Source organism: Tachyglossus aculeatus, chromosome 1, assembly GCF_015852505.1.
Source record: "Tachyglossus aculeatus isolate mTacAcu1 chromosome 1, mTacAcu1.pri, whole genome shotgun sequence".
In the NCBI taxonomy this organism is placed as follows: Eukaryota; Metazoa; Chordata; class Mammalia; order Monotremata; family Tachyglossidae; genus Tachyglossus; species Tachyglossus aculeatus.
This window is the reverse complement of record NC_052066.1, coordinates 3,584,195-3,728,373: the sequence shown is the minus strand read 5'-3', so window position 1 is coordinate 3,728,373 and position 144,179 is coordinate 3,584,195. Positions and strand designations below refer to the sequence as shown.

At 47.7% G+C, this 144,179-nt stretch overlaps 1 protein-coding gene across 1 annotated transcript; it reads left to right on the top strand.

Annotated features, from left to right (window-relative positions):
- The first annotated feature begins 49,710 nt into the window (after positions 1–49,710).
- On the top strand, positions 49,711–130,204 carry MARCO (macrophage receptor with collagenous structure). Its single transcript, XM_038746065.1, has 12 exons — positions 49,711–49,876; positions 60,044–60,145; positions 60,587–60,868; positions 65,515–65,550; positions 69,528–69,572; positions 72,039–72,146; positions 87,217–87,306; positions 110,690–110,734; positions 111,379–111,486; positions 116,475–116,519; positions 118,359–118,532; positions 130,074–130,204. The coding sequence occupies exons 1-12, from the start codon at positions 49,711–49,713 to the stop codon at positions 130,202–130,204; spliced, it is 1,332 nt and encodes a 443-aa protein (XP_038601993.1).
- The last annotated feature ends 13,975 nt before the right edge of the window (positions 130,205–144,179 follow it).

Genomic DNA, 144,179 nt, shown 5'->3' with positions numbered 1-144,179 from the left:
ATATATGGACATATTTGTTGCCAACTTGTACTTCCCAAGCGCTTAGTACAGTGCTCTGCACACAGTAAGTGCTCAATAAATACGATTGATTGATTGATTGAATATTTATAATTATAATATCATTATAATCCTATTTATTTTTATTAATGATGTGTATATATCTCCTCCTTCCCATCTCCCCCACCCTACCTCCTTCCCCTCCCCACAGCACCTGTGTATATGTTTGTATGATTTATTACTCTATTTATTTTACTTGTACATATTCACTATTTATTTTGTTAATGATGTGCATTTAGCTTTCATTCTATTTGTTCTGACGACTTGACACCTGTCCACATGTTTTGTTTTGTTGTCTGCCTTCCCCCTTCGAGACTGTGAGCCCGTTGTTGGATAGGGACCGTCTCTATCTGTTGCCGACTTGTACTTCCCAAGGGCTTAGCACAGTGCTCTGCACACAGTAAGCACTCAATAAATGCGATTGAATGAATGAATGAATCTATAATTCCATTTATTTATAATGATGCTACTGATGTCTGTTTGGGTAGGGATTGTCAGCGTGGCTCAGTGGAAAGAGCACGGGCTTGAGAGCCAGAGGTCATGGGTTCTAATGTTACTCTGCCACTTGTCAGCTGTGTGACTTTGGGAAAGTCACTTAACTTCTCTGTGCCTCAGTTACCTCATCTGTGAAACGGGGATTAAGACTGTGAACCCCACGTGGGACAACCTGATCACCTTGTATTCCCCCCCCAGGGCTTAGAACAGTGCTTTGCACATAGTAAATGCTTAACAAATGCCATTATAATAATAATTATTATTTGTTGCCAAATTGTAGGTGATCAGGTTGTCCCACGGGGGTCTCACAGTCTTAATCCCCATTTTCCAGATGAGGTAACTGAGGCCCAGAGAAGTTAAGTGACTTGCCCCAAGTCACACAGCTGACAATTGGCGGAGCTGGGATTTGAACCCATGACCTCTGACTCCAAAGCCCATGCTCTCTCCACCAAGCCACGCTGCTTCTCTGAGCCATGCTGCTTCTATGTGCTGGGGGGGATACAAGGTGATCAGGTTGTCCCACGTGGGGCTCACAGTCTTAATCCCCATTTTAAAGATGAGGTAACTGAGGCACAGAGAAGTTAAGTGACTTGCCCAAAGTCACATGACACCCCCCTCCTCAAAAATCTCCAGTGGTTGCCTGTCAACCTACGCATCAGGCAAAAACTCCTCACTCTGGGCTTCAAGGCTGTCCATCCCCTCGCCCCCTCCTACCTCACCTCCCTTCTGTCCTTCTCCCTCCTAGCCTGCACACTTCCTCCCTTCAATAATAATAATAATAATGGCATTTGTTAAGCGCTTACTATGTGCAAAGCACTGTTCTAAGCGCTGGGGGGGATACAATGTGATCAAGTTGTCCCACGTGGGGCTCACAGTCTTAATCCCCATTTTTACAGATGAGGGAACTGAGGCTCAGAGAAGTTAAGTGACTTGCCCAAGGTCGTACACCAGCCTTGTGGTGGAGCCAGGATTCGAACCCACGACCTCTGACTCCAAAGCCCGTTCTCTTTCCACTGAGCCACGCTGCTTCAAGGTCCTACTGAGAGCTCACCTCCTCCAGGAGGCCTTCCCACAACCGAGCCCCCTCCTTAACAAACGCCATTATAATGGCATTATAATTATGGCATTTGTTAATATAATTATTGGCATTTATTAAGCCCCCTCCTTCCTCTCCCCCTCCTCTCCCTCTCCATCCCCCCACCGTACCTCCTTCCTTTCCCCACAGCACCTGCATATATGTATATATGTTTGTACAGATTTATTACTCTATTTATGTATTTTTTTTACTTACACATATTTATTCTATTTATTTTATTTTGTTAATATGTCTTGCTTTGTTCTCTGTCTCCCTCTTCTAGACCGTGAGCCCACTGTTGGGTAGGGACCGTCTCTATATGTTGCCAACTTGGACTTCCCAAGGGCTTAGTACAGTGTTCTGCACACAGTAAGCGCTCAGTAAATATGATTGGATGGATGAATGGATGAATGAATTCACACTCCGCTCCTCTGCCACCGCTCACCTTCTCCCTGGGCCTCGTTCTCACCTGTCCCGCCACCGACCCCCGGCCCACGTCCTCCCTCTGGCCCGGAATGCCCTCCCTCCCCCCATCCGCCAAGCTAGCTCTCTTCCTCCCTTCAAAGTTTATTGAAGGCCCATCTCCTCCAAGAGGCCTTCCCAGATTAAGCCCCCCTTTCCTCTTCTGCATCACCCTGGCACTTGGATTTGCTCCCTTTATTCCCCCCTCCTTCAGCCCCACAGTACTTCTGTCCATTCCTCTTATTTATTTGTTTATATAAAGTGTGTCTCCCTCTCTACATTGTAAGTCCATTGCGGGCAGGGAAAGCGTCTACCAACTCTATTATACTGGACTTTCCTGAGTGCTTATTCATTCATTCATTCATTCAATCGTATTTATTGAGCGCTTACTGTGTGCAGAGCACTGGACTAAGTGCTTGGGAAGTACAAGTTAGCTTAGTACAATGCTTTGCACACAATAAACAATAAATAGCATTGCCTGATTGGTTGACAAGGATAAGACCCGTCCCAAAGACAGAGATCCAAAACCATGGACTCCCCTTCGCCTAATGCTAATTCTGTTGTAATAATAATAATAATAATGGTATTTGTTAAGCACTTACTATGTGCAAAGCACTGTTCTAAGCTCGGGGGAGGTTACAAGGTGATCAGGTTGTCCCACGGGGGGCTCCCAGTTTTAATCCCCATTTTCCAGATGAGGTCACTGAGGCACAGAGAAGTGTAGTGACTTGCCCAAAATCACACAGCTGACAAGTGGTGGAGTTGGGAGTTGTACACTCCCCCAGAGCTTAGTACGGTGCCTGGCACATAGTAGGCTCTCAATAAACACCATTGATGGATTATAGAGAGGCAGCATGGCTTAGTGGAAAGAGCCCGGGCTTGGGAGTCAGAGGTCGTGGGTTCTAATCCCACTTGTCCTCTGTGTGACTTTGGGCAAGTCACTTCATTTCTCTGTGCCTTAGTGACCTCATCTGGAAAATTGGGATAAAGAGCGAAAGCCCCATGTAGGAGAACCTGCTCACTTTGTATCTCCCCCAGTGCTAAGAACAGTGCTTAGCACATAGTAAGCGCTTAACAAGTGCTATTCTTCTTCTTTTTCTTCTTCTTCTTCTTCTTCTTCTTCTTATTATTATTATTATTAGTACTAGCAGTGTGAATCAGTGGAAAGAGCCCGGGCTTTGGAGTCAGAGGTCATAGGTTCGAATCCGGACTCCTCCAACTGTCAGCTGTGTGGCTTTGGGCAAGTCACTTAACTTCTCTGGGCCTCAGTTACCTTATCTGTAAAATGGGGATTAAGACTGTGAGCCCCCCGTGGGACACCCTGATTACCTTGTAACCTCCCCAGTGCTTAGAACAGTACTTTGCACAGAGTAAGCACTTAACAAATACCATTATTATTGCGTGGCTCAGTGGAAAGAGTCCGGGCTTTGGAGTCAGAGGTCATGGGTTCAAATCCCGGTTCCACCACTTGTCAGCTGTGTGACTTGGGGCAAGTCACTTCACTTCTCCGGGCCTCAGTTCCCTCATCTGTAAAATGGGAATGAAGCCTCTGAGCCCCCCGTGGGGCAACCTGATTACCTTGTATCCCCCCAGAGCTTAGAACAGTGCTTTGCACATAGTAAGCGCTTAATAAATGCTATTATTATTATTATCATTATTATTATTATTATTACTATTATTACTATTATCGTCCTGGAAACTGGAGCTGGGATCTGGCGCCACCGTGTGGCTATTCCTCGCTATTGCACGTTTTCTCTCCTGCGGAGCCGGCGGTTGAGAGGAAACTAACAACAACAATAATAATAATAATAATAATAATAATAATAATAATACCATTTATTAAGCGCTTACTATGTGCAAAGCACTGTTCTAAGCACTGGGGAGGATACAAGGTGATCAGGTTGTCCCATGCGGGGCTCACAATCTTAATCCCCATTTTCCAGATGAGGTAACTGAGGCCCAGAGAAGTTAAGTGACTTGCCCAAAGTCACACAGCTTGACACGCGGTGGAGCCGGGATTTGAACTCAGTAATGATAATAGGTATTTCATGCACGCATTCAGTCATTCAATCGTATTCATTGAGCTCTTACTGTGTGCAGAGCACTGTATTGGGAGCTTGGGATAGGACAATACAGCAACAAATAGTGACAATCCGTGCCCACAATGGGATCACGGTCTAGAGCTGGGGAGACAGACATCAATAAAAATAAATAAAATTACAGATATGGACATAAGTGCTTCGGGGCTAGGAGAGGGAAAGAACAAAGAGATAAATAAAATAAAAGAGATGGACATAAGTACTTTTTTGCCAACTTGTACTTCCCAAGCGCTTAGCACAGTGCTCTGCACACAGTAAGCGCTCAATAAATACGATCGACTGATTGATTGATTTGAGCCTGGAGGGGTTGGGGGGAGTAAAGGGGAGAAAAAGGGAGCAGGTAAGCAGTGTGGCTCAATGGATAGAGCATGGGCTTGGGAGTAGCAGATCATGGGTTCAAATCCCGACTCCGGCAATTGTCAGCTCTGTGACTTTGGGCAAGTCACTTAACTTCTCTGTGCTTCAGTTACCTCATCTGTAAAATAGGGATGAAGACTGTGAGCCCCATGTGGGACAACCTGATCACCTTGTAATAATAATAATAATGATGATGATGGTATTTGTTAAGCGCTTACTATGTGCAAAGCACTGTTCTAAGCGCTGGGGGGGATACAAGGTGATCAAGTTGTATCCTCCTCAGCGCTTAGAACAGTGCTTTGCACATAGTAATTGCTTAACAAATGCCATCATCATCATTCCTTCCTCTCCCCCTCGTCCCCTTCTCCATCCCCCCATCTTACCTCCTTCCCTTTCCCACAGCACCTGTATATATGTATATATGTTTGTACTTATTTATTTATTTATTTATTTATTTTACCTGTACATATCTATTCTATTTATTTTATTTTGTTAGTATGTTTGGTTTTGTTCTGTCTCCCCCTTTTAGACTGTGAGCCCACTGTTGGGTAGGGACTGTCTCTATATGTTGCCAACTTGTACTTCCCAAGCGCTTAGTACAGTGCTCTGCATACAGTAAGCGCTCAATAAATATGATTGATTGATTGATTGAGGTAGGAGGGGACAAGCTGATGGACGGCTTTAAATCCATTGGAGTGGAGTTTTTGTTTTCTTAATAATAATAATAATAATGATAGCATTTATTAAGCGCTTACTATGTGCAAAGAACTGTTCTAAGTGCTGGGGGGGTTACAAGGTGATCAGGTTGTCCCACGGGGGACTCACAGTCAATCCCCATTTTACAGATGAGGGAACTGAGGCCCAGAGAAGTTAAGTGACTTGCCCAAAGTCACGCAGCTGACAGTTGGCGGACCTGGGATATGAACCCATGACCTCTGACTCCAAAGCCCGGGCTCTTTCCAGTGAGCCACGCTGCTTCTTAAGCACTTACTATGTAAGGCTCAGTGGAAAGAGCCCGGGCTTTGGAGTCAGAGGTCATGGGTTCAAATCCCAGCTCCGCCAGTTGTCAGCTGTGTGACTTTGGGCAAGTCACTTAACTTCTCTGTGCCTCCGCTACCTCATCTGTAAAATGGGGATTAAGACTGTGAGCCCCCCCGTGGGACAACCTGATCACCTTGTAACCTCTGCAGTGTTTAGAACAGTGCTCTGCACACAGTAAAAACTGAAGAAATGCCATTATTCATTCATTCATTCATTCACTCATTCAATCGTATTTATTGAGCGCTTACTGTGTGCAGAGCACTGTATTAAGCGCTTGGGAAGTACAGGTTGGCAACATATAGAGATGGTCCCTACCCAACAGTGGGCTCACAGTCTAGAAGGGGGAGACAGAGAACAAAACAAACAATATTAACAAAATAAAATAAATATTATTATTATTATTATTATTATTATTATTATTATTATTATTATTATTATCAGGCACTGTACTAAGCCCTGGGGGGAATACAAGCAAATCGAGCTGGATACAGTCCCTGTTCCGCATAGGGCTCACAATCTTAATCTCCATTTTACAGGTGCAGTAATTGAGGCACAGAGAAGTGAAGTGACTTGCCCAAGGCCACACGGCAGACACGTGGTGGAGCCAGGATTAGAACCCATGACCTTCTGACTCCCACGTCCGTGCTCTATGACAAATAATCACTGTGTTATTTATTAAGTACTTTTTTATGGTATTTGTGAAGCGCTTAATATGTGCCCGGCACTTAATGGTATTTGTGAAGCGCTTATTATGTGCCAGGCACTGTACTAGAGAAGGAGTGTGGCTCAGTGGAAAAAGCTCGGGCTTTGGAGTCAGAGGTCATGGGTTCAAATCCTGGCTCCGCCAACTGTCAGCTGTGTGACATTGGGAAAGTCACTTCACTTCTCCGGGCCTCAGTGACCTCATCTGTAAAATGGGGATTAAGACTGTGAGCCCCCCGTGGAACAGCCTCATCACCTTGTAACCTCCCCAGTGCTTAGAACAGTGCTTTGCACATAGTAAGCGCTTAATAAATGCCATCATTATTATTATTATCATTATTATTACTAAGCGTTGAGGTGGATACAAGCAAATCGGGTTGGACACAGTCCCTGACCCACATGGGGTTCACAGTCTTAATCCCCATTTTATAGATGAGATGACTGAGGCACAGAGAAGCAGCATGGCCTAGTAGATAGAGCATGGACCTGCTGGTCAGAAGGTCATGTGTTCTAATCCCACTCTGCCACTTGTCTGCTGCGTGACCTTGGGGAAGTCACTTTGCTTCTCTGGGCCTCAGTCCCCTCATCTGGAAAATGGGAATTATGACTGTGAGCCCTACTTGCGACAACCTGATTACCTTGATTACCTGATTATCTGACTAGGGAAGCAGTGTGGCTCAGTGGGAAAAGCCTGGGCTTTGGAGTCAGAGGTCATGGGTTCAAATCCCAGCTCCGCCAACTGTCAGCTGTGTGACTTTGGGCAAGTCACTTCACTTCTCTGGGCCTCAGCTACCTCATCTGTAAAATGGGGATTAAGACTGTGAGCCCCCCATGGGACAACCTGATCACCTTGTTACCTCCCCAGAGCTTAGAACAGTGCTTTGCACATAGTAAGCACTTAATAAATGCCATCATATTATTATTATTATTGTATCCCCCCCAGCGCTTAGAACAGTGCCTGGCACATAATAAGTGCTTAACAAATACCACCATCATCACTATTATTAGAGAAGCAGCGTGGCTCAGTGGAAAGATCCCGGGCTTTGGAGTCAGAGGTCATGGGTTTGAATCCCGGATCTGCCACATGTCTGCTGTGTGACCTTGGGCAAGTCACTTAACTTCTCTGAGCCTCGGTTATCTCATCTGTAAAATGGGGATTAAGACTGTGAGCCCCACATGGGACAACTTGATCACCTTGTATACCCCCCCGCGCTTAGAACAGTGCTCTGCACATAGTAAGCACTTAACAAATGCCATTATTATTATTATTATTATTATTATTATTATTATTATTATTATTGGGATGGTGTCCAACTCAATTAGCTTGTATCTACCCCAAAGCCTAGTACAGTGCCTGGCACATAGTAAGCACTTACCAAATACCATGAGAAAATGAATCTGTGGTATTTATTGAGCACTTACTGTTTGCAGAGCTCTGGACTGAGCAGTTGAGTGAGTACAGCAGTGGTGTGGCCTAGGGAAAAGAGTTAGGGCCTGGGAGTAGGGGGCCTGGGTTCTGTGAGCCTGTTGTTGGGTAGGGACCGTCTCTATATGTTGCCAACTTGTACTTCCCAAGCGCTTAGTACAGTGCTCTGCACACAGTAAGCGCTCAATAAATACAATTGAATGAATGAATGAATGAATTCCCAGCTCTACCACTTTTCTTTTTTTAATTGATATGTGTTAAGTGCTTACTGAGTGCTAGGCACTGTACTAAGCACCGGAATAGAAACAAGACAGCCAGGTTGGACACAGTCCACGTCCCATGTGGGGCTCACCGTCTTATTCCCCATTTTACAGATGAGGTCACTGAGGCTCAGAGAAGTGAAGTGACTTGCCCAAGGCCACACAGCAGACAAGTGGCAGAGCAGGGATAATAAAAATAATAATAATAATAATGGCATTTACTAAGCGCTTACTATGTGCAAAGCACTGTTCTAAGCACTGGGGAGGTTACAAAGTGATCAGGTTGTCCCATGGGGGGCTCACAGTCTTCATCCCCATTTGACTGATAAGGGAACTGAGGCACAGAGAAGTTAAGTGACTTGCCCAAAGTCAAAATGGTGGAGCCAGGATTTGAACCCAGGACCTCTAACTCCAAAGCCCGGGCTCTTCAATCAATCGTATTTATCAATCAATCGTATTTATTGAGCACTTACTGTGTGCAGAGCACTGTACTAAGCGCTTGGGAAGTACAAGTTGTCAACAGTGGCTCTTTCCACTGAGCCACCACTGAATTTAGGTACTTTCATTCATTCATTCATTCAATCGTATTTATTGAGCGCTTACTGTGTGCAGAGCACTGTACTAAGCGCTTGGGAACTACAAGATGGCAACATATAGAGACGGTCCCTACCCACCAATGGGCTCACAGCCTAGAAGGGGGAGACAGAGAACAAAACAAAACATATGGACAGGTGTAAAGCCATCAGAATAAACAGAAGTAAAGTTAGATGCACATCATTAACAAAATAAATAGAATAGTAAATATGTCCAAGTAAAATAAATAGAGTAATAAATCTGTACAAACATATATACAGGTGCTGTGGGGAGGGGAAGGGGGTAGGGTGGGGGGGATAGGGAGGAGGAGAGGCTCTAGCCACAAGGCCACACTGCTTCCCATTTCCCCTATCTGCATTTATTTCTTTGTCTGTCTCCCCTTCTAGACCGTAAACTCCTTGTGGGCAGGGAATGTGTCTACCGACTCTGTTATTCTCTTTATTCCCAAGCAATCAAAACAGTGCTCTGCACACAGTAAGCACTCAATAAATACAATTGATTGATTGGATCTTGTCTACCAATTCCATTGTTTTACACTGTTGCTTAGGTTGTAAGCTCATTGAGGGCAGGGAATGTGTCTGTTTGTTATGCTGTATTCTCCCATGCACTTAGTAATAATAATAATGATGGCATTTATTAAGCGCTTGCTATGTGCAAAGCACTATTCCAAGCACTGCAGAGGTTACAAAGTGATCTGGTTGTCTCACCGGGGGGCTCACAGTCTTCATGCCCATTTTACAGATGAGGTGACTGAGGCCCAGAGAAGTGAAGTGACTTGCCCAAAGTCACACAGCTGACAGTTGGCGGAGTCGGGATTTGAACCCATGACCTCTGACTCCAAAGCCCTGGGCTCTTTCCACTGAGCCCCTCTGCTTCTCCTCAGTACAGTGCTCTGCATACAGTAAGCGCTCAATAAATACCACTGATTGATTGACTGATGTGCTGAACGCTATCTTAAGGACAAGGGTACATACAAGATAATCAATCTTTTTTTGGGGCTCAGTCCCTCAGTTTTTTTTCATAGGTCCCTTCTCTTCTTCCCTCCCCCTAACTGTGGGGGTCCCTCAAGGTTCAGTTCTGGATCCCCTTCTAGTCTCCATCTACACCCACTCCCTCCAAGAACTCATTTATTCATTCATTCATTCATTCAATTGTATTTAATAATAATAATAATGGCATTTGTTAAGCGCTTACTATGTGCAAAGCACTGTTCTAAGCGCTGGGGGGATACAAGTTGATCAGGTTGTCCCACGTGGGGCTCACAGTCTTAATCGTTCAAATCCTGGCTCCGCCACTTGTCAGCTGTGTGACCTTGGGCAGGTCACTTAACTTCTCTGTGCCTCAGTTCCCTCATCTGTAAAATGAGGATGAAGACTGCGAGCCCCCCGTGGGACAACCTGATCACCTTGTAACCTCCCCAGCACTTAGAACAGTGCTTTGCACATAGTAAGCGCTTAATAAATGCCATTATTATTATTATTATTATTATTATTATCAATCCTCATTTTACAGATGAGGGAACTGAGGCCCAGAGAAGTGAAGTGACTTGCCCAAAGTCACACAGCTGACAATTGGCGGAGCCTGGATTTGAACCCATGACCTCTGACTCCCAAGCCCGGGCTCTTTCCACTGAGCTGTGAGCGCTTACTGTGTGCAGAGCACTGTACTAGAGAAGCAGCGTGGTTCAGTGGGAAAGAGCCCGGGCTTTGGAGTCAGAGGTCATGGGTTCAAATCCCGACTCCACCAATTAGCTGTGTGACTTTGGGCAAGTCACTTAACTTCTCTGGGCCTCAGTTCCCTCATCTGTAAAATGGGGATGAAGACTGTGAGCTCCCCCCCCCCCCCCCAACGCCCCCAGTGGGACAACCTGATCATCTTGTAACCTCTCCAGCGCTTAGAACAGTGCTTTGCACATAGTAAGCGCTTAATAAATGCCATTCTTATTATTACTAAGTGCTTGGGAAGTACAATTCAGCAACAAAGAGAGACAGTCCCTGTCCACAAGTCCCTGTCTAGAAGGGAGAAGACAGACATCAAAACAAGGAAACAGGCATCAGTAGCATCATAATAAGTAGAATTATAGATATATACACATTTTTAATAAAAATAAATAGAATTATAATTATAAATATGTACATAGGTACACAAGTACTGTGGAATGGGGGGGACTGAGTTGGCTTCAACTTCCACCTCTATGAGGATGACGCCCAAATCTCCCTCTTCAATCCTGATCTCTCTCCTTCCCTGCAATCTCACATTTCCTCCTGCCTTGAAGACATCTCTACTTGGATGTCCCGCCTTCATCAAGTGAAATGACTGGCCCAAGGTCACACAGCTGAAAAGTGGCAGAGCCGGGATTAGAACCCATGACCTCTGACTCCCAAACCTGGGCTCTTTCCATTGACCCACACTGCTTCTCTGATGGTATTTGGTATTTGTTAACGGCTTACTTTGATGAGAAGCAGCATGGCTCAGTGGAAAGAGCCTGGGCTTTGGAGTCAGACGGCGTGGGTTCAAATCCCAGCTCCGCCAACTGTCAGCTGTGTGACTTTGGGCAAGTCACTTCACTTCTCTGGGCCTCAGTTACCTCATCTGTAAAATGGGGATTAAGACTGTGAGCCCCAAGTGGGACAACCTGATCACCTTGTAACCTCCCCAGCGCTTAGAACAGTGCTTTGCACATAGTAAGCACTTAATAAATGCCATCATTATTATTATTATTGTTATTAGAGGGGAAGACAGACATGAATATAAACAAATAAACGACAGATATGGACATAAGTGCAGTGAGGCTGGGATGGCAGGGATGAATGAGAGATTCAAATTCGTGGAGTTAAAGTGGAGAAACTTCTTCCAATAATATTGGCTGACTTCCAAATAGCTCCAGAGTAGCTTGAGATGGGGTAAGCATGATTCCGGCCTCTGGGAATTCTGGGTGTAGATGGGATAGAAACATCCCCAACCACAGGGAATCCTGGGTGTAGACAGGGTAGACATGACCTCCCGGCCTCAGGGAATCCCCAGTGTAGACAGAGTAGATGTGGCCCCGGCCTCAGGGAATTCCCAGTGTAAACAGGGCAGACATGACCTTAGCCCCAGGGAACCCCAGATGTAGACGGGATGGACGCTACTCCGGCCTCAGGGAACCCTGAGTGTAGACAGGGTAGACACGACCCTGGCCTCAGGAAACCTGGATGTTGACAGGATAGACATGACCCCGGTCTCAGGGAACCCTGGGTGTAAGATGGGAGACAAACAATCCCAACCACAGGGAACCCTGGGTAAAGACAGGGTAGACATGACCCCAGCCTCAGGGAATCCCCAGTGTAGACAGGGTAGACATGATAATAATAATGATGATGGCATTTATTAAGTGCTTACTATGTGCAAAGCACTGTTCTAAGAGCTGGGGAGGTTACAAGCTGATCAGGTTGTCCCACGGGGGGCTCACAATCTTTATCCCCATTTCACAGATGAGGTAACTGAGGCACAGAGAAGTGAAGGGACTTGCCCAAAGTCACACAGCTGACAATTGGTGGAGCTAGGATTTGAACCCCTGATCTCTGACTCCAAAGCCAGGGCTCTTTCCACTGAGCCACGCTGCTTCTTTTATAATAATAATAATAATAATAATAATAATAATAATAATAATAATAATAATGGCATTTGTCAAGTGCTTACTATGTGCCAAGCACTGTTCTAAGCACGGGGGGATACAAGGTTATCAGGTTGTCCCACATGGGGCTCACAGTCTTAATCCCCATTTTACAGATCAATCAATGAATCAATCATATTTATTGAGCGCTTACTGTGTGCAGAGCACTGTACTAAGTGCTTGGGAAGTACAAGTTGGCAACATATAGAGACAGTCCCTACCCAACAGTGGGCTCACAGTCTAGGAAGGGGAGACAGAGAACAAAACCAAACATACTAACAAAATAAAATAAATAGAATAGATATGTACAAGTAAAATAAATAAATAGAGTAATAAATATGTACAAACATATGTACATATATACAAGTGCTGTGGGGAAGGGAAGGAGGTAAGACGGGGGGATGGAGAGGGGGATGATGGGGAGAGGAAGGAGGGGGCTCAGTCTGGGAAGGCCTCCTGGAGGAGGTGAGCTCTCAGCAGGGCCTTCAAGGGAGGAAGAGAGCTAGCTTGGCGGATGGGCAGAGGGAGGCCATTCCAGGCCCGGGGGAGGACGTGTGCCGGGGGTTGATGGTGGGACAGGCGAGAACGAGGTCCGGTGAGGAGATTAGCGGTGGCAGAGGAGCGGAGGGTGCGGGCTGGGCTGGAGAAGGAGAGAAGGGAGGTGAGGTAGGAGGGGGCGAGGGGATGGACAGCCTTGAAGCCCAGGGTGAGGAGTTTCTGCCTGATGCGCAGATTGATTGGTAGCCACTGGAGATTTTTGAGGAGGGGAGTAACATGCCCAGAGTGTTTCTGGACAGAGACAATCCGGGCAGCGGCATGAAGTATGGATTGAAGTGGGGAGAGACACGAGGATGGGAGATCAGAGAGAAAGCTGATGCAGTAGTCCAGATGGGATAGGATGAGAGCTTGAATGAGCAGTGTAGCGGTTTGGATGGAGAGGAAAGGGCGGATCTTGGCGATGTTGCGGAGCTGAGACCGGCAGGTTTTGGTGATGGCTTGGATGTGAGGGGTGAAGGAGAGAGCGGAGTCGAGGATGACACCAAGTTTGCGGGCCTGTGAGAGGGGAAGGATGGTAGTGCCATCAATAGTGATGGGAAAGTCAGGGAGAGGGCAGGGCTTGGGAGGGAAGACAAGGAGTTCAGTCTTGGACATGTTGAGTTTTAGGTGGCGGGCAGACATCCAGATGGAGATGTCCTGAAGACAGGAGGAGATGTGAGCCTGGAGGGAGGGGGAGAGAGCAGGGGCAGAGATGGAGATCTGGGTGTCATCAGCGTAGAGATGATAGTTGAAGCCGTGGGAGCGAATGGGGTCACCAAGGGAGAGAGTGTAGATTGAGAACAGAAGGGGACCAAGAACTGAACCTTGGAGAACCCCCACAGTAAGGGGATGGGAGGGGGAGGAGGAGCCTGCAAAAGAGACTGAGAAAGAACGACCGGAGAGATAAGAGGAGAACCAGGAGAGGACGGAGTCTGTGAAGCCAATGCCGGGTAGCGTGTTGAGGAGAAGTGGGTGGTCCACAGTGTCGAAGGCAGCTGAGAGGTCGAGGAGGATTAGGATAGAGTATGAGCCGTTGGATTTTGCAAACAGGAGGTCATTCATTGGTGACCTTTGAGAGGGCAGTTTCCGTGGAATGTAGGGGACGGAAGCCAGACAGGAGGGGGTCGAGGAGAGAGTTGGTTTTGAAGAATTCGAGGCAGCGCGTGTAGATGACTCGTTCAAGGAGTTTGGAGAGGAATGGTAGGAGGGAGATGGGGCGATAACTAGAAGATGAGGTGGGGTCAAGAGAGGGTTTTTTTAGGATGGGAGAGACATGGGCATGTTTGAAGGCAGAGGGGAAGGAACCAGTGGAGAGTGAGCGGTTGAAGATGGAAGTTAAGGAGGGGAGAAGGGATGGAGCGAGGGATTTCATGAGATGAGAGGGAATGGGGTCAGAAGCACAGGTGGCCAGAGTAGCACTTGAGAGGAGGGAGAAGAGCTCCTCTGAGGGTACTGCTGGGAAGGAGGGGAGAGTAGCAGAGAGTGTTGAGAGCCGGGGGGTTGGAGAAGGGGGGGGGAGTGGCTTTGGGGAGGTTGGACCTGATGGATTTAATTTTGTTAAGTAGGAGGCCAGATCGTTGGGGATTAGGGAAGGAGGAGGGGGAGGAACTGGGGGCCTGAGAAGGGAGTTGAATGTACGGAAGAGCTGACGGGGATGATGGGCATGGGTGTCAATAAGGGAGGAGAAATAATTTTGTCTGGCAGAGGAGAGGGCTGAGTTAAGGCAGGAAAGGAGGTGGGTAACCGAGGAACAGAGAAGTTAAGTGATTTGTCCAAAGTCACACAGCTGACAAGTGGCAGAGCCGGGATTAGAACCCATGACTTCTGACTCCCAAGGCCTAGACATGAGTCTGGCCTCAGGAAACCCTGGGTTTAGATAGGATAGAAATGACCCCGGCCTCAGGGAACCCCCAGTGTAGACAAGATTGACATGATCCCAGCCTCAGGGAACCCTGGGAGTAGACGGGATGGAAACAACTCCAGCTTCAGGGAACCTTGGGTCTGGTTGGGAGAGACATGACCCCTTCCTCAGGAAACCCTGGTGTCGATGGGGGACGCAAGGCCCTGGCCTCCAGAAAACCTGGGTCCAGACAGAATATTCATTCACTCATTCATTCATTCAACCATATTAATTAAGCGCTTATTGTGTGCAGAGCACTGTACTGAGCGCTTGGGAAGTACAATTCAGCAACAAAGAGAGACAATCCCTGCCCACAATGGGCTCACAGCCTAGAAAGGGGAGACAGACATCGAAACAAATAAGCAGGCATCAGTAGCATCATTATAAATAAATGGAATTGAAGATATATACACATCATTAATAAAAATAAATTGGATTATAATTATACATATGTACATATATGCACAAGTGCAGGGCGGGGAGTGGGGTAGAGTACAGGGAGTGAGTCGGGTGATGGGGAGGGGAAGGGGAGCAGAGGAATGGGGGGCTTAGTCTGGGAAGGCCTCCTGGAGAAGGTGAGCTTTCAGTAGGGAAAGCTTTCAGTAGCTTTCACAACACTGTACTAAGCGCTTGGGAAAGGACAATAGAACAATATGACAGACACATTCCCCTCCCACAGTGAGCTGACAGTCTAGAGGGGGAGACAGACATGAATAGAAATGAATAAATGAGGGCGTGGACATAAGTGGTGTGGGGCTGGGAGGGGGGATGAGAAAAGGGAACAAAGTCGGGGCGAAGCAGAAGGGAGTCGGAGAAGAGGAAAGGAGGGCGCAATCAGGGAAGGCCTCTTGGAGGAGATGGGCCTTCAGAAAGGCTATGAAGAGGGATAGAGACACAAACCCAGCCTCAAGGAAACCGCAGTACAGACAGGATAGACAAGGCTCTCCATCGCAGTGGGAAGGAAGCAGTGTGGCTCAGTGGAAAGAGCCCGGGCTTTGGAGTCAGAGGTCATGGGTTCAAATCCTAGACTGTGACCGCACTGTTGGGTAGGGACTGTCTCTATATGTTGCCCACTTGTACTTCCCAAGCGCTTGGTACAGTGCTCTGCACACAATAAGCGCTCAATAAATATGAATGAATGAATGACTCCACCAACTGTCAGCTGTGTGACTGGGCAAGTCACTTAATAATAATAATAATAATGTTGGCATTTGTTAAGCGCTTACTATGTGCAAAGCACTGTTCTAAGCGCTGGGGGGGGGTACAAAGTGATCAGGTTGTCCCATGTGGGGTTCACAGTCTTAATACCCATTTTACAAAAGAGATAACTGAGGCTCAGAGAAGTTAAGTGACTTGCCCAAGGTCACACAGCAGACATGTGGCGGAGTTGGTATTCGAACCCATGACCTCTGACTCCAAAGCCCGTGCTCTTTCCATTGAGACACGCTACTTAACTTCCCTGTGCCTCAGTTCCCTCATCCGTAAAATGGGGATGAAGACTGTGAGCCCCCCGTGGGACAACCTGATCACCTTGTAACCTCCCCAGTGTTTAGAACAGTGCTTTGCACATAGGAAGTGCTTAATACATTCCATCAAAAAATAGACAAAAGATGTTTATTTATAATAACACTACTGATGCCACAGTATAGACAGGATAGACAAAACCCCAACCTCAAGGAACCCTGGGAGTAAGCGGGTCAGGAATGACTCTGGCTCCAGGGAACACTGGGACGTAGAAGGGTAGACATGACCCTGGCCAGAATAATAATAACGACAATAATAATGATAATAATAATAATAATAATAATAATTGTACTTCCCAAGCGCTTAGTACAGTGCTCTGCACACAGTAAGTGCTCAATAAATATGATTGATTGATTGATTAAGTGCTTACTGTGTGTGAAGCACTGTTCTAAGCGCTGGGGGTGGGGGTATACAAGGTTATCAGCTTGTCCCACGTGGGGCTCACAGTCTTAATCCCCATTTTACAGATGAGGTAACTGAGGCTCAGAGAAGTAAAGTGACTTGCCCAAGGTCACGTAGCAGACATGTGGTGGAGCCGGGATTAGAACCCACGACTTCTGAATCCCAAGCCCGGGCTCCTTCCACTGAGCCATGCTGCGGAAGGAAACCCTAGTGTAACAATAATAATCGTAATAATAATTGCAGTAGTTGTTAAGCGCTTACTGTGTGCCAAGCACTGTACTAAGCACCGGGGTGGATACAAGCAAATCGGGGTGGACACAGTCCCGGTCCTATGTGGAGCTCACAGTCTCGATCCCCATTTTACAGATGAGGTAACTGAGGCCCAGAGAAGTGAAGTGATTTGCCCAAGGTCACACAGCAGACAAGTGGGGGAGCCGGGATTAGAACCCATGACCTTCCTACTTCCAGGCCCCTGCTCTAACCACTAAGCCAGCCTGCTTCTCTTTTGTATTTTTCAATCAATCAATCAATCAATCAATCAATCAATCAATCAATCAATCGTATTTATTGAGCGCTTACTGTGTGCAGAGCACTGTACTAAGTGCTTGGGAAGTACAAGTTGGCAATATATAGAGACAGTCCCTACCCAACAGTGGACTCACAGTCTAAAAGGATTTAGAACAGCGCTCTGTACATAGTAAGTGCTTAATAAATGCCATTATTATTATTATTATTATTATTATTATTATTATTATTATTATTATTATTATTATTATTATTATTCTCAACCCCAGCCTCAGGGAACCCCCAGAGTAGATAGGATAGCCATGAAGCTGTGTGGCATAATGGACAGAGCACCAGCCTGGGAGCCATAAAGTCATGGGTTCTAATCCTGGCTCTGCCACTTCATTCATTCATTCTTTCATTCACTAATTAAGCGCTTACTGTGTGCAGAGCACTGTACTAAGTGCTTAGGAAAGGACAATACAGCAGTAGAGACAATCCCTGCCCACAACAAACTCACAGTCTAAAGGGCTGCCCGCTGTGTCTTGTCTGCTGTGTGGCCTTGGGCAAATCCCTTCACTTCTCTGTGCCTCAGTGACTTCATCATCATCATCAATCGTATTTATTGAGCGCTTACTATGTGCAGAGCACTGTACTAAGCGCTTGGGAAGTACAAATTGGCAACATATAGAGACAGTCCCTACCCAACAGTGGGCTCACAGTCTAAAAGACTTCATCTATCAAAGGGGGATGGAGATTGTAAACCCCACGTAGGACAGGGACTGTATCTGACCCGATTTGCTTGTATCCACCCTGGAGCTTAGTACAGTGCCTGGCACATAGTAAGAGCTTAACAAATAGCATTATTATTATTCTTATTATTATCATTATGACCCTGTGAGCCCATTGTTGGGTAGGGATTGTCTCTATCTGTTGCCGGGTTGTACTTAGCCCAGTGCTCTGCACACAGTAAGCGCTCAATAAATATGGTTGAATGAATGAATGAATTATGTTGCCAACTTGTACTTCCCAAGCGCTTAGTACAGTGCTCTGCACACGGTAAGCACTCAATAAATACGATGAATGAATGAATGACCCTGTAGACCGGATGGGAAACAGTTTCTCCCTTGGGGAGTCCTTGGTTACATAGCTCAGGCATGAACCCAGTGTTACAGAACCCCTGGTATAGACAGAAATGACACAATCCTGGCCTCAGGAAACCCCCGGTGTGGACAGGATAGACCCGACCCTGGCCTCAGGGAATCCCCAGTGTAGACGGAAGATAAGAATATCGGTGTATATCTGTAATGTATTTATTCATTTCTGTTAATGTCAATTTCCCCCTCTGGTCTGTGAGCTCATTGTGGGCCGGGAATGCTTAGTACAGTGCTTTGCATACAGTAAGTGCTCAATAAAGCCCGTTGTTGGGTAGGGACTGTCTCTATATGTTGCCAGCTTGTACTTCCCAAGCGCTTAGTACAGTGCTCTGCACTCAATAAATACGATTGAATGAATGAATGAATGAAGAAGGACACACAGGCAGTTCTTCCCTCAAGGGGAACTCCTAGTTCATTCAGTCGCATTTATCTAGTTTATCGAGCGCTGACTGTGTGCAAAGCGCTGTACTAAGCGTTTGGGAGAGGACAGTTCAACAGAGAAGCAGCGTGGCTTAGTAAGAAGCAGAGTGGCTTTGTGGAAAGAGCCCAGGCTTGGGAGTCAGAGATCGTGGGTTCGAATCCCGACACTGCCACTTGCCCGCTGTGTGACTTTGGACAAGTCACTTAACTTCTCTGTGCCTCAGTGACCTCATCTGTAAAATGGGGACTACGACTAAGACTGTGAGCCCCACGTGGGATAAGCTGGTAACCTTGTATCTACCCCAGAGCTTAGAATAGTGCATGGCACATAGTAAGTGCTTAATAAATACCATCACAAAAAAAAAAAACCCAGCAAACGGGCACATTCCCTGCCCACAGTGAGCTCAAGATCTAGAAAATGAGCTCCTAGTCTAGGTGAAGACCAAATCCACATGGCTTCACCTCCGGGAGTAATAATAAAAATAATAATAATAATAATAATGGCATTTGTTAAGTGCTTACTATGTGCAAAGCACTGTTCTAAGCTCTGGGGAGGATACAAGGTGATCAGGTTGTCCCACGTGGGGCTCACCTGTATATATGTATATATGTTTGTACATATTTATTACTCTATTTATTTATTTTACTTGTACATATCTATTCTATTTATTTTATTTTGTTAATATGTTTGGTTTTCTTCTCTGTCTCCCCCTTCTAGACTGTGAGCCCGTTGTTGGGTAGGGACTGTCTGTATATGTTGCCAACTTGTACTTCCCAAGCGCTTAGTACAGTGCACACAGTAAGCGCTCAATAAATACGATTGATTGATTGATTGATTCATCCCCATTTTACAGACAAGGCAACGGAGGCACAGAGAAGTTAAATGACTTGCCCAAAGTCACAAAGCTGACAAGTGGAGGAGGCAGGATTTGAACCCATGTCCTCTGACTCCCAAGCCCGTGCTCTTTCCATTGAGCCACGCTGCTTCTCTAATCTTCACAGACTGTCCCCTAGAATGTAAGCTCGTTAATAATGATAAATAACTGTTTTATTTGTTAAGCCCTCACTATGTGTCAGGCACCGTACTAAGCACTGGGTGCATACAAGCAAATCGGGTTGGACACAGTCCCCGTCCCACGTGGGGCTCACAGTTTCCATCCCCATTTTACAGATGAGGAAACTGAGACCCAGAGAAGTGAAGCCCCTTCCTTCCTCTCCCCCTCGTCCCCCTCTCCATCCCCCCATCTTACCTCCTTCCCTTCCCCACAGCACCTGCATATATGTATATATGCTTGTACATATTTATTACTCTATTTATTTATTTATTTTACTTGTACATATCTATTCTATTTATTTTATTTTGTTAGTATGTTTGGTTTTGTTCTCTGTCTCCCCCTTTTAGACTGTGAGCCCACTGTTGGGTAGGGACTGTTTCTATATGTTGCCAACTTGGACTTCCCAAGCGCTTAGTACAGAGCTCTGCACACAGTAAGCGCTCAATAAATATGATTGATTATGATGATGATGATGATGATGATGATGATGATGAAGCGACTTGCCCAAAGTCACACAGCAGACAAGTGGTGGAGCCGGGATTAGAACTCATGACCTTCTAACTCCCAGGCCTGGCCTCTATCCACTATGCTGTGCTACTTCTCGTGTGGGTAGGGATCGAATCTACCAACTCAGTTGTATTGTACTCTCCCAAGCGCTTAGTACAGTGCTGTGCACACTGTTCATTCATTCATTCATTCACTTGTATTTATTAAGCGCTTACTGTGTGCAGAGCACTGTACTAAGTGTTTGGGAAACTACAATACAACAACAAACAGTGAAATTTTCTACCCACAGTGAGCTCACAGGCTAGAGGGGGAGAGACTGACATCAATACAAATAAATAAAATCACAGATCAATACCATTGATCAGCTTGTACCAACTTGTACTTCCCAAGCGCTTAGTCCAGTGCTCTGCATGCAGTAAGCGCTCAATAAATACGATTGAATGAATTGATTGGCAGCTGCATGGCCTAGTGACGAGAGCCTGGGCTTGGGAGTCAGAGGTCGTGGGTTCTAATCACGGGTCGGCCACTTGTCTGCTGTGTGACCTTGGACAAGTCATTTAACTTCTCTGTGCCTCAGTTACCTCATCTGGAAAATGGGGATTGAGACTGTGAGCCCCACGTGGGACAATCTGATTACCTTGTGTTTAACCCAATGCATAGTGCAGTGCTTGGCACATAGTAAGAGCTTAACAAATACCACAATTATCCAGTGCTTAGTAGAGTAACTGGCACATAATAAATGCTTAATAAACACAACAATAATAATAATTATTATAATTACTTAGTATTAGTATTAGTATTACAACAATAATAATAATTATTATAATTACTTAGTATTATTATTACTTAGTAAACTGGCACATAATAAATGCTTAATAAACACAACAATAATAATAATTATTATAATTACATTATTATTATAATAATTATAATGGTGTTTATTAAGCATTTATTATGTGCCAGTTACTCTACTACTACTAATAATATATGTATAATAATAATAATAATAATAATAATAATCTCTATGTCTGTCTCTCCCTCTAGATTGTAAGCCCATTGTAGGTACAGGTAGGGTCTATCAACTCTGTTGCATTGTACTCTCCCAAGCGCTCAATAAATAGCATTGACTGATTGAATGACAGAGTCCATGCCGGGCTATGCCCTCTCCACTCTTTGCCCTTTCCCAGGAAGTCTTTGAAATCCCAAGGTTTTCTCCAGGGCTGAATCCCAGCCACTTCAGTTCTCCAGTCTGTAAGCTCACTGTAGTCAGGGAATGTGTCCGCAGACCTCTTCCAAATGCTTAGTACAGTGCTTTGCACACGGTAAGTGGTCAATAAATATGATTGACTCAGGGATAATGGTAATAATAATAATAATAATAGTACCTATTAAGCGCTTACTATGTGCCGAGAGCTGTTCTAAGCGCCGGGGTGGATACAAAGTGTGGCTCAGTGGAAAGAGCATGGACTTTGGAGTCAGAGGTCAGGGGTTCAAATCCCAGCTCTGCCAATTATCAGCTGTGTGACTCTGGGCAAATCACTTAACTTCTCTGTGCCTCAGTTACCTCATCTGTAAAATGGGGATTAAGACTGTGCGCCCCCCGTGGGACGACATGATCACCTTGTAACCTCCCCAGCGCTTAGAACAGTGCTTTGCACATAGTAAGTGCTTAATAAATGCCATTATTATTATTATTATTACAAGTCTTACGTTGGGTTCACAGTCTCAATCCTCATTTTGCAGATTTGATAACTGAAGTCCGGAGAAGTGAAGTGACTTGCCCAAAGTCACACAGCAGACAAGTGACAGAACCAGGATTAGAACCCGTGACCTGCTAACTCCGAGGCCTGGGCTCTATCCACTATGGCATGCTGCTGAGAGGCAGTGAGTTTAACCAAGGGTCCTGGTTATGTACCTCTGGGGAGAGGAGGGGAAGGGAACAGTCAGTCAGTCAATCATATTTATTAAGCGCTTACTGTGTGCAGAGCACTGTACTAAGCGCTTGGGAAGTACAAGTTGGCAACATATAGAGACGGTCCCTACCCAAAAGCGGGCTCACAGTCTAGAAGGGGGAAGCGCTCAATAAATACGATTGAATGACTGAATGAACCTTCACAATATCACTAAAATCCACCCTTTCCTCTCCACCCAAGCTGCTCCCATGTTGTTAATAATAATAATGTTGGTGTTTGGTAAGCGCTTACTATGTGCCAAGCATTGTTCTAAGCTCTAGGGTAGATATAAGGTGATCAGGTTGCCCCACGTGGGGTTCACATTCTTAATCCCCATTTTACAGATGAGGTAACTGAGACCCAGAGAAGTTAAGTGACTTGCCCAAGGTCACACAGCTGACAAGTGGCAGAGCCAGGATTAGAACCCACGACCTCTGACTCCCAAGCCCGGGCTCTTTCCACTAAGCCAGGCTGCTTCTCTGTTCAAGCACTTATCCTACTCTGCCTTCATGAAAGAGCACAGCCTTTGGAGTCAGAGGTCATGGGTTCAAATCCCGGCTCCACCAATTAGCTGTGTGACTTTGGGCAAGTCACTTCACTTCTCTGGGCCTCAGTTACCTCATCTGTAAAATAGGGATGAAGACTGTGAGCCCCTCGTGGGACAACCTAATCACCTTGTAACCTCCCCAGCACTTAGAACAGTGCTTTGCACATAATAAGCGCTTAATAAATGCCATCATTATTATTGTTGACTGTATCAGCCTCCTGGCTGACCTCCCTGCCTCCTGTCTCTGCCCACTCTGGTCCAGACTTCACTCTGCTGTTCGGATCATTTTTCTACAAAAATGTTCAGTCCACGTCTCCCAACTCCTCAAGCCCCTCTCATTCATTCATTCATTCATTCAATCATATTTATTGAGCGCTTACTGTGTGCAGAGCACTGTACTAAGCACTTGGGAAGTACAAGTTGGCATTCATTCATTCATTCAATCATATTTACTGAGCGCCTACTGCATGCAGATCACTGGAATAAGTACTTGGGAAGTACAAGTTGGCAACATCTAGAGACAGTCCCTACCCAACAGAGGGCTCACAGTCTAGAAGGGGGAGACAGACAAAACAAAATATATTAATAAAATAAATAGAATAAATATGTACAAATAAAATAAATAGAGTAATAAATCCGTACAAACATATATACATATATACAGGTGCTGTGGGGAGGGGAAGGAGGCAAGTTAGGGGGATGGGGAGGGGGAGTAGGGGGAGAGGAAGGAGGGAGTGTCCCCCTCCACATCAGACAGAAACCCGTCACCATCGGCTTAAAAGCCGTCCATCAGCTTGCCCCCCTCCTACCTCACCTCACTGATTTCCTAGCCTAGCCCAAACATTTTCATTCATTCATTCGTATTTATTGAGCACTTCCTATGTGCGGAGCACTGTAATAAGTGCTTGGGAGAGTAAAGGGGAAGCAGCATGGCTCAGTGGAAAAAGCCCGAGCTTGGGAGTCAGAGGTCATGGGTTCTAATCCTGTTCCACCACTTGTCAGCTGTGTGACTTTGGGCAAGTCACTTAACTTCTCTGTGCCTCAGTTACCTCATCTGTAAAATGGGTATTAAGATTGTGAGCCCCATGTGGGACAAACTGATCATCTTGTATCCTCCCCAGTGCTTAGAACAGTGCTTTGCACATGGTAAGCACTTAACAAATGCCATTATTATTATTATTATTATTATTATTATCATTATTATTATTATTGTCAGCTGTGTGACTTTGGGCAAGTCACTTAACTTCTCTGTGCCTCAGTTACCTCATCTGTAAAATGGGTATTAATAATAATAATAATGGCATTTATTAAGTGCTTACTATGTGCACAGCACTGTTCTAAGCGCTGGGAGGGATACAAGGTAATCAGGTTGTCCCACACGGGGCTCACAGTCTTAATCCCCATTTTACAGATGAGGTAAATGAGGCACAGAGAATTTAAGTGACTTGCCCAAAGTCACACAGCTGACAAGTGGTGGTGCCAGGATTTGAACCCATGGCCTCTGACTCCAAAGCCCGGGCTCTTTCCACTGAGCCACACTGCTGCTCTATTAGGACTGTGAGCCCCACGTGGGGCAAACTGATCACCTTGTATCCTTCCCAGCACTTAGAACAGTGCTTGGCACATAGTAAGCGCTTAACAAATGCCATTATTATTATTATTATTATTATTATTACAATACAACAATATAACAGACGCATTCCCTGCCCACAATGAGCTTACAGTCTAGAGGGGGAGACAGACATGAATATAAATAAATAAATGACAGATATGGACATAAGTGTCGGGCTGGGAGAGGGATGGAATAAAGGGAGCAAGATTTCATCTAATTAATGTTTCATAAATAAAAATGTGCCAACCTGCTGTGGAACCGTTTATTTTAACATCTGTCTCCCCTTCTAGACTGTAAGCTCACTGTGGGCAGGGAACGTGTCTTCCAACTCTGTTGTATTGTACTCTCCCAAGCGCTCAGTAATAATAATAATAATGGTGATGGCATTTATTGAGCACTTACTATGTGCAAAGCACTGTTCTAAGCGCTGGGGAGGTTACAAGGTGATCAGGTTGTCCCACAGGGTGGCTCATAGTCTTAATCTCCATTTTACAGATGAGGCCACTGAAGCCCAGAGAAGTGAAGTGACTTGCCCAAAGTCACACAGCTGACAAGTGGCGGAGGCGGAATTAGAACCCGCGACCTCTGACTCCCAAGCCCGGGCTCTTTCCACTAAGCCACGCTGCTTCTCTGTGTAGTACAGTGCTCTGCGCACGATAAGTGAGTAGTGTGGCCTAGTGGCTACAGCCCCAGCCTGGGAGTTGGAAGGATCTGGGTTCTAATCCTAGCTCCACCGCCCATCTGCTGTGTGACCTCGGGCAACCCACTTCACTTCTCTGGGCCTCAGTTCCCTCATCTGTAAAACAGAGATTAAGAGTGTGAGCCCCACGTGGGACAGGGACTGTGTCCAACCTGATGACCTTGTATTTACCCCGGCTCGGAAACCAGTGCCTGGCGCATAGTAAACGCTTAACAGTCACCACAAGAAAAATAAATAAAATAAATTTAATACAGTGCTCTGCACACAGTAAGTACTCAATAAATTTCTAGACTGTGAGCCCGCTGTTGGGTAGGGACCGTCTCTGTAGGATCATCATCATCATCATCAATCGTATTTATTGAGCACTTACTGTGTGCAGAGCACTGTACTAAGCGCTTGGGAAGTACAAGTTGGCAACATATAGAGAAAGTCCCTACCCAACAGTGGGCTCACAGTCTAAAAGTATGATACCAACTTGTACTTCCCAAGCGCTTAATACAGTGCTCTGCACACAGTAAGTGCTCAATAAATGCAATTGAATGAATGAATGAATAAATAAATACAATTGAATGAATGAATGAAATAAATAAGCACCATTGATGGATAGACTGATTTTTTTTTCTACGAAAACCTTTGGAACCAATTCCCTACTCCTCAAGAAACTCCAGTGGCTGCCCATTCATCTCTGTATCAAACAGAAACCCTTCACCGTTGGCTTCAAAGCCGTCCATCAGGTTGCCCCCTCCTACCTCACCTGTCTGCTCTCCTCCTCCAACCCAGCCCGCACACTCCGCTCCTCTAATTCATTCATTCATTCAATCGTATTTATTGAGCGCTTACTGTGTGCAGAGCACTGTACTAAGCGCTTGGGAAGTACAAGTTGGAAACATATAGTACAGTGCTCTGCACATAGTAAGTGCTCAATAAATACAATTGATGATGATATAGAGGCGGTCCCTACCCAAAAGCGGGCTCACAGTCTAGAAATGCCAAGCTTCTTCCTGCACCACAATCTCCTCTACCTCGCCGCCAACCCCTCGCCCATATCCTGCCTTTGGCCTGGAATACCCTCCCTCCTCAAATCTGAGACTGTGAGCCCAGTTGGGTAGGGACCGTCTCTATATATTGCCAAATTGTACTTCCCAAGGGCTTAGTACAGTGTTCTGCACACAGTAAGCGCTCAATAAATGCGATTGAATGAATGAATGACCCTCCCCCCATTCAAAGCCTTATTGAAGGGCCACCTACTCCATGAGGTCTTCCCTGACTGTGCCCTCCTTTCCACTTCTCCCACTCCCTTCTGCGTCACCCTCACTCCCTTTATTCATCCCCCCTCCCAGCCCCACACCACTTATATCCATATCTGTGAGCCCACTGTTGGGTAGGGACCGTCTCTATATGCTGCCAACTTGTACTTCCCAAGCATTTAGTACAGTGCTCTGCACACAGTAAGCACTCAATAAATACGATTGATTGATTGATTGATCGATTGATCTGTCATTTATTTATATCAATATCCATCACTCCCTCTAGACTGTAAGCTTGTTGCGGGTAGGAAATGTATCTGTTTATTGTTGTAGCCTACTTAGTGCTTAGAACAGTGCCCTGCACACAGTGAGCACTCAATAAATACAATTGAGTGAATGAATGGATGGATGGATGGATCCATCCCCTTACTGTAGGGGTTCCTAAAGGGTCAGTTCTTGGTCCCCTTCTGTTCTCTATCTACACTCACTCCCTCGGTGACCTCATTTGCTCCCATGGCTTCAACTATCATCTCTACGCTGATGACACCCAAATCTACATCTCTGCCCCTGCTCGCTCTCCCTCCCTTCAGGCTCATGTCTCTTCCTGCCTTCAAGACATCTACATCCGGATGTCTGCCCGCCATCTAAAACTCAATATGTCCAAGACTGAACTCCTTATCTTCCCTCCCAAACCCTGCCCTCTCCCTGACTTTCCCATCACTGTTGACAGCACTACCATCCTTCCCGTCTCACAGGCCCGCAAACTTGGTGTCATCCTCGACTCTGCTCTCTCGTTCACCCCTCACATCTGATCCGTCACCAAAATCTGCCGGTCTCACCTCCGCAACATCGCCAAGATCCGCCCTTTCCTCTCCATCCAAACTGCTACCCTGCTGGTTCAAACTCTCATCCTATCCCTACTGGATTACTGCATCAGCCTCCTCTCTGATCTTCCATCCTCCTGTCTCTCCCCACTTCAATCTATGCTTCATGCTGCTGCCTGGATTATCTTTGTGCAGAAACACTCTGGCCATGTTACTCCCTTACTCAAAAATCTCCAGTAGCTACCAATCAACCTACGCATCAGGCAAAAACTCCTCACTCTTGGCTTCAAGGCTGTCCATCACCTCGCCCCCTCCTACCTCACCTCTCTTCTTTCCTTCTACAGCCCATCCTGCACCCTCCACTCCTCTGCCGCCGCTCACCTCCTCACTGGGCCTTGTTCTCACCCGTCCTGCCGTTGACCCCCGGCCCGCGTCCTCCCCCTGGCCCGGAATGCCCTCCCTCCACACATCTGCCAAGCTAGTTCTCTTCCTCCCTTCAAAGCCCTACTGAGTGCTCACCTCCTCCAGGAGGCCTTCCTAGACTGAGCCCCCTCCTTCCTCTCCCCCTACTCCCCCTCCCCATCCCCACTGCCTTACCTTCTTCCCCTCCCCACAGCACCTGTATATATGTATATATGTTTGTACATATTTATTAGTCTATTTATTTATTTATTTTACTTGTACACATTTATTCTATTTATTTTATTTTGTTAATATGTTTTGTTTTGTTCTCTGTCTCCCCCTTTTAGACGTGAACCCGCTGGTTTGGTAGGGACTGTCTCTATATGTTGCCAATTTGTGCTTCCCAAGAGCTTAGTACGGTGCTCTGCGCACAGTAAGTGCTCAATAAATACAAATGAATGAATGGATGGATGGATGGATGGATGGATGGATGGAAGGATGGATGAATGAATGAAGTTTGCCTGTGACCAGATTTCAGGACTCCAGTGTTCCCCCATGATATTAGAACCGGGCAAATGGTTATCTTGTCCTTGGGCTGTATTTTGGGTTTTTTTTAAATGGCATTTATTAAGTACTTATGTGTCAAACACTGTTCTAAGCACTGGAGTAAAGTGAATTAGACACAGTTCCTGTTCAGCATGGGGTTCACAGTCTAAGTAGGAGGGAGAACAGAAGACCTTGAGCAAGTCACGCCACTTCTCTGTGCTTCAGTTTCCTCTTCTGGAAAATGGGGATCAAGATTGTGAGCCCAATGTGGGACAGGGATTATGTCCAACCCAATTTGCTTGTTTGCTTGTCTTTCCCACTTCCCCTTGAACTTAGTATAGAGCCTGGCACGTAGTAAGCACTTAACAAATACCATCACATCACATCACATTATGCACCTATCTGTAATTTATTTATGCATATTGTTGCCTTTTTCTCCCCCTCTAGACTATAAACTCGTTGTGGGCAGGGAATGTGTCTGTTTATTGTTGTATTGTCCTCTCCTAAACGCTCAGTACAGTCCTCTAGACTGTGAGCCCGTTGTTGGGTAGGGACCATCTCTATATGTTGCCAACTTGTACTTCCCAAGCGCTTAGTACAGTGCTCCGCTAATTGTCAGCTGTGTGACTTTGGGCAAGTCACTTAACTTCTCTGTGCCTCAGTTACCTCATCTGTAAAATGGGGATTGACTGTGAGCCCCCCGTGGGACAACCTGATCACCTTGTATCCTCCCCAGTGCTTAGAACAGTGCTTTGTACATAGTAAGCACTTAATAAAATGCCATTATATATATAAATATAATAAATACGATTGAATGAATGAATTAATGAATACATTTTGTACAGATTTATTACTCTATTTTACTTGTACATATTTACTATTCTATTTATTTTGTTAATGATTTGCATCTAGCTTTACTTCTATTTATTCTGATGACTTGACACCTGTCCGCATGTTTTGTTTTGTTGTCCGTCTCCCCCCTCTAGACTGTGAGCCCGTTGTTGGGTAGGGACCGTCTCTATATGTTGCCAACTTGTACTTCCCAAGCGCTTAGTCCAGTGCTCTGCACACAGTAAGTGCTCAATAAATATGATTGAATGAATGAATGAATGAATGAATGAACATCGTAGGAGAACTAAGTCATGGAGAAGTGAAGTGACTTTGCCAAGATCACACAGCAGAGAGGTAGCAGCACTGGTTTTAGAACCCAGGTCCTCTGAGTCTCAGACTTCTCCCTAGGGGAGGGGGTAGGGGATATGTCTGTTATTTTGTGTTCTTTTTGGGCATGGGAGGACCTGCATTTTTTTTTATAATGGCATTTATTAAGCGCTTACTATGTGCAAAACACTGTTCTAAGAGCTGGTGAGGTTACAAGGTGATCATGTTGTCCCACGGGGGGCTCACAGTCTTAATTCCCATTTTACAGATGAGATAACTGAGGCACAGAGAAGTTAAGAGACTTGCCCAAAGTCACACAGCTGACAAGTCCTGAGTCTGCCATGTGTCTTTTAGACTGTGAGCCCGCTATTGGGTAGGGACTGTCTCTATATGTTGCCAACTTGTACTTCCCGAGCGCTTAGTACAGTGCTCTGCACACAGTAAGCACTCAATAAATGCGATTGATGATTCTGTGTCTGTTATGTGGCCTTGGGCAAGTAACTGTACTTCTCTGTGCCTCAGTTACCTCATCTATAAAATGGGGATTGAGCCTGGGAGCCCCACATGGGACAGGGACTGTGTCCAACCTGATAGAGCATGGGCTTGGGAGTCAGAAGGTCATGGGTTCTAATCCCCGCTCTGCCACTTGTCTGCCGTGTGACCTTGAGTAAGTCACTTCACTTCTCTGGGCCTCAGTTACCTCATCTGGAAAATGGGGATGGAGACTGTGTGCTCCTCATGGGACTGGGACAGTGTCCAATCTGATTTGCTTGTATCCACCCCAGTGCTTATTACAGTGCCTGGCATATAGTAAGCACTTAACAAATACAAAAATTATTATTATTATCTTGTATCTGCCTTAGTATTTAGTACAGTGCCTACATATAGTAAGTGCTTAATAAATACCATAATTATTATTATTATTATCTTGTATCTGCCTTAGTACTTAGTACAGTGCCTGCATATAGTAAGTGCTTAACAAATACATAATTATTATGATTATTATATTGTATCTGCCTTAGTACTTAGTACAATGCCTACATATAGTAAGCGCATAACAAATACCATAATTGTTATTATTATTACCTTGTATCTGCCTTAGTACTTAGTACAGTGCCTGCATATAGTAAGCGCTTAACAAATACCATAATTGTTATTATTGTTACCTTTTATCTGCCTTAGTACTTAGTACAGTGCCTGCATATAGTAAGCGCTTAACAAACACCATAATTATTATTATTACCTTGTATCTGCCTTAGTACTTAGTACAGAACCTGCATATAGTAAGCGTTTAACAAATACCATAATTATTATTATTACCTTGTATCTGCCTTAGTACTTAGTACAGTGTCTGCATATAGTAAGCGCTTAACAAATACCGTAATTATTATCTTGCATCTGCCTTAGTAGTTAGTAAAGTGCCTGCATATAGTAAGCGCTTAACAAATACCATAATTATTATCTTGCATCTGCCTTCGTACTTAGTACAGTGCCTGCATATAGTACACGCTTAACAAATACCATAATTATTATTATTATTACCTTGTATCTGCCTTAGTACTTAGTACAGTTTCTGCATATAGTACGCACTTAACAAATACCATAATTATTGTTATTATTATCTTGTATCTGCCTTAGTACTTAGTACCTGCATATAATAAGCACTTAACAAATACCATAATTATTATTATTACCTTGTATCTGCCTTAGTACTTAGTACAGTGTCTGCATATAGTAAGCGCTTAACAAATACCATAATTATTATTATTACCTTGTATCTGCCTTAGTACTTAGTACAGTGCCTGCATTTGTAAGCGCTTAACAAATACCATAATTATTATCTTGTATCTGCCTTCGTACTTAGTAGAGTGTCTGCATATAGTAAGCCCTTAACAAATACCATAATTATTATTATTACCTTGTATCTGCCTTAGTACTTAGTACAGTGTCTGCATACAGTAAGTGCTTAACAAATACCACAATTATTATTATCTTGTATCCGCCTTAGTACTTAGTACAATGCCTGCATATAGTACGCGCTTAACACATACCATAATTATTATTATTACCTTGTATCTGCCTTAGTACTTAGTACAGTGCCTGCATATAGTAAGCGTTTAACAAATACTATAATTATTATCATCTTGTATCTGCCTTCGTACTTAGTACAGTGCCTGCATATAGTACGTGCTTAACAAATACCATTATTATTATTATTATTACAGTTCTTTGCACATAGTAAGTGATCAATACATATCATTGATGGATTGATTGATTGAGGGGGTGAGTGGGCCCACCATGAAGCGGAGAACTGAGCGGTGGGCTTAGTGGGCCCCCTCCTCCACTCCCTCGGCCCCCAGCCCCACCCCTCAACCCCAGCAGGCCCAAGCGGACATCCACTTTCCTGCTTTGGCCCTGGAAACCCCCTGGATCCTGCCCCAGGATCTCACCTCCTGGATTCTCGGTGGGATGAGGGGGAAGGGATGATGAGCTTTATGCCCAGCGTGGCTCAGTGGAAAAAGCCCGGGCTTTGGAGTCAGAGGTCATGGGTTCAAATCCCGTCTCCGCCGTTTGTCAGCTGTGTGACTGACAAGTCATCTTCTAGACTGTGAGCCCACTGTTGGGTAGGGACTGTCTCTATATGTTGCCAATTTGTACTTCCCAAGCGCTTAGTCCAGTGCTCTGCACATAGTAAGTGCTCAATAAATACGATTGATGATGATGATGATGTTGGGTAGGGACCGTCTCTATGTGTTGCCAACTTGAACTTCCCAAGCGCTTAGTCCAGTGCTCTGCACACAGTAAGCGCTCAATAAATACGATTGATTGATTGATTATTGGGGATTAAGACTGTGAGCCCCACATGGGACAACCTCATCTCCTTGTGTTCCCCCCAGCGCTTAGAACAGTGCTTTGCACATAGTAAGCGCTTAACAAATACCAACATTATTATTATGATGGGGAAGGATGGGGGGAGGGCCCCCAACCCCAGCCCTGCCTGCCCCCAACCCTCCAGCTCCCAGACACAGGTTCAGCCCCCCACCAGCCCCCAGTCCAAGCCACTCCATCCCAAACTCCCAGTCTTCATCCCCCTCCCTTCCCAACCACAGCCCCTTCCTCCAGCCCCAGCCCCCCATTTTCAGCCCCTAACCCAGCCCCAACTCCTCCAGAGACGAAAGCCCCCACCCAGGGCACTTCTCTCTTTCTCTTCTCCTTTTTGAGAGGAAGCCTGACTGGAAAACCTCCAGGAAAGCAAGACTGAATGGGCCATGAGTGGGGGGGACATTGTAACATGGGGATCCTCCCCTCCCACCCCAGTCCCAGTCCGTAGTGGCCAACACCCTCCTCCCCGCCCGGCGCCGAAGCCGGGCCTGGGAACCTCCAGACAGTTGTAGTGGTCAGAGCCTTGAAGCAGGGCAGTTGTCGGTCAATCAGTCAATCAGTCGTATTGATTGTTGTATGTTGTTGTATGTTGCCAACTTGTACTTCCCAAGCGCTCAGTACAGTGCTCTGCACACAGTAAGCGCTCAATAAATCATCATCATCATCATCAATCGTATTTATTGAGCGCTTACTATGTGCAGAGCACTGTACTAAGCGCTTGGGAAGTACAAATTGGCAACATATAGAGACAGTCCCTACCCAACAGTGGGCTCACGGTCTAAAAGGGGGAGACAGAGAACAAAACCAAACATACTAACAAAATAAAATAAATAGGATAGATGTGTACAAGCAAAATAAATAAATAAATAAATAGAGTAATAAATATGTACAACCATATATACATCTATACAGGTGCTGTGGGGAAGGGAAGGAGGTAAGATGGGGGGGATGGAGAGGGGGATGAGGGGGAGAGGAAGGAAGGAAGGCGCTCAGTCTGGGAAGGCCTCCTGGAGAAGGTGAGCTCTCAGCAGGGCCTTGAGGGGAGGAAGAGAGCTAGCTTAATATGATTGATTGATTGATTGATTGATTTACTGAGTGCTTCCTGTTTGCAGAGCACTGTAGTGAGCCCACTGTTGGGTAGGGACTGTCTCTATATGTTGCCAACTTGTACTTCCCAAGCGCTTAGTCCAGTGCTCTGCACACAGTAAGTGCTCAATAAATGCGATTGATGATAATGATGATGTAGAGAAGCATTCATTCATTCATTCAATCATATTTATTGAGCGCTTACTGTGTGCAGAGCACCGGACTCAGCGCTTGGGAAGTACAAATCGGCTACATATAGAGACGGTCCCTACCCAACAGCGGGCTCACAGTCTAGAAGCTCACAGTCTAGAAGTCTATTATTGTTGACGGTACCATTATTATCATTATTATTATGTACTGATGCTATAAATGGTCATGGTTTCGAATCCCGGCTCCCGCATGGTCTAGTGTCAAGACCACGGGCTTGCGAGTCAGAGGTCATAGGTTCTAAGTCACTTCATTTCTCTGGGCCTCAGTTACCTCATCTGTAAAATGGGGATGAAGACTGTGAGCCCCCCATGGGACAACCTGATCACCTTATAACCTCCCCAGTGCTTAGAACGCTGCTTTGCACTTAGTAAGTGCTTAATAAATGCCATTATCATTATTATTATAATATTATTATTCTAATCCTGGCTCTGCCACTTGTCTGCTGTGTGACCTTGGGCAAATCACTTCACTTCTCTGTGCCTCAGTTACCTCATATGCGAAATGGGGATTGAGACTGTGAGCCCCATGTGGGACAGGGACTGTGTCCAACCTGATTACCTTGTATCTACCTCAGCGCTTAATATAGTGCCTGGAACATAGTAAGTGCTTAACAAATGCCATTTTTATTATTATTATTATTATTATGCACCTGGAAGAGTACAATACAACAATAAACATCATCACCATAATAATCAGCATGGCTCAGTGGAAAGAGCCCGGGCTTTGGTGTCAGATTTCATGGGTTCATATCCTGGCTCTGCCATAGTCAGCATTGTGACTTTGGGCAAGTCACTTCACTTTCCAGTCCTCAGTTCCTTCATCTGTAAAATGGGGATTCATTCATTCATTCATTCAATCGTATTTATTGAGCGCTTACACTGTGCAGAGCACTGTACTAAGCGCCTGGGAAGTACAAGTTGGTGACATAATTAAAACTGTGAGCCCCCCCGTGGGACAACCTGATCACCTTTTTGGGAGGAAGCCTGCGTTGTAATCTCCCCAGTGCTTAGAACAGTGCTTTGCACATAGTAAGCACTTAATAAATGCCATTATTATTAATAATAATAATTACTATTATTATTATTATTAAGTAGGAGAGTAGTGAGGTAAGTTAGGAGGGGGTGAGCTGATTGACTGCTTTGAAGCCAATGATAAGGGGTTTCTGTTTGATGCAGAGGTGGATGGGATACCACTGGAGGTTCTTGAGGATTGGGGAAACATGGCCAGAATCTTTTTGTAGCAAAATGATCCGGGCAGCAGAGTGAAATATAGACTGGAGTGGGGAGAGACAGAAGGCTGGGAGTTCAGCCAGGAGGCTGATAAAGTAATCAAGCCGGGATAGGGTAAGTGCTTGGATTAAGGTGGTAGCAGTTTGGATGGAGAGGAAAGGGCGGATTTTAGTGATGTTGTGAGCATCAAACCAATGGGATTTAGTGATGGATGGAATATGTGGGTTGAATGAGAGAGAAGAGTCACGGATAATGCCAAAGTTATGGGCTTGTGAGACAGTGGTGCTGTCTACAGTCATGGGAAAGTCAGAGGGAGGACAGGGTTTGGGTGGGAATCAATCAATCAGTCAATCAATCGTATTTATTAAGAGCTTACTGTGTGCAGAGCACTGTACTAAGCGCTTGGAAAGTACAAGTTGGCAACAGTGGGCTCACAGTCTAGAAGGGGGGAAGATTGGGAGTTCTGTCTGGGACTTGTTAAGATTGAGGTGACAGCAGGAAATTAAAATACAGATGTCCTGAAGGCAGGAGGAAGTACAAGACTGCAGAAAGGGAGAGAGATGTGTGGTCAGATGTATGGTCAGAGGGAGAATAATAATAATAATAATAATGACATTTATAAGTGCTTACTATGTGCAAAGCACTGTTCTAAGTGCTGGGGAGGTTACAAGGTGATCAGGTTGTCCCACGTGGGGCTCACACTCTTAATCCCCATTTTATAAATGAGGGAACTGGGGCTCAGAGAAGTGAACTGACTTTTCATTCATTCATTCAATTGTATTTATTGAGCGCTTACTGTGTGCAGAGCACTGGACTAAGCGCTTGGGAAGTACAAGTTGGCAACATATAGAGACGGTCTCTACCCAATAACGGGCTCATAGTCTAGAAGGAGGGGACAGACAACAAAACAAAACATGTGGATAGGTGTCAAGTCATCAGAATAAATAGAAATAAAGCTGGATGCACATCATTAACAAAATAAATAGAATAGTAAATATGTACAAGTAAAATAGAGTGATAAATCTATACAAACATATATACAGGTGCTGTGGGGAGGGGAAGGTGGTAGGGTGGGGGGGGATGGGGAGGAGGAGAGGAAAAAGGGGGCTCAGTCTGGGAAGGCCTCCTGGAGGAGGTGAGCTCTCAGTAATAAAAATAATAATAATGATGGTATTTGTTAAGCACTTACTATGTGCAAAGCACTGTTCTAAGCGCTGGGGAGGATACAAGGTGATCAGATTGTCAATCAATCAATCAATCGTATTTTTTGAGTGCTTACTGTGTGCAGAGCACTGTACTAAGCACTTGGGAAGTACAAGTTGGCAACATATGGGGCTCACATGTGTGGGGCTCACAGTCTTAATCCCCATTTTACAGATGAGGTCACTGAGGCACTGAGAAGCTAAGTGACTTGCCCAAGGTCACACAGCTGACAATTGGCATTAGGGCTTTGAAGGGAGGAAGAGAGCTAGCTTGGCAGGTGTGCAGAGGGAGGGCATTTTGGGCCAGGGCGAGGACGTGGGCCGGGGGTCTTGCCCAAAATCCCACAGCTGACAAGTGGCACAGCCGGGATTTGAACCCATGACTTCTGACTCCAAAGCCCGGGCTCTTTCCACTGAGCCACGCTGCTTCTCTAGCAGCGTAAAAGTTGTGGTCGTCAGAGCCCCAGGACAGGAAATTGCGGCAGACCGAGTCCTGGGGCCGGGCAGTTGTGGTTGTCAGAGTCCTGGGGCTGGGAAGTTGTGGTGGTCAGAGTATTCACATCACTAAAATTTGTCTTTTCCTCTCCATCCAAACTGCTACCATGCTAATAATAATGATGACAGTTATTAGGTGCTTACCATGTGCAAAGCACTGTTCTAAGCACTGGGGAGGTTACAAGGTGATCAGGTTGTCCCACGGGGGGCTCACAGTCTTCATCCCCATTTTCCAGAGGAGGTAACTGAGGCCCAGAGAAGTGAAGTGACTTGCCCAAAGTCACACAGCTGACAAGTGGTGGAGCCGGGATTTGAATAATAATAATAATGATGGCATTTATTAAGTGCTTACTATGTGCAAAGCTGGGGAGGTTACAAGGTGATCAGGTTGCCCCATGTAAGGCTCACAGTCTTAATCCTCATTTTACAGATGAGGGAACTGAGGCATGGAGAAGTTAAGTAACTTGCCCAAAGTCACACAGCTGACAAGTGGTGGAGCTGGTATTTTAATAATAATAATAATAATAATAATAATAATAATGACATTTATTAAGCACTTACTATGTGCAAAGCACTGTTCTAAGCGCTGGGGAGGTTACAAGGTGATCAGGTTGTCCCACGTGGGGCTCACAATCTTAATCCCCACTTTACAGATGAGGGAACTGAGGCATAGAGAAGTTAAGCAACTTGCCCAAAGTCACACAGCTGACAAGTGGTGGAGCTGGGATTTGAATAATAATAATAATAATAATGATGGCATTTATTAAGCACTCATTATGTGCAAAGCACTGTTCTAAGTGCTGGGGATGTTACAAGGTGATCAGGTTGTCCCACGTGGGGCTCACAGTCTTAATCCCCACTTTACAGATGAGGGAACTGAGGCATAGAGAAGTTAAGCAACTTGCCCAAAGTCACACAGCTGGCAAGTGGTGGAGCCGGGATTTGAACCCATGACTTCCGTCTCCAAAGCCCGGGCTCTTTCCACTGAGCCACGCTGCTTATCCAAGCTCCTATCTTATCCCACCTTGATGACTGTGTCAGCCTCCTCCCTGACCTTCCCAGCCTCCTGTCTCTCCCCACTTCAGTCCACACTTCGCTCTGCTGCCCAGATGGTTTTTTCTACAAAAACTTTCAAAGCACAGTTCCCCACTCCTCAAGAAAGTCTGGTGGTTGCCCATGCATCTCCACATCCAACAAAAATTCCTCACCAGGGCTTTGCATATAGTAAGTGCTTAACAAATGCCATTATTATTATTATTATTATAGTAAGCGCTTAACTGATTCTAGTATCTATAATGTATTCACTTAACTTCTCTGGTCCTCAGTTACCTCATCTGGAAAATGGGGATTAAGACTGTGAGTCCCCCGTGGGACAACCTGATCATCTTGTAAACTCTCCAGCGCTTAGAACAGTGATTTGCACATAGTAAGTGCTTAATAAATGCTATTATTATTATTATTATTATTATTATTATTATTTAAAACAGTCCCCTTGCCCCGTCCTACCTCACCCGGCTACTCTCCTATTACAACCCAGCCTGCATATTTCGCTCCTGTAATGCCAACTTTCTCAATGTGCCTCGATTTCCTCTATGTCACTGCTGACCCCTCACCCATGTCCTGCCCCTGGCATGGAATGCCCTCCCTCCTCAAATCCGACAGACAATGACTCTCCCCACCTTCAAAGCCTTATTGAAGGCCCACCTCCTCCAAGAGGCCTTCCCAGACTAAACCCCAGTTTTCTTCATCTCCCATTCCCTTCTGCGCCGCCCTGACTCACTTCCTTTATTCATCCCCCGTCCCAGCCCCACACCGCTTATGTCCACATCTGTCATTTATTTATTTCTATTAATGTCTGTCTTCCCCTCTCTAAGCTGTGAGTTTGGATGGGCAATGTCTGTTTATTGTTATATTGTACTCCCCAAAGCGCTTAGTACTGTACTCTGCACACAATAAACGCTCAATAAATATGATCGAATGAAACAGAAGAATGAAAGATTGAATGCAGAGAAGCAGCGTGGCTTAGTGGAAAGAGCACGGGCTTTGGAGTCAGAGGTCATGGGTTCAAATCCCAGCTCCGCCAATTGTCAGCTGTGTGACTTTGGGCAAGTCACTTCACTTCTCTGTGCCTCAGTTACCTCACCTGTAAAATGGGGATTAAGACTGTGAGCCCCCCGTGGGACAACCTGATCACCTTGTAGCCTCCCCAGCATTTAGAACAGTGCTTTGCACATAGTAAGCGCTTAATATATGCCATCATCATCATCATCATCATCACTTAGAACAGTGCTTTGCACATAGTAAGCGCTTAATAAATGCCATCATCATCACTTAGAACAGTGCTTTGCACATAGTAAGTGCTTAGTAAATGCCATTATTACTATTATTATTATTATTGAAGTGACTTGCCTAAGATCATTTATTTATTTATTGTTGTAGAATGCCCTCCCTCTGCCCATCCGAGAAGCTAGCTCTCTTCCTCCCTTCAAGGCCCTACTGAGAGCTCCCCTCCTCCAGGAGGCCTTCCCAGACTGAGCCCCTTCCTTCCTCTCCCCCTCGTCCCCCTCTCCATCCCCCCGTCTTACCTCCTTCCCTTCCCCACAGCACCTGTATATATGTATATATGGTTGTACATATTTATTACTCTATTTATTTATTTATTTATTTATTTTGCTTGTACAGTTCTATCCTATTTATTTTATTTTGTTGGTATGTTTGGTTCTGTTCTCTGTCTCCCCCTTTTAGACTGTGAGCCCACTGTTGGGTGGGGACTGTCTCTATGTGATGCCAATTTGTACTTCCCAAGCGTTTAGTACAGTGCTCTGCACATAGTAAGCGCTCAATAAATACGATTGATTGATTGATTGATTGAAGTGACTTGCCTAAGATCACACAGCAGACAAGTGACGAAGTCAGGATTAGAACCCAGTTCCTTCCGACTCTCAGGCCTGTACTCTATCCACTAAGCTGCGCTGCCTTGGCACCAATCCTTTCAAATTTGTCGGACTTCGCACCGGGCTACACAGTGAGAAAAGCTGTCCTAGGGTTCAAGGGCAGTGTTGCGGAGGGTGAGATTACATCCGCCCACCTTGGTGTTGCTGAGAGAGAATCTCTGGCCTATGGCACCCATGCCACCCGGCCCCTTGCAGTGGCCAAGTGGCATTGCTGTGCCACCCACAGAAAGAGGTCAGTTTAAGACCACGCATAAGGGGGAATATTGTCCCAGTGTGTGTCTTAGCCATTGTGTTCTTGTAACTAGACTGTGAGCCCGTTGTTGGGTAGGGGCCGTCTCTATTTGTTGCCGACTTGTACTTCCCAAGCGCTTAGTATCAATCAATCAATCAATCAATCAATCGTATTTATTGAGCGCTTACTATGTGCAGAGCACTGTACTAAGTGCTTGGGAAGTGCTTTGCACACAGTACAGTGCTTAGTACAGTGCTTTGCACACAGTAAGCGCTCACCACCTCCAGGAGGCCTTCCCAGACTGAGCCCCCTCCTTCCTCTCCCCCTCCTTCCCCTTCCCCCCGGCCTTACCTCCTTCCCTCCCCACAGCACCTGTATATATGTAGATATTTATTTATTTATTTGATTTGTCCATATTTATTCTATTTATTTTATTTTGTTAATATGTTTTGTTTTGTTCTCTGTCTCCCCCTTCTAGACTCTGAGCCCACTGTTGGGTAGGGACCGTCTCTATATGTTGCCAACTTGTACTTCCCAAGCGCTTAGTACAGTGCTCTGCACACAGTAAGCGCTCAATAAATACGATTGAATGAATGAATGAATAAAGAAACCTGGGGCTGGGCTGTTGTGGTGGTCAGAGCCCTGGGGCCAGGAAATTGTGGTGGTCAGAGCCCTGGGACCACTAAATTGTGGTGGTCAGAGCCCTGGGGCCAGGAAGTTGTAGTGGTCAGAGGGCTGGGGCAGGGAAATTGTGGTGGTCAGAGCCTTGTGACCACAAAGTTGTGGTGGTCAAAGTCCCGGAAACGGGTCATTGTGGTGGTCGGAGTCCTGGACTCGGGCAGTTGTGATGGTCAGAGCTCTGGGGCCAGAAAGTTCTGGTGGTCACAATCCTGAAGCAGAGCAGTTGTGAAGCCCCAGGAAGCAGTCTGGCTTAGTGGCTAGAGCCCGGGCCCGGGAGTCAGAAGGTCATGAGTTCTAATCACTGCTCCTCCACTTGCCTGCTGTGTGACCTTGGGCAAGTCACTTCACTTCTCTGTGCCTCAGTTACCTCATCTGGAAAATGGGGGTGAAGACCGTGAGCCCCACGTGGAACAGGGACTGTATCCAATGCAATTTGCTTGTATTCACCTCAGTGCTTACTATAGTGTGTGGCACATAGTATGCACTTACAAAATACTACAACTATTATTATTATTATTTTTGGAGCTGGGAAATTTTGGTGGTCAGAGCCCTGGAGCTGTGTAGTTATGGTGGGGCATTTGTGTATGTGTGTATATGTGTGTGTGTGTGTGTGTGTGTGTGTGTGTGTGTGTGTTTCTGTCTTGTCCTTGAATAATAATAATGACGGCATTTATTAAGCACTTACTATGTGCAAAGCACTGTTCTAAGCTCTGGGGAGTATACAAGGTGATCAGGTTGACCCACAGGGGCTCACAGTCTTAATCCCCATTTTACAGATGAGGTGGCTGAGGCACAGAGAAGTTAAGTGACTAAAGAAGCCAGCACTAATCATCATCAATCGTATTTATTGAGCGCTTACTGTGTGCAGAGCACTGTACTAAGCGCTTGGGAAGTCCAAGTTGGCAACATATACAGTCCCTACCCACCAGTGGGCTCACAGTCTAAAAGGGGGAGATGGAGAACAAAACCAAACATACTAACAAAATAAAATAAAATAAATAGAATAGATATGTACAAGTAAAATAAATAGAGCAATAAATATGTACAAACATATATACATATGCACACTTCACTTCTCTGTGCCTCAGTTACCTCATCTGTAAAATGGGGATGAAGACCGTGAGCCCCATGTGGAACAGGGACTGTATCCAATGCAATTTGCTTGTTATTATCATCATCAATCTTGTTATTATTATCATATTATTATTATTGCTTGTTATTATTATTTTTGGATCTGGGAAATTTTGGTGGTCAGAGCCCTGGAGCTGTGTAGTTATGGCGGGGCGTGTGTGTGTGTGTGTGTGTGTGTGTGTGTGTGTGTGTGCGCGCGCGTGTGTGTGTGTTTCTGTCTTGTCCTTGAATAATAATAATAATGACGGCATTTATTAAGCGCTTACTATGTGCAAAGCACTGTTCTAAGCTCTGGGGAGGATACAAGGTGATCAGGTTGACCCACAGGGGCTCACAGTCTTAATCTCCGTTTTACAGATGAGGTGACTGAAGCACAGAGAAGTTAAGTGACTAAAGAAGCCAGCACTAATCATCATCAATCGTATTTAATGAGCGCTTACTGTGTGCAAAGCACTGTACTAAGCGCTTGGGAAGTCCAAGTTGGCAACATATAGAGACAGTCCCTACCCAACAGTGGGTTCACAGTCTATAAGGGGGAGACAGAGAACAAAACCAAACATACTAACAAAATAAAATAAATAGAATAGATATGTACAAGTAAAATAAATAAATAAATAAATAGCACTAATGGTGACAGTCCTCTATAATAATAATGATGATGGCATTTATTAAGGACTTACTATGTGCAAAGCACTGTTCTAAGCATTGGGGAGGTTATAAGGAGATCAGGTTGGGAAGCAGTATGGCTCAGTGGAAAGAGCACGGGCTTTGGAGTCAGAGGTCGTGGGTTCAAATCCCAGCTCCACCACTTGTCAGTTGTGTGACTTTGGGCAAGTCACTTTACTTCTCTGGACCTCAGTTTCCTCATCTGTAAAATGGGGATGAAGACTGTGAGCCCCTTGTGGGACAACCTGATTACCTTGTATCTACCCCAGCACTTAGAACAGTGCTTTGCACATAGTAAGCGCTTAGCAAATACCAGCATTGTTATTATTATCAGGTTGTCCCATGGGGGGCTCACAGTCTTAATCCCCATTTTACAGATGAGGGAACTGAGGCTTAGAGAAGTTAAGTGACTTGCCCAAAGTCACACAGCTGACAATTGGCAGAACTGGGATTCGAACCCATGACCCCTGACTCCAAAGCCTGGGCTCTTTCCACTGAGTACGCTGCTTCTCTAGGAGCACTTACGTGGCTGAGAAGGCCCATGTGGCACCCACAGTCACACTGGACACACAGAAAGTCCATCTCTCATTGTGTAGGTGTGTATACTTAGAACAGTGTTCTGCACATAGTAAGCGCTTAACAAATCATCATCATCATCAATCGTATTTATTGAGTGCTTACTATGTGCAGAGCACTGTACTCAGCGCTTGGGAAGTACAAATTGGCAACATATAGAGACAGTCCCTACCCAACAGTGGGCTCACAGTCTAAAAGGGGGAGACCGAGAACAAAACCAAACATACTAACAAAATAAAGTAAATAGAATAGATATGTACAAGTAAAATAAATAAATAAATAAATAGAGTAATAAATATGTACAAACATATATCCATATATACAGGTGCTGTGGGGAAGGGAAGGAGGTAAGATGGGGGGGATGGAGAGGGGGACGAGGGGGAGAGGAAGGAAGGGGCTCAGTCTGGGAAGGCCTCCTGGAGGAGGTGAGCTCTCAGCAAGGCCTTCATTAATGCAATCATTAGTATTATTATTATTATGCTACAACTAATAATAATGATGCTGATATTTGTTAAGCACTTACTATGTGCCACGAACTGTTCTAAGCGCTGGGGTAGATAGAAGGTAATCAGGTTGTCCCACGTGGGGCTCACAGTCTTCATCCGCATTTTACAAATGAGGGAACTGAGGCCCAGAGAAGTGAAATGACTTGCCCAAAGTCACACAGCTGATAAGTGGCAGAGCTGGGATTAGAACCCACGTCCTCTGACTCCCAAGCCCGGGCTCTTTCCACTGAGCCACGCTGCTTCCACACTGTGTGATGTGGGCAGCACCCGGCGCCCGGCGTGGTTTTTTCTGTGGCCTCCTTGTCTGCCTAGGTGTGCATAGGTTTTGGAGGCAGAGAGCGGCTCTCCGGTTGGCAGCAGCGGTCCAGTACGCTCCATCCTTGGAGCTCGCCTGCCCCGTGTCCCGAGAAAACTCCCTCCGTCCTCCCATCTCCCGATCCAGTCTCTCATCATCATCATCAATCGTATTTATTGAGCGCTTACTGTGTGCAGAGCACCGTACTAAGCGCTTGGGAAGTACAAGTTGGCAACACATAGAGACAGTCCCTACCTAACAGTGGGCTCACAGTCTAAAAGGGGGAGACAGAGAACAAAACCAAACATACTAACAAAATAAAATAAATAGAATGGATTTGTACAAGTTAAATAAATAAATAGAGTAATAAATATGTACAAACATACATACATATATACAGGTGGTGTGGGGAAGGGAGCAGCTTCTGGGCATCTCCCCCGGGCCTGGAATGCCCCCAATCCCTCTGCCCATCCGCCAAGCTAGCTCTCTTCCTCCCTTCAAGGCCCTGCTGAGAGCTCACCTCCTCCAGGAGGCCTTCCCAGACTGAGCCCCTTCATTCCTCTCCCCCTCGTCCCCCTCTCCGTCCCCCCCCATCTTACCTCCTTCCCTTCCCCACAGCACCTGTATATATGTATATATGGTTGTGCATATTTTTTACTCTATTTATTTATTTATTTATTTTATTTGTACATATCTATTCTATTTTATTTTGTTAGTATGTTTGGTTTTGTCCTCTGTCTCCCCCTTTTAGACTGTGAGCCCACTGTCGGGTAGGGACTGTCTCTATTTGTTACCAATTTGTACTTCCCAAGCTCATAGTACAGTGCTCTGCACATAGTAAGCGCTCAATAAATACGATTGATGATGATGATGATGATGATCTCTGGCCGGGGCTCGTTCCCCTCCTGGGTCCTGCCCAGCTTGGCCGCCTGAAAGCGAGTGGATTTTTGACGCTCCGAGACTGACCACATTCCGACACTTTACCCTCCGTGATCCGGTCTGTGATATTGAGAAGCAGCGTGGCTCAGTGGAAAGAGCCCAGACTTGGGAATCAGAGCTCGTGGGTTCTAACCCCGGCTCTGCCACGTGCCAGCTGTGTGACTTTGGGCAAGTCACTTCACTTCTCTGGGCCTCAGTTACCTCATTTGGAAAATGGAGATTAAAACTGTGAGCCCCATGTGGGACAACCGGATTGCCTTGTACCTACTTTTAGACTGTGAGTCCACTGTTGGGTAGGGACTGTCTCTATATGTTGCCAACTTGTACTTCCCAAGTGCTTAGTACAGTGCTCTGCACACAGTAAGCGCTCAATAAGTATGATTGATTGATTACTCCAGCACTTAGAACAGTGCTTGGCACATAGTAAGCTCTTAACAAATACCATCATCATTATTATTTTTTTTAATTATCATTATTATATTGAATTTGGCCTTAAGCGGTGCCGATGGGACCCATAGACCCAGCAGGCCAAGACAAGAGCAGGGAATCATTCATTCATTCATTCATTCATTCATTCAATCGTATTTATTGAGCGCTTACTGTGTGCAGAGCACTGTACTAAGCGCTTGGGAAGTACAAGTTGGCAGCATATAGAGACGGTCCCTACCCAACAGTGGGCTCACAGTCTAGAAGGGGGAGACAGACAACAAAACAAAACATATTAATAAAGTAAAATAAATAGAATAAATATGTACAAATAAAATAAATAAATAGAGTAATAAATACGTAGAAACATATATACATATATACAGGTGCTGTGGGAAGGGGAAGGAGGTAAGGCGGGGGGGATGGGGAGTGGGAGGAGGGGGAGAGGAAGGAGGGGGCTCAGTCTGGGGAGGCCTCCTGGAGGGGGAGTAAGGACTCAAATCTGGGTCTCCCCACACTTGAGCTCTTCCCACTAGACCGCAGTGACTATTAGTAGTAATAATAATAATTTTGGTATTTGTTAAGCACTTAATATGTGCCAGGCACTGTACTAAGCACTGGGGTGGATACAAGCAAATCGGGTAGGTCATGGTCTCTGTCTCACATGGGATTTACAGTCTTAGTAGAAGGGATAACATGCATTGAATCTTCATTTTTCACAGATGAGGAAACTGAGGCTCAGAGAAGTGAAGTGACTTGCCCAAGGTCACACAGCAGATAAGTGGCGGATCTGAGATTCGAACCCATGACCTTCTGATTCCCAGGCCTGCTCTATTCACTACACCACACTGCTTCCATTCCCTCTCTTTCACAGATGAGATTCATTCATTCATTCAATTGTATTTATTGAGCGCTTACTGTGTGCAGAGCACTGTACTCAGCACTTGGGAAGTACAATTTGGCATCATATAGAGATGGTCCCTACCCAACAGTGGGCTCACAGTCTAGAAGGGGGAGACAGAGAACAAAACAAAACATATTAACAGAATAAAACAAATAGAATAAATACGTACAAGTAAAATAAATAAATAGAGTAATAAATACATACAAACATATATACATATAAACAGGTGCTGTGGGGAAGGGAAGGAGGTAAGGCAGGGGGATGCAGAGGGGGAGTAGGGGGAGAGGAAGGAGGGGGCTCAGTGTGGGAAGGCCTCCTGGAGGAAGTGAGCTCTCAGTAGGGCTTTGAAGGGAGGAAGAGAGCGAGCTTGGCGGAGGGGCAGAGGGATTGGGGGCATTCCAGGCCCGGGGGAGGACGTGGGCCGGGGGTCGACGTCGGGACAGGCGAGAACGAGGCCTAACGGTGAGGAGATTAGAGGCAGAGGAGCTGAGGGTATGGGCTGGGCTGGAGAAGGAGAGGAGGGAGGTGAGGTAGGAGGGGGTGAGGTGATGGACAGCCTTGAAGCCCAGGGTGAGGAGTTTCTGCCTGATGCACAGGTTGATTGGTAGCCACTGGAGATTTTTGAGGAGGGGAGTAACATGCCCAGAGCGTTTCTGAACAAAGACAATCCGGGCTGTGGGATGGGAAACAACATGACCTAGTAGAGGTCCGGGGAGTTAGAGGACCTGGATTCTAATTCCAGCTCTGCCACTTGCTTGCTCTGTGACCTTGGGCAAGTCACTTCATTTCTCTGGGCCTCAGTTTTCTCGTGCAACAGGGACCGTTTCTTTCCTTCCTTCCTTCATTCATTCATTCAATCATATTTATTGAGCGCTTATTGTGTGCAGAGCACTGTACTAAGCGCTTGGGAAGTACAAGTTGGCAACATATAGAGACGGTCCCTACCCAACAGTGGGCAATCATATTTATTGAGTGCTTAGGATGTACAGAGCACTGTACTAAGCACTTGGAAAGTACAATTTGGCAACAGAGATAATCCTTACTCAACAATGGGCTCACAGTCTAGAAGGGGGAGACAGACAACAAAACAAAACAAGTAGACAGGCATCAGTAGTGGCAAAATAGAAAAATAAAATTCTAGATTTAAATACATAATTAATGAAATAAATAGAATAATAGATATGTACAAATATACACAAGTGCTGTTGGGTGGGAAAGGGGTAGAGCAAAGAGAGGGAGTCGGGGCGATGGGGAGGGGAGGAGGAGCAGAGGAAAGGGGGGCTCAGTGTGGGAAGGCCTCCTGGAGGAGGTGAGCTCTCAGTAGGGCCTTGAAGGGGGGAAGAGAGCTAGTTTGGCCGATGTGTGGAGGGAAGGCATTCCGGGACGGGGGAGGACGTGGGCCGGGGGTCGATGGCGGGACGGGCGAGAATGAGGCCCAGGGAGGAGGTGAGCCACAGCAGAGGAGCGGAGGGTGCGAGCTGGGAAGGAGAAGGAGAGAAGGAAGGTGAGGTAGGAGGGAGCGAGGGGATGGACAGTTTTGAAGCCGATAGGAGTTTTTGCTTGGAGGTTGATAGGCAACCATTGGAGATTTTTGAGGAGGGGTGTGACATGCCCGGTGTGTTTCTGTAGAAAGATAATCCGGGCAGCAGAATGAAGTATAGAGCTGATTAGCTTGTATCTACTCCTGCACTTAAAACAATGCTTGGAACATAGTAAGCCCTTAACAAATAATAATAATATTATTATATCATTCCTTCCTCCTTCCTCTCCCCCTCCTCCCCCTCCCCATCCCCCCAGCCTTATCTCCTTCCCCTCCCCACAGCACCTGTAGATATGTATATATGTTTGTACATATTTATTACTCTATTTCATTTGTACATATTTATTCTATTTATTTTATTTTGTTAATATGTTTTGTTTTGTTTTTTTCTCTGTCTCCCCCTTCTAGACTGTGAGTCCCCTGTTGGGTAGGGACCGTCTCTATATGTTGCCAACTTGTACTTCCCAAGTGCTTAGTACAGTGCTCTGTACATAGTAAGTGCTCAATAAATGTGATTGAATGAATGAATGAATAATAATAAAAATGGGAAGCAGCAGCTAGTGGAAAAAAGCACAGACCTGGAAGTAAGATGACGTGGGTTCTAATCCTGATGCTTCCCCATGTCTGCTGCGTGACCTAAGGCAAGTCACTTTACTTCTCTCTGCCTTAGTTCCCTCATCTGTAAAATCGGGATTAAGGCTGTGAGCTCCGTGGGAGATAGGGACTTTGTCCATCCTGATTACCACATATCTACCCCAGTACTTCCCTTCTCAGGATGGCACCTGGAGAGTTTCCAGTCCTCTACCAGTCACGATTACAGGGGGAAGAGTCAGGCAGAGGCCTGTCCATTCTAGTCCTAGCTTGGGCAGTGGCTAGCGAGGGGCAGGCCGTCTTCTACAAGTCAAAACTTCCCCGTGCTGGGCAGCAGCTACATGGGAGAGAATTGAGGGTAGAGACTCCCTGACTGCACAGAAGGAGGTAATAGTAAACCACGTCTGGATTTTTCCCAAGAAAACTGTATGGCTCCACTACCAGAACAATTGCAGATGGAAGTGCGGCGTTCCGGAAGAGATGCGTCTATGGCATCGCTGTGGTTCAGACCCAACTCGACATCTTAAGGCAACAACAACCCTAGTACTTAGAGCAGTGCTTGGGAAATAATAATAATAATAACTATGGTATTTGTTAAGCACTTACTATGTGGCAAGCACTGTTCTAAGCTCTGGGATAGATATAAGGTAATCAGGTTGTCCCACCTGGGGCTCCCAGTCTTCCTTCCCATTTTACAGATGAGGTAACTGAGGCCCGGAGAAGTTAAGTGGCTTGCCCAAGGTCACGCAGCAGATAAGTGGCAGAGCCAGGATTAGAACCCACATCCTCGGACTCCCAAGCCCGGGCTCTTTCCACTGATCCATTCATTCAGTCGTATTTATTGAGCGCTTACTGTGTGCAGAGCATTATACTAAATGCTTGGGAAGTACAAGCTGGCAACATATAGAGACGGTCCCTACCCAACAGCGGGCTCACAGTCTAGAAGGGGGAGACAGACAACAAAACAAAACATATTAACAAAATAAAATAAATAGAATAAATATGTACAAATAAAATAAATAAATAAATAAATAAATAAATAGAGTAATAAATACGTACAAACATATATACAGGTGCTGTGGGGAGGGGAAGGAGGTAAGGCAGGGGGATGGGGAGGGGGAGGAGCTAGCCAGCATTTAGCAAATACCACAATTATAATCACTGTTATATTGTCCTCTCCCACGCGCTTAGTTCAGTGCTCTGAACCCAGTAAGCGCTCAATAAATATGACTAAATGAATGAATAATAACAATAATAAGGGGGAAACTGTGGTCCAGAGAGGTTGAGTGACTTGCCCGAGGTCACAGAGCAGGACAGGGGTGGTGCTGGGTTTTTAATCCAGATATGGTTGTACATATTTATTACTCTATTTATTTATTTATTTTATTTGTACATATCTATTCTATTTATTTTATTTTGTTAGTATGTTTGGTTTTGTTCTCTGTCTCCCCCTTTTAGACTGTGAGCCCACTGTTGGGTAGGGACTGTCTCTATATGTTGCCAATTTGTACTTCCCAAGCGCTTAGTACAGTGCTCTGCACATAGTAAGCGCTCAATAAATACGATTGATTGTTTGATTGATTGATTGATTCAGGCTCCCCACCCTCTCTCCCCTCCAGGCCACACTGGCTTCCCTCCCCCTAGGCCGGGCCAGGGGCCAGGTGAATTTCGGTCCGCGACACCGGGAAAATCAGGTCTGACTCGGGCAACTCTCTGGGTCAAGGTGCCAAGCTCTGCTTCTGGTTCTGTTCCGGCCCTCCTCTCCCCCACACCAGGGGCGGGGGGTCGGATAGTTTCGAGAAGTGGCTGAACTCTGACCTCGGCGGGAAGTCACGGGCGAGGTCCTGACGTCCAAGCTGGGGAGGGCGCGGTGGTCTGGCACCAGTACAAATACTGGACGGTCACGGGACGGGGGAGTAGCCACCCCCGGGCTACTCGCCTGCCGCCATGGACACGCAAGGGATACTGAAGGAAGAGGTCACGGGTGACCCAGAGAACCTCCCTGGGGCAGCACGGACCACCACCTTCACTGGGTCAGTCCAGACCACGGCCTTCCGTGAGCCAGAACGAGCCACCACCATTCTTTCGGGCATGGCTCCGCTCCAAATGTACGGTAAGTTCTTTTTCTTCTTTTTAAGGTATTTGTTCAACGCCTACTATGGGCCAGGCACTGAACCAAGAGCTGGGGGAGACACAAGCTAGACTGTGAGCTCGCTGTGGGCAGGGAATGTGTCCGTTTGTTGTCGGAGCGTCCTCTCCCAAGAGCTTCGTACAGTGCTTTGAATGCAGTAAGTGCCCAGTAAATCATCATCATCATCAATCGTATTTATTGAGCGCTTACTATGTGCAGAGCACTGTACTAAGCGCTTGGGAAGTACAAATTGGCAACATATAGAGACAGTCCCTACCCAACAGTGGGCTCACAGTCTAAAAGGGGAAGACAGAGAACAAAACCAAACATACTATATGATTGAATGAATGAAGGAAGCCAATCAGGTTGGACACAGTCTCTGACCTACAAGTCACTTAACTTCTCTGGGCCTCAGTTCCCTTACCTATAAAATGGGGATTGAGACTGTGAGCCCCATGTGGGACAGGGACTGTGTCCAACCTGATTTACTTGTATCCACCCCAGCGCTTAAGTACAGTGCCTGACACACAGTAAGAACTTAACAAATACCACAATTATTATTATTATTAGTTGACGCTCAATGGGTACCACTGATTGATTTTTTGATCCATTACTGAACACCTACGGTGCGCAGAGCCCTGAACTCAGACCTGGAGAGACTGAAAGAGAAGTCAAATTCTCCCCATCCAAAGTGTAAGCATGCTGTGGGCAAGGAATGTGTTTATTGTTCTACTGTACTCTCCCAAGCGCCTAGTACTGTGCTTTGTATGCAGTAAGTGCTCAATAAATACGATTGAATGAATGAATATATCAGGTCTCGCCTTGCTCTCAAAGGGCTTTCACTCTAAAGGGGTGGACAGTCTGACAGACAGAAAGACAGGGATCATTTACAGACCGGAAAAGCAGGCGGTAGTTTGAAAAGCCAGCAGACAGCAGGTTGAAATCACTGGATAAATAATAAAATAACTCTACTTGGGAAAATATTTTGCAATGGTAAGTAATGATAATGGGATTTGTGACGTGCATCTTCTGTGCAAAGCACTGTGCTAGGCGAGGAGTTTGGAGGTGGAGTTTGGCGAAGGCGAAGATCATTCATTCATTCATTCAATCGTATTTATTGAGCGCTTACTGTGTGCAGAGCACTGTACTAAGCGCTTGAGAAGTACAAGTTGGCAACATACAGAGACGGTTCCTACCCAACAGAAGATCGAAGCAGCGTGGAGCAGTGTGGCTTAGTGGAAAGAGCCTGGGCTTGGGAGTCAGAGGATGTGACTCCTCACCTCCTCCAGGAGGCTTTCCCAGACTGAGGCCCCTTTTTCCTCTCCTCCTCCCCATCGCCCCGCCCTACCTCCTTCCCCTCCCCACAGCACCTGTATATATGTTTGTACAGATTTATTATTCTATTTGTTTTACTTGTACATATTTACTATTCTATTTATTTTGTCAATGATATGCATCTAGCTTTATTTCTATTTATTCTGATGACTCGACACCTGTCCACATGCTTTGTTTTATTGTCTGTCTCCCCCTTCTAGACTGTGAGCCCATTGTTGGGTTGGGATTGTCTCCATATGTTGCCAATTTGGACTTCCCAAGTGCTTAGTCCAGTGCTCTGCACACAGTAAGCGCTCATTAAATACCATTGAACGAATGAATTAATGTGGGTTCCAAATCCAGCTCTGCCACTTATAATAATAATAATAGTGGCATTTATTAAGCACTTACTATGTGCAAAACACTGTTCTAAGCGCTGGGGAGGTGATTAGATTGTCCCACGGGGGCTCATAGTCAATCCCCATTTTACAGATGAGGTAACTGAGGCACAGAGAAGTTAAGTGACTTGCCCAAAGTCACACAGCTTGACAATTGGCAGAGCCGAGATTTGAACCCATAACCACTGACTCCAAAGCCCGGACTCTTTCCACTGATCCACGCTGTGTGACCCTGGACAAGTCACTTCACTTCTCTGGGACTCAGTTCCCTTACCTGTAAAATGGGGATTAAAACCGTGAGGCCCACGTGGCTCGCAAATACCATGATAATGATCAATAATAATAATAGAAAGGGTCACAGATATGTCTGACCACTGTCTCTGGGTGCTTCCCAGCCTCTGAGGTCTCTGCTCTCCCCAGCCTGCTTTCTCCCCTCTCCCCCACCCACTGTCTCTGCTCTTCCCAGCCCTTCTGTCTCTGCTTTCCTCAGGCCTATGTCTCTGCTTTTCCCAGCCCACTATCTCCACTCTCCCCCACCCACTGTCTCCCCCTCCCCAGCCTGCTGTCTCTGGTCTTCCTAGTCTACTGTCTCCACCCTCTCCCGCTCACTGTCTCTCCTCCTCCCCAGCCCTCTGTCTCCACTCTCCCCAGTCTTCTGTCTCTGCTCTCCCCCACCCACTCTCCCCACCCTGCTGACTCTGGTCTTCTCAGACCGCTGTCTCCACTCTCCCCTGCTCACTGTCTCTCCTCCTCCCCAGCCCACTGTCTCCAAGCTACCCAGCCCAATGACTCTGGTCTTCTCAGCCCACTGTCTCCACTCTCCCTAGCCCTCTGTCTCTGCTCTCCCCACCCTGCTGACTCCCCTCTCCCCCACCCACTGTCTCCACCCTCCCCAGCTCTCCCCACCCTGCTGTCTCCCCTCTCCCCCACCCACTGTCTCCACCCTCCCCACCCTGCTGACTCTGGTCTTTCCATCCCACTATCTCCACTCTCCCCTGCTCACTGTCTCTCCTCCACCCACTGTCTCTACTCTCCCTAGCCTGCTGTCTCTGGTCTTCTCCCCCTTCTAGACTGTGAGTCCACTGTTGGGTAGGGACCATCTCTATATGTTGCCAACCTGTACTTCCCAAGCGCTTAGTACAGTGCTCTGCACACAGTAAGTGCTCAATAAATACGATTGAATGAATAAATGAATGATCTCCCCAGCCTGCTGACTCCACTCTCCCCCAGCTCTCTGTCTCTGCCTTTCCCAGCCCACTGTCTCCACTCTCCCTGGACTGCTGTCTCTCCTCCTCCCCTTCCCTCTGTCTCTGCTCAGTGCTTGGCAAATAATAAGTGCTTAAAAATACCATCTTTTCTTCCTCCTCCCCAGCCCTGTCTTTCCTCCTCCCAAACCCACTGTCTCCACTCTCTCCATCCAACATTCCAGTTGCCCCGGCTCTCTTGTGAATTCATGGAGGGCTCCAAAGCTGATGGTGAGGAGTTTCTGTTTGATGCAGACAGACAACCACTGGAGGTCTTAAGGAGTGGTGAAACAGAGAAGCAGCATGGCTCAATGGAAAGAGCACAGGCTGTGGAGTCAGAGGTCATGGGTTCAAAACCCAGCTCTGCCAATTGTCAGCTGTGTGACCTTGGGCAAGTCACTTCACTTCTCTGCACCTCAGTTACCTCATCTGTAAAATGGGGATGAAGACTGTGAGCCCCCCGGGGGACAAGCTGATCACCTTGTAACCTCCCCAGTGCTCAGAACAGTGCTTTGCACATAATAAGTGCTTAATAAATGCCATTATTATTATTATTATGGACTGAATGGTTTTTTTTAGAAAAGTGACCTGGACAGCAGAGTGAAGTATTTAATAATAACAATGATGATGATGGTATTTGTTAAGCACTTACTACGTGCCAAGCACTGTTCTAAGCACTGGAGCAGATACAAGGTCATCAGGTTGTCCCACATGGGGCTCACAGTCTTCATCCCCATTTTACAGATGAGGGAACTGAGGCACAGAGAAATGAAGTGGCTTGCCCAAAGTCACACAGCTGACAAGTGGCGGAGCCGGGATTGAAACCCGTGACCTTCTGACTCCCAAGCCCGGGCTCTTTCCTCTAAGTCATGCTGCTTCTCACTTAGACTGTGAACCCCCTGTGGGACAGGGACTGTGTTCAAACTAACTTGTATCTACCCTGGCGCTCAGTATGCAGTGCTTGACACAGTGAAAGTGCTTAACAAATACCATCATCATCATCTTCATTATCATCATCAAGTAGGCATTTCAGCAGGGAGAGGCAGGAAGCAGAGAGGTCAGCGGGGAGACTGAGGCAAGAGTCAAGGCAGGATAGGATAAGGGCTTAGATGAAGATGGTAGCCATTTAGATGGAGAGGAAAAGACAGATTTTAGCCATGTTGTGATGATTGAACTAAAAGGATTTGGAGATGGATCGAATATGGGAGTTGAATGAGAGAGAGGAGTCAAGGATAAGGCTGAGTTTACGGGCTTGTGAGACAGGAAGGATGGTGGCGACTATTTTCCTTGCCTCCCCATCGCCCCAACCCTACCTCCTTCCCCTTCCCACAACGCTTGTATATTAGTTTGTACAGATTTATTAATCTATTTATTTTACTTGTACATATTTACTATTCTATATATTTTGTTAATGACGTGCATTTAGCTTTAATTCTATTTGTTCTGACGTCTTGACACCTGTCCCCTTGTTTTGTTTTGTTGTCTGTCTCCCCCTTCTAGACTGTGAGCCCATTGTTGGGTAGGGACTGTCTCTATAGGTTGCCAACTTGTACTTCCGAAGTGCTTAGTACAGTGTTCTGAACACAGTAAGCGCTCAATAAATACGATTGAATGAATGAATGAATGAATGAATGGTGCTGTCTACAGGGATGGAAAAGTCAAGGCGGGGACAGGGTTTGGGTGGGAAGATAAGGAGCTCTGTTTTAGACATGTTAAGTTTGAAGTGTCAACAGGACATCCGAGTAGAGATGCCTGAAGATAGGAGGAAATGAGAGACCTCAGAGAAGGAGAGAGATCAGAGCTGGTGATTTAGCTTTTTTCGACGGTATTTGTTAAGCACTTACTAGGTGCCAGGCACTGTTTTAAGTGCTGGGGTTGATACTGGTTGGACACAGTCCATGTCCCATATGGGGCTCACAGTCTTCAGCCCCATTTTGCAGATGAGGTAACTGAGGCGCAGAAAAGTTTAAGTGACTTGCCCAAGCTCATGGCAGACAAGTGGCGGAGTCAGATCCTTCTGACACTAAGTGCTCAGTACCATGCTCTGCACACAGTTAGCGCTCAATAAATATGATTGAATGAATAAATGACACTAAATTCTACATTCCCAAAAGTAGATTTGGGAATCATCCACAGAGAAGTGGCAATCGACGCCATAAGAGCAAATTCATTCATTCAATCGTATTTATTGAGCGCTTACTGTGTGCAGAGCACAAGACTAAGCACTTGGGAAGTACAAGTCGGCAGCATATAGAGACGGTCCCCACCCAACAACGGGTTCACAGTCTAGAAGGGGGAGACACAACAAAACAAAACAAGGAGAAAGGTGTCAATACCATCAGAATAAATAGAATTATAGCTATATACACATCATTAACAAAATAAATAGAGTAGTAAATATGTACAAAAGAGTTCTGAGAGCAAATGAGTTCTCCAAGGGAGTGGGTGTAGATGGAGAACAGAAGGGGACCCAGAACTGACCCTTGAGGGACCCCACAGTTAGGGGGTGAGGGACAGAGGAGGAGCCCACCAAAGAGATGAAGAATGAGCAGCCAGAGAGCTAGGAGGAGAACCAGGAGAGGACAGTGTCTGCCAAGCCGAGGTTGGATAACATTTCCAGGAGAAGGGGATGGCCCACAGTGTCAAAGAAAGCTGAGAGGCTGAGTAGAATTAGGATGAAAAGGAGGCCATTGGATTTGATGAGAAAGAGATCTTTGACAGGGCAGAGTTTCTGTGGAATGAAGGGGACAGAAGCCAGAGTGGAGGGGGTCAAGGAGAGAATTGGAGGAGAGGAAATCTCAGTCTCTTTTGCGGGCTCCTCCTCCCCCTCCCATCCCCTTACTATAGGGGTTCCTCAAGGGTCAGTTCTTGGTCCCCTTCTGTTCTCTATCTACACTCATTCCCTTGGTGAGCTCATTCACTCCCACGGCTTCAACTGTCATCTCTACGCTGATGACACCCAAATCTCCATCTCTGCCCCTGCTCTCTCTCCCTCCCTTCAGGCTCGTGTCTCCTCCTGCCTTCAAGACATCTCCATCTGGATGTCTGCCCGCCATCTAAAACTCAGTATGTCCAAGACTGAACTCCTTATCTTCCCTCCCAAACCCTGCCCTCTCCCTGACTTTCCCATCACTGTTGACAGCACTACCATCCTTCCCGTCTCACAGGCCCGCAAACTTGGTGTCATCCTCGACTCCGCTCTCTCGTTCACCCCTCACATCTGATCCGTCACCAAAATCTGCCGGTCTCACCTCCGCAACATCGCCAAGATCCGCCCTTTCCTCTCCATCCAAACTGCTACCCTGCTGGTTCAAACTCTCATCCTATCCCTACTGGATTACTGCATCAGCCTCCTCTCTGATCTTCCATCCTCCTGTCTCTCCCCACTTCAATCTATATTTCATGCAACTGTCCAGATCATCTCTGTGCAGAAACGGTCTGGGCATGTTACTCCTCTCCTCAAAAATCTCCAGTGGCTACCAATCAACCTACACATCAGGCAAAAACTCCTCACCCTCGGCTTCAAGGCTGTGCATCCCCTTGTCCCCTCATACCTCACCTCCCTTCTTTCCTTCTCCAGCCCAGCCCGCACCCTCCGCTCCTCTGCCACTAACCTCCTCACTGTGCCTCGTTCTCGCCTGACCCACCATCGACCCCCGGCCCACGTCCTCCCCCTGTCCTGGAATGCCCCCAATCCCTCCGCACATCCGCCAAACTAGCTCTCTTCCTCCCTTCAAAGCCCTACTGAGAGCTCACCTCCTCCAGGAGGCCTTCCCACACTGAGCCCTCTTCTTCCTCTCCCCCTCCCCATCCCCCCGCCCTACCTCCTTCCCCTCCCCACAGCACCTGTATATATGTTTGTACAGATTTATTACTCTATTTATTTTACTTGTAGATATTTACTATTCTATTTATTTTATTTTGTTAACATATTGTGTTTTGTTGTCTGTCTCCCCCTTCTAGACTGTGAGCCCGTTGTTGGGTAAGGGCCGTCTCTATAAGTTACCAACTTGTACTTCCCAAGCACTTAGTACAGTGCTCTGCACACAGTAAGTGCTCAATAAATACAATTGAATGAATGAATGAATTGAATGGCTAAAGACAATTGAATGAATGAACAAATGAATGAGGAAATGGAACCAGTGGGGGTAGACGACTCGCTCAAGACTTTGGAGAGGAATGGTAGGAGGGAGATGGGGCGATAACTGGAGAGGGCCTTGGGGTCAAGCAATGGGGGTTTTTTTAGGACAAAGGAGACATGGGTATGTTTGACATGGGGAAGAAGCCACTGGAGAGTGAACAGTTGAAGATGGCAGTTGGGGAGGGAAGAAGTGAGGGGGCAAGCGTTTTGACAAGGTGTGAAGGGATTTTGAAAGGAGGAGGAAGATCTCCTGTTGAGATAGTACTGGGAAAGATGGGAGAGACAAAGAAGGGGCAGGATGAGGGAAAGACCAGAGAGAAGGAGGGGAATTTCGTTGGCAGCCTCGCAGTCTATGGGACAGGGAGAACAGGTACTTAATCCTGATTTTCCGGATGAGGAAACTGAGGCTTAGAGAAGTGAAGTGACTTTTCCAAGCTCACATCAGGCAGGTGGTGGAGCCAATCTAGCAGTCAATCAGTGGTATTTACTGAACACTTACGGTGCTCAGTAACACCTGTGTATATGTATATACGTTTGTAAGTATTTATTACCCTATTTATTTATTTATTTATTTTATTTGTACATATTTATTCTACTCATTTTATTTTGTTAATATGTTTTGTTTTGTTCTCTGTCTCCCCCTTCTAGACTGTGAGCCCACTGTTGGGTAGGGACCGTCTCTATGTGTTGCCAACTTGTACTTCCCAAGCGCTTTAGTACAGTGCTCTGCACACAGTAAGTGCTCAATAAATACGATTGAATGAATGAATGAATGAATGAATGAATGAGTGTGCAAATCCTTGGTCTGAGTGTTTGGGAGAGGACATTAGAACAGAGTTGGTAAACATGTTCGCTTCCCACAAGGAGCTTACTTTCTAGAGGAGGAGGCAAATGAAGAAATAAATTGTGGATAAGAGCACAAGTGCTTTGGGGCTGGGAGTGGGTAAAAATAAATAAATACTAGGGGATATTTATTTATAAGAAATTCAAGAGATGATTGATTGGTCCATAAAATTTAGGCTAGGTGGTGAAGGTTTAGAGAAGCAGTGTGGCCTAGTGGAAATCAATCAGAGGTATTTATTGAGTACTTATTATGTGCAGAACACTATACTAAGTGCTTGGGAGAGTCCAGTATAACAGACTTGGTAGAAATGTTTCCTGCCCACAAGGAGCTTTCAGTCTAGGGGGGGAGACAGACATTGATATTTATTTATATCAATGCCTGCTTACTTGTTTTGATGTCTGTCTCCCCCCCGTCTAGACTTTAAGCCCGGTATGGGCAGGGCTTGTCTCTATTGCTGAATTCTACTTTCCAAATGCTTAGTACAGTGCTCTGCACAAAGTAGGTGCTCAATAAATATGATTGAATGAATGAATCGATATAAATAAATAAATTTGTGATATGGACGTAAGTGCTGTGGGGCTGAAGGAGGGGTAAATAAAGGGGGAAAATTTAAGTGTAAGGGTGACTCAGAAGGGAGAGGGGAAAAAAGGAAGGAGGGCTTGGTCAGGGAAGGCCTCTTGGGAGCCAGGATTAGAACCCAAAATTCTCCTGACTCAGACTCAATACCTTTCCTCTTAGGCCTCATTTATGAACTTATTTTCACCCCCTCAATACTAACAGGTTAATAAATAATGAGCAGTTTATGTATTTATTGATTGTGATCATTTCATATTGATTGTGATTATTGATTGTATACATCTGTATATCTGTCTCCCCCTTCTAGACTGTAAGCCGGGTGTGGGCAGGGATTGTCTCCCTTCATTGCTGAAATCTTCCTTCCAAGCGCTTAGTGCAGTGCTCTGCACACAGTAATCACTCAATAAATATGATCAAATGAATGAATTGAATGAATAAAGGTCCTATAAGGGTTTAATAAATACTACTGATTGACCCCCTCCTTCCTCTCCCCCATTCCCCCCCCATCCCCCTGCCTTACCTCCTTCCCTTCCCCACAGCACCTGTATATATCTATAGATGTTTGTACATATTTATTACTCTATTTATTTTACTTGTACAGATCTGTTCTATTTATTTTATTTTGTTAATATGTTTTGTTTTGTTCTGTCTCCCCCTTCTAGACTGTGAGCCCACTGTTGGGTAGGGACCGCCTCTATATGTTGCCAACTTGTACTTCCCAAGCGCTTAGTACAGTGCTCTGCACACAGTAAGAACTCAATAAATATGATTGATTGATTGATTGATTGATTGATTGATTCAGTGGCTCCTTCCCCACTGCTTTCAACCTGCCCATTTATCTCATGTCCCAGAGGAAATGCCAGGGTTGTGGGCTGGAGAGATGGGGAAGATGGTAGTGTTGCCTACAGTGATGGGAAATTCCGGGGGCGGAAAGGGTTTGGGTGGAAAGATGAGGAGCTCTGATTTAGACATGTTAAGTCTAAACAGTAAAGATGTGACGAAGGCAGGAGGAAATAAGAGAGGGAAGAGGAAAGAGGGTGGGGCTGGAATGGGAGATTTGGGAAACATCTGCATAGAGATGAAGCAGTGGGAGCGAATGAGTTCTCCAAGGGAGGGGGTGTAGGTGAAGAATAGAGGGGAACCCAGAGCCTTAAGGGAGCCCCACAGTTGGGGGTGGGAGGTGGAGGAGGAGGAGTCCATGAAGGAGACTGAGAATGAGTGGCCAGAGAGATAGGAAGAGAAACAAGAGAAGACGGAGTCAGTGAAGCCGAGGTCGGATAAGGAGAAGGGAGTGGTCCACTGTGTCGAAGGCAGCTGAGAGGTCGAGAAGGATCAGGATGGAGTAGAGGCCATCGAAATTGGCCTGAAGGAGGTCACTGATAACTTTGGAGAGGGTGGTTTCCTTGGAGTGAAGAAGATGGAAGCCAGGTTTGAGGGGACTGAGAGGAAGTGGAGGCAGGAGGTGTAGACAACTCACTCGAGCAGTTTATTTTTGGGGAAAGGGATTATTCCATTCTCAGCCCACACCGATGTCCCAGGCATTCACACGGTGCAGGATGCTATGCTAGGCCTCTGTTCTCTCACTGTGCCACATGTTGTGCTACACTTCTGTGACCACTTGTTCCATTTCAGAGCCAAACCCAAAGCAATCCCGAGGAAGGAACCACTGCTTGGCAGTTGTCGCTCTCTACCTCGTCCTGCTGACGGCATGCCTGGGATTCCTGCTGGCAAGAGGTAGGTCTTCCTCTTCATCTCGGTCGGAGACCCAAAGTGGGAGTCGGGGGAAGCAGGATCCTCCCCTCTGCCAATGTCTTTGGACTCGAGTGGGGTGGATGGGTGAGTGGGTGGGTGGACGGATGGGTGGATGGATGGATGGATGGTTGGTCGATGGATGGATAGATGAATGGATTGGTGGGTGGGTGAGTGGATGGATGGGTGGATGATAGGTGAATGGATGGAAGGGTGGACAGGTGGACTGGTGGACGGATTGATGGGTGGTTGGTTGGGTGGATGGTTGCTGGGAGGATGGACAGACGGTTGGGTGGATGGATAGAAGGATGGGTAGATGGATGGATACCTTCATTTCCAAGACCTAAGGGAACTTCCCGAGGGCCGGGGTTCACCCGGGAGGAGGGGCGGTCCCTCCATCTAACACCCTCCCTGCCTCCGTTCCAGTTTTATACTTGCAGGAGAAAATGACAGTCCAGCAAGAGTGGTCTAGGGCCGTGGAAGAGTCCCTGTTCCCCAATGCTTCCCGCCTCTCCGGGCAGAACCTCGGGCCTGTCCCCACGGGCGGGAGTCCCTCCTTCTCCTACTTGCTTTCCCACTACAACCCCGCGTCTCCCACCTCTGCGGAAGAGAAGAAGAGGCTCCAGGCCCTGGAGAAGGAAGTCCGAGACATCTGGACCACCCACACAGACCTGCAGCAGGCCTTGGGCAATCTCACCCGGGTCCCAGGTACAATCTCGGTGTCAAGCAAAAACTCCTCACTCCCAGCTTCAAGGCTGTCCATCCATCCCCTCGCCCCCTCCTCCCTCCCCTCCCTTCTGTCCTTCTCCAGCCCAGCCCACACCCTCCGCTCCTCTGTCACTAACCTCCTCATTGTACCTCATTCTCACCTGTCCCGCCGTCGACCCCCGACCCACATTCATTCAATCGCATTTATAGAGCGCTTACTGTGTGCAGAGTACTTTACTACGCGCTTGGGAAGTACAAGTTGGCAACATATAGAGACGGTCCCTACCCAACAACGGGCTCACAGTCTAGAAGGGGGACTCACAGTCTAGTTCGCCAAGCTAGCTCTCTTCCTCCCTTCAAAGCCCTACTGAGAGCTCACCTCCTCCAGGAGGCCTTCCCAGACTGAGCCCCCTTTTTCATCTCCTTGTCAATAAATCAATCAATCAATCGTATTTATTGAGCGCTTACTATGTGCAGAGCACTGTACTAAGCACTTGGGAAGTACAAATTGGCATCACATAGAGACAGTCCCTGCCCAACAGTGGGCTCACAGTCTAAAAGGGGGAGACAGAGAACAGAACCAAACATACCAACAAAATAAAATAAGTAGGATAGAAATGTACAAGTAAAATAAATAAATAAATAAATAAATAAATAAATAGAGTAATAAATATGTACAACCATATATACATATATACAGGTGCTGTGGGGAAGGGAAGGAGGTAAGACGGGGGGATGGAGAGGGGGACGAGGGGGAGAGGAAGGAAGGGGCTCAGTCTGGGAAGGCCTCCTGGAGGAGGTGAGCTCTCAGCAGGGCCTTGAAGAGAGGAAGAGAGCTAGCTTGGCGGATGGGCAGAGGGAGGGCATTCCAGGCCCGGGGGATGACGTGGGCCGGGGGTCGATGGCGGGACAGGCGAGAGCGAGGTACAGTGAGGAGATTAGTGGTGGAGGAGCGGAGGGTGCCGGCTGGTCAGTAGAAGGAGAGAAGGGAGGTGAGGTAGGAGGGGGCGAGGTGATGGAGGTGATTGTCCTCATCCCCCCCGCCCTACCTCCTTCCCCTCCCCACAACAGATGTGTATATATGTATATACGAACGGATTTATTACTCTACTTTACTTGTACATATTTACTATTCTATTTATTTTGTTAATGATGTGCATAGAGCTTTAATTCTATTTGTGCTGACGATTTTGACACTTGTCTTCATGTTTTGTTTTGTTGTCTGTCTCCCCCTTCTAGACTTTGAGCCCGTTATTGGGTAGGGACCGTCTCTATATGTTGCCAACTTGTACTTCCCAAGCACTTAGTACAGTGCTCTGCACACAGTAAGCGCTCAATAAATACGATTGAATTGAATAATAGAGGGGGAGACAGACATGAATAAAAATCAATAAATGATGGTTATGGACATAAGAAGCTGCGTGGCTCAGTGGAAAGAGCACAGGCTTGGGAGTCAGAGGTCATGGGTTCAAATCCCACTCCACTAGTTGTCAGCTGTGTGACTTTGGGCAAGTCACTTAATTTCTCTGTGCCTCAGTTACCTCATTTGTAAAATGGGGATTAACAATAATAATGATGGTATTTGTTAAGCGCTTACTATGTGCAAAGCACTGTTCTAAGCGGTGGGGGGATACAAGGTGATCAGGTTGTCCCATGTGGGGCTCACAGTCTTAATCCCCATTTTACAGATGAGGGAACTGAAGCACAGAGAAGTTAAGTGATTTGCCCAAAGTCGCACATCTGACAATTGGCAGAGCTGGGGATTTGAACCCCTGACCTCGACTCCAAAGCCTGTGCTCTTTCCACTGAGCCATGCTGCTTCTCTTAGACTGTGAGCCCCACGTGGGACAACCTGATCACTGTACTTCCCCAGTGCTTAGAACAGTGCTTTGCATATAGTAAGCGCTTAATAAATGCCATTATTATTATTATTATCATCACCTGTAAAATGGGGATTAAGACTGTGAGCCCCCCGTGGGACAACCTGATCACCTTGTATCCCCCCAGTGCTTAGAACAGTGCTTTGCATATAGTAAGCACTTAATAAATGCCATTATTATTATTATTATCATCATCATCTGTAAAACGGGGATTAAGACTGTGAGCCCCCCGTGGGACAACCTGATCACCTTGTTTTCCCCACAGCGCTTTGCACATAGTTAAGTGCTTAACAAATCCATCATTATTATAAGTATCCTCTCAAGGTCACACCTGGAGAGCTTCCAGTACTCTACCGGTCTCGACTACAGGAGGGAGAGTCAAGCAGAGGCCTACCCATTCCCATCCTGGCTTGGGCAGTGGCTAGTAAGTGGCAGGTAATCTGCTACAAGTCAACACTCCCCTGTGCTGGGCAGCAGTGGTGTGAGAGAAAGAGAGAGAGGAAGGTGGAGACTCAGGTTTACTGCGCAGAAGGAGGCAATCGTAAACCACTTCTGGATTTTTAGCAAGAAAACTCAATGGGTACATTACCAGACGATTGCAGATTGATGTGGGGTGTTCTCAGAGAGATGTGTCCATGGTGTCGCTCTGGGTCGGAGATGACTTGACGGCATAAGACAAGTGAAGATGGACATAAGTGGTGTGGGGCTGGGAGGGGGGATCAATCAATCAATCAATTGTATTTATTGAGCGCTTACTATGTGCAGAGCACTGTACTAAGCGCTTGGGAAGTACAAATTGGCAACATATAGAGACAGTCCCTACCCAACAGTGGGCTCACAGTCTAAAAGATGAATGAAGGGAGCAAGTCAGGGAGACACAGAAGGGAGTGGGAGAAGAGGAAAGGAGGGCTTAGTCTGGGCTTAGTCTGGGAAGGCCTCTTGGAGGAGGTAGGCCTTCAATAAGGCCTTGAAGTGGGGGAGAGTCATTGTCCGTCAGACTATCCAACCTTGAGAAGCAGCGTGGCTCAGTAGAAAGAGCACAGGCTTGGGAGTCAGAGGTCATGGGTTCAAATCCAGGTCTGCCACCTGTCAGCTGTGTGACTTCGGGCAAGTCACTTAACTCCTCTGTGCCTCAGTTACCTCATCTGTAAAATGGGGATGAAGACTGTGAGCCCCCGGGTGGGACAGCCTGATCACCTTGTAACCTCTCCAGCACTTAGAACAGTGCTTTGAACATAGTAAGCGCTTAATAAATGTCATTTTTTGAAGTTAAGTGACTTGCCCAAAGTCACACAGCTGACAATTGGCAGAGTCAGGATTTGAACCCATGACCTCTGACTCCAAAGCCCGGGCTCTTTCCACTGAGACGCGGTTAAATGAGGGAGAGGAGTCAAGGATAACGTCCAGGTTAGTCTTGTGAGGCAAGAAGGACAGTGGTGCCATTTACAGTAGTGGGAAAGTCGGGGGAGGACAGGGTTGATAAGGATGGGAAGATAAGGAATTATATTTTGGATGTGTGAGGCTTGAGGTGACAGGAGGACATCCAAGTAGAGATGTCTTGAAGGCAGGAGGAAATACGAGACCAGAGAGAGGGAGAGAGATCAGGGCTGAAAAGGGAGATTTATGTATCATCCGCATAGAGAAGCAGCATGGCTCATTGGAAAGAGCATGGCCTTGGGAGTCAGAGGTCATGGGTTCAAACCCTGGCTCCACCAATTCATTCATTCAATCATATTCATTGAGCGCTTACCGTGTGCAGAGCAATTGTCAGCTGTGTGACTTTGGGCAAGTTACTTAACTTCTCTGTGCCTCAGTTACCTAATCTGTAAAATGGGGATTAAGATTGTGAAACCCACGTGGGAGAACCTGATCACTTTATATCCTGCCCAGGGCTTAGTACAGTGCTTCGCACATAGTAAGTGCTTAACAAATGCCATTATTATTATTATTATTATTATTATTATTATTATTGTTATTATTATTATTATTATTATTATTATTATTATTATTATTATTATTATAGAGGTGGCAGTTGAAGCCATGGGAGTGAATGAGTTCTCCAAGGGAGTGGGAGTAGCCCCTTCCTTCCTCTCTCCCTCGTCCCCCATTCCATCCTCCCATCTTACCTCCTTCCCTTCCCCACAGCACCTGTATATATGTATATATGTTTGTACATATTTACCACTCTGTTTATTTATTTATTTATTTTACTTGTACATATCTATTCTATTTATTTTATTTTGTTAGTATGTTTGGTTTTGTTCTCTGTCTCCCCCTTTTAGACTGTGAGCCCACTGTTGGGTAGGGACTGTCTCTATATGTTGCCAATCTGTACTTCCCAAGCGCTTAGTACAGTGCTCTGCACACAGTAAGCGCTCAATAAATACGATTGATGGTGATGATGATGAGTAGAGGGAGACCCAGGGCAGAGCCAGCCATTGGAATTTCAGGCCCAGGGGTCTTGCAGTGACCATTCTTCTGGGATTATCTCCCTGCTCCCTTCAGTCCACCCTTCCTCAGCTTCACTTTCAGAAGGGCAGGAATGCTCTAGGAGAAGCAGAAGCATTCCAGGAGGGGCAGAATCCCTCCAGGAGGGACAGGGATATTCTAGGAGGGACAGAGGGCCCAGAGCATGGGGGTGGGAGGGGGGCGGAGCACTCTAGAAGGGGCAGGAACACTTTAAGGATGGGAGTGAGGGGAGCATTACCTCCCTGAGGGATGGGTGAAGGCCTCCCAGCTGCTAATAAACTGTACCTTGTGTTTCAGGTCCTCAGGGGCCCCGGGGAACACCAGGCCCAGCTGGTAAGTGCTTCCCTGGCTCGGCCTCAGATGGGACACTTTTTCCCCACTCCACCCCAGGCCCTACCCCAACCCTGGTTTAGGGACAGTCCTTGAGGGGCTCTGGGCCTCCTTCTCCTTATCCTCCTCTCCCTCCTCCTCATCTCCTCCTCATCATCCTCTTCTTCTTCCTTCTCCTCCTCCTTCTCTTCCTCCTCCTCCTCTTCCTCTTCTTTCTCCTCCTTTTCCTCCTCCTCTTCTTCCTCCTTCTCCTCCTCTTCCTCCTCCTTTTCTTCCTCTTCATCCTCTTCCTCCTCCTCTTCTTCCTCCTTCTCCCCCTCTTCTTCCTCCTTCTCTTTTTCTTCCTCCACTTCTGTTTCCTTCTCTTCTTCCTCCTCCTCCTTCTTTCTCCCTCCTCACCTGCCTTCTCCTCCTCTCCTCCTCCTCTTCCTTTCCCTCCTCCTCCTCATCCTCCTTTTCCTCCTCTTCTTTTTCTTCCTTCTCCTCCTCTTCCTTCTCTTTCCCCTCCTTTCTCCTCCTTTTCCTCCTCTTCTTCTTCCTCCTTCTCCTCCTTTTCTTCCTCTTCATCCTCTTCCTCCTCCTCCTTTTCCTCTTCTTCTGCCTTCTTCTCCTCCTTCTCCTCCTCTTCTTCCTCCTTCTACTCTTTTTCTTCCTCCTCCTACTTTTCCTCCTCTTCTTCACCCTTCTCCTCCTCTTCTTACTCTTCATCCTTCTCTCTCCCCCCTCAACCACTTCTCCTCCTCTCCTCTTCCTTCTTCTCTCCCTCTTCATCCTCCTCCTCTTCTTCCCTCTTCTCATCCTCTTCTTCCTCTTCATCTTTCTCTCTCCCCCCTCATCCACCTTCTCCTCCTCTCCTCCTCCTCTCCCTCCTCATCCTCCTCCTCTTCTTCGCCCTCCTCATCCTCCTCTTCTTCTTCACCCTCCTCCTCCTCCTCCTCCTCTTCCTTTCCCTCCTCCTCCTCCTCCTCCTCCTCCTCCTCCACCCCCATTCAGGGGCATGGCTGTATAGCCTCAGTTTACCATGGCAGGCAGAGCTGAGGGTCACAGGGTCTGAAGACGTGGCCCCGGGCTCTGACCTGGGTCTGGGGTCAGACAGCTTGGTATAGTGAGCCCAGAGTGTGGGGGGGAGAGAACCCCTCAGGAGGGTACATCCAAACCCCACCTCCCAATCCCTCCATACACCGGTCCCTTCCCACAAGGACCTGCCCAAGACCTTATTGCTCCAAACTCCACAATACCCTTGTGAACCCCCTCACGACCTTGCTGCCTTATTTCTCCAATCCTCACCATCCCCTTACCACCCCGCTGCCTTATTTCTCCAATCCCCACAATCTCTCCCATCCCGTTGCCTTATTTCTCCAATCCCCAAAATTGTTCTGCCACCCAGCTGCCCCATTTCTCTAATCCCCATAATCCCCTCACCATCCCACTGCCTCATTTCTACAATGACACACTGACTCCCTCTCCATCAGAAGATCACTTTTGGATCTTCGGCCCTCCCACCTGCCCATCCCGACCCTACCCAATTAGCGTGGCTCAGTGGAAAGAGCCCGGGCTTGGGGGTCAGAGGTCATGGGTTTGAATCCCGGCTCTGCTACATGTCTGCTGTGTGACCTTGGGCAAGTCATTTAACTTCTCTGAGCCTCAGTTACCTCATCTGTAAAATGGGGATCAAGATTGTGAGCCCCACGTGGGACAACCTGATCACCTTGTATCTTCCCCATGCTTAGAACAGTGCTTTGCGCATAGTAAGCACTTAACAAATGCCATCATTATTATTACCCACTTATTCATTCAATTGCATGAATGAGGAAGGAGGCCTTCCCAGATTGAGCCCCCTCCTTCCTCTCCCCCTCCTCCCACTCCCCATCCCCCTACCTTACCTCCTTCCCCTCCCCACAGCACCTATCTATATATATATATATGTATATATATGCATATATGTATATATGTTTGTACATATTTATTACTCTATTTTATTTGTACATATTTATTCTATTTATTTTATTTTGTTAATATGTCTTGTTTTGTTGTCTGTCTCCCCCTTCTAGACTGTGAGCCCGCTGTTGGGTAGGGACCATCTCTATATGTTGCCAACTTGTACTTCCCAAGCGCTTAGTCCAGTGCTCTGCACACAGTAAGCGCTCAATAAATATGATTGAATGAATGAATGAATGAGTGCTTACTGTGTGCAGAGCACAGTACAAAGCGCTTGGAAAGCACAATTTGGAAACAGATAGAGACAATCCCTACCCACAACGGGCTCATAGTCTAGGAGGGGGAGACAGACAACAAAAGAAAACAAGTAGACAGGCGTCAATACCCCTACCCTGTTCAGACCACCAGAAACATGCTAGTTTCTCACTAATAGTAATAATTTAATAAAGAATGATAATGATAGTATTTGTTAGATGCTTATTATGTGCCAAGCACTGTTCTAAGCACTGGGGCTTGTTAATCAGGTTGAACACAGTCCCTGTCCCACATGGGGCTCAGTATTATTCCAGCGTGGCTTAGTGGAAAGAGCCCAGGCTTGGAAGTCAGAGGTCATGGGTTCTAATCCAGACTCTGCCACTTGTCAGCTGTGTGACTTTGGGCAAGTCACTTCACTTCTCTGGGCCTCAGTTATCTCATCTGTAAAATGAGGATTAGGACTGTGAGCCCCAATTGGGACAACCTGATAATCTTGTATCTACCCCAGCGCTTAGAACAGTGCTTGGCACATAGTAAGCGCTTAACAAATACCATCATTATCCAGTACTTAGAACAGTGCTTTACACATAGTGAGCGCTTAACAAATGCCATCATTATTATTATTGTTCCCTATTTTACAGATAAGGGAACTGAGGCACAGAGAAGTGAAGCAATTTACCCAAATTCACCCAGCAGACAAGGGGCAGATCCGGGATTAGAATCTGGGTCCTTCTGACCCCCAGACTATCCATTAGGCTGTGAAACAGACACATATAAAGATAGGTCACAGGCAGTGCACAAAGACAGGGGATACTACCAGGGCAGTTTTAATGGGTTAATTCAAGCCAAACTTGGTCAAGTCCCCTCCCCACCCAACTCTGGGGCCACTGAACCAAGCTGATTGACTCCTGACCCAGGCCAGAGCCGCAGGCCACATCTCCAGGCCCCGTGCCGTGGTAAACTGAGGCCATACAGCCAGGCTCCTCCCAGGGGTGTGGGAGTGGGGGAGCAGAAGGGAGATGAGGAGGGAGATGAGGAGGAGAAGGAAGAGGAGGAGGAGGAGGAAGAGGAGGAGGAGGAGGAAGAGGAGGAGGAGGGAGAGGAGGAGAAGGAGGAAGAGATGGAAGAGGAGGAGGAGGGAGAAGAGGAGAAGGAGGAGGATGAGGAGAAGGAGGAGAAGGAGGAGGAGGAGGAGAAGAAGGAGGAGGAAAGAAGGAGAAAGGAAAGGAGGACAGAGAGGAGAAGGAGGGAGAGGAAGGAGAAGAGGAGGAAGAGGAGTGAGAAGAGAAGGAGGAGGAGGAAGAGGAGGAGGGAGAAGAAGGAGAGGAGGAGGTGGAGAAGGGGCAATAGGAGGGAGAGAAGGAGGGAGAAGTGGAGGAGAAGAAGGAGGAGGGAGGAGGGAGAGGAGGAGGGAGAGGAAAGAGAGGAGGAGGTGGAGAAGGGGGAAGAGGAGGGAGAGAAGGAGGGAGAAGAGGAGGAGAAGAAGGAGGAGGAGGAAGAAAAGGAGGAGGAGGAGAAAGAGGAGGAGGGAGAGGAAGGAGAGGAGGAGGTGGAGAAGGGGGAGGAGGAGGGAGAGAAGGAGGGAGAAGAGGAGGAGAAGAAGGAGGAGGAGGGAGAAGAGGAGGAGGAGGAAGAGGAGGAGGGAGAAGAGAAGGAGGAGGAGGAGGGAGAGGAAGGAGGAGCAGGAGGTTGCTTTGTCTCCTTTAAGCTCTGCTCATCCCTAAGGAGTCTCTACAGTTCTCACTCTCTCTCTCTCTCTTGCCCAACCTTCCCCGCCCCCTGTCCAGGTCCTCGAGGAGATAACGGAGCCCCAGGAAAGGATGGAATTCCAGGTATGTCCTTGTGCATCTAGCTTTAATTCTAATTGTTCTGACGATTTTGACACCTGTCTACATGTTTTGTTTTGTTGTCTGTCTCCCCCTTCGAGACTGTGAGCCCGTTGTTGGGTAGGGCCCATCTCTATATGTTGCCGACTTGGACTTCCCAAGCGCTTAGTACAGTGCTCTGCACACAGTAAGCGCTCAGTAAATACGATTGAATGAATGAATGAATGGATAATACCAAGGATGAGTGTGTGCTGCTTATATCCTCCCAAAATGCTTTCAGATCACTTAGACTGGAAGCTCCTTGAGGACCAGGATCGTGTCTACTAACTATTGTGCTGCCCCAAGCCGAGTAGCTAGAGCCCGGGCCTGGGCGTCAGGAGGTCATGGGTTCTAATTCCTGCTCCACCACTTGTCTGCTGTGTGGCCTTGGACAAGTCACTTCACTTCTCTGGGCCTCAGTTCCCTCATCTGGAAAATGGGGATGGAGACTGTGAGCCCCACATAGGACAGGGACTGATGTCCAACCTGATTTGCTTGCATCCACCCCAGCGCTTAGTACAGTGCCTGGCACCTAGTAAGCACTTAATTACCAGAATTATTATTACTCTGCCCACAGTAGACTGTCGGATTGTTGTGAGCAGAGATCATATCTACTAACCCTATCGCACTCTCCCAAGTGCTAAGTACAGTGTTCTGCACACAGTAAGCGCTCAATAAATACGATTGAATGAATGAATGAATGAATGGACATGATAGACACTCAGTAAATGCTAATGTTTGTTAGGCTGACGAGTCCAGTGGTAGGCTGTCCCACTACATGAGTGTGTATTTGTGCACATGTGACCTCTGCATGTAGGTGTCCTGCATGTACACAGACAGTCAGTTTTGTTCTGGTTTTTTTGGGGGGGGGCGGGGGGAGCGCCGATATTCATTCATTCATTCATTCATTCAATCGTATTTATTGAGCACTTAGTGTATGCAGAGCACTCCTGTTTTAAGAGCAGCCCCTTCCCTGGTGTTGCCCACCTCCCCTCGGTCAAGTCCCCCTTCCTCCCCCCCCAGCGATTTCTTCCAAAGGTCTGAAGCTGATCCTGGAAAGCCAGGGTGATCCTCTCCATTCTACAGATGAGGAAACTGAGGCCCAGAGAGGCTAGGTGATGTGCCACGGTCACACAGCAGGCCAGGGGCACCGCTGGGATCAGAACCCGGCTCTCCTGAGTCCTAGACCCGAGCTCTTTCCATGATGTCACACTAATACACTACTACTACTACTACTACTACTACTACTACTACTAATAATAATAATAATAAAGATGGTATTTGTTAAGTGCTTACTATGTGTCAAGCACTGTTCTAAACGCTGAGGTAGATACAAGCTCAACAAGTTGGACATGGTCCCTGTCCCACATGGGGCTCACAGTCTTCATCCCCATTTTACAGATGAGGGAACTGAGGCCCAGAGAAGTGAAGTGTCTTGCCCAAAGTCACACAGCTGACAATTGGCAGGCCCGGGATTTGAACCTAGGACCTCTGACTCCCAAGCCGGGGCTCTTTCCACTGAGCCATGCTGCTTCTCCCAAGCGCTTGTACTTCCCAAGTGTTTAGTCCAGTGCTCTGCACAAAGTAAGTGCTCAATAAATATGACTGAATGAATGGTCCAGCCTAGCCCAGCTCTGGCCCAGCCTCAGTCTGGCCCCAATAATAATAATAATAATAATAATGGCATTTATTAAGCGCTTACTATGTGCAGAGCACTGTTCTAAGCGCTGGGGAATTTACAAGGTGATCAGGTTGTCCCACGTGGGGCTCACAGTCTTCATCCCCATTTTACAGATGAAGGAACTGTGGCCCAGAGAAGTTAAGTGACTTGCCCAAAGTCACACAGCTGACAAGTGGTGGAGCCAGAATTTGAACCCATGACCGCTGACTCCAAAGCCCGGGCTTTTTGCACTGAGCCACGCTGCTTCTCTAGTAATAACAATAATAATGATGGCATTTATTAAGCACTTACTATGTGCTTGGCACTGTTCTAAGCGCTGGGGAGGTTACAAGGTGATCAGGTTGTCCCACGTGGGGCTCACAGTCATCATCATCATCTATCGTATTTATTGAGCGCTTGCTGTGTGCAGAGCACTGTACTAAGCGCTTGGGAAGTACAAGTTGGCAACATCTAGAGACAGTCCCTACCCAACAGTGGGCTCACAGTCTAAAAGGGGGAGACAGAGAACAAAACCAAACATACTAACAAAATAAAATAGATAGAATAGATATGTACGGTCTTAATCCCCATTTTACAGATGAGGTAACTGAGGCTCAGGGAAGTGAAGTGTCTTGCCCAAAGTCACCCAGCTGACAAGTGGTGGAGGCAGGATTTGAACCCATGACCTCTGACTCCAAAGCCTGGGCTCTTTCCACTGAGCCACGCTGCTTCTCTAACCCCTGGACTCACACCCCCCACCTCTCTCTCCACAGGACGGCCAGGACAACCCGGACAGACGGGGCCTCCGGGGACCCAGGGCCCAGCCGGCCTCAAAGGGGACCCAGGAGTCCAAGGCCTCAGAGGAGCCACAGGAGCCCCGGGTGAGCCCCTTCTCCACCCAAACCCCACTTGTCTCCTCTCACAGAACTGTGCTGTTTGTTAAGCACTTACTATGTACAAGCTAGCCCCCATCCGCCAAGCTCGCTCTCTTCCTCCCTTCAAGGCCCTACTGAGAGCTCACCTCCTCCAGGAGGCCTTCCCAGACTGAGCCCCTTCCTTCCTCTCCCCCTCGTCCCCCTCTCCATCCCCCCCCATCTTACCTCCTTCCCTTCCCCACAGCACCTGTATATATGTTTGTACCTATTTATTACTCTATTTATTTATTTATTTTACTTATACATATCTATTCTATTTATTTTATTTTGTTAGTATGTTTGGTTTTGTTCTCTGTCTCCCCCTTCTAGACTGTGAGCCCACTGTTGGGTAGGGACTGTCTCTAGATGTTGCCAACTTGGACTTCCCAAGCGCTTAGTACAGTGCTTTGCACACAGTAAGCGCTCAATAAATACGATTGATGATGATGATGTGCCAAGCGCTGGAATGGATACAAGATCATCACATCGGACACGGTCCCTGTCCCCCATGGGGCTCACTTCCCCCTCCTCCAGGAGGCCTTCCCAGACTGAGCCCTCTTTTTCCTCTCCTCCTCCCCACCCCCCCACCCTACCTCCTTCCCCTCCCCACAGCACTTGTATATATATTTGTACAGATTTATCACTCTATGTATTTTACTTCTACATATCTACTATTCTATTTATTTTGTTAATGATGTGCCCATAGCTTTAATTCTATTTGGTCTGACGATTTTGACACACGTCTACATGTCCTGTTTTGTTGTCTGTCTCCCCCTTCTAGACTGTGAGCCCATTGTTGGGTAGGGACCATCTCTATATGTTGCCGAATGAATGTTGGATGAATGAATAAGGAAAACAGGGATTGAATCCCCATTTTACAGGCAAGGGAAGTGAGGCCCAGGGACTTGTCCCCAGACTGAGCCCCCTCCTTCCTCTCCTCCTCCTCCCCCTCCCCATCCCCCTGCCTTACCTCCTTCCCCTCCCCACAGCACCTATATATATGTATATATGTTTGTACGTATTTATTACTCTATTTATTTATGTATTTTATTTGTACATAATAGTAATAATAATAATGATGGTACTTGTTAAGCGCTTACTATGTGCAAAGCACTGTTCTAAGCACTGAGGGGATACAAGGTTATCAGGTTGTCCCATGGGGGGCTCACAGTCTTCATGCCCATTTTACAGATGAGGGAACTGAGGCACAGAGAAGTGAAGTGACTTGCCCAAAGTCACACAGCTGACAATTGGAGGATATTTATTCTATTTATTTTATTTTGTTAATATGTTTTGTTTTGTCGTCTTTCTCCCCCTTCTAGACTGTGAGCCCGCTGTTGGGTAGGGACCGTCTCTATATGTTGCCAACTTGTACTTCCCAAGCGGCTTAGTCCAGTGCTCTGCACACAGTAAGCCCTCAATAAATACGATTGAATGAATGAATATGATGCCAAGTTGTACTTCCCAAGCGCTTAGTCCAGTGCTCTGCACACAGTAAGCGCTCAATAAATACGATTGATTGATTGATTGATTGAATGAATGAAAAAATCACACAGCAGATATGTGACAGAGCTGGGATTAGAACCCAGGTCCTCTGACTCCACTTAGTATGGTGCTGTGCACACAGTAGGCGATCAATAAATACCACTGATTGATTGATTGATTGATTGATTGAGTCCCAGGCCTGAGCACTATCCATTAGGCCACACCACTTCTGCTGCTTCCCTTGGACTGGAAAAACCTGCCGTGGGGTTTGGGGTGGGGGGGTCTTCCTCCTGAAGTTCCCTCCCAAGTGCTTAGCACAGCACTCCACACCCAGTAGGAGCTCAATAAATACCAGGTGCTGAATAACTGGTAGGATTGGAGAGAATAATAATAATAGTTGTTAAGTGCTTACTATGTGCCAAGCACTGTTCTAAGCACTGGGGTAGATACAAGGTAATCAGGTGCCACATGGGGCTCACAATCTTAGTCCCCCATTTTACAGATGAAGTAACTGAAGCCTAGAGAAGTGAAATGACTTGTCCAAGGTCACAAAGCAGACACGTGGCAGAGCCGGGATTAGAACCCATGGCCTCTGAGAGTCCCAGATCCGTCCTCTTCCCACTAGGCCCCACTACTTCCCAGACTTCTGGGCTGGGGTCACTCCTTGGGCCCATCCCCAGACTGCAGGTACTCAATAAATACCGCTAATTAATCCATCAATCCATCAACAGTATTTGTTGGCTGCTTCTGTGGGCAGAGCACTGTACTGAGCACTTGGGAGAGGACCAAAGAGTTAGTAGACGTGATCCCTGCCCTCAAGGAGCAAACAGTCTACTGTGTGCAGAGTGCTGTGCTGAGCGTTTGAAAGCGCCCCATAGAGTTAGTTCATTCATTCATTCAATCGTATTTATTGAGCGCTTACTGTGTGCAGAGCCCTGGACTAAGCGCTTGGGAAGTACAAGTCGGCAACCTAGAGAGACAGTCCCTACCCAACAATGGGCTCACAGTCTAGAAGGGGGAGACAGACAACAAAACAAAACAAGTAGACAGGTGACAAGACACCATCCTTGCCTTCAGGGAGGTAACAGCACACTATAATAATAATAGCATTTATTAAGCGCTTACTATGTTCAAAGCACTGTTCTAAGTGCTGGGGAGGTTACAAGGTGATCAGGTTGTCCCATGTGGGGCTCACAGTCTTAATCCCCATTTTACAGATGAGGGAACTGAAGCCCAGGGAAGCGACTTGCCCAAACTCACATGGCTGAAAATTGGCAGAGCCAGGATTTGAACCCACAACCACTGACTCCAAAGCCCGTGCTCTTTCCACTGAGCCACGCTGCTTCTCTGAGTGGAGCACTGTACTGACTGCTTGGGAGAGCAAAGCAGAGTCAGTAGACACGATCCCCACCCTCAGTTAACTTCCAGTCTATTTATGCAGGGCACTGTACTGGGTGTTTGGGGGAGGACAAAACAGTAGAACAGGTACACAAGATCCCCTCCCTCAAAAAGATGTAATGTAGCAAAGAAGAGAGATATTACAATAAATGACAGGCAGAAGGGGAGACAGGCCCTACTATAAATGTCAGATGCGGGGAGAGCAACCCTGCAATATATAATAATAAAATAATAATAATGGCATTTGTTAAGCGCTTACTATGTGCAAAGCACTGTTCTAAGCGCTGGGGGGATACAAGGTGATCAGGTTGTCCCACATAGGGCTCACAGTCTTAATTCCCATTTTACAGATGAGGTAACTGAGGCTCAGGGAAGTTAAGTGACTTGCCCAAGGTCACACAGCAGGCATGTGGCAGAGCCGGGATTTGAACCCATGACCTCTGACCCCAAAGCCCGTGCTTTTTCCGCTGAGCCACGCTGCTTCTCTCAATATATGACAGTCAGGGGGAGACAGAACCTACTCTATATGACAGAAAGAAGACCCTACTTTAAATGTCAGACAGGGTGAGATAGACCCATTTCTAGACTGTGAGCCCATTTTTGGGAAGGGATTATCTCTTTCTGTTGCCAACTTGTACTTTCCAATAATGACAATAATAATGACATTTGTTAAGCCTTACGATGTGCAAAACACTGTTCTAAGCAATGGGGAGGATACAAGGTGATCAGATTGTCCCACGTGGGGCTCACAGTCTTCATCCCCATTTTACAGATGAGGTAACTGAGGCACAGAGAAGTGAAGTGACTTGCCCAAAGTCCCACAGCTGACAACTGGCAGAGGCGGGATTTGATCCCATGACCTCTGACTCCCAAGTCTGGGCTCTTTCCATTGAGCCACGCTGCTTCTCATAAGTGCAAGCACTTAGTACAGTGCTCTGCATACAGAAAGCATTCAATAAATATGAATGAATGAATGAATACTCTAAATGTTGGATGGGGGAAACAAACCCTACTATAAATGTCTGAGGGGGGAGACAGACCCTACTATATGTGACAGACAGAAGACTCTACTCTAAATGTCAGACAGGGTGAGATAGACCCATTTCTAGACTGTGAGCCCGTTGTTGGGTAGGAATTGTCTCTATTTGTTGCCGAATGGTACTTTCCAAGTGCTTAGTACAGTGCTCTGCACACAGAAAGCGTTCAACAAATGCGATTGAATGAATGAATGAGTACTATAAATGTCAGATGGGGGAGACAGACCTTACTGTAAATGTCTGAGCGGGGAGACAGGCCCTACTATATGTGACAGACAGAAGACCCTACTCTAAATGTCAGACAGGGTGAGAGAGATCCACTTCTAGACTGTGAGCCCGTTGTTGGGTAGGAATTGTCTCTGTTGCCGAATGGTACTTTCCAAGTTCTTAGTACAGTGCTCTGCACACAGAAAGCGTTCAACAAATACGATTGAATTAATGAATGAGTACTATAAATGTCAGATTGGGGAGACAGACCTTACTCTAAATGTCTGAGTGGGGAGACAAGCCCTAATATGTGAGACAAGCAGAAGACCCTGCTCTAAATGTCAAACAAAGTGAGATAGACCCATTTCTAGGCTGTGAGCCCGTTTTTGGGTAGGAATTGTCTCTAACTGTTGCCAAATGGTACTTTCCAAGCGCTTAGTACAGTGCTCTGCACACAGAAAGCGTTCAACAAATACGATTGAATGAATGAATGAGTACTATAAATGTCAGATGGGGGAGACAGACCTTACTGTAAATGTCTGAGGGGGGAGACAGGCCCTACTATATGTGACAGACAGAAGACATTACTCTAAATGTCAGACAGGGTGAGATAGACCCATTTTTAGACTGTGAGCCCGTTGTTGGGTAGGGATTGTCTCTATCTGTGGCCAAATTGTACTTTCCAAGCGTTTAGTACAGTGCTGTGCACACAGTAAGCGCTCAACAAATATAATTGAATTAATGAATGAGTACTATAAATGTCAGATGGGGAAGACAGACCTTACTCTAAATGTCTGAGGGGGGAGACAAGCCCTCGACCTCTCAGCTGCCTTCGACACTGTGGACCACCCCCTTCTCCTCAACACGTTATCTGACCTTGGCTTCACAGACTCCGTCCTCTCCTGGTTCTCCTCTTATCTCTCCGGTCGTTCTTTCTCAGTCTCTTTTGCAGGCTCCTCCTCCCCCTCCCATCCTCTTACTGTGGGGGTTCCCCAAGGTTCAGTGCTTGGTCCCCTTCTGTTCTCAATATACACTCACTCCCTTGGTGACCTCATTCGCTCCCACGGCTTCAACTATCATCTCTACGCTGATGACACCCAGATCTCCATCTCTGCCCCTGCTCTCTCCCCCTCCCTCCAGGCTCGCATCTCCTCCTGCCTTCAGGACATCTCCATCTGGATGTCCGCCCGCCACCTAAAGCTCAACATGTCGAAGACTGAGCTCCTTGTCTTCCCTCCCAAACCTTGTCCTCTCCCTGACTTTCCCATCTCTGTTGACGGCACTACCATCCTTCCCGTCTCACAAGCCCGCAACCTTGGTGTCATCCTCGACTCCGCTCTCTCATTCACCCCTCACATCCAAGCCGTCACCAAAACCTGCCGGTCTCAGCTCCGCAACATTGCCAAGATCCGCCCTTTCCTCTCCATCCAAACCGCTACCCTGCTAATTCAAGCTCTCATCCTATCCCGTCTGGACTACTGCACTAGCCTTCTCTCTGATCTCCCATCCTCGTGTCTCTCTTCACTTCAATCCATACTTCATGCTGCTGCCCGGATTATCTTTGTCCAGAAACGCTCTGGACATATTACTCCCCTCCTCAAAAACCTCCAATGGCTACCGATCAATCTGCGCATCAAGCAGAAACTCCTCACCCTGGGCTTCAAGGCTCTCCATCACCTCGCCCCCTCCTACCTCACCTCCCTTCTCTCCTTCTACTGCCCAGCCCGCACCCTCCGCTCCTCCACCACTAATCTCCTCACTGTACCTCGCTCTCGCCTGTCCCGCCATCGACCCCCGGCCCACGTCATCCCCCGGGCCTGGAATGCCCCCAATCCCTCTGCCCCTCCGCCAAGCTAGCTCTCTTCCTCCCTTCAAGGCCCTGCTGAGAGCTCACCTCCTCCAGGAGGCCTTCCCAGACTGAGCCCCTTCTTTCCTCTCCCCCTCGTCCCCCTCTCCATCCTCCTGTCTTACCTCCTTCCCTTCCCCACAGCACCTGTATATATGTATATATGGTTGTACATATTTATTACTCTATTTATCTATTTATTTATTTATTTTACTTGTACATTTCTATCCTACTTATTTTATTTTGTTGGTATGTTTGGTTCTGTTCTCTGTCTCCCCCTTTTAGACTGTGAGCCCACTGTTCGGTAGGGACTGTCTCTATGTGATGCCAATTTGTACTTCCCAAGCGCTTAGTACAGTGCTCTGCACATAGTAAGCGCTCAATAAATACGATTGATTGATTGATGATTGATAATATGTGAGACAAACAGAAGACCCTGCTCTAAATGTCAAACAAAGTGAGATAGACCCATTTCTAGACTGTGAGCCCGTTGTTGGGTAGGGATTGTCTCTATCTGTTGCCGAATGGTACTTTCCAAGCGCTTAGTACAGTGCTCTGCACACAGAAAGCGTTCAACAAATATGATCGAATGAATGAATGAGTACTATAAATGTCACATGGGGGAGACAGACCTTACTCTAAATGTCTGAGTGGGGAGACAGGCCCTACTATACATGAGCCCACTTTTGGGTAGGGAGTGTCTCTATATGTTGCCAATTTGTACTTCCCAAGTGCTTAGTACAGTGCTCTGCACATAGTAAGTGGTCAATAAATACGATTGATGATGATGATGATGAAAGACAGAAGACCCTATTCTAAATGTCAGACAGGGTGAGAGAGACCCATTTCTAGACTGTGAGCCCGTTGTTGGGTAGGAATTGTCTCTATCTGTTGCCGAATGGTACTTTCGAAGCGCTTAGTACAGTGCTCTGCACACAGAAAGCGTTCAACAAGTACGATCGAATGAATGAATGAGTACTATAAATGTCAGGTGGGGGAGACAGACCTTACTCTAAAGGTCTGAGGGGGGGGAGACAGGCCTTACTATATGTGACAGACAGAAGACCCTACTCTAAATATCAGAGAGGGTGAGAGAGACCCATTTCTAGACTGAGCCAGTTGTTGGGTAGGGATTGTCTCTATCTGTTGCCGAATGGTACTTTCCAAGTGCTTAGTACAGTGCTCTGCACACAGAAAGCGTTCAACAAATATGATTGAATGAATGAATGAGTACTATAAATGTCAGATGGGGGAGACAGACCTTACTCTAAATGTCTGAGTGGGGAGACAGGCCCTACTATATATGAGCCCACTGTTGGGTAGGGACTGTCTCTGTATGTTGCCAATTTGTATTTCCCAAGCGCTTAGTACAGTGCTCTGCACATAGTAAGCGCTCAATGAATACGATTGATGATGATGATGATGAAAGACAGAAGACCCTACTCTAAATGTCAGACAGGGTGAGATACACCCATTTCTAGACTGTGAGCCCGTTGTTGGGTAGGAATTGTCTCTATCTGTTGCCGAATGGTACTTTCCAAGCACTTAGTACAGTGCTCTGCACACAGAAAGCATTCAACAAATACGATTGAATGAATGAATGAGTACTATAAACGTCAGATGGGGGAGACAGACCTTACTCTAAATATCTGAGGGGGGAGACAGACCCTACTATATGTGACAGACAGAAGACCCTACTCTAAATGTCAGACAGGGTGAGAGAGACCCACTTCTAGACTGTGAGCCCGTTGTTGGGTAGGGATTGTCTCTATCTGTTGCCGAATGGTACTTTCCAAGCGCTTAGTACAGTGCTCTGCACACAGAAAGCATTCAACAAATATGATTGAATGAATGAATGAGTACTATAAATGTCACATGGGGGAGACAGACCTTACTCTAAATGTCTGAGTGGGGAGACAGGCCCTACTATACATGAGCCCACTGTTGGGTAGGGACTGTCTCTATATGTTGCCAATTTGTACTTCCCAAGCGCTTAGTACAGTGCTCTGCACATAGTAAGCGCTCAATGAATACGATTGATGATGATGATGATGAAAGACAGAAGACCCTACTCTAAATGTCAGACAGGGTGAGAGAGACCCATTTCTAGACTGTGAGCCCTTTGTTGGGTAGGAATTGTCTCTATCTGTTGCTGAATGGTACTTTCCAAGCGCTTAGTACAGTGCTCTGCACACAGAAAGTGTTCAACAAATATGATTGAATGAATGAATGAGTATTATAAACATCAGATGGGGGAGACAGACCTTACTCTAAATGTCTGAGGGGGGGAGACAGGCCCTACTATATGTGACAGACAGAAGACCCAACTCTAAATATCAGACAGGGTGAGAGAGACCCATTTCTAGACTATGAGCCCGTTGTTGGGTAGGGATTGTCTCTATCTGTGGTCAAATTGTACTTTCCAAGCGCTTAGTACAGTGCTCTGCACACAGAAAGCGTTCAACAAATACGATTGAATGAATGAATGAGGACTATAAACGTCAGATGGGGGAGACAGACCTTACTCTAAATGTCTGAGTGGGGAGACAGACCCTACTATGTGTGACAAACAGAAGACCCTACTCTAAATGTCAAACAAAGTGAGATAGACCCATTGTTAGACTGTGAGCCCACTGTTGGGTAGGGACCGTCTCTAGATGTTGCCAACTTGTACTTCCCAAGCGCTTAGCACAGTGCTCTGCACACAATAAGCGCTCAATAAATACGATTGAATGAATGAATGAATGAACTGCAGGTGTTCTTATGCATGGGTTCCAGAGTAGGATCATCATCATCTTATGTATATATGTATATATGTTTGTACATATTTATTACTCTATTTATTTTACTTGTACATATTTATTCTATTTATTTTATTTTGTTAATATGTTTTGTTTTGTTGTCTGTCTTTCCTTTCTAGACTGTGAACCCGCTGTTGGGTAGGGACCGGCTCTAGATGTTGCCAACTTGTGTTTCCCAAGTGCTTAGTCCAGTGCTCTGCACACAGTAAGCGCTCAATAAATGCGATTGAATGAATGAATGAATAATAGACAGGGGGAGACAAACCCTACTATCAATTTCAGACAGAGGGAGACGGCCCCTACTATAAATGTCAAATCGGGGGAGACAGACCTCCCCAGCGCTTAGAACAGTGCTTTGCACATAGTAAGCGCTTAATAAATGTCATTATTATTATTATTATTATTAATATACAACAGAGAGGGGAAGACAGACCCTACTTTAAATGTCAGACACGGGGAGACAGGTTCTACAAATGTGTGACAGTCAGGGGGAGACAGACACCACAATAAATGTCAGACACGGGGAGACACCCTACAGCAAATGACAGACAATCAATCAGTCAATCAATCAATCAATCGTATTTATTGAGCGCTTACTGTGTGCAGAGCACTGTACTAAGCGCTTGGGAAGTACAAGTTGGCAACATATAGAGACAGTCCCTACCCAACAGCGGGCTCACAGTCTAAAAGGGGGAGGAAGGAGACAGACAGAAGGAGACAGAAGGAGACAGGCACTATAATATAATTAAAGACAGATAGTGAAAGACACACACTATTGTAAATGACAGACAGGGGAGACACAGAGAGAGACAGACATTGTAATAAATAGAGAAGCAGCGTGGCTCAGTGGAAAGAGCCCGGGTTTTGGAGTCAGAGGTCATGGGTTCAAATCCCAGCTCTGCCAGTTGTCAGCTGTGTGATGTTGGGCAAGTCGTTTCACTTCTCTTTGCCTCAGTTCCCTCATCTGTAAAATGGGGATTAAGACTGTGAGCCCAGGGGGACAACCTGATCACCTTGTAACCTCTCCAGCGCTTAGAACAGTGCTTTGCACATGGTAAGCGCTTAATAAATGCCATTATTATTATTAAATGCCAGATGGGAGAAACAGTCACCGCACTAAAAGACAGATCGGGGGAGACCGACCCTACAATATATGTCAGACAGGGGAGACAAACACTCCAATAAATGTCCTGCAGCTGGAGACGGACACTATAGTAGACGTCAGACAGGGGAGAGAGACACTATGGTACGTGGCAAACAGGGCGAGACAAAAATCACACTAAATGACGGGCAGGGTGAAGCAACAAACTCAAAATATTTGTATATAACTGCTATAAGGCAGGTGGAAATATCCAAGTTGCTTAAGTGATGCGGAATTGCCAAAGTGGCAGTTGAAGGGCAACTTGAGTGAGGAAATCAATCAATCAATCAATCGCATTTACTGAGTGCTTACTGTGTGCAGAGCACTGTACTAAGCGCTTGGGAAGTACAAGTTGGCAACATATAGAGACAGTCGCTACTCAACAGTGGGCTCACAGTCTAAAAGTGGAAATGAGGGTTTTGCCAGGGAAAGTTTGCTAGAGGATTGTTAATAATAATAATAATGGTATTTGTTAAGCACTTACTATGTGCCAAGCACTGGGATAGATACAAGGTTATCAGGTTGTCCCACTTGAGTCTCACAGTCTTGATCCCCATTTTACAGATAAGGTAACTGAGGCACAGAGAAGTTAAGTGACTTGCCCAAAGTCACACAGCTGACAAGTGGCAGAGCCAGGATTAGAACCCATGACCTCTTACTCTCAAGCCCAGGCTCTGTCCACTAAGCCACGTTGCTTCTCTAATTTTGGTACTTGTGAAGCACTTCAAGGTGGAGTGGCTAGAGCACGGGACTGAGAGTCAGAAGGTTATGGGTTCTAATCCCAGCTCCACCACTTGTCTGCTGTGTGATCTTGGGCAGTCACTTCACTTCTCTGGGCCTCAGTTACTACCTCTGTAAAATGGGGATGGAGACTGTGAGCCTCATGTGGGGCAACCTGACTACCTTGTATCTCCCCCAGCGCTTAGAACAGTGCTTGGCACATAGTAAGTGCTTAATATAATAATGATGGCATTATTAAGTGCTTACTATGTGCCAAGCACTGTTCTAAGTGCTGGGGAGGTTACAAGGTGATCAGGTTGTCCCATGGGGGGCTCACAGTCTTCATCCCCATTTGACAGATGAGGTAACTGAGGCACAGAGAAGTGAAGTGACTTGCCCAAAGTCACACAGCTGACCATTGGTGGAGCTGGGATTTGAACCCCTGACCTCTGACTCCAAAGCCCGGGCTCTTTCCATTGAGCCACACCGCTTCTCCGATAAATATCAGAATTATTATTATTATTACTTACTTTTACTATTATTATTATCATTCACTTCCTCCAGCAGCAATAATCAATCAATCAATCATATTTATTGAGCACTTACTCTGTGCAGAGCACTGTACTAAGCACTTGGGAAGTACAACTTCAAGTACAAGCAATAAGTGATTGTCTTTATGGGGATTGAGTCGCCCCCATAAACCAATCCAGGAGGGCTTGCAGTGTGGCTCAGTGGCAAGAGCCCGGGCTTTGGAGTCAGAGGTCATGGGTTCAAATCACAGCTCCGCCAATTGTCAGCTGTGTGACTTTGGACAAGTCACTTGACTTCTCTTTGTCTCAGTTCCCTCATCTGTAAAATGGGGATTAGGACTGTGAGCTCCATGTGGGACAACCTGATCACCTTGTATCCCCCCAGTGCTTAGAACAGTGCTTGGCACATAGTAAGTGCTTAACAAATACCAAAACTATAATTATTATTATTATTATGTCAAAACAGATATGTCTGCTAGGAGTGTGACAGGTGTCAAAACTGTCAGAATAAATAGAATTATAGCTATACGTGCATCATTAATAAAATAGAGTAGTAAATATGTACAAGTAAAATAAATAGAGTAGTAAATATGTAGAAATATATGCAAGTGCTGTGGGGAGGGGAAGGAGGTAGGGCGGGGGGTGATGGGGAGGGAAGGAGGAGAGGAAAAACGGGGCTAAGTGTGGGAAGGCCTCCTGGAGGAGGTGAGCTCTCAGTAAGGCTTTGAAGGGAGGAAGAGAGATAGTTTGGCGACCATGTGGGACCATGTCCAATCTGATTAGTTTGTCTCTGTCCCAGCTCTTAGAACAGTGCCAGGCACATAGTAAGTGCTTAGGTGCTTAGCAAATGTCACAGTGATCTTTTATTCATTATCAATCGTCTTTATTGGGCGCTTACTGTGTGCAGAGCACTGTACTAAACGCTTGGGAAGTAAAAGTTGGCAACATATAGAGACAGTCCCTCCCCAACAGTGGGCTCACAGTCTAAAAGGGGGAGACAGAGAACAAAACCAAACATACTAACAAAATAAAATAAATAGAATAGATATGTACAAGTGAAATAAATAGAGTAACAAATACAAACAAACATATATACATATATACAGGTGCTGTGGGGAAGGAAAGGAGGTAAGATGGGGATGTAGATTATTATTATCTATATGTTACAGACAGGTCCAGAGAAGTTCAGCAGCTTGCGCGGGGTCACTCAGCAGCCTCATCCGAACCAAGATGGTGGGGGGAGTTTGGGAGGCCTCACAGGCACTGGAAATTTGGGGGAGAAATTTTGTTTCCCCCAATTCTGCCCCGAGGACCAGGACAAGGCGGTCTAGAGAAGCAGTGTGGCTCACTGGAAAGAGCAGGGGCTTTGGAGTCAGAGGCTATGGGTTCGAATCCCGACTCCACCACATGTCTGCTGTGTGACCTTGGGAAAGTCACTTCACTTCTCTGAGCCTCATTTACCTCATCTGTAAAATGGGGATTAACAAATACCAACATTATTATTATTAAGACTGTGAGCCCCACGTGTGACAACTTGATCATCTTGTATCCCCCCCAGTGCTTATAACAGTGCTTTGCACATAATAAGTGTTTAACAAATGCCGTTATTATTATTATTATTATTATTATTATTATTATTATTATTATTACAATGGGAACTGCGACCTCTGGTGTGAATCAGAACCCGGGGAGACACACATGGAAATTTTTGTGTCTGCAAAAACATTAGTGGACAATACCTGGGCCGTGGGTCCTGAACACAATCAGGCCAGCAGAGAGAACTGGGGTCCTTGGGCCTTCATTCCTTTTTTTTTTAAAATGGTATTTGTTAAGTGCTTATTATGTGCCAGGCACTGTTCTAAGCACTGGGGGAGAAACACACTAATCAGAGGGGACACAGTCCATTTCCCACAGCGGGCTCCCAGTTTTAATCCCCATTTTACAGATGAGGGAACTGAGACCCAGAGAAGTGAAGCAACTTGCCGTAGGTCACACAGCAGATAAGTAGCAGACTGGGGACTAGAACCCAGGTCCTTCTGAACCCCAGGCCCGTGCTCTATCAATCAATCAATCAATCAATCAATCAGTGCTATTTATTGAACGCTTACTATATGCAGAGCACTCTTCTAAGTGCTTGGGAGAGTACAATGCAGCAGAATTATCTACTCATCCACCCCCTTCTAGACTGTCAGCCTGCTGTGGGCAGGGATTGTCTCTATTTGTTGCTGAATTATACTTCCCAAGCGCTTAGTACAGTGCTCTGCACACAATAAGCGCTCAATAAATACGACTGAATGAATTAGCAGAAACATTCCCTGCCCATAATGGGCTTATAGTCTAGAGAAACAGCGTGGCTCAGTGGAAAGAGCATGGGCTGGGGAATCAGAGGTCATGGGTTTGAATCCTGACTCTGCCATGTCAGCTGTGTGACCTTGGGCAAGCCACTTAACTTCTCTGTGCCTCAGTTACCTCATCTGCAAAATGGGTATTAAGACTGTGAGCCCCCCGTGGGACAACCTGATCACCTTGTATCCCCCAGCGCTTAGAACAGTGCTTTGCACAGAGTAAGCACTTAACAAATACCATCATTATTATTAGAGTGTGACAGACATTCATATGAATAAATAAGCCATTTACAATATATGATATATAATTTAAACCTATGTACATAAGGGCTGTGGAGTTGGGGTGAACATCAACTCCCCAGCGCAGATAAGGTCGCGGATAATAATAATAATGATGGCATTTATTAAGTGCTCACTATGTGCAAAATACTGTTCTAAGCACTGGAGAGGTTACAAGGTGATCAGGTTGTCCCACGGGGGGCTCACAGTCTTAATCCCCATTTTGCAGATGAGGTAACTGAGGCCCAGAGAAGTTAAGTAACTTGCCCAAAGTCACACAGCTGGCAATTGGCGGAGCCAGGATCTGAACCCATGACCTCTGACTCCAAAGCCCGGGCTCTTTCCACTGAGCCACGCTGCTTCACCAGATCAAGTGCATATCACCACGGGCGGTACCGGGGTCTGTGTGCAGGTGGGGAGTCACGGCCGAGAGAGGCACAGCCACCTCTCCGAATTGCCCAGCAGCTGGAAGGCGAGTGGCAGCATGGCTCAGTGGAAAGAGCCCGGGCTTGGGAGTCAGAGGTCATGGGTTCTAATCCCAGCTCTGCCACATGTCTGCTGTGTGACCTTGGGCGAGTCACTTCACTTCTCTGAGCCTCAGCGACCTCATCTGTAAAATGGGGATGAAGACTGTGAGCCCCACCGTGGGACAACCTGATCACCTGGTATCCCCCCCAGTGCTTAGAAAAGTGCTTCGCACATAGTAAGCACTTAAAGCACTTAAAGTGCTTAAGCACTTAAAGTGCTTAATTTAAGTACTCCCTTCAAGACCCTACTGAGAGCTCACCTCCTCCAGGAAGACTTCCCAGACTGAGCCCTTCCTTCCTCTCCCCCTCGTCCCCCTCTCCATCCCCCCATCTTACCTCCTTCCCTTGCCCACAGCACCTATATATATGTATATATGTTTGTACATCTTTATTACTCTATTTATTTATATATTTATTTTACTTGTACATATCTATTCTATTTATTTTGTTAGTATGTTTGGTTTTGTTCTCTGTCTCCCCCTTTTAGACTGTGAGCCCACTGTTGGGTAGGGACTGTCTCTATATGTTGCCAACTTGTACTATCCAAGCGCTTAGTACAGTACTCTGCACACAGTAAGTGCTCAATAAATACGATTGATTGATTGACTGATTGATTGATTAAATGCCATCATCACCAACTCCGGCCTCACCACGGTGGATGGGAGTGGTGGGGGCAGGGTTAAGTGTTGAGATTCTCACTGCTGTTCTCTTCGACTTGAAGGTCTTTCTGGAGCTCCTGGGGCCCCCGGACTTCGGGGGACAAACGGGGACAAAGGACAGAAAGGGGAACCAGGCCTGGACCCCCCTATTGGTAAGTAAGCCTTCAGCTTCTGAGCAATGGAAATACTGGGGTCACCTCAGGGCCTGTTCACCCTAGGGTCCATCCACACGGCCTGTCCTCCTGGGACTCTGTCTATACCACGGGAATGCCGGGCCATCCATCATCAATTGTACTTATTGAGCGCTTACTGTGTGCAGAGCACTGTACTAAGCGCTTGGGAAGTACAAGTTGGCAACATATAGAGACAGTCCCTACCCAACAGTGGGCTCACAGTCTAAAAGGGGGAAACAGAGAACAGAACCAAACATACTAACAAAATAAAATAAAATAGATATGTACAAGTAAAATAAATAAATAAATAAATAGAGTAACAAATATGTACAAACATATATACAGGTGCTGTGGGGAAGGGAAGGAGGTAAGATGGGGGGTGGAGAGAGGGACGAGGGAGAGAGGAAGGAAGGGGCTCAGTCTGGGAAGGCCTCCTGGAGGAGGTGAGCTCTCAGCAGGGCCTTGAAGGGAGAAAGAGAGCTAGCTTGGCGGATGGGCAGAGGGAGGGCATTCCAGGCCAGGGGGATGACGTGGGCTGGGGGTCGATGGCGGGACAGGTGAGAACGAGGTACAGTGAGGAGATTAACGGCAGAGGAGCGGAGGTTGTGGGCTGGGCTGGAGAAGGAGAGAAGGGAGGTGAGGTAGGAGGGGGCGAGGTGATGGACAGCCTGGAAGCCCAGGGTGAGGAGTTTCTGCCTGATGCGTAGATTGATTGGTAGCCACTGGAGATTTTTGAGGAGGGGAGTAACATGCCCAGAGCGTTTCTGGACAAAGACAATCCGGGCAGCAGCATGAAGTATGGATTGAAGTGGGGAGAGACACGAGGATGGGAGATCAGAGAGAAGGCCACACCCTGACTCTCCCCCAGTGACCCAGCATGGACCTCCAACCCCCGTGACTCTCCCCTCTCCATCCCTGCCTCTCCCCCAGAGGCCCAACGCCCCTAACTCTCCCTTCTTAATAAATCAGTGGCATTTCTTGAGCACTTACAGTGCGCAGACCACAGAATGCGCCATCCGATAAATAATAATAATAATGATGGCATTTACTAAGCGCTTACTATGTGCCAAGCACTGTTCTAAGCGCTGGGGAGGTTACACTGTGATCAGGTTGTCCCACGGGGGGCTCACAGTCTTAATCCTCATTTTACAGATGAGGTAACTGAGGCACAGAGAATTTAAGTGACTTGCCCAAAGTCACACACCCAATTGGCAGAGCTGGGATTTGAACCCATGACCTCTGATTCCAAAGCCCAGGCTCTTTCCACTCGCTGCTTCTCCCCAGGTTAGGTCGGAGGGAGAGAACTCATTGCGTGCCTTAAATGAAAGATAAGGAGTTTCTGCTTGATGCAGAGATAGATAGACAACCATGGGGGGTTTTTGAGGAAAGGGAAAATGTGCACGGAATGATTTTTCAGGAAAAAGCTCCAGGCAGAGAGTGAAGTATGGACTGGAGTGGGAAGAGACGGGAGGCAGGAAAGTCATCAAGGAGGCTGATGAAGTAGAAGAGGTAGAGGATCAACACTGCAGTACTTTAGGCCGAGGGAAAGGGACAGATTCTGGAAATGTTGTGAAAGTAGAACTGAAAGCATTTGGTGACAGACTGAATGTACGGATTAAAGGGGACAGAAGAGTCAAAGATAATGCCAACATCCTGGACTTGTGAGGCAGGGCAGGTTGGTGGTCTTGTCTTCAACGTCAAGTGGTGTTGTCCTCAGGGAGGAGAGGGCAGGGTGTGGGTGGGAAGATGAGGAGCTCTGTCTTGGGCGTGGTAAGTTTGAGGTGTTGGAGGGACATCCAGGTAGAGAAACAGTGAGGTTTAGTGGAAAGAGCAAGGTCTCGGGAGTCAGAGGTCATGGGTTCTAATCTTGGTTCCACCCCATGTTGGCTATATGACTTTGGACAAGTCACTTAACTTCTCTTTGCCTCAGTTACCTCATTGTAAGATTCCGGATTCATTCATTCATTCATTCAATCGTATTTATTGAGTGCTTACTGTGTGCAGAGCACTGTACTAAGAGCTTGGGAAGTACAAGTTGGCAACATATAGAGATGGTCCCTACCCAACAGTGGGCTCACAGTCTAGAAGGGGGAGACAGAGAACAAAACAAAACATATTAACAAAATAAAATAATTAGAATAAATATGTACAAATAAATAAATAAATAAATAGAGTAATAAATACATAAAAACATATACACAGGTGCTGTGGGGAGGGGAAGGAGGTAAGGCGGGGGGATGGGGAGGGGGAGGAGGGGGAGAGGAAGGAAGGGGATTAAGACTGTGAGCCCAGGTGGGACAACCTGATCACCTTGTATCTACCCCAGCGCTTAGAACAGTGCTTGGCAGATAGTAAGCACTTAAGAAATACCATCATTATTATTATTATTAGATATCCTGAAGGCAGGAGGAAATGTGAGATTGCAGAGAAGGAGGGAAACCAGGGCTGGAGAGGGAGATTTAAGGATCATCCACATAGAGGTGGGAGTTGGAGCATGGGAGTGAATTCGTTCTCCGAGGGAGGGGGTGTAGATGGAGAATAGGAGGAGGCCCGGAACTGAGCCTTGAGGGACCCCCAAAGTTAGGGGGTGGGAGGCAGAGGAGGAGCCCACGAAGGACACTGAGAGTGAGTGGCCAGAGAAGTAGGAGGAGAACCAGGAGAGGACAGTGTCGGTGAAGCCAAGACTGGATAATGTGTCCAGGAGAAGGGGATGGTCCACAGTGTCAAAGACAATGTCAGAGGTTGAGGAGGATGAGGATGGAGTAGAGGCCAGAGGATTTGGCAAGAAGGAGATCATCGGTGACCTTTGAGAGGGTAGTTTCTGTGCGGTAAAGGGGACTGAAGCCAGATTGGAGGGAGTCAAGGAGAGAATTGGAGGAGAGGAAAGTGGAGGCAGTAGGCGTACACAACTCGGAATTTGGAGAGAAAAGGTAGGAGGGAATGGGTGATAACTGGAGGAAGCCGTGGAGTGGATTTTGAAAGGAGGTGGGAGGTCTCTTCTGTCACCAAATCCTATTGGTTCTACCTTCACAACGTCACTAAAATCCACCGTTCTCCATCCAAATTTCTACCATGCTGATCCAAGCCCTTCTCCTACCCCGCCTTGATTCCTCTAACAGCCTCTTCTCTGAATTGCCTGCCTCCTGTCTCCCCACTCCAGTCCATATTTCCCTCAGATGCCCGGTTTTTTTTCTACAAAAAAGTTCAGTCCACATCTCCCCACTCCTCAAGACCCTCCAGTGGTTGTCCTTCCACCTCTGCATCAAACAAAAACTCCTCACCATTGGCCCCCTCCTATCTTACCTCTCTGATTTCCTACTCTTAAAATCCCATCTCCTCCTAAAGGCTTTCTCCAACTAAACCCTCATCTCTCCCCCTGCCCCTGCTTCTGTGTCATGAGCCCGTTTTTGGGTAGGGACCATCTTTATATGTTGCCAACTTGTACTTCCCAAGCACTTAGTACAGTGTTCTGCACACAGTAAGCGCTCAATAAATACGATTGAATGAATGAATGAATTCTTTAACTTAATTCAGCCACATAGTACTTAAGTTCATGTCCATAACCTTATTTTAATACTCGTGTCCCCTCTAGACTGTAAGCTCTTTATGGTCAGGGAACCTGTCTCCCAACTCTATTGCATTGTCCTCTCCTAAGTGCTTAGTACAGTGCGCTGCACATAGTAAGCACTCAATAGTTACCACTGATTGCTATTGCTTGGAAAGATGGAAAAGTCAAAGAGAGTGCAGGAGGAGGGAGGGACTACAGAGGAACAAAGGAGATTTGAGGGAGATCACGCCAGATGGTTTCAATTTTATCCACAAAGTCCGTGGCAAGGTCATTAGGGGCAAGAAATGGGGTGGCAGGAGTTTGGGGGGCATAAGAGAGGCATCGGGCTTGAAGAGGGTGTTTAATGTCTGGAACAGCTGGCGAGGGGAATGAGCATGGGAGTCATTCATTCATTCAATCGTATTTATTGAGCGCTTACTGTGTGCAGAGCACCGTGCTAAGTGCTTGGGAAGTACAAGTTGGCAACATATAGAGACGGTCCATACCCAACAGTGGGCTTACAGTCTAGAGTCAATAAGGATGGAGAAATATTGTTGCTAGGCAGAGATGGGACTCAGTCAATCGTTGATATTTATTGAGTGCTTAATATTTTAAGAGCACTGTAGTAAGTGCTTGGGAGAGTCCAATAAAACAGAGCTGTCAGACACCTCTAGAAGGGGAGACAGACACAAATATAAAAAAAAATCATTTACAATATATAGTTCAAACGTATGTACAAAAGTGCTGTGGGTTTGAGGGTGGGGCTTATAAACAGATGCCCAAAGGCCAGAGATCCAAGTGAATTAGAAAATAATAGTAATAATAATAATAATAGTATTTGTTAAGCGCTTACTATGTGCAAAGCACTGTTCTAAGTGCTGGGGAGGTTACAAGGTTGTCCCATGGGGGGCTCCCAGTTTTAATCCCCATTTTACAGATGAGGTGACTGAGGCACAGAGAAGTTAAGTGAGTTACCCAAAGTCACACAGCTGACAGTTGGCGGAGCCGGGATTTGAACCCATGACCTCTGACTCCAAAGCCGTGCTCTTTCCACTGAGCTACGCTGTTTCTCCAGAGAAGGAAAAGTAATGTTGTCAGGAGGAGATGGGAGTCCAGAGAAGCAAAGTGGCTTAGTGGAAGGAGCCCGGGTGTCAGAGGTCGTGGGTTCTAATCCCGCTCTGCCACTTGTCAGCTGTGTGACTTTGGGCAAGTCACTTCACTTTCCTGAGCCTCAGTTCCCTTATCTGTAAATTGGGGGTTAAGACTGTGAGCTAATGACCCTGTACCTCCCCCAGGGCTTAGAATCGTGCTTGGCACATAGTAAGCGCTCGCTTAGTACAGTGCTCTGCACACAGTAAGTGTTCAATAAATATAATTGAATAAATGAACAAATACCATTATTATTATTATTATTGTTATTATTAAGTCAAGGAAAAAGGAGAAGTAATGTTTCTGGGAGGAAATGGGAGTCAATGAGGAAGGAGAAATAATGTTTCTGGGAGGAGATGAGAGTCAATGAGGAAGATGATGATGATGATGGTATTTGTGAAGCACTTATTATGTGCTAGTATTGTTCTAAGTGCTGGGGTAGACACAAGGTCATCAGGTTGTCCCATGTGGGGCTCACAGACTTAATCCCCATTTTACAGATGAGGGAACTGAGGCCCAGAGAAGTTAAGTGACTTGCCCAAAGTCACACAGCTGATAGGTGGCGGAGCCGGAATTAGAACCCGCGACCTCTGACTCCCAAGCCTGTTCTCTTTCATTCATTCAGTCAGTCAGTCAGTCAGTCATTCAGTCAGTCAGTCATTCAGTCATTCAGTCATTCATTCAGTCATATTAATTATCATCCACTTACTGTGTGCAGAACACTGTACTAAGAGCTTGGGAAGTACAAATCGACAACATATAGAGAGGGTCCCTATCCAACAACAGGCTTACCTTCTACAAGCAGCCTGGCTTAATGGAAAGAGCACGGGTTTGGGAGTCAGAGGTCATGGGTTCTAATACCAGCTCTGCCACTTATCTGCTGTGTGACCTTGGGCAAGTCACCTAACTTCTCCGTGCCTCAGTTCCCTCATCTGTAAAGTCAGGATTATCACCTAACTTCTCTGTGCCTCAGTTCCCTCATCTGTAAAGTGGGGATTAAGACTGTGAGCCCCACGGGGGACAACCTGATGCCCTTGTAATCTACCCCAGTGCTTAGAAAAGTGAATGGCACATAGTAAGCATTTAACCAATACCATCATTATTATTATTAGAAGGGGGGAGACAAACAACAAAACAAAACAAGTAGACAGGTGTCAATACCATCAGAATAAATAGAATTATAGCTATATGCACATCATTAATAAAATAAATAGAGTAATAAATATGTACAAATATGCACAAGTGCTGTGGGGAGGGGAAAGGGGTAGGGCAGAGGGAACGAGGGGCGGTGATGGGGAGGGGAGGAGGAAGAGAGGGAAAAGGGGGGCTCAGTCTGGGAAGGCCTCCTGGAGGAGGTGAGTTCTTAGTAGGGCTTTGAAGGGAGGAAGAGAGTTAGTTTGGCAGATGTGCAGAGGGAGGGCATTCTAGGCCAGAGGTAGGACGTGGGCCGGGGGCCGACGGCGGGACAGGCGAGAACGAGGCCCAGTGAGGAGGTGAGCGGTGGCAGAGGAGCAGAGGATGCGGGCTTGGCTGGAGAAGAGGAAAAGGGAGGTGAAGTAGGAGAGCTTTGAAGCCGAACGTGAGGAGTTTTTGCTTGATTCGAAGGTTGATAGGCAACCACTGGAGATTTTTGAGGAGGCCAGTGACATGCCCAGAGTATTTCTGTACAAAGATAATCCAGAAGCAGAGTGAAGTATAGACTGAAGCAGGGAGAGATAGGAGAATGGGAGATCAGAGAGGAGGCCGATGCAGTCATCCAGTCGGGAGAGGATGAGAGATTGAACCAGCAAGGTAGCGGTTTGGAGGGAGAGGAAAGGGCGGATCTTGGTGATGTTGTGGAGGTGAGACCGGCAGGTTTTGGTGACGGATTGGATGTGCGGGGTGAATGAGAGAGCAGAGTCGAGGATGACACCAAGGTTGCAGGCTTGTGAGATGGGAAGAATGGTAGTGTCGTCTACAGTGACGGGAAAGTCAGGGAGTGGACAGGATTTGGTAGGGAAGACAGGGACCTCAGTCTTCAACATGTTGAGTTTTAGATGGCGGGCAGACATCCAGACGGAGATGTCCTGAAGGCAGGAGGAGATATAAGCCTGGAGGGAGGGAGAGAGAACGGGGTGGAGATGTAGATTTGGGTGTCATCAGCATAGAAATGGGAGTTGAAGCCGTGGGAGCGAATGAGTTCACTCTTTCCATTAAGTCACTCTGCTAATTTTGTTGGGTGGAAATGAGAATCAATGGGGATGGAGAAATAATGTTTCCAGGTTGTGGAGAGGGCACTTAGAGCCAGCAGGTGAGGATGGGTTTCTGATGGTCAACCTGATGTCTGGATTTCCATCAGAAGTGTACGGATGTTCAAGTTCCAGCGGAGGAGCCAGTCGGCGGACGTGATCCGGGGAAACCGAGGTCTCCTCTCTGGTTCTGCCCCTGCTGAAGCTCCAGTGGGGTCGCCTTGCCCTGGGGAGAGGGGAGGGAGGGAGGGGACTTGAGGAACATCATGTCCACCCTGTCCATCCTGTTGCTGCTTCTATAAACTCCAGCCCTACTCCATCCCAGGCTGCAGCGTCCTGTTTCCATCCGACTGCTCTATCCGCCCCCCAGATCATCTTCGTTGCCCCTTGTATATCTCTGCATATGGGAGGGAGAGAGAGGAGGAGAACCCTTTGGGAATGGGGACGGTTAGGAGGGTGCCCAGAAACCTGAATGAATTGAATGAAAGGTCCCATCTCTTGGAATTGGAGTGGGTGGGGCTGGGATCTCACTAGCTGGGGACTGGGATAGGTGAGACTGGAGCCTGGAAGAGAAAACCTGGAATTCTATCCACTCTTTGGCCAATCAACGGTCATCTCTCCCACACCCCCTTCCTCTCCCGGCCTTCCGGGTAGAGATTCAGCCCCATTCCCCATCATCTGGGTTTGGTTGATGAAGGGGTATTCCTATTTCTCCGCCTCCTCTCTCTCCTCATCCTATTCTTCCCGCTCCTCCTCTGTTTCAAGTCTGTTTCACGAGAAGCAGCGTGGCTCAGTGGAAAGAGCATGGGCTTTGGAGTCAGAGGTTGTGGGTTCAAACCCCAGCTCCGCCAATTGTCAGTTGCGTGACTTTGGGCAAGTCACTTCACTTCTCTGGGCCTCAGTTACCTCATCTGTAAAATGGGGATTAAGACTGTGAGCCCCCCGTGGGACAACCTGATCACCTTGTAACCTCCACAGTACTTAGAACAGTGCTTTGCACATAGAATGTGCTTAATAAATGCCATCTTTATTATTATTATTTCAAGTCCGACTGAATGGGAGGGCCAGGGAGGGTGACTCCTCGGCTCCAGAAAGCTAATTTTTTCCTGATCCAGAAGCCAGATATCTCATTAATAATAATAATAATAATAATAATAATAACAATAACAATAATAAAAACGGTATTTGTTAAGCATTTACTATGTGCCAGGCACTGTTCTAAGTGCTGGGGTAGATACAAGATCATTCATTCATTCATTCATTCAATCGTATTTATTGAGCGCTTACTGTGTGCAGAGCACTGTACTAAGCGCCTGGAAAGTACAAGTTGGCAACATATAGAGACGGTCCCTACCCAACAATGGGCTCACAGTCTATACAAGTTAATCAGGTTGTACACGGTTCCTGCCCCTCATGGGGCTGACTGTCTTAATCCCCATTTTACTGACGAGGGAACTGAGGCCCAGAGAAGTGAAGTGACTTGCCCAAGGTCACACAGCAGATGTGCGGTGGAGCTGAGATTAGAACCCAGGTCCGCCTTGACTCCAAGTCTCATGCTGTATCCACTAAGCTACAGTTCAGGCCTACTTTAAGTGTATTTAGGATTTAAGCACCATGGTGGAGAACGCCGAAGGGTGGCATCTGTTGGGTGATGAGTTACTGTGGCTGAGGGAAGCAGGCGGCAACCTCCATCTCTACCCCCCGACTCCCAGGGTCCCGGCTCCAGACACACCTTTGGAGCATCCATTCAGTCGATCATATTTAATGAACACTTACTGTGTGCAGAGCACTGTACTTAGCACTTGGGAGAGTACGACAGAACAATAAACAAACATGTTTCCCACCCGCAACGAGCTAACAGTCTAGAAAGGACTAATGGCATGTATTAAATGTATTACATTTGTAATGTATTACATGTATTACATGAATTAGAAATGTATTACATTTCTATCCTATTTATTTTATTTTGTTGGTATGTTTGGTTCTGTTCTCTGTCTCCCCCTTTTAGACTGTGAGCCCACTGTTGGGCAGGGACTGTCTCTATGTGTTGCCAATTTGTACTTCCCAAGCGCTTAGTACAGTGCTCTGCACATAGTAAGCGCTCAATAAATACGATTGATTATGATTATGATTATTATTATTATTAAGATAGCTTTAATTCTATTTGTTCTGACGATTTTGACACTTGTCTACATGTTTTGTTTGTCTGTCTCCCCCTTCTAGACTGTGAGCCCCTTGTTGGGTAGGGACCGTCTCTATATGTTACTGGCTTGCACTTCCCAAGCGCTTAGTACAGTGCTCTGCACACAGTAAGCACTCAATAAATACGACTGAATGAATGAATGAATGAGTGAATACTCAGTGCAGAGCACTGTACTAAGCACTGGGTAAAAATCATTCATTCATTCATATTTATTGAGTGCTCAGAACAGTGCTCAGTGCTTAGAACAGTGCTTGACATATAGAAAACGCTTAACAAATACCCTCATTATTATTATTACTGTGTGCAGAGCACTAGACTAAGCGCTTGGAAAGTCCGATACAGCAATAAAAAGAGACAATCCCTGCCCACAATTGGTTCACAGACTAATCAATCAATCAATCAATCAATCAATCATATTTATTGAGCACTTACTGTGTGCAGAGCACTGTACTAAGCGCTTGGAAAGTACAAGTCGGCAACACATAGAGACAGTCCCTACCCAACAGCGGGCTCACAGTCTAGAAGGGGGAGACAGAGAACAAAACCAAACATACTAACAAAATAAAATAAATAGAATAGATATGTACAAGTAAGATAAATAAATAGAGTAATAAATATGTACAAACATATATACATATATACAGGTGCTGTGGGGAAGGGAAGGAGGTAAGATGGGGGGATGGAGTGGGGGGACGAGGGGGAGAGGAAGGAAGGGGCTCAGTCTGGGAAGGCCTCCTGGAAGAGGTGAGCTCTCAGTAGGGCCTTAAAGGGAGGAAGAGAGCTAGCTTGGCGGATGGGCAGAGGGAGGGCATTCCAGGTCCGGGGGATGACGTGGGCCGGGGGTCGATGGCGGGACAGGCGAGAACGAGGCCTAACGGTGAGGAGATTAGCAGCGGAGGAGCGGAGGGTGCGGGCTGGGCTGGAGAAGGACAGAAGGGAGGTGAGGTAGGAGGGGGCCAGGGGATGGACGGCCTTGAAGCCCAGGGTGAGGAGTTTCTGTCTGATGCGCAGATTGATTGGTAGCCACTGGAGATTTTTGAGGGACATTGGGTTGGACACTGTCCCTGTCCCACACAGGGCTCACAGTCTTAATTCCCATTTTGTGGATGCAGGAACTGAGTCCCCGAGAAGGGAAGTGACTAGCCCAAGGTCATGCAGCAGACAAGCGGCAGAGGCAGGATTAAAATCCCTGATCTTCTGGCTCCCAGGCCCTTGCTCTAGCCACTAGGCCATGTTGCCTCTCAAGGGAACCTCCTACCCGTTAGCCCCCTGCCTGCCGCCCACCCCTCCTCCACCATGCTCTTGGGACCCCCCGACTCATCCCTCCCGGTCCCTCGACCCGTCTACCCCCTGCCCCCTGTCCGCCCGGGGATCCCTGATCCTTGGGAGTCCTTCCCAGTTCCCTCCGCTTCCCACTTAGCCAAACACAAAATTGCTTGGCATCAAGGACTGCTACGGGGATGGCCAAGGGACCAGTGGGGGGATTCTCCTGGGGGGCACGCTCTGCCCACAACAGCGGGGAAGTGGGGCGAGGGGAAGGGGATTAAGAGAGGAGGGGTCTCCGGGGGGGGACAGGTAGGGGGTTCTTGAGGAACACCATGGGATGTAGCATTCATTCATTCATTCGTATTTATTGAGCGCTTACTGTGTGCAGAGCGCTTGGGAAGTACAAGTCGGCAACATATAGAGATGGTCCCTACCCAACCACCGGCTCACGGTCTAGAAGGGGGAGACAGACGACAAAACAAAACTTGCAAACAGGTGTCAAAATCGTCAGAACAAATAGAATTATAGCTTGAGAGCTTATTGTGTGCAGAGCACTGTACTAAGCACTTGGGAAGTACAAGTCGGCAACAGATAGAGACGGTCCCTACCCAACCAAGGGCTCATAGTCTAGAAGCTGTGGTGGGATTCCTGTCCCGCTGCGTGGGGGTCGCAGGGAGGCCCGATCTGGAGGGGTGATGGGGTGATTAGTAGGGTGATGAAGCGCTTAGTACAGTGCTCTGCACACAGTAAGCGCTCATGGTGTAGCAGCTACAGCCCAGGCTCGGGCATCAGAAGATGAATCAATCAATCAATCAATCGTATTTATTGAGCTCTTACTGTGGGCAGAGCACTGTACTAAGCGCTTGGGAAGTACAAGTTGGCAACATATACAGTCCCTACCCAACAGTGGGCTGCCACTTGTCTGCTGTGCGAGCTTGGGCAAGTCACTTCATTCATTCATTCATTTATTCAATCGTATTTATTGAGCGCTTACTGTGTGCAGAGCACTGTACTAAGCACTTGGTAAGTACAAGTCGGCAACCTATAGAGACGGTCCCTACCCAACAACGGGCTCACAGCCTAGAAGGGGGAGACAGACAACAAAACAAAACGTGGAGACAGGTGTCAAAATCGTCAGAACAAATAGGATTAAAGCTATAGGCACAACATTAACAAAATAAATAGAATAGTAGATATGTACAAGTAAAATAAATAGGGTAATAAATCTGTACAAATATATACAATGGCTGTGGGAAGGGGAAGGAGGTAGGGCCAGGGGGATGGGGAAGAGGAGAGGAAAAAGGGGGCTCAGTCTGGGAAGGCCTCCTGGAAGAGGTGAGCTCTCCGTAGGGCTTTGAAGGGAGGAAGAGAGCTAGCTTGGCGGATGTGTGGAGGGAGGGCATTCCAGAACAGGGGAAGGACGTGGGCCGGGGGTCGACGGCGGGACAGGCGAGAATGAGGCGAGTGGGGATGAAGACTATGAGCCCCACTAGGGACAATCTGATTATCTTGTAACCACCCCAGAGTTTAGAACAGTGCTTGGCACATACTAAGTGCTTAACAAATGCCATTATTATTTTTAGTGGTAGTAGTAGTATTGTTATTATAAGTGCTATAGGTTGGGGAGAGGGAGGAAGAGCAAAGAGAATGAGTCAGGATGATGCAGAAGGGAAGGGGAGATGAGGAAAAGCGGGATTTATTCTGGGAAGGCCTCTTGGAGGAGTTGGACCTTCAGTAAGCCTTTGAAGCAGGGGAGAGTCACTGCCTGTGGGATTAGAGAAGCGGCGTGGCTCAGTGGAAAGAGCACAGGCTTTGGAGTCAGAGGTCGTGGGTTCAAATCCCTGCTCCACCACTTCATCATCATCATCATCAATTGTATTTATTGAGCGCTTACTATGTGCAGAGCACTGTACTAAGCGCTTGGGAAGTACAAATTAGCAACATATAGAGACAGTCCCTACCCAACAGTGGGCTCACAGTCTAAAAGGGGGAGACAGAGAACAAAACCAAACATATTAACAAAATAAAATAAATAGGATAGATATGTACAAGTAAAATAAATAGAGTAATAAATATGTACAAACATATATACATATATACAGGTGCTGTGGGGAAGGGAAGGAGGTAAGATGGGGGGATGGAGAGGGGGACGAGGGGGGAGAGGAAGGAAGGGGCTTGTCAGCTGTATGACTTTGGACAAGTCACTTCACTTCTCTGCACCTCAGTTATGTCATCTGTAAAATGGGGATTAAGACTGTGAGCCCCCCGTGGGACACCCTGATCACCTTGTAACCTCCCCAGTGCTTAGAACGGTGCTTTGCACATAGTAAGCACTTAATAAATGCTATTATTATTACTATTATAAGAGGAGGAAGGGAGTTCCAGGCCAGAGGTGGGATGTGGGCCAGGGGTCGGAGGCGAGACAGGCGACTTGGAGGCCCAGGGAGAAGCAGAGGAGCAGAGTGTGCAGGCTGGGAGGGAGAAGGAGAGAAGCGGGGTGAGGTAGGAGGGGGCGAGGGGATGGACGGCTTCAAAGCCAACGGTGAGGGGTTTCTATGTGATATGGAGGTGGATGAGCACAACTGCTGGAGATTTTCAAGGATTCTGTACTGACCGGCGGGGTCCCCGCAGTGCTACTAATGTCCGCACAGGAGGCCCGGGCATAAGGCCGGTGGGGGTTGCCCGGGCCGCCGTGTTGCGGAAGCCCACCGCCCAATTCAGCCCACAGCTGCTCTGCCAGGAATCTCTTCTACACATTTGGAAGCAGGCAGGGGGCCGAGAAGCTGGCATATGCTCCAGACCCCCTGCCCAGCCCCCACAGCAGCATGGCTTAGTGGAAAGAGCAAGGGCTTGGCAGTCAGAGGTCCAGGGTTCATTCATTCATTCATTCAATCGCATTTATTGAGCACTTACTGTGTGCAGAGCACTGTACTAAGCCCTTGGGAAGTACAAGTTGGCAACATATAGAGACGGTCCCTACCCAACAACGGGCTCACAGTCTAGAAGGGGGAGACAGACAGCAAAACAAAACATGTAGACAGGCGTCAAAATCGTCAGAACAAATAGAATTATAGCTATAAGCACATCATTAACAAAATAAATAGAATAGCAAATATGTACAAGTAAAATAAATAGAGTAATAAATCTGTACAAATATATACAGGTGCTGTGGGGAGGGGAAGGAGGTAGGGCAGGGGGGATGGGGAGGAGGAGAGGAAAAAGGGGGCTCTGTGTGGGAAGGCCTCCTGGAGGAGGTGAGCTCGCAATAGGGCTTTGAAGGGAGGAAGAGGGATAGTTTGGTGGATGTGAGGAGGGAGGGCATTCTGGGCCAGGGGAAGGATGTGGGCCGGGGGTCGACAGCGGGACGGGCGAGAACGAGACCCAGTGAGGAGGTTAGCGGTCGCAGAGGAGCGGAGGGTGCAGGCTGGGAGGGAGAAGGAGAGAAGGGAGGCGAGGTAGGAGAGGGCGAGGGGATGGACAGCCTTGAAGCCGCGAGTGAGGAGTTTTTGCAATTGTCCGCTGTGTGACCTTGGTCAAGTCACTTCACTTCTCTGGGAAGCAGTGTGGCTCAATGGAAAGAGCCCCAGCTTGGGAGTCAGAGGATGTGGGTTCTAATCCCGGCTCTGCCACTTGACTGCTGTGTGACCTTAACTTCTCTGAGCCTAACGTGGGACACCCTGATTACCTTGTATCTACCCTAGCGCTTAGAACAGTGCTCAGCACATAGAAAGCACTTAACAAATACCATCTTTTTTTTCTCTGTGCCTCAGTTACCTCTTCTGTAAAATGGGGATTAAGACTGTGAGCCCCACGTGGGACAATCTGATCACCTTGTTTGTATCTACCCCGGTGCTAAGAACGGTGCTTGGCATATAGTAAGCGCTTAACAAATACTATCATTCCCATTCCCAAAGTGTATTCCAGACCCTTCCCTGCCCCCCCCCACAGCGGGCTCCAGACCTTCCCTCATTCTCTTCCCCGCCCCGGACAAAGCGCCCTCCAGATCCTTCTCATCAGTCATTCATTCATTCATTCAATCATATTTATTGAGCGCTTACTGTGTGCAGAGCACTGTACTAAGCGCTTGGGAAGTACAAGTTGGCAACATATAGAGACGGTCCCTGCCCAACAGTGGGCTCACAGTCTAGAAGGGGGAGACAGAGAACAAAACATATTAACAAAATAAAAGAATTAGAATAAATATGTACAAGTAAAATAAATAAATAGAGTAATAAATCTGTACAAACATATATACATATATACAGGTGCTGTGGGGAAGGGAAGGAGGTAAGGCGGTGGGGAGGAGGAGGAGAGGAAGGAGGGGGCTCAGTCTGGGAAGGCCTCCTGGAGGAGGTGAGCTCTCAGTAGGGCCTTGAAGGGAGGAAGAGAGCTAGCTTGGCAGATGTGGGGAGGGAGGGCATTCCAGGCCAGGGGGATGATGTGGGCCGGGGGTCGAAGGCAGGACAGGCGAGAACGAGGCCCGGTGAGGAGATTAGCGGTGGCAGAGGAGCGGAGGGTGCGGGCTGGGCTGGAGAAGGAGAGAAGGGAGGTGAAGTTGGAGGGGGCGAGGGGATGGACAGCCTTGAAGCCCAGGGTGAGGAGTTTCTGCCTGATGTGTAGGTTGATTGGTAGCCACTGGAGATTTTTGAGGACCACAACGCGTTCCAACCCTTCTCCACTACAAGCATGCTCCAGTTCCTCCCTGCCACTAGGGAAGCAGCGTGGCTTAGTGGAAAGAGCCCGGACTTGGGAGTCAGAGGTCGTGGGTTCTAATCTCAGCTCCGCCATTTAGCTGTGTAATTTTGGGCAAGTCACTTCACTTCTCTGGGCCTCAGTGACCTCATCTGTAAAATGGGGATGGAGACTGTGAGCCCCACGAGGGGCAACCTGATGACCTTGTTTCTCCCCCAGTGCTTAGAACAGTACTTGGCACATAGTAAGCGCTTAACAAATACCATCATCATCATCACCACAGCATGCTCCAGCCCCTTCCTGACACAGTGCGCTCCATCCCTTCCCCAGCACAGCGCTCTCCATCCCTTCTCCACCACAACACGCTCCATCCCTTCTCCACTACAGCATGCTTCATCCCCTCCCCACTACAGTATGCTTCAGCCGTTCCCCAACACAACACGCTCCAACCCTTCTCCACTCCAACCCCCAGCACAGTGTGCTCCATCCCTTCCCCACTACAGCGCACTTCATAATAATAATAATGGTATTTGTTAAGCACTTACTATGTGCAAAACACTGTTCTAAGCATTGGGGGAGATACAAGGTGATCAGGTTGTCCCACGAGGAGCTCACAGTCATAATCCCCATTTTACAGATGGGGTAACTGAGGTACAGAGAAGTTAAGTGACTTGTCCAAAGTCACACAGCTGAAAGTGGTGGCGGGATTAGAACTCACAACCTCTGAGTCCCAAGCCCATGCTCTTGCCACTGAGCCATGCTGCTTCTCCCTTCCCCACTACAACGTGCTTCATTCTCTCCCCTCTACAGCGCACTCCATCCCTTCCCCACCACATCACGCTCCAGTTCTCTCTTCTGGAAAATGGGGATTAAGACTGTGAGCCCCACATGGGACAACTTGATTACCTTGTTTCTACCCCAGTGCTTGGAACAGTGCTTGGCACATAGGAAGCACTTAGCAAATACCATAATCATTATTATTATTACTATTGTTCTTTGATGCTATTGATGCTGTCTACATGTTTTGTTTTGTTGTCTGTCTCCCCCTTCTAGACTGTAAGCCTGTTGTTGGGTAGGGATCGTCTCTATCCGTTACCAAATTGTACTTTCCAAGCACTTAGTACAGTGCTGTGCACACAGAAAGCGCTCAAAAAATGCGATTGAATGAATTCTTTCCCCAGCACGGCGCGCTCCATCTGTTCTCCACTATAGCATGCTTCATTTCAATGGAAAGAGCCCGAGTTTGGGAGTCAGAGGTCATGGGTTCAAATCCTGGCTCTGCCAATTGTCATCTGTGTGACTTTGGGCAAGTCACTTAACTTCTCTAGGCCTCAGTTCCCTCATCTGTAAAATAGGGATGAAGACTGTGAGCCCCATGTGGGACAATCTGATCACCTTGTATCCTTCCCAGCACTTAGAACAGTGCTTTGCACATAGTAAGCACTTAACAAATACCATCATTAATATTATTATTATTATCCCCTCCTCGACGCAGCATGCTCCAGCCCCTCCCCACCATGGGGCACTACATTCATTCAATCATATTTATTGAGCGCTGACTGACTGCAGAGCACTGTATAAAGTGCTTGGAAAAGGACAATATAGCAATGAATAGACACATTCCCTGCCCACAACGAGCTGACAGATTAGGCACATCCCCTCCCCACTTGTAGCAGGCTTCCACCCCTCCACATCCTGGGGGTCTGCAGAGCACCCATTATTGGGGTGGGAAGTTTGAGGGGGGCTGAGGAGGGGGCTCATGAGAAGAGGATGGGAAAGAGAGAGCCGGATTGAAAGGCCAGATATTCATTCATTCATTCATTCAGTCGTATTTACTGAGCACTTACTGTGTGCAGAGCACTGGACTAAGCGCTTGGGAAGTACAAGTTGGCAACCTATAGAGACGGTCCCTACCCAACAACGGGCTCACAGTCTAGAAGGGGGAGACAGATAACAAAACACATGGACAGGTGTCAAGTCGTCAGAGATGCCAATCGGCAGCCCGAGTCCCCCTGAAGTGGCCAGAGCTACAGAGACATGCCCAGCGAGAGACACAGAAAAGTCTAGAGAGACAGAGAAACAAGCCTACAGACAGAGACAGGGCCAGAGACAAAGAGAAAAGTCCAGAGAGAAAGAGATAAGTCCGGTGGGGGGGGAGACAAAAGAGGTGGAGATGGTCCCGGCTCAGCCACTTGTCCACTGTGTGAACTTGGACAAGTCACTTAGGTTCTCTGTGCCTCAGTTCCCTCATTTGTAAAATAGGGATTATGACTGTGAGCCCTATGTGGGACATGGACCATGACCAACCCGATTTGTTTGTATCTACCCCAGCGCTTAGTTCAGTGACTGGCACATAGTAAGTGCTTAACAAATATCATTTAAAAAATGTAAAAATGCCCCACAAGGACAGGTACTATGTCCAACCTGATTATCTTGTATCTACCCCAGCATTTAGAACAGTGCCTGGTGCTTAACAAATACCATAAAAAAAAACAGTGAAAGAGCAGCCCAGGAGAGACAGAGAGACGCTGACCTCCCTGCCTCCTGTCTCTTTCCACTCCAGTTATTCATTCATTCATTCAATCGTATTTATTGAGAGCTTACTGTGTGCAGAGCACTGTACTAAGCGCTTGGGAAGTACAAATTGGCAAAATATAGAGATGGTTTCTACCCAGCAACGTGAAGTCCATACTTCACTTTGCTGCCCAAATCATTTTTCTACAAAACCATTCAGTCCACATCTGCCCACTCCTCAAGACCCTCCACTAGTGGCCCATCCATCTCCACATCAAACAGAAACCCCTCACCATAAACTAGGCCAACATTCTTTCCCTCAGGAAAGGAGATTGTGGGCTTCTGAGACAGGGAGGGTGATAGTAGGGTCTACACCGATGGGGAAGTGGCAGTGGGGAGGCAGGGTTTGGGTGGGAAGATGAGGAGTTCTGCTTTGGATATGTAAAGTTAGAGGTGACGGGAAGACATCCAAGTAGAAATGTCTTGAAGGCAGGTGGAAATACCCTTCAATCAATCAATCAATCAATCGTATTTATTGAGCACTTACTATGTGCAGAGCACTGTACTAAGCGCTTGGGAAGTACAAATTGGCAACACATAGAGACAGTCCCTACCCAACAGTGGGCTCACAGTCTAAAAGGGGGAGACAGAGAACAGAACCAAACATACCAACAAAATAAAATAAGTAGGATAGAAATGTACAAGTAAAATAAATAAATAAATAAATAAATAGAGTAATAAATATGTACAACCATATATACATATATACAGGTGCTGTGGGGAAGGGAAGGAGGTAAGACGAGGGGATGGAGAGGGGGACGAGGGGGAGAGGAAAGAAGGGGCTCAGTCTGGGAAGGCCTCCTGGAGGAGGTGAGCTCTCAGCAGGGCCTTGAAGGGAGGAAGAGAGCTAGCTTGGCGGATGGGCAGAGGGAGGGCATTCCAGGCCCGGAGGATGACGTGGGCCGGGGGTCGATGGCGGGACAGGCGAGAGCGAGGTACAGTGAGGAGATTAGTGGTGGAGGAGCGGAGGGTGCGGGCTGGGCAGTAGAAGGAGAGAAGGGAGGTGAAGTAGGAGGGGGCGAGGTGATGGACAGCCTTGAAGCCCAGGGTGAGGAGTTTCTGCCTGATGCGCAAATTGATCGGTAGCCATTGGAGGTTTTTGAGGAGGGGAGTAATATGTCCAGAGCGTTTCTGGACAAAGATAATCCGGGCAGCAGCATGAAGTATGGATTGAAGTGGAGAGAGACATGAGGTTGGGAGATCAGAGAGAAGGCTAGTGCAGTAGTCCATACGGGATAGGATGAGAGCTTGAATTAGTAGGGTAGCGGTTTGGATGGAGAGGAAAGGGCGGATCTTGGCAATGTTGCGGAGCTGAGACCGGCAGGTTTTGGTGACGGCTTGGATGTGAGGGGTGAATGACAGAGCGGAGTCGAGGATGACACCAAGGTTGCGGGCTTGTGAGACGGGAAGGATGGTAGTGCCGTCAACAGAGATGGGAAAGTCAGGGAGAGGACAAGGTTTGGGAGGGAAGACAAGGAGCTCAGTCTTCGACATGTTGAGCTTTAGGTGGCGGGCGGACATCCAGATGGAGATGTCCTGAAGGCAGGAGGAGATGCGAGCCTGGAGGGAGGGGGAGAGAGCAGGGGCAGAGATGGAGATCTGGGTGTCATCAGCGTAGAGATGATAGTGGAAGCCGTGGGAGCGAATGAGGTCACCAAGGGAGTGAGTGTATATTGAGAACAGAAGGGGACCAAGCACTGAACCTTGGGGAACCCCCACAGTAAGAGGATGGGAGGGGGGGGGAGGAGCCTGCAAAAGAGACTGAGAAAGAACGACCGGAGAGATAAGAGGAGAACCAGGAGAGGACGGAGTCTGTGAAGCCAAGGTCAGATAACGTGTTGAGGAGAAGGGGGTGGTCCACAGTGTCAAAGGCAGCTGAGAGGTCGAGGAGGATTAGGACAGAGTATGAGCCGTTGGATTTGGCAAGCAGGAGGTCATTGGTGACCTTTGAGAGCGCAGTTTCCGCGGAATGAAGGGGACGGAAGCCAGACTGGAGGGGGTCGAGGAGAGAGTTGTTGTTGAGGAATCCTAGGCAGCGCGTGTAGACAACTCGTTCAAGGAGTTTGGAAAGGAATGGTAGGAGGGATATGGGACGATAACTAGAAGGTGAGGTGGGGTCAAGAGAGGGTTTTTTTAGGATGGGAGAGACATGGGCATGTTTGAAGGCAGAGGGGAAGGAACCAGCGGAGAGTGAGCGGTTGAAGATGGAAGTTAAGGAGGGGAGAAGGGATGGAGCGAGAGATTTCATAAGATGAGAGGGAATGGGGTCAGAAGCACAGGTGGCTGGAGTAGCACTTGAGAGGAGGGAGGAGAGTTCCTCTGAGGATACCGCTGGGAAGGATGGGAGAGTAGCAGAGAGTGTTGAGAGCCGGGGGGTTGGAGAAAGGGGGGAAGAGACTTTGGGGAAGTCGGACCTGATGGAATCAATTTTGTTAATGAAGTAGGAGGCCAGATCGTTGGGGGTGAGGGAAGGAGGAGGGGGAGGAACCCGGGGCCTGAGAAGGGAGTTGAATGTATGGAAGAGCTGGCGGGGGTGATGGGCATGGGTGTCAATAAGGGAGGAGAAATAGTTTTGTCTGTCAGAAGAGAGGGCTGAGTTAAGGCAGGAAAGGATAAACTTGAAGTGAACGAGGTTGGCATGGTGTTTAGACTTTCGCCAGCAGCGTTCGGCAGCTCAAGCATAAGAGCAAAGGAGGCGGACAGTGGCAGTGATCCAGGGCTGTGGGTTAGTGGTGCGAGAGCGGCGGAGGGAAAGGGGAGCGAGCGAGTCTAGCTGAGTAGAAAGGGTAGAGTTGAGAGCAGTAATCTGATCATCAAGACTGGGTAGAGAGGAGAGGGCGGCGAGGTGGGGTGTGAGGCGCTCCGAAAGATGGGTGGGGTCCAGAGAGCGGAGATCTCTGTGAGGGAGTAAAACCCTGCTGAGAGCTCACCTCCTCCAGGAGGCCTTCCCAGACTGAGCCCCCTCCTTCCTCTCCTCTCCTCCTGACCTCTGACTCCCAAACCTGTACTCTTTCAGTACTACTGGAACTTAGAGCAGTGTGGTCTAGTGGATAGAGCCCGGGCCTGGGAGGCAGAAGGACCTTGGTTCTAATCCCGGCTCTGCCGCTTGTCAGTTGTGTGACCTTGGGCAAGTCGCTTCACTTCTCTATTATTATTATTATTGTTATTTCCCAGGCGCTTAGTACTGTGCTCTGCACATAGTAAGTGCTTAACAAATGCCATCACCATCATCATCTGTATTGATGTTCGTTTATTAGTATTGATGTCTGTCTCCCCCGCCCCCTAGACTGTGAACTCAATGTGGGCAGGAATTGTCACTCTTTAGTGTTGTATTATAGTTTCCCAGGCACTCAGTACTGTGCTCTGCACATAGTAAGCGCTTAATAAATATGATTGAATGAACGTCCTCCTGTCACATCAAACTTAATATATCTAAAATAGAACTTTGTATCTTCCCACCCAAACCCTGTCCTCCCCCTGACTTTCCCACCATAATAGATGGCACTACCATCCTTCCTATCTCACAAGTCCAAACCCCTGGCGTTATCCTTGACTCCTTTGTCTCATTCAGCCCACATATTTCTTTCATCTCCATCCAAACTGCTACGATGCTAATAACGTCACTCATCCTATCCCACCTGGATGACTGTATCAGCCTCCTTGCTGACCTCCCAGCCTCCTATCTCTCCCCATTCCAGTCCATACTTCGCTCTTCTGCCCGGATCATTTTTCTACAAAAACATTCAGTCCATGTTTCCCCAGTCCTCGAGAACTTCCAGTGATTGCCCATCCACCTCCCCATCAAACAAAAACTCCTCACCATCAGCTTCAAGGCAGTCAATCACCTTGCCCCCTCCTCCCTCACCTTGCTACCCTCCTTCTCCAACCCAGCCCACCCACTTTACTCCTCTAATGCCAAGCTTCTCACTGTGCCTCCATCTCACCTAACTCGCCGTCAACCCCTAGCCCACTTCCCGCCTTTGGCTGGACGCCCTCCCTCTTCAAATCTGATAGACAATGACTCTCCCCTCCAACAAAGCCTTACTGAAGGCCACCTCCTCCAAGCAGCCTTCCCTGTATAAGCCCTCCTTTCCTCTTCTCCCACTCCCTTCTGCATCACCCTGACTTGCTCCCTTTCTTGGTTGCCTGTCAACCTACGCATCAAGCAAAAACTCCTCACTCTCGGCTTCAAGGTTCGACATCCCCTCGCCCCCTCCTTCCTCACCTCCCTTCTCTCCTTCTACAGCCCAGCCTGCACCCTCCACTCCTCTGCCACTAACCTCCTCACTGTACCTCGTTATAATAATAATAATAATGATGACATTTATTAAGCGCTTATTATGTGCAAAGCACTGTTCAAAGTGCTGGGGTAGATACAAGCTAATCAAGTTGTCCCACATGGGGAGCACAGACTTAATCCCCATTTTCCAGATGAGGTAACTGAGGCACAGAGAAGTTAAGTGACTTGCCCAAAGTCACACAGCTGACAAGTGGCGGAGCCAGGATTTGAACCCATAACCTCTGACTCCAAAGCCCAGGCTCTTTCCATTGAGCCACACTGCTTCTCCCCCGGCCCCCGGCCCACGTCCTCCCCCTGGCCTGGAATGCCCTCCCTCCGCACATCCGCCAAGCTAGCTCTCTTCCTCCCTTCAAAGCCCTACTGAGAGCTCACCTCCTCCAAGAGGCCTTCCCAGACTGATCCCCCTTTTTTCCTCTCCTCTTCCCCATCCCCTCCGCCCTACCTCCTTCCCCTCCCCACAGCACCTGTATATAAGTTTGTACAGATTTATTACTCTATTTATTTTACTTGTACATATTTACTATTCGATTTGTTAATGATGTTCATTTAGCTTTAATTCTATTTGTTCTGATGACTTGACACCTGTCCAAGTGTTCTGTTTTGTTGTCTGTCTCCCCCTTCTAGACTGTGAGCCCGTTGTTGGGTAGGGACCGTCTCTATAGGTTGCCAACTTGTACCTCCCAAGTGCTTAGTACAGTGCTCTGCACACAGTAAGTGCTCAATAAATGATTGAATGAATGAATAAATGAATCCCCCTCCCAGTCCCACACTGCTCATGTCCAGATCTGTCATTTATTCATTTCTATTAATATCTGTCTCCCACCTAGACTGGAAGCTCAGTGTGAGCAGGTAATGGGTCTGTTCTACTGATATATTGTCCTCTCCCAAACGGAGAAGCAGCGTGGCTCAGTGGAAAGAGCCCGAGCTCTGGAGTCAGAGGTCATGGGTTCAAATCCCGGCCCCGCCAATTGTCAGCTGTGTGACTTTGGGCAAGTCACTTCACTTCTCTGGGCCTCAGTTACCTCAACTGTAAAATGGGGATTAATACTGTGAGCCCCCGTGGGACAACCTGATCACCTTGTAACCTCCCCAGTTCTCAGAATGGGGATTAAAACTGTGAGTCCCCGGTGGGACAACCTGATCACCTTGTAACCTCCCCAGCGCTTAGAACAGTGCTTTGCACATAGTAAGCGCTTAACAAATACCATCATCATCATCATCATCATCATTCAATACAATGCTCTGCACTCAGTAAGCGCTCAATAAATACAATTGAATGAACAAGTGAAAGTGGGGTTTGGGGGACTAGTAGCTTCTGAGTCCTTGTGGCTCTCAGGAACTGGACCCTAGTTCCAGTCCATTGGGGTCAGGGGCTCAGACTCCATCTGTCCATCTCTCCTCAGGGCCGCAGGGACCAAAGGGAGACAAGGGGGATCCCGGATTGAGAGGTAAGGGGTTCTGGGCCTCTCTGGGGGGGGCTGGACTGGGGGTCAGGGTGGGGGGCTGCTTCCCCTGGCCTCCATGTGGGTGGGCCCAGGGGGGTCCTACCAGTAGCTGGGATGGCCAGCAGACTGGGCGGACTGGGGGCTGGGCGGGGAGGGTGGGGGACGTGGCCACAGCCTTGCCCAGGTGAACCCCAAGTGGTTCCTCCCGCAGCTGGAAACACCCCACGTAACAGCTCTGGATGTTCCCTCTAGGCTGTAAGCTCCTTGAGAGCAGGGAATGTAACTGTTCTGTTGTTCTCTCCCAAGCGCTTAGTCCAGTGCTCTGCACATAGTAAGCACTCAATAAATACCCATCTGATCCTATCCTACCACCATGGCAGCTGCTCCCTGCTATCCACCTTTCCCTTCCCTCCTCCTCCTCATCCTTTTCCTCCCCTCCATCCTCTTCTCCCCCTCCATCTCCTCCTCTTCCTCCTCCTCCTCCTCCTCCGCCTGTCTCTCCTTGCCCTCTTAACGCTCAACTTCTTTCTTGTTCTCCTGTCTTTGTCCTTCTCCCGCTTCTGCGGGGGCAACCCCGCACCCAGCCCAGTGTGTGGGTGTGTATGTGTTTGCGGATGGTCTCCCCTTCTGATCTTGTTCCCATCCAGGTTCTCCAGGAAACCAGGGCTTCAGGGGGGCCAGTGGAGACCCAGGCCTGAAGGGCCAGAAAGGTGACTCGGGTCAGAAAGGAAGCCAGGGGCCACCTGGGCCTGCAGGTGAGGAGTGGAGGCTGAGAGAGGAGCCTGGAACTGAGGTGGGATCGGAGGCTGGAGCATGGACAGTGTGGAGGCTAGAGGGGAGGATGGAGTGGAGCAGAAAAGATGCTGGAGGGGAGGCAGAGTGGAGCATTCATTCATTCATTCATTCACTCAATCGTATTTATTTATTTTTTATGGCATTTATTAAGCGCTTACTATGTGCAAAGCACTGTTCTAAGCGCTGGGGAGGTTACAAGGTGATCAGGTTGTCCCACAGGGCGCTCACAGTCTTAATAATAATAATAATAATAATAATGGCATTTATTAAGCACTTACTATGTGCAAAGCACTGTTCTAAGCACTGGGGAGGTTACAAGGTGATCAGGTTGTCCCACAGGGTGCTCACAGTCTTAGTAATAATAATAATAATAATGGCATTTATTAAGCGCTTACTATGTGCAAAGCACTGTTCTAAGCACTGGGGAGGTTACAAGGTGATCAGGTTGTCCCACAGGGCGCTCACAGTCTTAGTAATAATAATAATAATAATAATAATAATGGCATTTATTAAGCGCTTACTATGTGCAAAGCACTGTTCTAAGCACTGGGGAGGTTACAAGTTGATCAGGTTGTCCCACAGGGCCCTCACATTCTTCATCCCCATTTTACAGATGAGGTACCTGAGGCCGCAGAGAAGTGAAGTGACTTGCCCAAAGTCACACAGCTGACAAGTGGCGGAGCCGGGATTTGAACCCACGACCTCTGACTCCAAAGCCCGCGATCTTCCCACTGAGCCACGCTGCTTCTCTAAGTGAGCGCTTACTGTGTGCAGAGCACTGTACTAAGCGCTTGGGAAGTCCAAGTTGGCAACATCTAGAGACGGTCCCTAGCCAACAGTGGGCTCACAGTCTAGAAGGGGGGGACAGAGAACAAAACAAAACATATTAACAAAATAAAATAAATAGAATAGACATGTACAAATAAAATAAATGAATAAATAGAGTAATAACGGAGCAGAACGGAGGCTGGAGGGGAGGCAGAGTGGAGCAGAATAGAGGCTGAAGGGGAGGCTGGGGGGGGAAGATGGAGCGAAGGAGACTGAGTCCCTTCCTTCCTCTCCCCCTCGTCCCCCTCTCCATCCCCCCATCTTACCTCCTTCCCTTCCCCACAGCACCTGTATAGATGTATATATGTTTGTACATATTTATTACTCTATTTATTTATTTTACTTGTACATATCTATTCTATTTATTTTATTTTGTCAGTATGTTTGGTTTTGTTCTCTGTCTCCCCCTTTTAGACTGTGAGCCCACTGTTGGGTAGGGACTGTCTCTATATGTTGCCAACTTGGACTTCCCAAGAGCTTAGTACAGTGCTCTGCACACAGTAAGCGCTCAATAAATACGATTGATGATGAAGGAGAGCGAAGGCTGGAGGGGAGGATGGAGTGGAACTGAAAGGAAGCTAGAGGGGAGGCAGAGTGGAACAGAATGGAGGCTGGAGATGCGACTGGAGGGGAGGATGGAGAAGAACAGAAAGGAGGCTGGAGGGAAGGCAGAGTGGAGCAGAGCGAAGGCAGAGTAGAGGCTGGAAGGGAGGCCGAGTGGACCGCAAATAGGAGAAACGAGGGCTTAGTCAGAGAAAGCGCTTAGTACAGTGCTCTGCACATAGTAAGCGCTCAATAAATACGATTGATGATGAAAGCCTCTTGGAGGAAGTGTGATGGACATCAGTAAGCATTTACCAAAGACCACAAAACTACAAGCGTGGCTCAGTGGGAAGAGCCCAGGCTTTGGAGTCGGATTGAATACGATTGAATGAAATACGATTGAAAGGTCATGGGTTCCAAATCCCTGCTCTGCCAATGGTCAGCTGTGTGACTTTGGACAAGCCACTTAACTTCTCTGTGCCTCAGTGACCTCATCTGTAAAATGGGGATTAAGACTGTGAGCCCCCTGTGGGACAACCTGATCACCTTGTAACCACCCCAGCGCTTAGAATAGTGTTTTGCACATAGTAAGCGCTTAATAAATGCCATCATTATTATTATTATTATCATTATTACAAGAAGCAGCATGGCCTAGGGGCTAGAGTCCCAGCTTGGGTGTCAAAAGGACCTGGCTTCTAATCAATCAATCAAACGTATTTATTGAGCACTTACTATGTGCAGAGCACTGTACTAAGCGCTTGGGAAGTACAAATTGGCAACATATAGAGACAGTCCCTACCCAACAATGGGCTCACAGTCTAAAAGGCTCAAAATCTAATCCCGCCTCTGCCACGTGTCGTGACTTTGGGCAAGTTACTTCACTTCTCTGGGCCTCAGTTTCCTCATCTGTCACATGGGGATTAATAGTGTAAGCTCCACGTGGGACTGGGACTGTATCCAACCCAATTTGTTCATATCCAACCCAGCATTTAGAACAGTGGTAGGCGCTTTAACAGATAGTACGATTATTATTATTATTCATTCATTCATTCAATCGTATTTATTGAGTGCTTACTGTGTGCAGAGCACTGGACTAAGCGCTTGGGAAGTACAAGTTGGCAACATATAAAGATGGTCCCTACCCAACAACGGGCTCACAGTCTAGGAGGGGGAGACGGACAACAAAACACAACATGTGGACAGGTGTCAAGTCATCGGAATAAATAGAAGTAAAGCTAGATGCATATCATTAACAAAATAAAATAAATAGAATAGTAAATATGTCCAAGTAAAATAAATAGAGTAATCAATCTGTACAAACATATATACAGGTGCTGTGGGGAGGGGAAGGAGGTAGGCTGGGGGGGATTCATTCATTCATTCATTCATTTGTATTTATTGAGCGCTTACTGTGTGCAGAGCACTGTACTAAGCGCTTGGGATGTCCAAGTGGGCCACATATAGAGACGGTCCCTACCCAACAGTGGGCTCACAGTCTAGAAGGGGGAGACAGACAACAAAACAAAACATACTAACAAAATGAAATAAATAGAATAAATATGTACAAATAAAATAGAGTAATATTTATGTACAAACATATTCATTCATTCAATCGCATTTATTGAGTGCTTACTGTGTGCAGAGCACTGTACTAAGCACTTGGGAAGTACATGTTGGCCACATATAGAGACGGTCCCTACCCAATGGGGATGGGGAGAGGAAGGAGGGGGCTCAGTCTAGGAAGGCTTATGTGAAGTGACATGTCCAAGGTCACACAGCAAGCAGTCTGGCTTAGTGGACAGAGCACAGGCTTGGGAGTCAGAAGGTCATGGGTTCTAATCCCGGCTCCGCCACATGTACGCTGTGTGACCTTGGGAAAGTCAGTTCGCTTCTCTGGGCCTCAGTTCCCTCATCTGTAAAATGGAGATTAAGACTGGGAACCCTAAGTGGGCAGGGATTGTGTTCAACCTAACTTGCATCTACCCCAGCGCTTAGAACAATGCTTGGTACATAGTAAGAGCTTAACAAGTACCATAATAATAATTATTAACAAATAACATTATTACTATTATTGGAGAAGCAGCATGGTTCAGTGGAAACAGCACGGGCTTTGGAGTCGGAGGTCATGGGTTCAAATTCCGACTCCACCAACTGTCAGCTGTGTGACTCTGGGCAAGTCACTTAACTTCTCTGGGCCTCAGTTCCCTCATCTGTAAAATGGGGATTAAAACTGTGAGCCTCCTGTGGGACAACCTGATCACCTTGTAACCTTCCTAGTGCTTAGAACAGTGCTCTGCACACAGTAAGCGCTCAATAAATACGATTGATTGATTGATTGATTATACCTCAGTTCCCTCATCTGTAAAATGGGGATTAAAACTGTGAGCCCCCCGTGGGACAACCTGATCACCTTGTAACCTCCCCAGCACTTAGAACACTGCTCTGCACATAGTAAGCGCTTAATAAATGCCATTATTATGATTATTAACATACCATCATTATTATTACTATTATTATGTGAAGTGACATCGGTCAATCGTATTTATTGAGCACTTACTGTGTGGAGAGCACTGTACTAAGCGCTTGGGAAGTCCAAGTTGGCAACATATAGAGACAGTCCCTACCCAACAGTGGGCTCACAGTCTAAAAGACATCAATCAATCAATCGTATTTATTGAACGCTTACTGTGTGCAGAGCACTGTACTAAGCGCTTGAGAAGTACAAGTTGGCAACATATACAGTCCCTACCCAACAGTGGGCTCACAGTCTAAAAGATATCAATCAATCAATCGTATTTATTGAGCACTTACTTTGTGCAGAGCACTGTACTAAGCGCTTGGGAAGTCCAAGTTGGCAACATATCATCATCATCATCATCAATCACATTTATTGAGCGCTTACTGTGTGCAGAGCACTGTACTAAGCGCTTGGGAAGTACAAATTGGCAACATATAGAGACAGTCCCTACCCAACAGTGGGCTCACAGTCTAAAAGGGGGAACAAAACCAAACATACTAACAAAATAAAATAAATAGAATAGAACATATCCAAGGTCCAAGGTCACACAACAGGCACGTGGCCGAACTGGGATCAGACCGTGAGCCCACTGTTGGGTAGGGACTGTCTCTATATGTTGCCCGTTTGTACTTCCCAAGCGCTTAGTACAGTGTTCTGCACATAGTAAGCGCTCAATAAATACGATTGATGATGATGATGATTAGAACTCCAGGCCCCGAATTTGTTTCCTCCATCCAGGCTGCGGGTTTGGGTGCGGGGCTGGGGTCCCAGCTCCGCCAATTGTCAGCTGTGGGACTTTGGGCAAGTCACTTCACTTCGCTGGGCCTCAGTGACCTCATCTGTAAAACGGGGATGAAGACTGTGAGCCCCAAGTGGGACAACCTGATCACCTTGTAAGCTCCCCAGCGCTTAGAACAGTGCTTTGCATATAGTAAGCGCTTTACAAATGCCATCATCATCATCCCAGGGCCGGGGGGTGGGGGGTTGTGAGGATGACCCAAAAGGTGACACAAAAACCTTCCTGCTCGGACCGGTGGTCTCTCCCCATCCCTTCCACAGGACCCCCAGGGCTGCCCGGGATCAAGGGGGCCTCTGGATCCCCAGGTATGAAACCTTCTGTTCCCCAAGCCCCCAACCCTACCCCCGCTCGAGACCCCAGCCCTGCCCCCCTCCCTCCCAAGACCCCCAGCCCTTCCCCATTTCCCGCCCAACACCCCCAATCCCATCCCTACTCTCCCCACCTGTCTCTCGTACGCAGAGAAGCAGTGCGGCTCAGTGGAAAGAGCCCGGGCTTTGGAGTCATAGGTCGTGGGACATCACACACTTGTCAGCTGTGTGACCTTGGGCAAGTCACTCAACCTCTCTGTGCCTCAGTTCCCTCATCTGTAAAATGGGGATTAAGACTGTGAGCCCCACATGGGACCACCTGATGACCTCGTATCTCCCCCAGTTCTTAGAACAGCGCTTTGCACACGGTAAGCGCTTAACAAATGCCATCGTTATTAATAATAATAATAAGAAGAATAATAGTGGCATTTATTAAGCGCTTTATTAGAACAGTTCTGAATAGAATAGAACTGTTCTATTTATTAGAACAGTGCTTTGCACACAGTAAGCGCTTTACAAATACCATCATTATTATTATTATTATCCCCAGCCCTACCTCCACTCCCGCAGCCCAAGACCAGAGAAGAAGCGTGGCTCAGTGGAAAGAGCCCGGGCTTGGGAGTCAGAGGTCATGGGTTCAAATCCTGCCTCCGCCACTTGTCCCCCCCGTCCCCCTCACCTTACCTCCTTCCCTTCCCCACAGCACCTGTATATATATATATATATATATATATATATATGTTTGTACATATTTATTACTCTATTTATTTATTTTACTTGTCCATATCTGTTCTATTTATTTTATTTTGTTAGTATGTTTGCTTTTGTTCTCTGTCTCCCCGTTTTAGACTGTGAGCCCACTGTTGGGTAGGGACTGTCTCTATATGTTGCCAAATTGGACTTCCCAAAGTGCTTAGTACAGTGCTCTGCACACAGTAAGCGCTCAATAAATACGATTGATTGATTGATTGTCAGCTGTGTGACTTTGGACAAGTCACTTCACTTCTCTAGACCTCAGCTCCCTCATCTGGAAAATGGGGATGAAGACTGAGAGCCCCACCTGGGCAACCTGATGACCTTGTATCTCCCCCAGTTCTTAGAACAGTGCTTTGCACATGGTAAGCACTTAACAAATGTCATCATTATTTATAATAATAATAATAATGGCATTTATTAAGCGCTTACTATGTGCAAAGCACTGTTCTAATAATAATAATGGCACTTGTTAAGCGCTTACTTTGTGCAAAGCACTGTTCTAAGCACTGGGGAGGTTGAAGGTGATCAGGTTGTCCCACGGGGGGCTCGCAGTCTTCACCCCCATTTTACAGTTGAGGGAACTGAAGCACAGAGAAGTGACTTGCCCAAAGTCACACAGCGGACAATTGGCGGAGCTGGGAATTTGAACCCATGACCTCTGACTCCATTTATTTATCTTACTTGTACATCATCATCATCAATCGTATTTATTGAGCGCTTACTATGTGCAGAGCACTGTACTAAGTGCTTGGGAAGTACAAATTGGCAACATATAGAGACAGTCCCTACCCAACAGTGGGCTCACAGTCTAAAAGGGGGAGACATATCTCTTCTATTTATTTTGTTAGTATGTTTGGTTTTGTTCTCTGTCTCCCCTTTTTAGACTGTGAACCCACTGTTGGGTCGGGGCCGTCTCTAGATGTTGCCAACTTGGACGTCCCAAGCGCTTAGTCCAGTGCTCTGCACACAGTAAGCGCTCAATCAATACGATTGATGACTCCCAAACCCGTGCTCTTTCCACTGAACCGTGCTGCTTCTTATTATTAATACCACCACCCTCACCTGCCCACCATCCCACAGGGTCCTCGGGCCTCGGCGTCCGGATCGCGGGCGGAGGGAGGGAAGGCCGCGCGGAGATCCAGTACCAGGGCATCTGGGGGACCATCTGCGACGACGACTGGGAGACCGTGGACGCCAGGGTCTTCTGTCGCATGCTGGGCTACAGCAAGGGAACCGTCGGCCGGCCCAGCACCGGTGAGAGGGGCGGCCGGGGGTGACCGCGGGGCAGCGGGGACACTGGGCGAGGTGCTGAGTGCTGTACTGAACGCTGAGAGGGATGCAGGATCAGGTCAGACACCGTCCCTGCCCCACATGGGGCTCACAGGCCAAGGAGGAGGGACAACAGACTAGACTGTGAGCCCACTGTTGGGTAGGGACTGTCTCTAGATGTTGCCAATTTGTACTTCCCAAGCGCTTAGTCCAGTGCTCTGCACACAGTCAGCGCTCAATAAAGACGATTGATGACGATGATGAACAGTAATCTCATCCCCATTTTGCACAGCAGGAAACTGAGGCCTGCGCATATCCATAAATTCTATATTTAAGTCAATCAATCAATCGATCGTATTTATTGAGCGCTTACTGTGTGCAGAGCACCGGACTAAGCGCTTGGGAAGTCCAAGTTGGCAACACCTAGAGACAGTCCCTACCCAACAGTGGGCTCACAGTCTCAAAGAGTCACAGTCTCACAGTCTCACAGTCTAAAAGAGTGGGCTTACAGTCTAAAAGTCATTCATTTATATTGAGGTCTCTCTCCCACTCTAGACCGTAAGCTCGTTGTGGGCAGGGAACGTGTTCATTCGATCATATTTATTGAGAAGCAGCGTGGCTCAGTGGAAAGAGCCTGGGCTTTGGAGTCAGAGGTAAGCGCTTAGTACAGTGCTCTGCACCTAGTAAGCGCTCAATAAATATGATTGATTGATTGATTAAGGTAATGGGTTCAAATTCCGGCTCCACCAATCAATCAATCAATCAATCGTATTTATTGAGCGCTTACTGTGTGCAGAGCACTGGACTAAGCGCTTGGGAAGTCCAAGTTGGCAACATTTAGAGACAGTCCCTACCCAACAGTGGGCTCACAGTCTCAAAGGGGGAGACAGAGAACAAAACCAAACATATTAACAAAATAAAATAAATAGAATAGATATGTACAAGTAAAATAAATAAATAAATAGAGTAATAAATATGTACAAACATATACACATATATACAGGTGCTGTCAATTGTCAGCTGTGGGACTTTGGGCTAGTCACTTAACTTCTCTGTGCCTCAGTGACCTCATCTGTAAAATGGAGATGAAGACTGTGAGCCCCCCAAGGGACAAGCTGATCACCTTGTAACCTCCCCAGCACTTAGAACAGTGCTTAGCATATAGTAAGCGCTTAATAAATGCCATCATTATTTTTATTATTATTATTGAGCACTTACTGTATGCACACCACTGTACTAAGCACTTGAGAGAAGCAGTGTGGCTCAGTGGAAAGAGCATGGGCTTTGGAGTCAGAGGTCATGGGTTCAAATCCCAGCTCTGCCAATTGTCAGCTGTGTGACTTTGGGCAAGTCACTTCACTTCTCTGGGCCTCAGTTACCTCATCTGTAAAATGGGGATTAAAACTGTGAGCCCCCCATGGGACAATCTGATCACCTTGTGAACTCCCCAGTGCTTAGAACAGTGCTTTGCACATAGTAAGCACTTAATAAATGCCATCATTATTATTATTGAGCACTTACTGTATGCAGAGCACTGTACTAAGCACTTGAGAGAAGCAGCATGGCTTAGTGGAAAGAGCCGGGGCTTGGGAGTCAGAGGTCATGGGTTCGAATTCCAGCTCCATCACTTGTCAGCTCTGTGACTTTGGGCAAGTCGCTTAACTTCTCTGTACCTCAGTGACCTCATCTGTAAAATGCGGATTAAGACTGCGAGCCCCACCTGGGACAGCCTGATTACCTTGTATCTCCCCCAGTTCTTGGAACAGCGCTTGGCACATAGTAATCACTTAACAAATCCCATCAGCATTATTATTACACTATATGTTGCCAATTTGTGCTTCCCAAGCGCTTAGTACAGTGCTCTGCACATAGTAAATGCTCAATAAATACGATTGATGATGATGATGATGATGATAACTCTAAACAAACACATTCCCTACCCACAGTGAGCTTACAGTCTGGAGGGGGAGAACGCCCGCCAACTCTGTTGCATTGGACTTTTCCAAGCACTTAGTACAGTGCCCTGCACACAATAAATTCCACTGATGGACTGATCGATGGAAATGACTTGCCCAAGGTCACACAGTGGGCTCTTCCCCAAGGTCCCAGGCCCGGGCTCTTCCCGCTAGGCCACAATGTAAGTAAATTACTCTCCCCGGCTGGTGGACGTGAGGGAGGGATGGTTCCTCCAGCCATTGGCCGTAGGTGGACGTGGATGGTGGGGAGGTGGAGGCCCGGGCTCACAATCTTAATCCCCATTTTACAGATGAGATAACTGAGGCCCAGAGAAGTCAAGTGACTAGCCCAAAGTCACACAGTTAACAGTGGCGGAGCCGAGGTTTGAACCCATCACCTCTGACTCCAAAGCCCAGGCTCTTTCCACTGAGCCACGCTGCTTCTCTAAAAGTGAAAAGTGGGGCTTAGAACACATAGTAAGCACTTAATAAATGCCGTTATTATTATTATTAAAAGTGGGGCTTAGTCTGGGAAGGCCTCTTGGAGGAGGTGGGGGGCTCCCACAGTTAGGGGGTGGGATAATAATAATAATAATAATAATAATTGGCATTTGTTAAGCGCTTACTAAGTACAGAGCACTGTTCTAAGCACTGGGGAGGATACAGGCTGATCAGGTTGTCCCACGTGGGGCTCCCAGTCTTAATCCCCATTTTACAGATGAGGGAACTGAGGCCCAGAGAAGTTAAGTGACCTGCCCAAGATCACACAGCAGACATGTGGCGGAGCCGGGATGCAGAGGAGGAGCCCGCGAAGGGGACTGAGAATGAGCGGCCAAAGAGATAGGAGGAGAACCAGGAGAGGACAGTGTCCGTGGATAATATTTCGAGAAGTGAGGGGGTCCACGGTGTCATTCATTCAATCATATTTATTGAGCGCTTACTGAGAAGCAGCGTGGCTCAGTGGAAAAGAGCCCGGGCTTTGGAGTCAGAGGTCATGGGTTCAAATCCCGGCTCCGCCAATTGTGAGCTGTGTGACTTTGGGCAAGTCGCTTCACTTCTCTGGGCCTCAGTTCCCTCATCTGTCAAATGGGGATTAAGACTGTGAGCCCCATGTGGGACAACCTGATCACCTTGTAACCTCCCCAGATCTTAGAACAGGGCTTTGCACATAGTAAGCCCTTAATAAATGCCATTATTATTATTATTGTTATTAATCAATCAATCAATCGTATTTATTGAGCGCTTACTATGTGCAGAGCACTGTACTAAGCGCTTGGGAAGTACAAATTGGCATCACATAGAGACAGTCCCTACCCAACAGTGGGCTCACAGTCTAACTGTACGCAGAGCACTGTACTAGACTGTGAGCCCGTTGTTGGGTAGGGACCGTCTCTATATGTTGCCAACTTGTAATGATGGCATTTGTTAAGCACTTACTATGTGCAAAGCACTGTTCTAAGCGCTGGGGAGGACACAAGGTGATCAGGTTGTCCCACTTGGGGCTCACAGTTTCAATCCCCATTTGACAGATGAGGGAACTGAGGCCCAGAGAAGTGAAGTGACTTGCCCAAAGTCACACAGCTGACAATTGGCGGAGCCGGGATTTGAACCCATGACCTCTGACTCCAAAGCCCGGGCTCTTTTCCACTGAGCCACACTGCTTCCCAAGTGCTTAGTACAGTGCTCTGCACACAGTAAGCGCTCAATAAATACGATTAAATGAATGAATACTAAGCGCTTGAAGGCAGCTGAGAGACTGTGAGCCCACTGTTGGGTAGGGACTGTCTCTATATGTTGCCAATTTGTACTTCCCAAGCGCTTAGTACAGTGCTCTGCACATAGTAAGCACTCAATAAATACGATTGATGATGATGATAATGATGAGGATAAAGTAGAGGCCGTTGGACAAGAAGGCGATTATTAGTGACCTCTGAGAGGGCGGTTTCTGTACATATCTATCCTATTTATTTTATTTTGTTAGTATGTTTGGTTTTGTTCTCTGTCTCCTCCTTTTAGACTGTGAGCCCACTGTTGGGTAGGGACTGTCTCTACATGTTGCCAATTTGTACTTCCCAAGCGCTTAGTACAGTGCTCTGCACATAGTAAGCGCTCAATAAATACGATTGATGATGATGATGAACCCGAGTACATAGACGACGCACAAGGGAGAGAGAGAAGGGGGTGGAGAGATGAAATGTTAGTCAGGGAAGACCTCTTGGAGGAGGTGTGATTACAGGAGGGCTTTGAAGGAGGGGCAAGCAGTGATGAGAGGAGCAGCGTGGCTCAGTGGAAAGAGCCCGGGCTTTGGAGTCAGAGGTCATGGGTTCAAATCCCAGCTCTGCCACTTGTCAGCTGTGTGACTGTGGGCAAGTCACTTCACTTCTCTGGGCCTCGGTTACCTCATCTGTAAAATGGGGATGAAGACTGTGAGCCCCCCATGGCACAACCTGATCACCTTGTAACCTCCCCAGCGCTTAGAACAGTGCTTTGCACATAGTCAGTGCTTAATAAATGCCATTATTATTATTATCCGGCAGTTATAAAAGGGGTGGAAGTTCTTTCCAATATTGTCCTTTGCCCCTCTGAGAAGTCTGTTAAACCTAGGTTCCTCAAGCATAGAAATTTCTTCCAATGGTTCCTCTATCTTTCTCCTAATAATAATAATAATAATAATAATAGCATTTATTACTCTATTTTACTACTCTATTTTACTACTCTATCTATTTTACTACTCTATTTATTTTACTACTCTATTTATTTTACTACTCTATTTACTTATTTATTTTACTACTCTATTTATTTATTTATTTATTTATTTTACTTGTACCTATCTATTCTATTTATTTTATTTTGTTAGTATGTTAGGTTTTGTTCTCCGTCTCCCCCTTTTAGACTGTGAGCCCACTGGTGGGTAGGGACCGTATATGTTGCCAACTTGTACTTCCCAAGTGCTTAGTACAGTGCTCTGCACACAGTAAGCGCTCAATAAATACGATTGATGATGATGATGATAAGCGCTTACTATGTGCAAAGCACTGTTCTAAGCGTTGGGGAGGTTACAAGGTGATCAGGTTGTCCCACAGGGGGCTCACAGTCTTATTCCCCATTTTACAGATGAGGAAACTGAGGCACAGAGAAGTGAAGTGATTTGCCCAAAGTCACACATACTCCCAAACACCCGGTCAGGGCTCCACACACACTAGGGACTTGGCAAAGTGTTCTGCACAAAGTAGGTGCCCAGCACAGCGAGCAACTAATATAGCAGCCTGGTGTAGTGGCTACAGCCCGGGCCTGGAATTCAGAAGGTCATGGGTTCTAATCCTGTCCCCACCACTTGTCTGCTGTGTGGCCTAGGGCAAATCACTTCACTTCTCTGGGCCTCCTCTGTAAAATGAGGATTGAGAGAAGCAGCGTGGCTCAGTGGAAAGAGCCCGGGCTTTGGAGTCAGAGGTCATGGGTTCAAATCCCAGCTCTGCCACTTGTCAGCTGTGTGACTGGGCAAGTCACTTCACTTCTCTGGGCCTCAGTTACCTCATCTGTAATAATAATAATAATGATGGCATTTATTAAGCGCTTACTATATGCAAAGCACTGTTGTAAGCGCTGGGGAAGTTACAAGGTGATCAGGTTGTCCCCCGGGGGGCTTACAGTCTTAATCCCCATTTTACAGATGAGGTAACTGAGGCCCAGAGAAGTTAAGTGATTTGCCCAAAGTCACCCAGCTGACAAGTGGCGGAGCTGGGATTCGAACCCATGACCTCTGATTCCAAAGCCCAGGCTTTTTCCACTGAGCCCCGCTGCTTCCCCATCTGTAAAATGGGGATTAAGACGGTGAACCCCCGTGGGACAACCTGATCACCCTGTAACCTCCCCAGCGCTCAGAACGGTGCTTTGTACATAGTAAGCGCTTAATAAATGCCATTATTATTATTATTATTATTGAGACTGTGAGCCCCACATGGGACTGCGTCCAACCCGATTTGCTTGTATCCGCCCAAGTGCTTAGTACAGTGTCTGACACATAGTAAGCACTTAAATGTCAGCTGTGTGACTTCGGGCAAGTCACTTAACTTCTCTGTGCCTCAGCTCCCTCATCTGTAAAATGGGGGTGAAGACTGTGAGCCCCTGTGGGACAACCTGATCACCTTGTAACCTCCCCAGCGCTTAGAACAGTGCTTTGCATATAGTAAGCGCTTAATAAATGCTATTATTATTATTATACCACAATTAGAGAAGCAAGATGGCATTGTGGATAGAGCCCGGGCTTCGGAGTCAGAAAGCCATAGGTTCTAATCCCGGCTCCACTACTTTCTAATAAATAAATAATAATGCTGGTATTTGTTAAGCGCTTACTATGTGCCAAGCACTGTTCTAAGCGCTGGGGCACATACAAGGTGATAAGCTTGTCCCACGTGGGGCTCACCATCTTAATCCCCATTTTACAGATGAGGCCACTGAGGCCCAGAAAAGTAAAGTGACTTGCTCAAAGTCACACAGCTGAGAAGTGGCAGAGCTAGGATTAGAACCCACAACCTCTGACTCCCAAGCCCGGGCTCTTTCCACTAAGCCACGCTGCTTCTCGCCTGCACCCGTTTGCCCGCTGTGTGACCTTGGACAAGTCACTTCACCGGGCCTCAGTTCCCTCATCTGGAAAATTCATTCATTCATTCATCATCCTCAATCGTATTTATTGAGCGCTTACTATGTGCAGAGCACTGTACTAAGCGCTTGGGAAGTACAAATTGGCAACATAGAGAGACAGTCCCTACCCAACAGTGGGCTCACAGTCTAAAAGTCTGATTCATTCAATCAATCGTATTTATTGAGCGCTTACTGTGTGCAGAGCACTGTACTAAGCGCTTGAGAAGGACAAGGAAATGGGGATGGAGACTTGTGAGCCCCATATGGGACAGGGACTGTGTCCGACCCGAATTGCTTATATCCACCCCAGTGCTCAGTACAGCAGCGTGAGAAGCTTATGAGAAGCAGCGTGGCTCAGTGGAGAGAGCCCGGGCTTTGGAGTCAGAGGTCGTGGGTTCGAATCCCAGCTCCGCCACCTGTCTGCTGTGTGACCTTGGGCAAGTCACTTCACTTCTCTGCGCCTCAGCTCCCTCATCTGTAAAATGGGAATTAAGACTGGGAGCCCCCCGTGGGACAACTTGATCAGCTTGTATCCCCCCCCCACCCAGCGCTTAGAACAGTGCTCTGCACATGGTAAGCGCTTAACAAATGCCAACATTATTATTATTATTATTATTACAGTGCTTGGCACATAGTAAGAGCTCAACAAATACCATCATTATTATCGTAAGTGCCCAGGACAGGGCTTTGCACAAGCAGGCAGCTAATACAGCACTCTGCTCTACTGGGGGCTTGCAGGGGCATGCTCAGGCTGGTGGAGGCTCGCTGGATAATTTGGGGGCTGGGGGAGACGGGTGGAGGCTCAGTGGGGCTGGAGGGAGGCTGACTGGGGCTGCTAGAGGTTTGCTAGGGCTGGGGGAGTTTTGCTGGGGCTGGTGGAGGCTCGCTGGGGCTGGCGGAGGCTCGCTGGGGCTGGTGGAGGCTGACTGGGGCTGGTGGAGGCTGGTGGAGGATCGCTGGGACTGGTGGAGAGGTTCACTGGAACTGGTGAGGGCTTGGGGGGATGGTGGAGGCTGACTGGGGCTGGTGGAGGCTGGTGGATGGGTTCTCTGGGGCTCGGTAGAGGCTGGTGGAGGCTCACTGGGGCTGGTGGAGAGGTTCACTGGAGCTGGTGGGGGCTTGGGGGGATGGTGGAGGCTGGTGGAGGCTCGCTGGGGCTGGTGGAGGCTGGTGAAGGCTGACTGGGGCTGGTGGAGGGGTTCGCTGGGACTCGGTAGAGGCTGGTGGAGGCTCGCTGGGGCTGCTGGAGGCTGACTGGGGCTCGTGGAGGCTGGTGGATGGGTTCACTGGGACTCGGTAGAGGCTGGTGGGGGCTCGCTGGGGCTGCTGGAGAGGTTCACTGGAGTTGGTGGGGACTTGGGGGGATGGTGGAGGCTGGTGGAGGCTCGCTGGGGCTGCTGGAGGCTGACTGGGGCTCGTGGAGGCTGGTGATTGGGTTCACTGGGACTCGGTAGAGGCTGGTGGGGGCTCGCTGGGGCTGCTGGAGAGGTTCACTGGAGTTGGTGGGGACTTGGGGGGATGGTGGAGGCTGGTGGAGGCTCGCTGGGGCTGGTGGAGGCTGGTGAAGGCTGACTGGGGCTGGTGGAGGGGTTCACTGGGACTCGGTAGAGGCTGGTGGAGGCTCGCTGGAGCTGCTGGAGGCTGACTGGGGCTCGTGGAGGCTGGTGGATGGGTTCATTGGGACTCGGTAGAGGCTGGTGGAGGCTCGCTGGGGCTGGTGGAGAGGTTCACTGGAGTTGGTGGGATGGTGGAGGCTGACGGGCTCGGTGGAGCTGGTGGATAGGTTTTCTGGGGCTCAGTAGAGGCTGGTGGAGGCTCGCTGGGGCTGCTGGAGGCTGACTGGGGCTCGTGGAGGCTGGTGGATGGGTTCATTGGGACTCGGTAGAGGCTGGTGGGGGCTCGCTGGGGCTGCTGGAGAGGTTCACTGGAGCTGGTGGGGACTTGAGGGGATGGTGGAGGCTGACGGAAGCTGGTGGAGGCTGACGGGCTGAGTGGAGGCTGGTGGATTGGTTTGCTGGGGCTCGGTAGAGGCTGGTGGATGCTCGCTGGGGCTGGTGGAGAGGTTCACTGGAGGTGGTGGGGACTTTGGGGGGTGGAAGCTGGTGGAGGCTCACTGGGGCTCGGTGGAGGCTGGTGGATGGATTTGCTGGGGCTGGTGGAGGGGTTCACTGGAGCTGGTGGGGACATGTGGGGGGATGATGGAGGCTGGTGGAGGCTCGCTGGGGCTAGTGGAGGCTGACTGGGTCTCGGTGGAGGCTGGCGAATGGGTTCACTGGGGCTCAGTAGAGGCTGGTGGAGGCTGACTGGGGCTGGTGGAGAGGTGGAGGCTGACTGGGGCTCGGTGAAGGTTGGTGGATGGATTCTCTGGAGCTCGGTAAAGGCTGGTGGAGGCTCGCTGGGGCTGGTGGAGAGGTTCACTGGAGCTGGGGGGGATTTGGGGGGATGGTGGAGGCTGGTGGTGGCTCACTGGGGCTAGTGGAGGCTGACTGGGGCTCGGTGGAGGCTGGTGGAGGCTCGCCGGGACTGGTGGTGAGGCTCATTGGAACTGGTGGGGGCTTGGGGGGATGGTGGAGGCTGGTGGAGGCTGACTGGGGCTTGGTGGAGGCTGACTGGGGCTCGGTGGAGGCTGGTGATGGGTTCTCTGGGGCTCGGTAGAGGCTGGTGGAGGCTGACTGGGGCTAGTGGAGAGGTTCACTGGAGCTGGTGGGGGCTCGTTGGGGATGGTGGAGGCTGGTGGAGGCTGGCGGAAGCTGACTGGGGCTGGTAGATGGGTTTGCTGGAGCTGGTTGGGGGCTCGCGGGAGGCTGGAGGAGGCTCGCTGGGACTGATGGAGGGGTTCACTGGAGCTGGTGGAGGCTCGCTGGGGCTGGTGGAGGCTCATTGGGGATAGTGGAGGCTGGAGGGCTCGCTGGGACTGATGGAGGCTGGGGGGCTTGCTGGGGCACGGTGGAGGCTCGCTGGGACTGATGGAGGCTGGTGGAGGGTGGGGGACTTGCTGGGGCTCGGTGAAGCCTCGCTGGGACTGAGAGACTGGTGGAGGCTGGGAGAATCACTCGGGCTCGGTGGAGGCTTGCTGGGGCTGGTTGAGATATTCGCTCGGGCTGGTGGAGGCTCGTTGGAGATGGTGGAGGGTGGTGGAGGCTCGTTGGGGACGGTGGAGGTTGGTGAAGACTCGTTGGGGATAGTGGAAGCTGGTGGAGGCTCCTGGGGATGGTGGAGGCTGGTGGAGGCTCGTTTGAGATGGTGGAGGCTGGTGGGTGGTGGAGGCTCGTTGGGGAGGGTGGAGGCTGGTGGAAGCTGATGGAGGCTCGTTGGGGACGGTGGAGCCTGGTGAAGGGTGGTGGAGGCTCGTTGGGGACAGTAGAGGCTGGTGGAGGCTCGTTGGGGTAGTGTAGGCTGGTGGAAGCTGGTGGAGGCTCCTTGGGGATGGTGGAGGCTGGTGGATGGTGGAGGCTCGTTGGGGAGGATGGAGGCGGGTGGAAGCTGGTGGAGGCTCCTTGGGGACAGTGGAGGCTAGTGGAGGCTCGTTGGGGACGGTGGAGGCTGGTGGAGGCTCCTTGGGGATGGTGGAGGCTCCTTGGGGACGGTGGTGGAGGCTCGCTGGGGATGGTGGAGGCTGGTGGAGGCTCGATGGGGACGGTGGAGGCTGGTGGAGGCTCGATGGGGACGGTGGAGGCTGGTGGAGGCTCGTTGGGGAGCGTGGAAGCTGGTGGAGTCTCGTTGGGGAGCGTGGAGGCTGGTGGAATCTTGTGGAGGCTCCTTGGGGATGGTAGAGGCTTGTGGAGGCTCGTTGGGGATGGTGGAGGCTCGTTGGGAACGGTGGAGGCCGGTGGAGGCCAGTGGAGGCTCGTTGGGGACGGTGGAGGGGGACGGTGGAGGCTGGTGGAGGCTCGTTGGGGACGGTGGAGGGGAACGGTGGAGGCTGGTGGAGCCTCGTTGGGGACGGTGGAGGGGGACGGTGGAGGCTGGTGGAGACTCGTTGGGAAGGGTGGAGGCTGGTGGAGGCTCCCTGGGGATGGTGGAGGCTGGTGGAGGTTCGTTTGGGATGGTGGAGGCTTGTTGGGGACAGTGGAGGCTCGTTGGGGATGGTGGAGGCTGGTGGAAACTGGTGGAGGCTCCTTGGGGATGGTGGAGGCTGGTGGAGGCTCCTTGGGGATGGTGGAGGCTGGTGGAGGCTCGTTTGGGATGGTAGAGACTGGTGGAGGTTCGTTAGGGGTGGTGGAGCCTGGTGGGGCTCGGTGGAGACTCGTTGGGAATGGTGGAGGCTGGTGGAAGCTGGTGGAGGCTCGTTGGAGATGGTGGGGGCTGGTGGAGGCTCGTTGGGGGTGGTGGAGTCTGGTGGGGCTCGGTGGAGGCTCGCTGGGGATGGTGGAGGCTGGTGGAAGCCGGTGGAGGCTGGTGGAAGCCGGTGGAGGCTGGTGGAAGCCGGTGGAGGCTCAATGGAGATGGTAGAGGCTGGTGGAGGCTCGTTGGGGGTGGTGGAGTCTGGTGGGGCTCGATGGTGGAGGCTGGTGGAAGCTAGTGGAGGTTCGTTGTGGTTGGTGGAGTCTGGTGGAGCTCGGTGGAGGCTCGTTGGGGGTGGTGGAGGCTGGTGGAAGCCGGTGGAGACTCGTTGGGGATGGTGGAGGCTGGTGGAAGCCGGTGGAGGCTCGTTGGAGATGGTAGAGGCTGGTGGAGGCTCGTTGGGGACGGTGGAGTCTGGTCGGGCTCGGTGGAGGCTCGTTGGGGATGGTGGAGGCTGGTGGAAGCCGGTGGAGGCTCGATAGAGAGGGTAGAGGCTGGTGGAGGCTCGTTGTGGGTGGTGGAGCCTAGTGGAGGCTGGTGGGGCTCGGTGGAGGCTCGTTGGGGATGGTGGAGGCTGGTGGAAGCCGGTGGAGGCTGGGAGGCTGGGAGGCAGTGGGTGTGTGACAGCGCCCCCGTCCGGTCGCAGGCACGGGCAGCATCTGGCTGGACAACGTGCAGTGCAAGGGCACGGAGCTCACCATCTTCGACTGCCCCAAGCGGCCGTGGGGAGAACACAACTGCAACCATGACGAGGACGCCTCGGTCATCTGCTCCTGACGCGCAGGCGCACACCCAGGCCCCGCCCCTCCATCCTGACCACGCCCCCTATGGCCACGCCCCCTCCGGCGGTGGGCCAATCGCCGGCCGCGCCCTGCCACGGCCACGCCCCCTGATCCTGCGATGATCCCGCCCCCTAAATCATGGCCACGCCCCCGTTGGTGATTGCGTCATGCCCCTGGCCCCGCCCTCACAGAGCCGCCGACGGTCCAGGCTCTGTGTGTGTGTGTGTGTGTGTGTGTGTGTGTGTGTGTGTGTGTGTGTGTGTGTGTGTGTGTGTGTATTGTGGGGGGGGTGAGTGTGATGGGATTGTGTGAATGTGATGAGGTTGTGTGTGGGAGTGAGTGTGATGGGGTTGTGCTTGTGAGTGAGTGTGATGGGGTTGTGTGTGTGGAGGGGGGGGTGATGATGATGTTGGCATTTGTTAAGCGCTTACTATGTGCCAAGCACTGTTCTAAGCGCTGGGGAGGATACAAGGTGATCAGGTTGTCCCATGGGGGGCTCACAGTCTTCATCCCCATTTGACAGATGAGGTCACTGAGGCCCAGAGAAGTTAAGAGATGTGGGTGAGTGTGCTTGGGTTGTGTGGGGGGGGATGAGTGTGAGGGGATTGTGTGTGTGGGGGTGAGTGTGATGAGGTTGTGTATGCACCTGTGTGTGATGGGATTGTGTGGGGGTGAGTGGGATGGGGCTGTGTGTGGGGGTGAGTGGGTTGGGGTTGTGTGTGCACCTGTGTGTGATGGGGTTGTGTGGGGGTGGTGAGTGTGATGGGGTTCTGTGTGAGTGTGATGGGGTTGTGGGGGGGGTGAGTGTGATGGGGCTGTGTGTGTGAGTGGGATGGGGTTGTGTGTGTGAGTTGGATGGGGTGGAGGGGTGAGTGGGATGGGGTTGTGTGTTTGGGTGAGTGTGATGGGGTTGTGTGTGTGAGTGGGATGGGGTGGAGGGGTGAGAGGGATGGGGTTGTGTGTGTGGGTGAGTGTGATGGGGTTGTGTGTGTGAGTGTGATGGGGTTGTGTGGGGGGTGAGTGTGATGGGGTTGTGTGTGTGAGTGTGGTGGGGTTGCGTGTGTGTGAGAGTGTGGTGGGGTTGCGTGTGTGTGAGTGTGATGAGGTGTGTGTGTGTGTGATGGGGTTGTGTGTGTGTGATGGGGTTGTGTGTGTGAGTGTGATGGGGTTGTGTGTGTGAGTGTGGTGGGGTTGTGTGTGTGTGAGAGTGTGGTGGGGTTGTGTGTGTGTGAGTGTGATGAGGTGTGTGTGTGAGTGTGATGGGGTTGTGTGTGTGTGTGTGATGGGGTTGTGTGTGTGTGTGTGAGTGTGATGGGGTTGTGTGTAGGGGCGAGTGTGATGGGGTTGTGTGTGTGTGAGTGTGATAGAGTTGTGTGTGGGGGTGAGTGTGATGGAGTTGTGTGTGTCTGTGTGACTGTGATGAGGTTGTATGTGTGCTGTCTCCCCCTTCTAGACTGTGAGCCAGTTGTTTGGTAGGGACCGTCTCTCTATGTTGCCGACTTGTACTTCCCAAGCGCTTAGTACAGTGCTCTGCACACAGTAAGCGCTCAATAAAGACATTTGAATGAAGGAATGAATGTGTGTATGGGGTTTTGTGTGTGTGTGAGTGTGATGGGTTTGTGTGTCACGGTGAGTGTGATTTGGGTTGTTTGTGCTCTTGTGTGTGATGGGGTTGTGTGGGGGGGTGAGTGTGATGGGGTTGATTGTGCGTCCGAGTGCGGGTGTGTATTTGCGCTTGTGAGGGCGACGGGGTTGTGTCTTGTGCAGATGTGAGTGACGGGGTTGTGCGTCTGTGTGGATGTGGATAAGGGAGTGTGTTTCGGGTGGCAGTGTGGATGCACGTGGGGCAGTGTGTGACTTCCCAAGCGCTTAGTACAGTGCTCTGCACAGAGTAAGCGCTCAATAAATACGATTGAATGAATGTGTGTGTGTGTTTGTGTAGGGGGACAATATACGGGCGAGCATAGAGTGTACACGTGTGTGTAATGGGAGCACTTATAGGTGAGTGTGAAGTGTGTGTGGAGTGTGTGGTGGTTGTGTGGAGTGTGTGGTGGGTGTGTGAAGTGTGTGGAGTGTGTGGTGGTTGTGTGGTGTGTGTGTGTGTGTCCTACCTTCCCCCCCACCACATCCAACAGCCCCCTGTACCCCAAGGCCTGGCTGGGCATTGAATAAACGCCCCCCCGCAAGTGGAGTAAGGCTCCTGTCACCTTCATTTCCCGCCGGGACTGAAACCAGTCATTCATTCATCCATCCAATCGTACTTATTGAGCGCTTCCCGTGTGCAGAGCACTGTACTAAGCGCTTGGGAAACTACGATGCAGCAATAAAGAGTGACGATCCCTGCCCCCAATGAGCTCGCAGTCTAGAGAAGCAGCGTGGCTCAGTGGAAAGAGCTCAGTGGCTTTGGAGTCGGAGGTCATGGGTTCAAATCCCGACTCTGCCCCTTAATAATAATAATGATGGGATTTATTAAGCGCTTACTATGTGCAAAGCACTGTTCTAAGCGCTGGGGGGGGGAATACGAGGTGATCAGGTTGTCCCACGTGGGGCTCACAGTCTTAATCCCCATTTTACAGATGAGGGAACTGAGGCTCAGAGAAGTGAAGTGACCTGCCCAAGGTCACACGACAGACATGTGGCGGAGCCCAGATTCGAACCCATGACCTCTGATTCCAAAGCCCGGGCTCTTTCCATTGAGCCACGCTGCTTCCCTTAACCACTTGTCAACTGTGTGACTCTGGGCAAGTCACTTCACTTCTCTGGGCCTCAGTTCCCTCATCTGGAAAATGGGGATTAAGACTGTGAGCCCCCCGTGGGACAACCTGATCACCTTGTATTCCCCCCCCCAGCGCTTAGAACAGTGCTTTGCACATAGTAAGCGCTTAATAAATCCCATCATCATCATCGTCAAATTCCAACTCCTCCAGTTCGTTCATTCATTCATTCAATCGTATTTATTGAGCGCTTCCTGTGTGCAGAGCACTGTACTAAGCACTTGGGAAACTACGATACAGCAATAAAGAGCGACAATCCCTGCCCACAATGAGCCCACAGTCTAGAGAAGCAGAGTGGGCCAATGGAAGGAGCCCGGGCTTTGGAGTCAGAAGTCATGGGTTCAAATCCCGCTTCTGCCATTTGTCAGCTGTGTGACTGGGCAAGTCACTTCACTTCTCTGGGCCTCAGTTCCCTCATCTGGAAAATGGGGATTAAGACTGTGAGCCCCCCATGGGACAACCTCATCACCTTGTAACCTCCTCAGCGCTTAGAACAGTGCTTTGCACATAGTAAGTGCTTAATAAATGCCATCATCATCATCATCATCAAATTCCAACTCCTCCAGTTCATTCATTCATTCATTCATTCAATCGTATTTATTGAGTGCTTCCTGTGTGCAGAGCACTGTACTAAGCACTTGGGAAACTACGATACAGCAATAAAGAGCGACAATCCCTGCCCACAATGAGCCCACAGTCTAGAGAAGCAGAGTGGGCCAATGGAAGGAGCCCGGGCTTTGGAGTCAGAAGTCATGGGTTCAAATCCCGCTTCTGCCATTTGTCAGCTGTGTGACTGGGCAAGTCACTTCACTTCTCTGGGCCTCAGTTCCCTCATCTGGAAAATGGGGATTAAGACTGTGAGCCCCCCATGGGACAACCTCATCACCTTGTAACCTCCTCAGCGCTTAGAACAGTGCTTTGCACATAGTAAGTGCTTAATAAATGCCATCATCATCATCATCATCAAATTCCAACTCCTCCAGTTCGTTCATTCATTCATTCAATCGTATTTATTGAGCACTTCCTGCGTGCAGAGCACTGTACTAAGCGCTTGGGAAACTACGATGCAGCAATAAAGAGCGCCAGTCCCTGCCCACAATGAGCCCACAGTCTAGAGAAGCAGAGTGGCCCAATGGAAAGAGCACAGGCTTGGGAGTCAGAGGTCATGGGTTCAAATTCCAGCTCTGCCAGTTCATTCATTCAATCATATTTATTGAGCGCTTACTGTGTGCAGAGCACTGTAGTAAGCACTTGGGAAGTACAGGTCAGGAATCAATCGTATTTATGAAGCGCTTACTGTGTGCAGAGCACTGTACTAAGCGCTTGGGAAGTCCAAGTTGGCAACATATAGACAGTCCCTACCCACCAGTGGGCTCACAGTCTAAAAGGGGGAGACAGAGAACAAAACCAAACATACTAGCAAAATAAAATAAATAGAATAGATATGTACAAGTAAAATAAATAGAGTAATAAATATGTACAATATTTATGGTCCCTACCCAACAGTGGGCTCACAGTCTAGAAGGGGGAGACAGAGAACAAAACCAAACATACTAACAAAATAAAATAAATAGAATACATATGTACAAGTAAAATAAATAAATAGAGTAATAAATATGTACAATATTTATGGTCCCTACCCAACAATGGGCTCACAGTCTAGAAGGGGGAGACACACAACAAAACAAAACTGTAGACAGGTGTTGAAGTCGTCAGAACAACAGAATTAAAGCTAGATGCACATCAAATATGCCAATTGTCCTATATATACGAGCGCTTAACAAATGCCATCATCATCATCATCAATCGTATTTATTGAGCGCTTACTATGTGCAGAGCACTGTACTAAGCGATGATCATCATCATCATGGGGTCAAATCCCGGCTCCGCCAACTGTCAGCTGCGTGACTTTGGGCAAGTCGCTTCACTTCTCTGGGCCTCAGTTACCTCATCTGGAAAATGGGTAACTGTGAAGACTGTGAGTCCCACGTGGGACAACCTGATCACCTTGTATCCTCCCCAGTGCTTAGAGCAGTGCTTTACACATAGTAAGCGCTTAGAAAATGCCATTACTGTTATTATAGAGTGTGTGATCTTCGGCAAATGACTTCACTTTTCTGGACCTCAGTTACCTCATAATAATAATAATAATAATAATAATAATAATAATAATAACAATAATAATAATAATAATAATAATAATTGATGGCATTTATCCATTCATTCATTTATTAAGCGCTTACTATGTGCAAAGCACTGTTCTAAGCACTGGGGGGATACAAGGTGATCAGGTTGTCCCACGGGGGGCTCGCAGTCAATCCTCATTTTCCAGATGAGGTAACTGAGGCACAGAGAAGTGAAGTGACTTGCCCAAAGTCACACAGCTGACAGTTGGCGGAGTGGGAATTTGAACCCATGATGATGATGATGATAGCATTTGTTAAGCGCTTACTATGTGCATAGCACTGTTCCAAGCGCTGGGGGTTTACAAGGTAATCAGGTTGTCCCACATGGGGCTCACAGTCTTAATCCTCATTTTCCAGATGAGGTAACTGAGGCACAGAGAAGTAAAGTGACTTGCCCAAAGTCACACAGCTGATAAGTGGCGCAGCCGGGATTAGAACCCATGACCTCTGATTCACAAGCCCGGGCTCTTTCCACTGAGCCACGATGCTTCTCTCCCAGTCACTATATCCTCCCCAGTGCTTAAAACAGTGCTCTGCACATAGCAAATGCTATTATTATTATTATTATTATTATTATTATTATTATTATTATGTGTGTGATCTTGGGCAAATCACTTCACTTCGCTGGGCCTCAGTTACCTCATCTGTTAAATGGGGATGGAGACTATGAGCCCCACATGGGACAAACTGATATTTCCCAAGCGCTTAGTACAGTGCTCTGCACACAGTAAGCGCTCAATAAATACAATTGAATGAATGAACCTGATGACCTTTTATCATCATCATCAATCGTATTTATTGAGCGCTTACTTGTGCAGAGCACTGTACTAAGCGCTTGGGAAGTACAAATTGGCAACACATAGAGACAGTCCCTACCCAACAGTGGGCTCACAGTCTAAAAGGGGGAGACAGAGAACAAAACCAAACATACCAACAAAATAAAATAAATAGGATAGATATGTACAAGTAAAATAAATAAATAAATAAATAGAGTAATAAATATGTACAACCATATATCCATATATACAGGTGCTGTGGGGAAGGGAAGGAGGTAAGATGGGGGGATGGAGAGGGGGACGAGGGGGAGAGGAAGGAAGGGGCTGAGTGTGGGAAGGCCTCCTGGAGGAGGTGAGCTCCCAGTGCTTAGCATGGGTGCTTGGCACATAGTAAGCACTTAATAAATGCCATTATTATTATTATTATTAGAAGGGGGAGACAGACAACACAACTTTCATTCATTCATTCATTCATTCATGCATTCAATCGTACTTATTGAGCGCTTACTGTGTGCAGAGCACTGGACTAAGCGCTTGGAAAGTACAATTCAGCAACAGAGAGAGACGATCGCTGCCCACAGTGGGCTCACAGTCTAAAAGGGGGGAGACAGACAACAATACTTTCATTCATTCAATCGTATTTATTGTCACTCCGCCACTTGTCAGCTGTGTGACTTTGGGCAAGTCACTTAACTTCTCTGTGCCTCAGTTTCCTCATCTGTAAAATGGGGATGCAGACTGTGAGCCCCCCATGGGACAATCTGATCACCTTGTATTCCCCTCCCCCCAGCGCTTAGAACAGTGCTTCACACATAGTAAGCGCTTAACAAATACCATCATTAATGTTGGGCGCTTACTGTGTGCAGAGCACTGGACTAAGCGCTTGGAGAGTAGAATTCAGCAACAGAGCCAATCCCTGCCCACAACGGGCTCACAATCTAGAAGGGGGGAGACACAACAAAACAAAACAAAGTAAACAGGCATCAATACTTCAATTTAAATAGAATTACAGATACATACACATCATTAATACAATAAATAGAATAATAAATATGTAATTCCGGCTCCCCCGCTGGTCTGCTGTGTGACCTCGGGCAAGTCATTTCACTTCTCTGGGCCTCAGTTCCCTCATCTGTAAAATGGGGATAAAATCTGTGAGCTCCACGTGGGACAACCTTGATGACGTTGTATCCTCTAGACTGTGAGCCTGCTGTTGGGTAGCGACTGTCTTGGACTTCCCAAGCGCTTAGTACGGTGTTCTGCACACAGTAAGCGCTCAATAAATACGATTGATTGATTGATTGATTGATTGAATGAATAAAATAGCACAGGAACCCCGCCTGAGGCCAAAGCCAAGGCCAAACCCGAGCGCCGCCCGAGCCCGAGCCGAGTCCCGCCCGAACCCGAGCCGAACCCGAGCCGAGTCCCGCCCGAACCCGAGCCGAGCGCCGCCCGAACCCGAGCCGAGCCGAGTCCCTCCCGAGCCCGAGCCGAGCGCCGCCCGAACTCGGCCCGAGCCGGACCCGAGCGCTGCCCGAGCCCGACCCGAGCGCTGCCCGAACTCGGCCCGAGCCGAACCCGAGCGCCGCCCGAGCCCGAACCGAGCGCCGCCCGAACTCGGCCCGAGCCCGACCCGAGCGCCGCCCGAGCCCGACCCGAGCGCCACCCGAACTCGGACCGAGCCGAACCCGAGCACCGCCCGAGTCCGCCCCGAGCGCCGCCCGAAGCCCCGCCCCCTGGTCTCGTCCAATCGCTGCCGTGCTGCAGTGGGCCGCACCGTCGCCGGCCGCCAGCAGGGGGCGCTCCCGCGCCGCTCGTGTCTGGGTTCCCGCGGCGTTGGCCACGTGGGCGAAGCCAAGGGAGAATAATAAATAATAATAATAATAATAATAATAATAATAATAATGACATTTGTTTAGCGCTTACTATCATCATCATCATCATCAATCGTATTTATTGAGCGCTTACTGTGTGCAGAGCACTGGACTAAGCGCTTGGGAAGTACAGGTTGGTAACATATGGAGACAGTCCCTACCCAGCAGTGGGCTCACAGTCTAAAAGGGGGAGACAGAGAACAAAACCAAACATAGTAGCAAAATAAAATAAATAGAATAGATATGTACAAGTAAAATAAATAAATAGAGTAATAAATATGTACAAACATATATACATTTATACAGGTGCTGTGGGGAAGGGAAGGAGGTAAGATGGGGAGATGGAGAAGGGGACGAGGGGGAGAGTAATGAAGGGGCTCAGTCTGGGAAGGCCTCCTGGAGGAGGTGAGCTCTCAGTAGGGCCTTACTATGTGCAAAGCACTGTTCTAAGCGCTATTTATTTTACTTGTACATATCTATTCTATTTATTTTATTTTGTTAGTATGTTTGGTTTTGTTCTCTGTCTCCCCCTTTTAGACTGTGAGCCCACTGTTGGGTAGGGACTGTCTCTAGATGTTGCCAACTTGGACTTCCCAAGCGCTTAGTGCAGTGCTCTGCACACAGTAAGCGCTCAATAAATACGATTGATGATGATGATTATACATATCTTTTCTATTTTGTTAGTATGTTTGGTTTTGTTCTCTGTCTCCCCCTTCTAGACTGTGAGCCCACTGTTGGGTAGGGACCGTCTCTCGATGTTGCCAACTTGGACTTCCCAAGGGCTTAGTACAGTACTCTGCACACAGTAAGCGCTCAATCAATCGTATTTATTGAGCGCTTACTGTGTGCAGAGCAGTGGACTAAGCGCTTGTACATTACATCGTACATGTACATCGTACATCAATACGATTGATTGATTGATCGACCCCCGGCCCCCATCATCCCCCTGGCCTGGAATGCCCTCCCTCCGCATATCAATCAATCAATCAATCATATTTATTGAGCGCTTACTGTGCGCAGAGCACTGTACTAAGCGCTTGGGAAGTACAAGTTGGCAACATATAGAGACAGTCCCTACCCAACAGTGGGCTCACAGTCTAAAAGGGGGAGACAGAGAACAAAACCAAACATACTAACAAAATAAAATAGAATAGATATGTACAAGTAAAATAAATAAATAAATAGAGTAATAAATATGTACAAACATATATACATATATACAGGTGCTGTGGGGAAGGGAAACTATCCGCCAAACTAGCTCTCTTCCTCCCTTTAAAGCCCTACTGAGAGCTCACCTCCTCCAGGAGGCTTTCCCACACTGAGCCCCCTCCTTCCTCTCCCCCTTCTCCCCCTCTCTATCCCCCCGCCTTACCTCCTTCCCCTCCCCACAGCACCTGTATAGATGTATATATGTTTGTACGGATTTATTACTCTATTTATTTGTACATATTTATTCTATTTATTTTATTTTGTTAATATGTTTTGTTTTGTTGTCTGTCTCTCCCTTCTAGACTGTGAGCCCGCTGTTGGGTAGGGACTGTCTCTATATGTTGCCAACTTGTACTTCCCAAGCGCTTAGTAAAGTGCTCTTCACAGAGTAAGCGCTCAATAAATACGATTGAATGAATGAATGAATGCCTGAAATAGGTGTTCTAGGAATGAATGCAGGGTGATCAGGTTGTCCCACGGGGGGCTCACAGTCTTCATCCCCATTTTACAGATGAGGGAACTGAGGCACAGAGAAGTGAAGTGACTTGCCCAAAGTCACAAAGCAGACAAGGGATGAGGGCAATGCGGGGGTAGGAGGGAGACGGGAGCGGAGTGGGTCCGGGCCGAGGACCGCAGCCTCTGCCTGATCACGTCTCTCATTCATTCAATCATATTTATTAAGCGCTTACTGTGTGCAGAGCACTGTACTAAGCGCTTGTTTAGTCCAAGTCAGCAACCTATAGAGACGGTCCCTACCCAACAACGGGCTCACAGTCTAGAAGGGGGAGAGGCAACAAAACAAAACATGGAGACAGGTGTCAAAATCGTCCATGGGGCTCATAGTCTTCATCCCCATTTTACAGATGAGGGAACTGAGGCCCAGAGAAGGGAAGTGGCTTGCCCAAAGTCCCACAGCAGACAAGTGTCAGAGGTGGGATTAGATGGATTAGAACCCATGTCCTCTGAGTCCCTAGCCACTAAGGCACGTTGCTTGTCTTCCATTGCTGCATTGTATAATAATAATAATAATAATAATAATAATAATAATAATGGCATGTATTAAGCACTTACTATGTGCAAAGCACTGTTCTAAGAGCTGGGGAGTTTACAAGGTGATCAGGTTGTCCCATGGTGGGCTCACAGTCTTAATCCCCATTTTATAGATGAGGTCACTGAAGCCCAGAGAAGTTAAGTGACTTGCCCAAAGTCACACAGCTGACAAGTGGCGGAGCCGGGATTTGAACCCATGACCTCTGACTCCAAAGCCCGGGCTCTTTCCACTGAGCCATGCTGCTTCCCTGAGTCCCCATTGTAGTCCCCCAGTCGGCCAGTACAGTGCTGGGTCTCTCTCTGTGTCTCTCTATTAATAATGATGGCATTTGTCTCCCCCTTTTAGACTGTGAGCCCACTGTTGGGTAGGGACTGTCTCTATATGTTGCCAATTTGTACTTCCCAAGCGCTTAGTACAGTGCTTTGCACATAGCAAGCGCTCAATAAATACGATTGATGATGATGATGATGATTTGTTAAGCGCTTATTATGTGCCAAGCACTGTTCTAAGCGCTGGGGCGGATACAAGGTGATCAGGTTGTCCCACATGGGGCTAATGGTCTTAATTCCCATTTTACAGATGAGGGAACTGAGGCTCAGAGAAGTAAAGTTACTTGCCCAAGGTCACACAGCAGATAAGTGAAGCAGCGTTAGTGAAACAGTGTGGTTTAGTGGAAAGAGCCCGGATTTTGAAGTCAGAGGTCATGGGTTCAAATCCCGGCTCCGCCAATTGTCAGCTGTGTGACTTTGGGCAAGTCACTTCTCTCTGCCTGTATATATGTTTTATATGTTTGTACATATTTATTACTCTATTTATTTTACTTATACATATCTATTCTATTTATTTTATTTTGTTAGTATGTTTGGTTTTGTTTTCTGTCTCCCTGTTTTAGACTGTGAGCCCACTGTTGGGTAGGGACTGTCTCTATAGGTTGCCAACTTGGACTTCCCAAGCGCTTAGTACAGTGCTGTGCACACAGTAAGTGCTCAATAAATACGATTGACTGACCGACTGACTCTGCCTGAGTGACCTCATCTGTAAAATGGGACTGGACTGTGAGCCCCCCATGGGACAACCTGATCACCTTGTAACCTCCCCAGTGCTTAGAACAGTGCTTTGCACATAGTAAGCGCTTAATACATGCCATCATCATTATTATTATTATTTAAGTGGCAGGGTCGGGATGAGAACTCACAACCTCTGACTCCAAAGTCCCGGCTCTTGTTACTGAGCCACACTGCTTCTCGCAGTCTCTTATTCATCATCATCAATCGTATTTATTGAGCGCTTACTGTGTGCAGAGCACTGTACTAAGCACTTGGGAAGTACAAGTTGGCAACATATAGAGGCAGTCCCTACCCACCAGTGGGTTCACAGTCTAAAAGGGGGAGACAGAGAACAGAACCAAACATAATAACAAAATAAAATAAATAGAATAGATATGTACAAGTAAAATAAATAAATAAATAAATAGAGTAATAAATATGTACAAACATATATACATATATACAGGTGCTGTGGGGAAGGGAAGGAGGTAAGATGGGGGAGATGGAGAGGTGGACGAGGGGGAGAGGAGGGAAGGGGCTCAGTCTGGGTCTGATGTTATATTGTCCTCTCCCAAGCGCTTAGTACAGTGCTTTCAACACAGTAGGTGCTCAATAAATACGATTCAATGAATGAGTGAGTGAACCTTGCATTCAGTAGGTGCTCAGACAACAGGACTGTATCCCAACGGTGATTTTCCTTTTCAAACGGGTAACTGTTCTCCCACTGTGGACCTTCTAGAAAATTCATCAGGAAAACCGTCACGGTAGGTGTCTGGGAAGTTTCCCACTGAGTCCAGCCGAGGATGTTGGGTTTCCACTAACTCGGACTTTGTTTTTTTTTTCCTTTCAGTCTGTGTGTCCATTTCTGTGTCTCTCTCTGTCTCTCTGTCTCTCTCTGTCTCTCTCGCTCTTCCGCTCTCTCCGGTGAAGGTCACAGTGGCCCGTGACCTTCAGTCCCCCTGCATCATAATAATAATTATAATTAATCCATTCATTTCATTCATTCATTCTTTCAATCGTATTTATTGAGCGCTCACTGTGTGCAGAACACTGGACTAAGCGCTTGGGAAGTACAAGTTGGCAACGTATAGAGACGGTCCCTACCCAACAGCGGGCTCACAGTCTAGAAGGGGGAGACGGACGACAAAACAAGACATATTAACAAAATAAAATAAATAGAATACATTTGTACGAATAAAATAAATAATGAAATAGAGTAATAAATACGTACAAACATATATACATATATACAGGTGCTGTGGGGAGGGGAAGGCCGTAGGGCGGTGGGGGAGGAGGGGGAGAGGAAGGAGGGGGCTTCCCCACATCCTAATAATAATTATAGTTAATAATAATAATAATAATGGCATTTATTAAGCGCTTACTATGTGCAAAGCACTGTTCTAAGAGCTGGGGAGGTTACAAGGTGATCAGGTTGTCCCACGGGGGTCTCACAGTCTTAATCCTCATTTTACAGATGAGGTAACTGAGGCACAGAGAAGTTAAGTGATTTGTCCAAAGTCACACAACGTATTTGTTAAGCGCTTACAATGGGCCAAGCACTGTTCTAAGCTCTGAGATAGATACACGGTATTCAGGTTGTCCCACGGGGGGCTCACAGTCTTAATCCCCATTTTACAGAGGAAGGAACTAAGGCGCAGCGAAGTGAAGTGGTTTGCCCAAGGTCACACAGCAGACAAGCGGCGGAGCCGGGATTAGAACCCATGACCTCTGACTCCCAATTCCAGGCTCTTGCCACTGGGCTCTTCCCAGCTCCGCCAATTGTCAGCTGTGTGATCTTGGGCAAGTCACTTCACTTCTCTGTGCCTCGGTTCCCTCATCTGTCAAATGGGGATGAAGACCGTGAGCCCCACGTGGGACAACCTGATCACCTTGTATCCCCCCAGCGCTTAGAACAGTGCTCTGCACATAGTAAGCGCTTAACAAATACCAGCCCACTGTTGGGTAGGGACTGTCTCTATATGTTGCCAACTTGTACTTCCCAAGCGCTTAGTACAGTGCTCAGCACACAGTAAGCGCTCAATAAATATGATTGATTGATTGATTGATCATTATTACTAAGATAAACTGCATCCATCCCCGCACCTGCCTGGCCACTGTCTGCAAGGAAAATAGGTTCCAGGCATATTAATAATAATAATGAGAATAATTATTGTTAGCACCTATTTCTTCTAGACTGTGAGCCCGCTGTTGCGTAGGGACCATCTCTATATGTTGCCAACTTGTACTTCCCAAGCGCTTAGTACAGTGCTCTGCACGCAGTAAGTGCTCAATAAATACAATTGATTGATTGATTAAGCACTTACTATGTGCCAGGCACTGCTCTAAGCACTGGGGTGGAGACAAGCAATTTGGTTTGGACACATCCCTGTATCACGTGGGGCTCACAATCTCAATTTCCCATTTTACAGATGAGGGAATTGAGGCCCAGAGAAGTGGAGTGACTTGCCCAAGTTCAACCAGCAAACAAGTGAGAAGCAGCGTGGTTTAGTTCATTCATTCATTCATTCATTCAATTGTATTTATTGAGCGCTTACTGTGTGCAGAGCACTGTACTAAGCGCCTGGGAAGTACAGATCGGCAACATATAGAGACGGTCCCTACCCAGTCTAGAAGGGGCAGACAGACAACAAAACAAGACATATTAACAATATAAAATAAAATAAAAATAAATAGAATAATAAATATGTACAAGAGAATTGTAAATGTGTACAAAATAAAATAAAATAGAAATAAATAAAATAAATGGAATAGTAAATACGTACAAGAGAATAGTAAATATGTACAAGAACAAAGCACTGTTCTAAGCGCTGGGGCGGATACGAGGTGATCAGGTTGTCCCACGGGGGGCTCACAGTCTTAATCCCCCTTTTCCAGATGAGGGAATTTGAGGCACAGAGAAGTTAAGTGGCTTGTCCAAGTTCACACAGCTGACAAGTGGTGGAGTGGGGATTCGAACCCATGACCTCTGACTCCCAAGCCCGGGCTCTTTCCACTAAGCCACGCTGCTTCTCTATCTTGCGCATAATAGTAATG

Coding starts and splice junctions, on each gene's coding strand:
- MARCO (XM_038746065.1), top strand. CDS start 49,711: ATGGACACGCAAGGGATACTGAAGGAAGAGGTCACGGGTGACCCAGAG. Junction 72,147..87,216: donor AGGAGCCACAGGAGCCCCGG/GTGAGCCCCTTC, acceptor TTCGACTTGAAG/GTCTTTCTGGAGCTCCTGGG. Junction 118,533..130,073: donor CGTCGGCCGGCCCAGCACCG/GTGAGAGGGGCG, acceptor GTCCGGTCGCAG/GCACGGGCAGCATCTGGCTG.